Here is a 144,179-nt window from a genome sequence, read left to right as displayed (position 1 = left end):
CCTAATGTTTTCTTGTGTGCTAAAGAGGAAGGTTTAGTCGAGCGAATAGCCGTGTGGTTAAATCTCAGTAGAGCTGCTCTGATCTTTCTGGCTTTGTTATGGTGTGTATGATGGTAATGCAGCAGGTTCTATGATTGATGGTAAGTTTTGTTTTGTTTCTCCTATTTTTTCAAAAACTTAAGATTTGAAATGTGTGAAATACCTTTTTAGAAGCAGATCCTCGGCTGCATATCCATCATTTTGCCAGGATTTAGCTTGGGAACATGTGTTAATTTAGTTGCCTTCCTAAACAGATTTGTTGTTTGTTTATTATAAAATCAGAAAGTATTCTGGACCATGTGTGCATGTGTCCTAAAGTCACTATTAGATAAATCACAGGTCTAATTATTACCTCTATATTATAACTGCATCAGGTCAATACTAGGTCTATGGGGTATGTATATTATTTGTGTAACATTAATTCTATACAATCAAACTCTTGTTCCATGTTACACAGTGATTAGTCCATTTTTTTACTTTTCCAAACACATGTGCATGAATTCTTTGAAAAGAGAACGTGTGACTTCTTTTCTTCATCTTTTTCTTGGCTCATTGTACATTCTGCTGAAAGCAGATCTGTTTCGAGTCTTTCTGCTGATTACACCCAAACCACCAAAAGTGGTTGAACCAGTGATGATGTAATATAATTATTCATAGCATACAATAATTAACATGTTGACAGCGAGGACACTAATTACATATATTTATTTCCTGTATTTAACAGAAGCTGTTGTTAAGTTCAATTTCCCTTTAAATAAACACTGATTATTGTAGTAATAATAATAATAATAATAACAATAATAATAATAATAATAATAATAATAATAATAATTATACTAATTCTTCTTATTATTATTATTATTATTATTATTATTATTATTATTATTATCCCAGGTGTATATTATGTGTTGCATGGATTGACACAAATACAGATATTTGACCTGATGTGAACTGGGTACGATGTAATTTTAAGATGTAATGTAAGAAGTATTTGAATGAGTTTCTGTGTGCAGTGATTAAGGTTCTAGGTTGTGAGTACCTAAACCCTAAACCCCCAAACCTTGTGTTTGTGTATACATTGCTGTAAATGATACACTATAGCTTTTCATTATGTGCTGTATTCTGTAATACTGCTTTTGGCCACTAGAGGGGGTTTGATCTCAATTGATCATTCCTTACACCATGGATTCACAGTTCATGTTATTGATTTGATGTATTTTGTGGGCCGTTTTGAGCACTGTAGTAGGTATAATTTTGTTTTTGCTGTTCTTCAAGGTGTAAATACTTTAGTTTAAAGTCACCGGTAAAACTCAGGCCTGGAAAGTCCTGTCTTCTTACATAGTGCTGTCGCCCCCACGACAGAAGCAAGTATCCTTGTTCTCAGTATCGGATTAGCCGATCCTTTCAATGGGCTCTAAATAAATCACGGTTATGGGACAAAAATGTGTTTTTGAGAATGAGAGTGAAAAAGCAATGAGCCCTGGAGGATTTATGATGGGAGATGTGAAGCCTTGATGTTTCACTGATGCGGGCTGTGGCCATGGCTCAGGCCCGAGGGCTCTGCCACACTGAGGTAAGATAAGCCTTCTGTGGCTCTGTTTGGAGTCGGCCAGGCCGTTCCCCTCTGAAGCACGCCCGCTTTCCAGCTTTTGAAGTCCATTCGAGTTCCGTCTTTCTCAGCCTGACATACACGCTCAACAGCCATCCCGCTCGTTCATCTTTCCAGGGCTCAGGCTCAGGCTGTGGTGATGAAATATAGTGCTGAGACCTGTTACATGTTAGTTTAAGAGATAGAGCAGGTGTAAATTACGCAGGAGATGCAAGCTGGTCTTATTTATGAGAGCCCTGTCAGGTGTTTAGGTGTTGGAGTGAAGTGGTGTAAATCAGAGCATGCTGGATGTGTGTGTATACACATGGAATTGGCTGTGTTTGGCTGAATGTTATGCTCTGAAGAAGGTTTACGATTGGCTGTGTAAAAAAAAAAAAAAAAAAAAATCTAAGCACACAAGGCCACCAGCATCGATGAGCCCATGCAGTTGACCTGCTCACATTGTCACCGGCACGTTGGTTATTTTAATGTAGTCATTTGCCTGAAATATATCCCTCGCAAAGTGTTCTTACTACTGTATTAAATACACACATTATTGTCACATTAAAATGTTATTGCTGCTTTATAGTGTGCTGGGCTAAATCATAGCACGCTGTAATTCAGCCTTGCGGTCCTGCAAGCTGATCCAGTGCAGCCTGCAGTATTATGAAGAATGTTCCATGAATACTTGATGATAAAATAAAATAAAAAAAAAGTATTACTGATGCTGAAGAATGTGGAGAACGTTCCCCTGTCCTCGACCGAGCAAAACCTGCCGAGCAGCCTTTGAATAGAGCGGCTGGAGTGATGAATGGAGGCGAGACGGCGAATAGGATGTCCGAACACATTGTAAATGGGTCACTGAAACAGTAAACCCCGCTGGAGCACTTTGCTTGGTCCAGAGGGGACCGCACTGTGAACAGTGTTGATTTTATACCTGTGGGCGTTTACGAGCCTCCTTCTATTCTTTCCCAGAGTGCTCAGGAAGTTGAGCTGGGAAGGAGAAAGCCTTTTGGCGTGCGTGCGGATATGTTACGATACGATACGAGTCAATCTCTTTCTACACTATGATTGATTCATGGAGTTTGTTGGACTGCAGTCTAAAGCGACCAGTCCCAGATCGCAGCACCTCATATTCCTGGTTGGCTCATAAACTCTGATGTATGTAAAATAATTCATTGTTTTATATGTTTATTTAAAATTCTTTAAAATGTCCTAGAAACATCTTTATATGCTCACTTTATTGCTCATGTACATTCTGAAAATGATTTAATCAGCCAGTGCATGCAGTCCTACAGATACAGGTCACGTGGTTCACATCAATCGTCAGAAAGGCGAAAAAACCGTAAAAGACTTTAACCGTGATTGGAGCTCCTAGACAGATCGGTCTGAGTATTACAGAAACTGATGACCTCCTGGTGTTTTCACTCTTAACAGTCTCTAGAACAACAAAAACCTCACTAAGAAGCAGTACTGCAGGAGGAACCACCATGCTGATCAGATAATAGTCAAGCACTCTTTATAACCGTGATGAGATGAAAAGCATCTCATGATACACACTACATCGAATCTCCAGATGGATGAGCTACAGAGGCAGAAGAACACATCAGGTTCCTCTTCCGTCAGCTAAGAAGAGCACATGTTTACCAAAACAACTGGAGATTGGACCTGGTCTCATGTGATGCTCTGCTGTGATATCAGAAATTAGCGGTGACATCATATAAATATGGCATTCATAATGAAGTGGCCAGTGCGTGTGTGTACATTTACTCTAAAGTTAATATCTGTTAATAGGAAAGAAAATCTGTTAAATAAAAGTCGCATCTTGCAACTTTTACACATGGGGTTCCTTAAGCATGTAGCATGTTAGGTTTCACATGCAGTGCATGTGATTTTCTTTTGATCCATTCACTTTTTTTATTTTACAAATGTAATTTTTGTTCATGCATAAGTAATTTTTTTGTCCTCTTTTGCTAGGCTTACGTCAGGCTACTACACAGTATAAATGCCCATTCCCATGTTTTTCCCATTAGTGAAATAGTTGATGACTGGCTAATATAATCATTTAAATATCCAGCTGCTATCTATCTGTTAGCATTTAGCGCCGACTATGATTCTAACATCCGAGTCTCGATTTATTTTTCATTTATTGATCAGTATGAAACCTGTGAAAGAAAAAGGAACATAAAAATGAAACCTGTTTAGATTTTATACAGCAGTTAGTTCCTGTAGTGTTTATTTTTGAGCATAACTGCTCTTGGGCGCTACACTGCATGTATAGCAGTTTTGAGGATATTCAGTACTCTTGCTTGTGATATTGCTCAAATTACTAGCATTAGCTAAGTTTGCGAGCTAGCTTAGCACGCTAAGTAGCCACTAATAATTCGCAGGTTGAATGTGACAGGATCGTCGAACTTGTTTTGTGCTATAGTTTATGCTCAGTGGAGCAGACTTTATTTTTTTAATGAACAAAATGGAAAATTTAAGCTTATGCCCACACATTTCATGGACATCATATAATCATAATCAGCTAGAAGATTAAAATTATGATTTTGAGTTCAGGGCTTATTTAATAATGTTTAATTAAATAAAATGTTCCATCTGCCCTGTTGTTTTTGTACTGAAGGTCTGCGTCCATGCACACAAGCTAATTTATGGCTGTGTGTGTTTGTGTGTGTGTGTGTGTGTGTGTGTTTGTGTGTGTGCGCACATGCCGTAGTAAGCCGACCCTCTTTTTTCCGTGTCTTTCGGTTTTCTTTCTTTTTTTTCTTCTCCATTTTTCCGATTTTGGTGTTCTCTGCCTACTCTTGTCTCTCAGACTTTCTTCTTCAACAAGCGCTCTCTTTGTCACACCGCTTTCTGCTCTGGGCTATAAACCATTCTAGAGGGGGGCAAAGATGTAAATAACAGCCCTGTCTCCCTTTTTTTGGCTGGGTTCCTGGGGCCCTGCACACCAGACTCAACAAAGCCTGAGCCAGATAGAGAAAGGAGAAAAGGGCTGCGTGTGAAAGAGGACAGTATGAGGCAGAGAGCTGCAAAAACACAGGGAAAATCTAGACTTTTGCATGTTAGATCCTTCCAGAGACTGAAGTGCAGAGGCCTGAGCGACTGGTTGCACCGAGCACAAACACACTTGCCTCTGTGTGTTTGTTGCATTTGTTTATCCCTGTCTGTGTGTACCATCGTTAGCTTTGCTGTTTGGGTCCAAGAGTGCATTGACCCCCGCCCTCTGTTCGCTCTTAAGTAGCTGTCCAGACGTGTTTTGCCAACCTTTCCCCCCCTCCACCTACACTCTTCCTCTCCTCTCCTTTTCCTGCTGTCTGTTTTATTGCACTTGATTCTAAGAGCATTCATTCCTGAGATGGCTTGTAGAGCAGCTGCGGCTGAATTGCCCCCCATAAAACATGTGCGGTCCAGTCAAGGGTCTGGCACTGATGGTGGTGATGGTGGCGTTGGTGGTGGTGGGGGGAGGTCTTCTCCCATGATCACCTCTACAGCAAAACCAACCCACTTAGGCATTCAGTAACACACTAAAACTTTCACAAGATACACCTTTATCCGCCATGAGGTCCAAATTTGTTTATTTAAGAATTAAATAAAGAATTAAATAAAAATTGTAATGTTATTTTGCATTTTTACAAATTGAGTTTTCACCATTATTATTATTATTATTATTATTATTATTATTATTATTATTATTATTACTATTATTATGTTCTTATATATTGATGTATTTTTACTGCTCACTTAAATTAAAGGGGTTTAATCCAAACTAAATAATAAGTATATTTTATCTAAGTCATTTTAGGACCTATAATTATTATCCATTTTCCAGTGCTTCCAGTGTCTACTTCTCCCAATACCCCCTCCTTTTCTTTCTGGAGCTGTAAAATGTTCCATTTGTTGTAGCTCATTGCCCACCACCACCTTTAAAGAGTGCCAACATTTTGTTACATGGTTTTGCCAGCTGTCAAGCTCTTCATAGCTACTAATGTTTACACGATTGGCTTTACTTCTTAAAAATCTTTATTTAATACAAAATATGAAAGTCATTGTTTTGACACTACATATGTGTGAAAAGGGATGGGTTAGTGAAGCAGATCAAAATAGCTAGGTGTGGTCAGTTATTATTATTATTATTATTATTATTATTATGGCAGGCTGCATACAACATGGGTGGTCATTGGCATGTGAGGCAGCAGTACAGCTGAGCAGCTGCAGGGGGCAGTGTTTGTCAGAGGAGAGCTTTGACAGCCCCTGTGACGTGTCGCACAAAACCCAGGGATGAATGTGGAAGTGGTGTGAAGCGATGATGCAAGACTAGGTGTGGAGTGTGAGGTCTGTGTGTCATCAGAAGGCGGAGAGAGCGCACTGCCTTGCAGGGACAGCCGACTTCGTGACAGATGAACCCGGTGACAGTGGGATGCAACACCCTGCAATTGCGCCAGCTCGTGTGATCCGTCAACGTCCTCAGCTGCTGCTGCCTGCACACGCAAACCACACTGACCTGTGCCGGCATGCATGCGAAACGAGAACTTTTATGCACTGGCGTACAACAATATTCCACACACATGCACACAAAACTTCACATGCACGCAGGAATTAGCTGTAGGACAAACCTAACTGAAGCTTGCTCACCTCGCACACAGAAGGTATACTAGGAATGTGTGGTACCAACAGCTTTTAAAATATTTGTTTGAGTTCCTCAGTTTGTTTTGGAGTTTCAATGCCATTTTTAAGCTTGGTGACGTGAATCCTCTTTACTGTCACACATGTTGTTCTAGGACTGGTCACTAGGTGGCGCCTTGCACTCAACATCCAACCCTGAAGTTCAGTTCCAGGCCAGTGTGAGCAGTCCTGATGTATCATGGCCCAATGAAAAGGAGGAAATGAGAAAGAACCATAAATGTGTTTGGTGCATGCAGGGCCTAATGGAGTCTGCCTTTGCCAGTACATTAGCAGGAGAATGGAGGCCTGCGGACGCGCACCTCCACCACGCATCACAAGAGAAAGGAAATGGAGATGGGAGGGAAATACTCACGATGGTGCACTTTAATTGCAGGGTGATGAATTTATTCTCACTTAAACTGGATATTTTTTTTCCCCCAACGATGTATTTATTGGCCTTTCATAACATGATACATAGTGCATACAATAATGTACTTTGGGGAGGAAAAAATGTTTAAAAAAAGAATAAATAAGTCTTCTAGTAATAAACGGAACAGTAGAACGGAATAACTATAATGTAGGACAGTGAGAGAAACAAACAAACATACAAGTGAAAAATAATGTAACAATGATAAAACTGTTTCTCGTGACAATGCCGTGTTTATTGAGCTTTTATGGAGAATAATGGAGGAGATCTACGATCAAGGCAAGTGAGTCCGACACAGTTTGGTGAACTTTTTCCATGTTAAATTTTATGACCAGGATTTAGTGTGAAAATCGACAATTTGCCTTTGCCTTAATACAGCCAGGGACTCCTTTAACTGTAAAATAAATCCCACTGACCCTTTTGTTATAGAATGTTTTCATGAATATTATTTATCTGTGAAATACTTATTAATATAATTTTTAAGCCTGAAAACCAAAACGCCAAGTTCAGGTTCCCGTTTAATTCAAACGAGCTATCGAGAAGGCTATAAGAATTTATACCTAAGGTGCATTTTGACAAAAATCGTATTTCATAATGCTTAAATAACTCGTGAACAGAAAATAATTCTGTAGGAATAAAAATCAGACTCGCCATGATATCTCAGAAAAGTGTACTGTGTTATAATTTAAGTTCCCACCATATCACCCAGCCCTAATGACCTCACTGCTTGAGTAACACCACGGATGTCCTTCGTAGTTCAGAAAACCTCAGGACGATTCTTCGAATAGGATAGTCTGAATACGGCCCGAAAATATCCCCGTTAAACCTTTAGCAACAAAATCGCTTTATTCCTTGTCATACGACTTTCAATTATCCGCAGAAGAAATATGTCACTGAAGAACTAACATTAATCATCCCTTCTTTGAAGTCTTACTATTCTGTTTCCTGTTTTTTTTTTTTAAATAATAATCCCATATTAGGGGCTATCTGGGAGCTATCTGATATGTAATAATATCTAATAATCTAATACTAGTAGCTCGATGTCTTGATGCTAGCGTGATGGTGGCTCCATCTCTCTAAAGAGCAGCAGTAGCATTCATACCGGTTCATAATCTCCTGAAACTGTCTCATGTGACAGCCCTGCTGCGGTCACTCCTCTGACACTGTGTCACAGCAAGAATCAAATTCAAGCCGCCTGTCCTGGCATTTCAAGCCTCAGAGGGCTCCGAACCAGATTATCTACATTATCTCAGGCCTTCGAAGTCGCAGCTCCTCAGCGGTGCAATGACTTTCTTAACACAATAACTAGTACAATATTTTTTCTTTTCTGTTTCTCTTCGTTTTACACAGCGTGGAGTTCTTTGTATTGCTCCCACAGAGTGAGTAAATATTCATGCAACCATATATCTTGTTTTGTTAAAGCAGTGTGTTTCTGTACATGTCTTTCTTTTGCATATTGCTAATTGGCCCAGCTTTTGACTTGGCAGGGGTTTTGTTTGCCAGTTAAATATTTATCTAATATTTAAATATTAGTTGTCCTCAAACATATTGTTGTGATTTCGAAGCTTTTATTTTTGCCAGACGCTCTGGCTGTGCTCTCGGCCATGTGCATTTTTCCGCCTTCTTCTTCCTTTTATAGGCCAAAAGAATGCGACTGATTTATGATCTATGCTTGTGCTGAACCCACATATTCTGTGTATATGCGCGTGCGCACACACACACACACACACACACACACACACTGCTAATACTGACGATTCCACAGGGTCAAGGCCATGTAATGTAATCGTGCCTTCATTTAGAGCCTTACAGTCTAGCGTTCCTGTAATATTAATTTATACATGCTTGTGTTCGGAAATGGTAACCCCTAGGAATGCTGTCGGTATATGCTAGCACATACACAGACACACACTCACACACTCATGCATGCATTCATGCACAGCCAAGAGCAGCAGCTTGTTGTTTCCATGTTGCCTCTGTGCTTTGGCTTGTGGGGCTGTCGGCGACGCTGATCGATGCGCCTTTATTGCTTCCCCTGGATTATCAGTCGAGTTCAACGGGAGGGGAAGGTGATTCATCAGCACAGGAGAGAGTGCGAGATAAAGAGAGAGAGAGAGAGATAGAGAGAGAGAGAGAGAGAGAGATAGAGCAGGCAAACCAGGCAGAAGGAAAGCGAGCGAGAGAGAGAGTGAAGCAGAGGAAGAGAATTAGAAATGGAGATTTGAGATAAAAGAGAGAGAAAAAGAAAGAAAGGGAGAGAGGCAGAGAGAGGGAGCGAGAGAGATGGACCAGCTACAAACGAATTAATGTGGGTGGGATATGAAGAAGATGGTATGCAGATGTAGCACAAAAAGTGCCAAATGTATGCAGAAAGGAAACAAAAAACCCAAAATATGTGTGTGTGTGTGTGTGTGTGTATGAATATATTCAACACATTCTAATTGTAGACAAATTACAGCTACTGATCCCCAAGACGCCACTTCCTAATTAAAACAGATAGCGATACTAATAGAGAAATGCAGGGGAGGAGGCGGTGGAAGACAAAGAGTGGCAGCACAACCCAGGTATGACCCAGACTCTTTGTGACATGACTAGAATATCAGAGCACACCAGAGCTTGTTTCCTATTATGACCCGTCTTCTTAACCATACTGTACATGCAGCTAAGGCTTAATAACACAAACGGCCGTGTTACAGAGAGCGGATGAGAGAAAGTGAGGAGCAGAAACACCACAACGGACACTGGGATGGAGGACGAGAGACAGACGGCGAGAGAGCCACAGAGACAGTAGCACACCTGTTTCATCTCCACTTCATCCATCAGATGGTCCATCGCTGCTGCACGCTCTCCCCGGACTCCTCTCGGCGTATGTGTTCCCAATTTACCACAGGTGCTTTTCACGCCAGCCGTGACCCGCTTGACACACCGTGCCAGCCTGCAAGGCTAGGCCTGTAATATGTCAGTGTGTTCTGGCACAACATGAAGGCAGGTTTGTTTGCTCTGGCTCGGCCTCATGACTTTGCTGCTTCCACGTTGTCATCATTGGCTCAGCGATTCTCCTTGTATTTGCTGAATGCCTCCATTGTCTATTGTAGTGTCTAATTAAGTATAAGAGGAAGGCGTGTGCAGTTCCCAAAGCCCAGAAATATGAACTGCAATATACATACACTGCATACGTACATACATATACAGCAATAAATGCAGAGGAAAAATGTGACACAACAGCTGGTCAGGTAGAGCAGTTACGAACTTCGGTTCAACGTAGAGCTTCTTGTTCGAAGCGACGCATTACTAAATACCATTAGCTTCATTAAGTCAAAGGATTATACCGAAAGTAGACACGCGTATCAGCCAGTAGCTCATAAATCCTGTCATGTCAAGTTGTCAGGTGAAAAAAAATACTTACACATACAAAGTGCGTTCAGATTCTTATTGTCTATGAAATAAAATACTTAAGTGGTGTGATGCAGCACAGAGATTTGCCAAGACTAGTGGTTTAACACTTATAATAAATCTCACTTAGCATTTTTGATCCAGTTCTAGTTACATTTAATGCTGTGGAATATCCAGTCAACAAGGTAGGTTTTTTTTTTAATCGTAGCTACACTATAGTATCCTCTTTTTATCTCTTGTACTAAATAAGACAGAAAACTGGTTGTTTTGTTATTATCAAAGACTTTTTAAACATTTATAGTTACGTATAATGTTACGAAATTTCTGATCTGACAAGCAATAAACAGAAGTATTAGCCTTAGATTACACAAATCTTCCGATATCCAGGTCTCCGTGAATGAGCTGTTACTATAGAACAAACTCATTAAATATTGACAGGTCGCAATCAAGAATACAACATCAACACACCAAGCATGCTTTTAAGTGATGACACATATATGTGGCTTAAATAAATACATGCGTACTAATAAATAAAAGGTTATACAAACAAAGAAGTTGATTGTAATTAGTAATAATGGGGACCGTGTTGCCAGTCATGGCACGCTACAGTAGAAAGCGTGGGATGCTTAAAAATCGTGCGCTTTGCTGATACGCTGCAAGCTACCTGCAATGCAAAGTAAGCTATTATACCTCATATAATGTGCAAATATGCTGTTATGGGAAGCTAATTCATCTTCTTGGTCTTTTAATTCAGCTCCCTGCAGATGATTTGGGGTTTATAATTGTGTTACTTCTTCCTAACAGCAAAATTACCAGGAAAAAAAAAAAGACATGCTAATGGTTTTAGTTGATTATGTTATAATGTAAACTTTTGCTGTTTAGCATTTCTGTTACGTGACTTCATAAGAACAGCGCTTAGTTTAGTCGGTTATGAATACAACTAATCCAGTTTTGTGCCAAGCTGCTGTGAAGGACTCTGCACACGTGTCTTCCCAAAGTACCTGAATGTCTGACTGCTTAAATATCTGGCGTAGCCGTTTACCTTCGCCGCTGCCTACATTACTTTGTCTTCATCTCCCATGTAATCTTTTGCTGCCTCTCTCTGGAGATTTGTGCCTGTGTCTGTCCCTGAGATTGTCTTTGCCTTCACCTTTCTTTATGCCACTTTGCTTTTCTCTTTCCGTGCCCCCTGTCTTCCCTCCGTGCACCCCTCCGCTCCACCCCCACCTCTCGGATGATGGATGGACAGCTTGCGTATTTCCAATCTGCCATCTCTCCTGATGCGGTTAGGGGCTTGGATGCTGCTGCAGGCGGGAGAGCGAGAAGAGGGATGAAGGGAGGGGTAGGGAGAGGAGAGGAGAGGAGAGAAGAGGGACGAGGCGAGGACGGGGTGATGCAGAGGACACGGTATCTGGAAAACAAGCAAATAAAAAAGAATGCGACATCGGTGGTGGTGTTGCGAGGGCGCCGGAGCACGTGCTGCGGAATCCAACATGTATGTGTACACGTGCTGCTGCTGCAGCTGCTGGGGAACAGACCATCTTGGCTGTAGCATTAAAGTCATATCATCAGGTGTTTTTCTGGGTTTTAGGGTTTAGTACGATTCGGTATGATTTTGATTTACAAGGCAATGATTTGATATTTAACAGAACAACGATACGATACGACACAAAACGATTCTGATTCACAAGGCAACGATTCAATATTTGATGGTACCAATGAATCGGATCTTATACCATATAATACAATCTGGTTTTGATTCATACGATAATGATTCGATATGGTACGATACGATACGATACGATACCGTACGATACAATTCGATTTTGACTCATAACACAACAATTCAATATTTGACAATACAACTGAAACTGCTAAGATATGATATAATAGAATGTGATAAAATATTGATTCATAATGCAAAAATTCGATATTCTATCCTGTTATATACAATATGGGACCATTTTGATTCATAAGGCAATGATTCAATATTTACTGATACCAGTGTGAGAATGAAGTGTGAGTCTTCATAGATGCAATACAATATAAACAATATGTGACCAGTTTCGATCAGAATTTGGGGTAGGGCTACCATTTATCTGAATGATGATGAATGCCTTGATGGTAAATAGGATCAGTTTAAAAAGATGGATAGTTTTTTTAACACTCCAGTTGTTTTCTTTTTTATTTATTTATTTATTTTTAAAAAGATCAATTTCTAATCAATTACAATCTATAATAATTAATTTATGGTTGTTGCATCGATTCATTTCAGTTGCATTTATCCAAAAGGTTGTATGTTTACACCCCTAGTGATCTAGTGCTTTTGAATACTTGATTTTGATTGGTCAGAAGATTATGATTAATTATCTATAACAGCAGCCAAATCAGGGGTTTATATTAATGCCTTGTTACTTGCCCTATGTTACAGTTTCTTACACAAGATGCTCAACTTAAACAGATAGAAATGGTGTATAAATACTGATATAGTGAACTTTTCTGTAAGGAGATGTTTATTTTGCAGTTATGGAAGGAGTACATTATATATATACATTATACACACACACACACACACACACATATATAAATATCCATCCATCCATCCATCCATCCTCTACCGCTTATCCGAACTACATCGGGTCACGGGGAGCCTGTGCCTATCTCAGGCGTCATCGGGCATCAAGGCAGGATACACCCTGGATGGAGTGCCAACCCATCACGGGGCACACACACACACACACACTCTCATTCACTCACGCACTCACACACTACGGACAGTTTTCCAGAGATGCCAATCAACCTACCATGCATGTCTTTGGACCGGGGGAGGAAACCCCCGAGGCACGGGGAGAACATGCAAACTCCACACACACAAGGTGGAGGTGGGAATCGAACCCCCAACCCTGGAGGTGTGAGGCGAACGTGCTAACCACTAAGCCACTGTGTCCACACACACACACACACACACACACACACACACACACACACACACACACACACACACACACACACACACACACACACACACACACACACACACACACACACACACACACACACACACACACACACACACACACACACACACACACACACACACACACACACACACACACACACACACACACACACACACACACACACACACACACACACACACACACACACACACACAGACAAACAAACCTGAAACTTAGACAAACAACAAATAAATAAATGAATACATCAGTTGTGGTATTTTTACATAATCTTTGCAAGCTCAAAGTATTCTGATATTACTGCAAACTATTATAACATCATTCAGTTATGCTGTTAAAGTATTTATTTATTTATTTATCTATTTATTTATTTGTAAATCTGCTCGTAATCACTGCCAGTTTCTGATCACAGCACTGCTTTTTGCTGGATATTTTTGTTCAGAGAACTGATTTTGACCCTATAACAAATATAATTAATACCAGTAGGTGGAGCCAGTTGGACCTGAGTCTGTGTATTAACCTGAGCAAGTGTATGTCCATTAAACCCAATGATACTCCATCACCTGGGAGGACGATATTTAGTATTTTGGGTGAATGATTCTGCGGTTTGTGTCTTGCATATGTTTTATTTTTAAATATTCCAATATATAGGAACTGCAGAGCCTACAATAACACTCTGCACCATCGCTTTGATTCCTCAGGTGAGAAGATGATGTGTGATGCTACATGTACTGCACTCACCTCATCTGTTTGGACCCCTGGAAGGGCCACTGAAAGGTCAGGCTGCTTGACCTCTATGTTCATATATATGTCGACAAAAACTTTTGAAGTGAGTCAGACAAAAACTTTCACACACTCATCACGTGTGTGTGTGTGTGTGTGTGTGAGAGAGAGAGAGAGAGACAGAGAGAGAGAGAGAGAGAGAGAGAGAGAGAGAGAGAGAGAGAGAGAGAGAGAGAGAGAGAGACATGATCAATATCAAGTACAGACATCAATTGACGCATGGGAGTAATCTTTCCTTCGTAGCTTCAGGCAAGACAGCTTTTTTAATTTGGCCAGTAGGATACAACTCAGAGTTATATTCATTTTGCTTTAATTCCACACAGGCTGTAGTCCATTGTTTTGGTCTTTTTCCTCACTTTCTGTGTTGAAGAGCCTTTCATTGATTGTGATTAAATTTGCTCTTGTCTCTTGTTTTTTTTCCTGCTCTCTCTTCTTCCCATCTGTGTGGTGCGACTGGCTCTTTCTCATTCTGTGCCGGTGTCATCCCTCACTGTCACTCTTTTGCTCTGAGGCATCGACCTCTGCCTCGAGCCCCGGTTCAGCGGCAGGTCACTCGAGGGAGGGGGGTCGCCTGTTATTGGGGGGTGCCAGCTTCCTTCCCCTGCCACAGATATACTGCTGCTATGGCAACTGTGCAAGACTGTCGGGTTGCCCTGACTTTTTGCAAGGAGCATCTGAACCCAGCACTGATCCATATTTTCTTTTGGATTATGCGGCAGATAGGATGAACTCTTCTCTAAAATCGGACTGATGTTTCATTATCTCTATAAAGTCCGTGTTTTAGATTACAGCCACAATCACAGCTCACATCCAGCACTTGTAGATTGTACAGAGATCAGACTCAACAAATAAGATCTTTAATATCAATTCTGAAATGAATCTATTTCTTTAGCTCATGCGTCATGCCCAGTCTCAGGTTAGAACTAGATTAATTTCAGAGGACATGGCAGATGCAGTCTTTTCTCATTTCCCAGATGAAATTTTTCTTGCAGATCAGACCAACCATCAGTGTTTATTTCGATCACATCATGATGCACCTCTATACTGGAAGCCCTTATACCAGTTGGCTACGTACAGCAGTGATTTATATCAGTGTTGTCAAAAAACCTGGAGCTGAAATTAAACGTTGAAAACCAACATCTTTATTAAACACCGACAAAACCAGTTTTCAAAACCAGGAATTGAATAGGAGCCCAAATATTGACACTGGGTGGTGTAATAATTCAGGGGAAATCCTGAAAGGAAATCCAACAGCAATTTGCCAGGCCTGTAGTTGGCTTTGTTCTTTATTATGTTGTATTTATACAAGGGACGTTTTCATATATCAAAACGTGATGAATGATTTTTAACGGTGACAGTGGAAAACTGGGGAAAAAAAGGTCGAATGAAGGAGACAGAGAAAGCGCTGCGAGCTGTTCTGCCATTTTCTCCACGTGTTTTGGTACTGAACAGACTTGCCGTGCGCCTCAGGCCACCACGTTCAAACCAGGTGGAGTTTCTAAAAAAATGCAACTCACTATTAATTATGTCTTACAGAACCCACTTTGTTTCTTTGTTTTTTCTTTCTTTCTCTCTCTTTATCTTCTTCTATCTTGTCAAACAGATATGATGGATTGGGTTATCAGTGTCCCACAGAAGCATGAGCGCCTGTCAGGTGCCTTTTGATGTTCGACAGCTCGAATCTCCTTCGCCATGCTTTGATGATCCACTCTAAATCCAGATGAATCAACATGGCACGGTGCTTCACACTACGTTCAACACAAGAGGCCATTAAATACACTCCACTTAAGATTAAATGTACCCTTTCTTCCTTTGATAGAAAGTTAAGATTCACGTTCACCATTTTTATACCACCCCCAACACACACACACACACACACACACGTAGTTCCATGTTGATACATCTGGATTTAGAGTGGATCATCAACACACACACACAGACAATGCATATGTATTCAAATTATTGTTCTCTTTTTTTCCTCAAATCCATAAAGTGACATAGTGCTTCCATATCCTTATAAAAAAAAAAAAAAAAAACACAAGATCCTCATATCAGGATATCCCATTTTCTCCCAACTACTTTGCGTATTTATCCTCGTAAGACGCTCATATGAAGGCAGCTGGGTATTGCTTCTCCCCCCCCCCAAAAAAAAATCTTCCTGTTTAGAGACATTGATCAATTCTCATAGATGTCGGTTGCTAATAAACAGAAACAGTGCAGCAATTACAGGACACACAATTATAGTTTGGGTCTCTCGAGGTTATACAAGCACCCAGTCTGTTCTACCATTCCAAATAATGAGCTGTCAGGAATTTTACATGCTGTGTCACCAAGACCCAGTAGGTGGAGCTGTGTACACAAAACACAAAAGATCTACATCCCAATCTAAACATTGTTTTAAAGTAATACCTAAACAGATCAGACCCAGTGTTTAGTGTGGTAGAAGGCGGTTTAAGACTTAGCCGTAGAGGAAGGTGGCAGAATGACAGAAAGCTGGGAAAGGATGATTGGTGGCACAGCAGGTGCCAAGAAAAAACAAATAGGCTTGTCTTATTTTCCTGTGCCAGGTAGCACAGTTTTTTTTTTTAATGTTTAATATTGAATGTAGTTTCTAGATAACTACTATTGTTAGAGAAACAGGTGTCCCATTTATAGTTGTGAATAATGAGGCCTGTGGCTTGTGGAATAATTTCTGTTGCCGTTTTAGAGTAAATAGTCCAATAATTCTCATGTTGCTCTCTTCAGACGGTTCTTTTCAGTTGTGATAAAGAAACATTTTTAGAAGCGAGTCATTTGTTTATCTGAAATTTAGGTCTTGGACTTTTATCATCAAGCTTAGTGTTTTTAGGTTAATAGACGTGAATAATAATATAATGCAAAACAGAATAGAATAATAGAATATAATAATAATATCAACCTGCCTGTATAAGACTTCTGACTTATCCTCGATCAGTTTAGATGACATTGAACTGCATTATCTTTAGTCTAAATTGTTCATGGATGAAGCTGTACAGGTTAAAATGACTTATCTTTCCAAATGCTTTTTAAATATTTAAAGAATAAATAATGATCTGATAATTACTGATAATTAAGCAAATACATATTCAGGGTAGCACAGTGGTGCAGCGGGTACACGGCTGTTTCCTGCTCTGTTAATGATTATCTGTGATTAAACTCCTCCTGTACTGTGAGATGGTCTTAAACAAACAATTTCCTTCGTTTTTAATCAGGGAAGTGGGAGTGCTGCACACCGAAATTAAAGAGTGTGTTTAAGATAATGAGGAGCACTTAACGCCCCGCTACTGTTCTCCACGTCCTTCAAAGCGAGGTGACTTTAAGTGCCTCGGAGCTGTTCCTGATTAGCTTGTCCACTGCGAGACCTAGTAACTGTTAACACCATTGAGAGTGAGGGTGAACATGGCTGACAAAATAAATCCAGGTTCTTTCACTCATCTGCTCAAGGCTGGAGGAGACCTCGACACCAGGAAGCAGAAACTCACCCAAAAGGAGCGTGTGACAAGAGACAGGAAGTCATTAGCACAATACAAATGTTACTTTGGTTAGGGTCGTGGATCAAAGGCCTGGAACACTCCACGGCACACTGAACTGGGGAAGCTTAAAGCACTTCCAGAGTCTTTCAGAGTTCAGGGTTGTCTCAGAAGATAATGCTGTTTTAGGATCAAGGGCCGCATTAGATTCTTGTCTCTTTTGAGTTCTCCAGTGCAATAAACTTTCAGTTTACAGAATCTAAAAAAATTTAGTCCATTGGAGCGAAGCTGCAACTCTGAGGCGGTTAGTAAATGCATTTCCAATGAGGCTTTGCAGCTTGCCAGGCTGTCTGTTGCCAGGAGCTTCTAGCAAATGAAGCTTTTTGCTAACTGTAGCTTGCTCCTTCTTGCACTGGGTCTGTCTGTCTGTCTCTCGTTTCTTATTCTCATGCATTTTATTGTCCCAGTCTTTCCGTATTTGTCTTTTGTTTTGTCTCTCTGCCTCTCTATCTCTTTTTTAAAGCATACATTACAGCTGCGTTCCAAACAAAGTCAGATGTGGGAAGTTCCTCCTTGATATTCCCGTCCTCAGATCACAAAGCATTCCAGTTCTCCGAGCTCAAAAGGATGATGTATAAACAATGAAAATGGCTTGCCTCAGCCAAAAACCAGATTTATCTCCCCATCTGTGTAGACTGCAAACTGGAGCGAATAACAATTACACCATATTCAGTCTAAATTGATATGCACAGTTGAAAGGTCTGTACATTATTAGAGAATCACAAAGCAATATTGTTGTATGTTGAACAGCTAACTAAGCATATGCTCGGTTGTGTCTGCAAGCGAAGCAGGTTATAATATCAGTTGCATTGAATCAAATATGCATTTTAATACCTTAAAATTGTCTTAAAAAGAACAGTGTTTTGCCATTAACTGTGGAACTCTGCCTGTATTCTAATATATGTATGTTAGTGTGACACCATATCCTTGTCTGTCGGATTGTGCTGTGGAATTTGTAAAGATCGGTCGGTGAAGTACAACATCATCCTATTCCTGCCATCGTACACAACGTCACGTCTTCTGGATCTACTCCCACTGGCGGAGTTCAATTACATGCATGATGGTGTTAGATTTTTACCCTGACTCGTGTCTCTGCCTAATCAGCTGTTTAATAGTGAAGTTATAACACAATAAACACATACAGAGCCTCCTCTGTCATATTTTACAGTGTAATGTTGAATAAAGTTGTTGAGCAGCAGGTTAGCGTTGTTAGCAGCATGGGAGTTAACTAGCATTATACTGATTTCTCATGCTCATCCAAAGCGGTACATTATCTCAGCCTCTAAAAATGTATTTGTTTATTCAAGAACATTTCTTGTTATGTATTTTGGAGGCATGGAATGTTTTTTTTTCTCTCACTATATAAGTATCTGGCTGTCTGGCTTGGTCTTGGGGACCATTTTTGTTTTTGTTGTTAACAGACTGAGATAGAGGCGGAGTAAAGGGGCGTTGGAGAATGTCTACAAAAAAGATTGACAGGAAATCAACAAGTGAAAGGAAACAAACAAGTGTAAACAGGTTTGTGTATGGTATGTTTTCTCAGCCACATAAAACTTACAGTAGTAAGTAGTTCTCACTTTTGGACTTGAAATGAAAAGCATGCAGCACAACAAATCACCATCGTCAAGGCTAAAGTGAATAGCGTGTCAAAACAGTGTGCTGCAGTTTCCTTCGTATAGTGAATGGTGAACTAGTGTGCTAGTGTGCTGGTATGTGGTATGGGACATTGAGTCATATATATCAGCATTTTATTTTGAGTGAAATAAAAGAGCTTTCTGATGAATCCCCTGTACTACATAAAGAAAATGTTCTCACACACTAAGTCAAGATTGCTATTCTGTATATATGTATATATATATATATAACGTGATAACGTTTTCTTTATGTAGTACAGGGAATTTATCAGAAAGCTCTTTTATTTCACTCAAAATAAAATGCTGAGTACAGAGATAAATCTGACACCGAAGCTCCTCATTTGTTACTCCTGTTGCAAGTTAGTGTTTACTGTTAACACTTGCGGTGTTTGGAGAATGACATCCTCTAAAGAATCCCTTGTCCTTTATGAGCAATGTTCTGTAAGCGACCTGGGTACAAACAGTTCCGGATTTAAATGATTAACTGTATTAACAATTATATGCTGCAGTGTCACAAAAAACAAACAAATAAATAAATAAATCTCACCCTCTCAGTAGTACGTCAACCTTACAAACCTGTGCATTCCACACCCTTATGTCATGACATGTCATGTCACGGGGACATGGCCTAATGTGAAATAAAGCAAGTGCACACTAACATCACTCCCTTTCACTTCAGATAGGGGTTCAGAGGTGGTTAGATCAGCAAAACAAATAAGTCGATGGCGAGGATCAGGAGTCCTCCCCAGAGAGGCATCCATCTGAGCCTTGACTGGCATCTCTGTCAATGAGCGAGAGGTAGTAATGCACTGGCATTTAGACAGTAAGAGGAAGTGTGTGTGTGTGTTTGTGTATGAGTCTTAAAGCTGCTAATGGAAATTGCGCTAGACCTGCTAATGATTTCCTCATCACTATTAATGAAAGTTAAGGGGAAAGGCTGTCTCATTCCCATACTAACTGCACAGGGAGAACACCATTTGTACAGTTTCAAAGAACCACACAGAACGATTCCATGTGTGGCAGAAATGCTTAAGCCATTACAACCATCTTCTTGTATTGGATCAGGTCCCGGTTTCTCCACAACCCAGTGCTGAGGACATCAATTAGGGAGAGTAATATTATTCCAAGTGCTACTCATGCTGCTTTTTTTTTTTTTTTTTTTTTTTTTTTTTAATGAAAGCTCATCCCTGACTGTCTTTATGACAGGATGAGGATGTTATAAGTATAGGGTTATTACCTCAGGGTCATACTGAGGAAATATAACGATTACTCAGTTTGCCGTGATGAAGAACTGTGTGAGTTTTATTTGTACTTGTGTATGTGAGTGTGTGTGTGTGTGTGTGTGTGAGTGAGTGTGAACTCAGATCCACATCTGTAACCAAGTATCAGAATTGATTCCAGATCCAGTGTATTTGTGTATCTGTACGTATCTACGTCCATTTACACAGGAGTTATTGTCTTTCTCAACGCTTTGTCCACACTTCACTCTGTAGCCTTGCTGGTGTTGTGCTGGTCCCCAGGGTGGTGACGCCGATTGGTGAATAATCTGCCCACTAGCTTGCCTGTGTTCCCATCGATTCTGTCTCAGTTCCCAGTTATTCCAATTAGTTTCACTGCTGCCTGTTAGTAGCCCGGCTGTCAGGGGAGAGAGAGCAGATCTGGTCTGTCCTCTCACAGTGCTTTGTTTACACTACTAATTGCTGCTCTTGTTTCCTTTCATTAGCAAGAGCTGCCTATTACACTAAGTGCTTGCTCGCTCTGTACGTCCGTCTCACTCGCTTTCTCTTTCACTCTCACTCTCTCTCTCTCTCTGGCTATCAGTCTCTGTGTCTGTCTATCTGCCTCTCAGACTGCCCATTTTTCTCTGTCTGTCTTCTATCATGTCTGGCTTGTTTTTCTGTCTATATTCCTGCATAAATAATGTGATAGGACCAACTCGAGCTAGAATGAGTCAAGCATTTTTAATCTTGCTGTTGTAGTCTAAGAGGGCCAGGGTTTGATGATTTACCTGCTTAAAAGAAAAAAATCCACACCTAACGACTCGCATATTAATCAAGGGTGCATATGACATCCTGGATTTATTTTGTAAATAAAATTCTCACTTGACTCTTTTCTAATTCTCCCCTGGGTTCATGGTATCCCACATTACCCACAATGCTGTTTGTCAGTCTGCTGATAGTGGTGCTGTGGGATTTAGCCTCCTTTTCATCTCTACCCAATGAGTGATGCAGCAGAGCTTTAGTTGTTTAGTCCGTCCTGCTTCATTGCTAACTCTGACTCCATTGATAACTCTGACTCCATTGCTTTCAGGAATTATGAAATATTACTTTAGCCAACTCTGAATATTTAGATTTTTCTTTCTTTTCCTTTTCTTTCCTTTCTCTCTTCCTGCTCACTAAATACTAAACAAGCGTACATTATAGATACATGGGCTTTGGTTGCTGTGATCGGCAAACTATGGAGCTGATTTTACATTTTCCAAACTACCAATCTAGCATAAGCTTTAATTTTATAGCTATGTCAGCCTATAATACGTGTGTGGCATATCTCTCAACAAAATGTCTTAGGAGTAGTGTCTTAGCTGACACGGTTAATGCCAACTTTTTCAAAGTGCAACCACAATCCCTCATATGTGATGCATCAAAGATTTGACTTGCTAGTTACAATGAAGGCGCAGCTAATGATTTGCAGGTCTCAATACCCAGAGATATTTAACCTGATGTAACCCCAAGACACATATTAAGCACTTTTATATGTGACTCTGGATAAAAGTGTCTGCCAAATGCCATAAATGTAAATGTAAATGTAAGTAACCTTAAAGAAACCATGACATTCGGATAAAAAAAAAAAAAACATAGCATGGAGAAATGTCAGCAAAGAAACAAGAACAGCAGATGTGTGATATATCAGAGCCGTAGGAGTATTGCATCGACTTCCCAGTAATAATATAAAATCATTTATACTTTTCTGATCGTAAATAGAAGTCTGTAAACTACTGAAGCTACTCAGGTGTCCTCATAGCCAGTTACGGCCATGACTGGTAGCCAGTCAAGCTATAGAAAGCTTTTTATTAATGCCCTGATTGAATCAGTGTGTTCAAACCAAGGCCAATGGTATAATAACACACCTTTTAATACCCCTGCAAGGACCTTGTACTCCAAATTGAGACACTAACAGTCTGCAATATGGGAACAAGGACAGCCATTAAAAAAAATTAAAATGCACTCTTGTCCTTTAACGCATGTATACATCTTGGTTGGATCGCTAAGCACGTGTGCCTCATGTTTTTTTGTTGCGAGTTGTGTTTTTTTTTTTCCTCCTCACTTGTAGTGAATTATGCCTTAGAGGCTTGTGTGCTGAAGCAAAACTCTGCATCTGCAGTCTTTTCCCCACCTTCCCCCAGAAGCCCCGGTCTAGGCTGTAGGAGGAAAAGAGAGAAGAGGAGGGAGTGGAGTAGAGTGCAGCCGCGCCTTTTTAATGACTCCCATCCCTCTCCGTGCCACGTTATTAATTAGCTCAATGATCCTTGCCGATGGGACTTGGGCGGCGGATTAAAGACCTCGGCGGGTGTAGGAGTGTCTGCCTCAGTCGGAGAGGTGAGGAGGGACAGCACCGTGCTCTCTGGAGGTCCTCAGGAACAGCAGCTAGTATCTCTCTAAGCCCTGGGGGAGTGTATGTGGGTTATATATATATATATATATATATATATATATATATATATATATATATATATATATATATATATGAGAGAGAGAAAGAGAGAGTGAGAGCGAGAGAGAGAGAGAGAAAGAGAGAGAGCGAGAGAAAGCACATTATGCTATGATTACTGCTTAAAAAAATCTAATAATCTAGTACCTGAAAGAGTGTCTATTAGATTTCTGTGATAGCAGAATTTGCGACGCAAGATGCAATTCTGTATGACTGTATCATACACAGCTGCTTGTTTTTGGTGGGTGGTAAAGGTGTAAAGGCAAAGCTGTACATCCCTGGCTTTTAATTGAAAAGAGCAACATCACTGATACCACTAGTCTACCATTAGCAGTCAGAGGAAGAGGACATAAGAGTCCCGAGGCAGGACACAGAAATAGCCACGAGAGGTCAGTGGGTTGAGAACAAAGTACTTCTAGTAAAGTCTGTCCACTTGGTGGCCATCTTGGCAATGCTCCCGGGCAGTTATTTTCAGTCATACAAGACTAGGGTTCTATGTGCTTGAATGAAGAGAGACCCATATACCAGAAATAGATTGACAAATATGACTGCAGCAATTAAAATAACATGAATCAAACAATTTTTTTTCCACGGTGCTGCAGCTAATAATGCACAAGAACAGAGCAAAGTGCCCTAAATCTTTCTTTCTTATTAATTAATTAATTAATTAATTAATTAAAAAAATGCACATTCTGAAGACTTTCCTGTCTTAGGTACTTCCGAGTAAAGCATATTGTTTTTATATATTTAAGACTGAGATTGATATCATATTCATTCTCACTCACTCATTTTATACTGCTTATCCGAACTACCTCGGGTCACGGGGAGCCTGTGCCTATCTCAGGCATCATCGGGCATCAAGGCAGGATACACCCTGGACAGAGTGCCAACCCATCGCAGGGCACACACACACTCAGGACAATTTTCCAGAGATGCCAATCAACCTACCATGCATGTCTTTGGACCGGGGGAGGAAACCAGAGTACCCGGAGGAAACCCCCGAGGCACGGGGAGAACATGCAAACTCCACACACACAAGGCGGAGGCGGGAATCGAACCCCCAACCCTGGAAGTGTGAGGCGAACGTGCTAACCACTAAGCCACCGTGCCCCCCTGACATCATATTGCGATAAGCAATTAATCTTGTTTCTTTCTTCCAAGCAGGAGTTTGCACACCTTGTCTTGTAAGCATTAAGTGTATCTTAAACATTATATGGTCAAATGTATCAGGACACCTGACCATGGAGCCTGCTTTACCTTCCCAGATATTGGAAAATGGCTGTGGGGATTTTTCTTGAGTTCTTTCACACCCGCATTGGCACACTATGTCTTCATGGCTCTTTGTGAACAGGTTTGGGCACTGTATTTCCAGTGATGGGAAATTGTTATGTTACAGTATATAAGGAAATTTGTGCCATCGGTTTGGTGTAAGAACCACATATGGGTGTGATAGTCAAGTGTCCACAAAGATGACACACTTTTTTCTGTTAATGGCCTTCATGCTGTCACTGTGGCATCTGTAATAAAATCACTCGTTCCTGATACAGCTTTCACATCCAGAAGCTATAAATTCACACAGCACCAGCAGATTTCTATCTGCACAATTGTGTCCTACATTGCACTGTATTGTGAACTTATTTACAGAAAACTACTGTATCTTTATAAAATTGTAGCATTTCCAGAAAGGCTGTATATTGTCTGTAGCTGTAAATTTCTTTCTTTTTTGCTTCCAGTGGATGACAATATGGTTTTCAGTATATTACCTACATAGTGTGTGGGTGTTTAAGTTTATAAGACTTGCAGAGCATTTGTCATTCTGTGATTGCTGTCACTTTTTCATGAGACAGACTTAATTCAGATACGTTTCTAATTGATCCTGTAAGGTTTTCTGATTTTTGCCCTAAGGTTAGTCTGTCCCAAGAACTTCTCAAAAGCCATACGTACAGCTTCACTTCAATTGGAGAAGTTAGATTTGCCATTCAGAGTACAGAAAATCTTTCTTGCGTAAATGTGACATGCTAAAATATTAGATTTGAACATTCTGAACATTATATTGAGGTAGATTTGGTCAGCATTGTAAAAATCTCACTCACAGCCACTCATCTGACAAAGCCTCTTTGGGCTGGGCTTTTAATCCACATGGGACCACAAAGGCGAGTGTCACTTTATCCTCCCGTCCGTTCTGTTTGTTTGTCTAAAGCTCAGTCCCCTTGGCATGTCCATTTGCATCAGTGTGATTGTCACACTAGAGAAAAAATAGAACAAGAAGGGGGATACAGCCTCTCCGGATGTCTAACGATGGCATGGAGCAAATGAACATAAATGTCACTGTCAGGACGGGAATGAGGAAAAAGCATGACACATGAGCAGCCTGCATGTCTGGCTGAAGACAACAGAACTCATCAAGCCTGTGAAAAGACAATCAAACGACATTACATTGCAATGATTGGGTCTCAGGTAATGGAGGTGTGGTCAAGCATATAGCTGATGTTATTCACATAGATGTAATTGCATATTCTCTTCTATCAAGTTTTTTTTTACACTCTAGGATCAAGTTCTGCCATGTAGACTTGTGTCTACAGAGACACAAAGGCAAAAAAGTGGAAAATGTGGAGAGTTTAGAAAACAAGTAAGTTCCTGTTGTCTCGTATGTTATAGCAGCTATAAACAGCCATTTACATAGCAGCCTTTATTTCTCCTTTTTTCAACATAAAAAATAATAAACCTTGTTATGGTTCTAGAAGAACCAGAAAGCATAAACTCCTCTATGTTATATAAACATTTAGCTCAACCACATCGACGACTAACCATTATTCTTTGTTAGAAAAATAAGTTTTTAAAAATCTGTTTATTATAAACCTTAAATTATGTAGCATGCCCGACAGTGAACGAGTGGTTGCTATAGAAACGCAAACCTGCGATTCGTCCTTTTGTCAGAGCTGCTGCTATAGAAACTTAATCAACAACCCAGTGACCGATCAGGATCGATTATTCAACAGCAATGTGGTAGAACTGATATTAGTAGACAGTCTCAGGTTTGGAAATAATTAAGAGCAAAAGCATCAAATCAAACGTGTGTATAAGACAGGAGTAGGATCATAGGCAATACAGGTGCTGCCACGTACGCCCTCACATATATAAGCCGATCTCTCTTAGGTTTTGATATCGGCATTTAGGCTCACGCGTGAACCTTCGGTTTTGTCATGATGCTGACATCTTTTTTGTTAGTGCTTGCTCAGACATTTCATGTCCTCACACATCGTACATCTCTATACAGGTCTGAGCAACTTTAAAGTGTGTGACCCATGTGATTATTGACTATGTGACCTCTGGATGACCCCACTGGTGCGCGAGTAAAGGGCAGGGTGTTAGCGCATGCCGCACTGTCTGTCACGCATGTCAATAAGGTGATGAATGGGGCTGGTGGTTATTAAAGCAGAATTAGAGCAGGGAGAAGGGAGGGGGGGCAACGATAAATGATGGCGCAAATGGCTCTGCAGTTGAGGGCTTGGGAGCCGGATGGCACAGCATCGGTGTCATCAGTCTTTATTATCCTCCAGGGATAGGACTGAGGAGTGAGGGAGAGAGTGAAGAGAAAGTGAAAGAGAGAGTACGGTGGTGAAATGGTCAGGGCTCATTACAGAGCGTCTCTGTGAGTGCCTTAATTTCACTTGATGGACAGTCACTACCTGCCTTTTTTAACCTGTCTCACTTATCAAGCCTGTCTATCTGTCTATCTTTCGGTCTCTTTTGGTCTTTGTGTATCTCTCTTTCTTTAATTTCCCTCTTGTTCTCTTTTTGCATGTGTAGCTGGCTTCTCTCTCTCTCTGAGGCATCGTTTTTTACATTTCTGCCTCATTCTCCTTCTTTTCTCCATTTTCTCCAGCACAGAGGGAGGGGAAGACCCCCAACTGCTATTAATCATGGTGAAGTCTGAAAGCCTGGCAGCATACACACACACATATATATATATACACACACACACACTCAGGCGACGAGGCACAGCACTGGGTTCATTGCACAGTCACAGAGCAGAGGCAGGGCAGCTGATTGGTGGAGCCTCGGTTAGCCCGACCCCTCAGCCGCGTGTCGTCATGACTGCAGATGGGAGTGCATGATGCTGCCATTGGTATTCTGTCCCCGCGCAGCACCAAACCACTGATCCTTTTTTTTAATTAGTACTTTATTTATTGATACCCACGTTAATGTCTCTCCTAATTTTGGGATGCTTCTGTCTAAATTACGCACAGCCTCATTCACTGCTGTGACTCGAGAGAATAGACAGAGCAGACGTCGAGTTCACCTTGCTCCCTTTTTCCTGGCAGATAACAGATCTCAGAAATCAACTTACCGCTTTCTCTCTTCATACATGCCTAATATTTCTAACATCAATGAGGGTCCTCAATTATAACTATAAATATATAAATATACCTTGGATTAGGGCAACATACTTAATCATATACTAATTGAACCATGGTTTTGGCCTCTGCAATGACAGTGATGTATTCATTCATCATTGCCAAGGTTTACCCAGTAAACACAATTATAGATGCAGGACCTTGATCCTAGAGTTACAACATTATTAAACCAAGGGGTTACATGATTTTTTTTTTTTTTTTTTGGGAGAGTGCCCTGTCTACATTTCATTCCTCACTCATAAATCACAGACATTCTGGCAGGGATTCATAATGATTGAATATTAAATGCTATAAAAATGCTCTAATTGCAATTAGTAATCTCATTAATAATCTCAGACAAAAAAAAGATCTCGGTTGTATTTTGTTTTGGACTCTTTTAACCTCATTTTAACAGACTATTTTTTTGTTTGGTGAGCCTGAGATTAGCATAAAAAGATGAACCACCCAGACTCAGGTCCATGTCTATTTATATTCACTGCTTGTATATAAAAAAAAATGTTCCACAACTCAGCTGCTTTTGCTCAGTTATTCCTTCCTCATAACCTTAAATTTTGCTTGCTCAACCTTTCTTGAAAAATCACCGCTGTATCTGAAGGGAGTGACAGAAAACATTACAGTATTGACTTTATTTCATTACCTCTGGATGTTGTAAACCACTATTTACATCTTCTACAGCACCACACTGCTTTTTTTTCACACCTTTAATCAGGAAGCTTTCCCTCTCCTTCCATAACACAACAATTCACAGTGCTCTTATGTGCCATATCCCTTTCAGCACATGCTGGATGATGCACTGATCATTCCCCTTGTATAATGATCCAAGTTCTTTATTTTTAGCTTTATTTATATTTGGCAACTACATGAATCTGTAAATGATGCCCAAATTAAAATAGCTAGTTTGATCTAAAGAAGATGATAAACCAAATGGGTCAAATGAGCCCTGGTGTGAGAGTGGACGACGAAAGCAATGGGTTAAATAATTACTACATTAGTAGCTGCTCAGTGCAGGTGATCTGTCAGTGCTAAGATATTTCAGTCCTATCACCCAAAAACGCTATCACTTACAAACACCTGCAGCTGTGCAGCCTGTCGACTCTCTTCTCCTCTCTTTCTCATTGTCTCTCCTCTTCATTCTCCTCTCCTCTCCTCTCTTCTTCTCTCCTCTTCATTTTTTCCAGGGCCTAACAGAACAGGCTTCGCCCACCGCATCAATCTGAGCTCCATGTTTATATTTATGTATGGTGGAAAGGCGAGAGAAGCGACGGCACTCTGCGCTTTATTGACTAAGCATTAAGGGGACATTATCAGGCGATAGCAGAGTTATTTATGAGGATGGGGGAGAGGTGCGCCGCCTGAGTTATGTGAGAACCAGCGCACGGATGAAAGCTGCTCATATACAGTCAGAGCTGATAGCAGACCCCGCAGTGCACCGATCCAAAAAAGAGCCACAGATTTATGTTGAGCGAGTTTATGCTGCTGTGTAGGTCAGCCACAACCTGCTTATCTGGTCCTCACTGGCACGACCGCGGTTGCAGAGCCTTGACAGTATGCAGAGCAGTTGCAAATGTTGCTGAACAAACATGGCATGTGTTAGAGCTGAGAAATGATCTATAATGTAGGTTCAGGCACAGACGGTGAGGCAGATTTATTTGGACCCTTGACCTTTACACTAAGCTAGCGGATATTAGTAGAGGAGCACTTGAAAGGGTTGAACATGAAAAGCCTGGCGATGAATTATGCACGTATAAATGTATATTGAGTAAATTTGGAATTTTATGCATTTGAAGTGAGACCAAAAAATGATTTCCTTCCTGAACCTGTGCTCTAATCAATCGTTATGGATTTAAAGATCAGAGCATTTCTGAGACCTCGCCAAACGACACGGGCGTAGTACAAAACTCTTAATACATCCGTGCAGCCTTATTATGCTTCGATGCACCGCCTGTAAGAATGTAAACAAAGCATGAAGATTCGGCTTATCGTCTACTGATTCATGTGCAACCAAATGCACTATTTGTTTAGAGCAGTGTAAATAGCCAAAGTGCTTCCTGACGAAAAATAAAAGCCTGTTCTAAGATAAATGTCTGATCGAAGTGGAGAGGAGCCTTATTTGTTGAAATCTGTTTATTTCACATTACTTATTACAATCACATCTGCTCATTCAAAAACTTTATTCTAGATTTATTCACATCCCCAGGTTTACAACTCGGTTGCCAGTGAATCACATAAAAATGAGGAATGATCAAAAGCACTTTGCAAACGAAAATAAAATTCCTCAGCACACACGCCACGAAACGTCTCTAGGGCTTTAAAGGTTCAAGAATGCTCAGTTTTCACTCTGCAGGTTTGTATGAGTGGTCAGATAGACCAACAGATGCACAAGCATGCCCTCGCTCACCTTAACCCTATGGCACTTTCACTCGAAAACACACATATTCATGCACTTCACCTAGCCAAAGCTATTCCTTTTCCACAGCAAACCAGGTCAACAAACAAAAAGCAATTATGTTGGGCAGCTGCCGCCTGGGAGTGGGTAATTACAGTGTGGTGTGGACAGCTTCATTCTAAACAGGTACTAAAAGCATCATCAATCATCTGCATGGCGACGTCTCGTGACTCACGTGACTGCTCGCCGCAGGGAGACGCTCGTATCTGATTGGCCGACAGAAGAAGTGATCGCAGAGGTCAGTCAGTCAGCTGAGCTGACCTGCCAATGACCTTGTATCACTTGACCTCTGCAGTCCTAAAGGTCAGGACTTGATATCAGTTGGAGAGTGGGTCACAGAGAGAGGGAGGGGAAAGAAAAATGATACAGAGTACAATTGCAGAGGAATGAATAAGAGGAAAAAGAGAGAGAGAGAGAGGGGAAATAATGAAAGGGAACGAAGATGAAAAATAAAACCCTGGCATGGTGGAACACCTGGGTCCTCCCTGCCTGTCCAGCGGAAATGAAGAATATTATTAGCCGAGCTGTCCTGCATACACACTTAGAAAAAAAGACTAATAAACTGTTCCATCTCTGTTGCCCTCATAGCAAGTGTTTTAATGTATTTCTTGCTTTAAATTGTTTTTAAAGGTACTCTATATCCAGGTAAAAGACATACATTAAAAGAACCAAAGATTCTTTGATGTGGTGGGATGTGGTATCTCAGTGGTTCAGGTGTTCGACTACTGATCGGAAGGTCATTGGTTCGAATCCCAGGTCCACCAAGTTTCCACTGCAGGGCCCCTGAGCAAGGCCCTTAACCCTCAATTGCTCAGGTGTATAATCTGAGATAAGACAATGTAAGTCACTCTGGATAAGAGTGTCTGCTAAATGCTATAAATGTAAATGTAAATGTAAACCAAAGGCTGTATATAGGTGTATGTAGGGCCAGAAATGTTTCACGTACAGTACTGATGTTTTCATTCCTCCTGTAGATGTGTCAGTCAGGGCACGGCTTTAGTACAATGTGAGAGTTTACTAAACTGTTTACATTTACAGCATTTGGCAGACGCCCTTATCCAGATCGACTTACATTATCACTTTTTTTATACAGTTATTATAAGGGTTAAGGGCCTTGCTCAGGGCCCAACAGTGGCAGCTTGGTGGACCTGGGATCGAAATCACAACCTTCCGATTGGTAGCCCAGCACCTTAACCACTAGGCTAACACATGCCTGTGCTATTGTATAGAGTTAGTACTTCCAAAGCGTATACCGTTTATTGTTATCTTAATGGTACAACACATGCAGCACCACAGAAACAAGGAAAGGTGCGTTTTTTGTAGGTTGTATAAATAAAGTTAGGCCTAGTGTTTTTTTTTTTATAGTAGGTAATTCAGAATTAGAAAACTCTAAACTCTAATGTGTAAATTAAATTTCAATACTAGAAACACAGATATCTTGCACCTTTAAAGATGGAGAATTGGTGGCTAAATGGTTACGCTCTGGGTTCCTGATTAGAAGATCAGGGCTTCAAGTCTCAATGTTACTAAAGTGCTGCTGTTTGGCCCTTAACCTCCATTTTACTCCATCTGTACCATCTCTGACCCTGGATTCCTAACAAGCTGGGATTCTGTAATGTCTATGTGACAAATAAAGATTTCTTCTCCTTCTCATGAAATAAGAATCCATAGAATTTTCCCGCCTGTACAACCTTTAAGTGGATTGAAATGATACATGATTCCAGTGAGTTTAGAAACAATCCCAGAAAAAATAAAAACAGTTTATAGTTATTTCGTATAGGCTTTCAGACCTTCTGTTGCCCATAAGAATCGCCCGTTTTAAACCATAACGTGAGCATTTCTAAGCCTGTTTGTAAGCCGAGGCTGGAAATGATGATGGTGTGGGTGCAGCCGTCTTCTCCGCAGTGGGAAAGATGGAAGATGTGTTCACACTAATGGCTGTGCAGAGACATGTTTCGATTAGAGAAAGTTCATGAACTGGGCTTCCATTGAGAACAGAGGCAAGATAGACGAACAGAGCACAATGGCTTATCTGAAAAGACAGAGGAGAATCTTGACACACCACCTGCCTGTTCCTCTCCTCTCCCCTCCCTTCTTCTCCTTCTCTGTCGTTCGCTCTCTTCTCTTCTCTGCTCCTCTCCTCTCCGCTCCACCCTTCTCTCGTCTCTCCTCTCCATATGTCTGTGAACACATTGCTATGGCAACGACACCCAGGGCAGCTTGGGTGGAGATCGGGGGGATCGCAGCGATGACTTCAGACAAATAAGCTCGGCTGCTCACACTTTCAGTGGAAATCCGAATGCCAGCGTGTTGTTGTTTGTGCTTGTTTACACTCCTTTATTTCCAATGCTCATGCTTGCCATGTCTAAGGAAAAAAAAAGAAAGAAAAGAAAAGAAAAAATCACCAATGCCACAAAAATGTGTTGAATCAGCCTGAAAAGCAACCAAATAGGCACAATTTTCATGCTATGCCACGAAACATCATTTTGTGTGGGCTCTGTCATTTCTGACTAAATTAGCATTGTATAGTTCAGTTAATGCTTTATGCTTCAGAGAGACACTGAAAAAGAAAAGGCAAAATGTGCTTGTGTGTGCTTATTCGCCGTCTTTTATTTACAGTATTTAGACATATCGTATCAAAGCTAAATAAATAAATAACAACACGTAGTAAAAACACACCCCTGGAAAGACAGCTGAGAGCTGCAAAAAGATTCTCTAATCCTTCCGTTCACTGGTTGATTTTATAGCTCATGCAATGTTTTTGTGTTTCTGAGGACTGCATGTGAACTGTTTGTGCTATTTATTTCTTGTTTTTAATAGTAGCATTGCTTTTGATCTTGTGTGTAGTTCTAAAGATTCTGTGCATTCAGTTGGAAAAATTCTACTTCTAATTCAACCTTTCTCATATTTTACCATTAACTGTTTTTTTTTCTACATTTGCCACATCGTGCTTGGGTGCAACTTTCCAGAGAACGTTTTAAACCTAAGAGTCGGTAGAAGTGTGCCATGGAGGTCAACGACGCTTACTGAATCTAACAGAAGGCCATCTTGAGTTTTGGCTGCTATGGAGAACAATAAACAAGCTCACCACAGACAGTGTGGTACACACTAACCCAATATCTTTAGTCCCTCACCGTTTGGTGGCAGAATGGCAGAACCTCATATATTGTAACCTTGACACAGTTTCTACCTCTCTGACACAGATTCCCCTCCCTAATAATCTCCTTCCTTTCTTGCCCCTTTACCTCCTCCCAAACGTCCACATTCCCAGAGCCCAGAAGTGCTGAGTGCTGTTGTTTGCTCTGCACACAGATTTTTTTTTTGCTGAGCGTGTAAGCTGTCCCCAAACATCTGTTCCCGAGAGTCATGTAAAGCAAAGGAGAAACCAGGCTCTGAGACACACATGTACACGCTCGTCCCGTCATCCAGGTTGCATCTACTTCTTTGTGCAGCCATTGACACCAAACAAGTGAGTCTTTATTTTAGAATACAGAGAAAGAAAAAACATAGTGATAAAGAGATAGCGAGAGTGCTGGGGAACACTGTGGCGCTTAGCAATAAGCCTTTATTTGGGAAAGCATCCATTACATTTAGGTACTGCACGGAAATACCGACAGGCTGTTACAGAATCGGTGTCGTATTACCAGCTCACGTTGATATTACTATTAATTTACATGAAACCATCTTATCTCATGCTACCAGATTCAATTTTGTCCAAGAAGAAAATAGACAGAAATGTTTGATTTTTAAAAACATTCCTCCTCACAATTGTGCTGAAAGTTTCAACACTAAAAATGTGTGGATAAGAAACAAAGAAAAAAAATATAGAAATATATATATAAAAATTTTTTAAATACTTTTCTTAGAGATTATACCTTGTGTAATAAAAAAAAACAACAAAAAAAAACCCTCAAACCAAAGCACTAATAAACATGAAACGCTTGTATGCAGTGCTGTGCAATCATATTGTCTTACCAGGTTCTTGTAAGTTTCATTTATTTGTTTTCATATAGTAATATTAGTATTTATAGTAGTTATAGGAGCATAGACTATAGGAGTAGCAGCTCTGCCCTTTGTTTATTGCAGGAGTTTGACAGTATATATTTTTTATGCAGGCAAATTTAACCACATTAATCCACTGTGTGCTGTTTTATGTGTAGACAGGCTCAAAGTTCTGGACAGTGACCTTAAGACTCTTTTAGTTGGATAGTGAAAGTTAAACTTAAATTAAACTTAAAGAATTAAAGTTCAGCTAAATAATGAACTTTCCTTTCCTTCTTGGTGAATAATTATATATGCATTCCTTAAATATATAAAGATATGAACAAGGCATATTAAATCATATGAAAAATGACTGAGAATTAATGCAGCTATAATCTTCTATATGCATAAAAAAAATATTGAATGTAGTAGGTGATGGTGAAAATGACTTCAATGGCTTTAATATCAGACTTCTATTTTTTAATAGAAGTTTTGTATTGCAAACTTAAAAAAAAACCCAGAAATGATTAAACATTATTGTGATTACAATGATTTACTATTATTGCTACTTTTATTTACACAAACACACACACAGACACACACACTATATATATGCATCTATATAGTACATTATATGAAATATAATGATGACATATATTTTTCTAGAATAATATATAGACCAAATATTATTGTTTTTTTATTAGATAAGTATTATTAATTTACATACAAAAGTCATTTATTTATTAGTTGATAAAGAAACTAAATAATAAGTATAAATTAATAATTTATACTGAATAAGGTTCACAACTTATAAGCATTATAAGTGTGTGTGTGTGTGTGTGTGTGTGTGTGTGTGTGTGTGTGTGTTTCCAGTGCGGTGAGGTTGCACTAGGCACGACGCTGTCACGTGATACATTCAAAAAATGCGCCTTTGCGAAGTTAATATGTGCTGATAAAATGTCCCACGTGCTTAAATAATCACATACACATATGTACAGATCAGAAGCTGCCTCTACTGACCTTACTATAGTACAATTAGATTTTTTTTCCTGATATGCAGTAAATACTATATTTTGAAATTATGCTCCTAGTCCTTAATTTTACTATATAAAATACATCCTAAAAAAATTTTTCGGCGACTGGAGGAGTGAAATCCTACAAGAAAAAACTTTTTTCAACTAACAGACAAAATTACAAACTTATCATGCTAATGCTACTATTTTGACTATCATGGCATCACTTCTATATATAATGTTAATGTTAATAATAATAATAATAATAATAATAATAATAATAATAATAATAATAATAATAATAATAATAATAATTTTATTATTATGTAATTCATTTTAGCTGTAAATAGAAAAGCAATTTTAATGATTACATTTCCAAATCCTTTTAATAATAATAATAATAATAATAATAATAATAATAATAATAATAATAATAATCGTCATATTATTATTATTATTATTATTATTATTATTATTATTATCATCAAGTATAAGAGTTTTATCAGGCAGTTTGTCTTGTAGAGTGGAAACTTCTCCAAGGACACGGGCATTTGCAGACCTGAATAACACACGGGCTTCATTGAGTTAGGCACTGACCGGGTCACTGCTGTCCTGAAGCCAAACAGAGGTCAAGAGGTGAAAGGTTGACTAGAGAGTAAGTGCATATATTAGCAGTCACGGCGGTCGAGTTGTGCATTAATTTTTAACTATTATGGCAAAAAAGCGCCCAAAATATAAACATCGAAATACTAAAGAAAAAAAAATACGCATTTGAAATTTGTTTCATAAAGGTTTAAAATCATGACAGAAAAAATATGAAGCGAAATTTTAAGCCTTGTAATTATTCACGTTTGCTAAAGTCTGGATTATTTGCTCTCAAATCTTTTTAAACCTGATTTAGTCAAAAGTTTCTAAACGTTCGGTTCTTTTTATTTATTTATTTATCTATTTATTTGTTTGTTTGTTTGTTTAGAAATACTTTATACAATTTAATAAGCAGTTTTCTATCAAATTTTTTTTAACTAAAAAAAAATATGTTTATTTAAAAAATAAAGACTATCTCCTAAATAATGTGTCAACAGGTTATAAGAATCTGTATTATTTTTAAAAATAACAAAAAAAAAAAAAGCTTTTAATATCAATGTCACAAAACATAAACGGTCGTTTCCTTTCTTAAAATATTTATGATCAATCTTATATCAATCTTTGTTTTATTAAAAAGGCAAACATCATGTCCGATCAATGTCAAATCAATTAAAAGCCAATATAAGCAGTGGTCAATAAATCTACCAGCAATAATAATCTCTAAGCCACATGTAGCTACACTTAAAAGCTAATCCAAGCAGTTATGTTAATCTTAAAATCTCGTTGAGAAATAAACAAAGAGAAAATATAGAGGAAAGCTCAAAGTGTACTATTTTACATTATAGACACTGTGTATAAGGTGTGGTGGCTTTTGAAGGACTTTTCTGAAAGTACACAGACATGCCCCATGTCATCAAGATGAAATGTTAGTATGGGGAGGTTCAGTTCATCTTATGGCCCTCGATTTTAACCCATTCTCTGAATAAATGGCTGGAAATACGTGACTTTAAGTGGAGGCACTTGGTACGTTGACAGCGTTTAGCCATTATTTAGAAAGACGAGGAGCAACTGACTTTCAGCGCTCTTTATTTTGCAGATAAAAGCACTGGCAGTGTGAACATGACACGTACAACGTGTAGGCCTACAGGCGAAGACAGTACAGAAAATAACCTGTGTGTGTGTGTGTGTGTGTGTGTGTGTGTGTGTGTGTGTGTGTGTGTGTGTGTGTGTGTGTGTGTGATTATAGCGTTAAAAGTCTCTCTCGACAGTTATAAAGTTATAAATAGTTAGATAGTTATAAATGTAAAATATATGAGTTACCTTCTAGGACATTTTTATTTGCATATAAGCGTATTATTATTATTATTATTATTATTATTATTATTATTATTATTATTATTATTATTATTATTATTATTGTCTTTAAATTTATTATTGCCTAATCTAAGAACGATATAGTATAAAAAAGGTAACTTTAACATGTAGCATGGACATATGGACATATTGTACCCAAGGTAAACAACTGGACTTGACACTACAATTAAGATTTATAACTCTAAGCATACAAAGTAAAACAAAACAAACAAACAAAAAAAAAATCAACAATGTTAACACTTCTTAGCGACAAGAATTGGTACACTCCATTTAATTTCTCAAAGAGGAATTATCATTTTAAAACTGGTAAATGGTAAACGCTATGTTATTGTTATTATTATTATTATTATTATTATTATTATTATTATTATTATTATTATTATTATTATTAGTAGTAGTAGTAGTAGTAGTAGTAGTAGTAGTATTAATAGTGGTATTAGTATTAGTAGTATTTCAAATAATAAAGTGCAGTTGTGAGGGAAGACTTCAACAGGTGAGGGGGTAACCAGACATGCTCGCTGGGTTGGAAAATACTTACAGTGGATTTTCATTTTCATAATCATAATCTTATCTCAAATGTTACTTTTCCCCCGACTTAGCGATCCTTTATCCATCATTTGCCCTTTTATAATGTCGGCGCTTAATGCGCACAGGAGGGGGGGCAAGTCTTCTAGCTCCCGAATATTGCTAACAGCAGTGAATTGAATACTAACTGTTCTCTGAAAGCGCACACGTGTCCGTTGTGCTGGAGTGTAATTCCAGACAGCCTCCTGGTCCTGGATGTGTGTGTGTATGTGTGTGTGCAGTAGCCGCTGCGCTTTCTTCTGCTTCATTCGCCTGTTTTGGAACCACGCTTTGACCTGAGCCTCACGGAGCTAAAGCGCGTTCGCGATCTCCATCCGCCGCGCGCGCGTGAGGTACCTGCTGTAGTGGAACTTCTTCTCCAACTCGGTGAAGCTGCTCCAGAACATGGTGTGGACTGTCCTCGCTTTCATTCTATCCACAGTCCGTTTTCTTAGATTGGAGGAAATTCTGTGCGCCGGTTAGATGGGCTTTCCCTGCAGTACAAAATAAGAGAAATATTTTTTGTTGTTGATGTTGTCATGAATTTTCGATGTCCATAATCATGCGGCTAATTATAACACTGAAAATATTCTGATGTTAGAGTTACTCTGAACTTTAATTCTGTGTCCTCTGTATGGACTTGGCGTACATCGTGTACGGTGTCTGTGTGGACGTGATGGCGTTCCTTTTAAGAAAGTGGTCACAAAATAATCATCTTAATTTATAGTACACATGAATAATTTACTTGGGATTTGGCTTATTTGCAAATTGTTCAGGGTACGACTTGGCTAGCTTGAACAGATGGCACGAGAATTAAAGCAGGTCTCTAATTGAAGATCAGGTCATCCTTCTGCCTTATGGTGGGGATCAACCACACACTTTCACCACATCATGTAGATATCTACAGTTTTCCCTTTTTTTCTTTGAACTACTCAGATGTGCCAAAATCAATAAGTAAAAAAACAAACAAACAAAAAGATTTTGACAACAAATGCAACAGATAATGATAATGAATTATATTACTGGAACATTCACCTCTGAATGTATGAGACACATCAAATGTCCTGCTTTTGTACCAAAACAAACTAAGAACTAAAAGAGTGAACCCTCTATGACTTGTTTGCACATTTATTTTACATATAGACTTCACAGTGTTTATTATTTTTCTTTATCAACCTTTATAAAATCATCCAAATTAATGATATAAATTGATGATCCATTTATTGATTAGATTCTTTCCACAGCTCCTGAAATAAAATGTGATCTTTTAAAATAAAATATAGCTTATTTTACCCTGCTGAAAAAAGGCAACTGCAAAATACACAATTTGCATCACAATTTTCTTACTTTCTATGGATTTGTTCTTTACTTTGATGCAGTTTTTAAAGACAGAAGTTCTACATTTGAGATAAAATGTAAATAAAAATACTGCACTTTTGACTGTTACTGTCGGTACGAGATTTTGTTTATTTGACCAATCTACAGTATTCATAAATTATTCACATTTGTTATTTTAACAGCCTAGTCATTTTTATGTTCACGTAGTCTGTAGGCTCTGTCTGAGCTGAAGAGTAGATGGCAGCACTGTTCTTAAACCTTTGCTGTAGACAAGGGTGGCTAGGGGTACAGTAAGTCCACCACCGTGTGTCTGAAGATTCATCATCATTTTTTCCATGAGTATTTCAATTAGTGTGAAAAAGACACTGGTGGACATGTATACAGAGACAAAATAATGCTACTAATTTCAACCACTTCAGGGAGACAGGTCAGAGCCATCAACTGCAACTACCTCAAAGAAACTTATCTTGAGCAGGGATTCAAAGCTTTATTTTCAGAGGATACAGTACAGGCAAATTTAGTTGGCGCTAAAGGCCCTTTATAGTTTTTTATTTTGTCCGGTTTTAACCTATTAACAATGTGTGACTCTTTACAAAATAAGCAACATAATAAAAAAAGTTCTTTGATTTTTCCCCTGTTATTTTGGTGGCTGAGAAAATAAATGCTGATTCTGTACCCGAGAGTGATTTCATCAGTTCTTATAACCAAATGAGATCATTTGCTAACACTATTGTGATAACCCAGGGGCTGAAATCAACATACAAAACAAGTATCATCAAGTCTAGTGAATTTAAGAGTTTTTTTTGTCTAACTACTCAATAAAAAGATTAAAAAAACAACTAAAAAGAACCTCTCTATAACTGGATTAGCATGATCAATTTCTTAAGTTTACTCTGTGCCTATAAGCGCTATGAAATGTTATTGATTTTATCTTATTCTTTTAATAAATGTTATTATTTTGCTAACAAATATTCACCAGATAGCACAAAAGACCTCAGGTATATAGGTAGATATTATGTCTAGCAGTTAATTAGTTTTTTTTCTTTTAGTTATCAGCTAGTCAGTTATATTTACTTAATGTGAAACACACATATTGTGTTATAAACCATAAATTCTACCTAAGCTAGGCTTTATTTTTCTTGGACCGATGAAGCGGCAGTTCAGCCTGGGGTATGATCTGTGTCTACAGCTGGATTTACCTCAGAAGACTGAATGTCTCCTCCCTGTCCAGCTATGTAGCAGTTAAAATAAGCTAACAAGTGGTCAACTAACAACTGTAGATAACAGATAGCCTCTTACCCATAATTATACATTTAAAATATATATTTTTTAAACTTGTTCCCCAACGGACAGACTATATCACTTATGACAGTCGTAGCCATTAAGGTTTGACAACTAGTTAATGCAGTACAAGACATGAATGTTGAGCTTTTGTTGGCTAGCATCAAATTTGCTGCATTTGCTTGATCATGTTGTATAAGATTTAAAAAAAAATCTAGGACACTTTAAATATACTAATTAGAGACATATTCATAAATATTTCACATTCTAGCCAACGTCTAGTCAACTGAATTGGTTGAAGACACCTAAATGGCCACAAAATATGTAGGTGTGTACAAACAAGTCTATAAAACAAACCCATTTTGTGGAAGCATATAGACTAGGTGCAAATCCAGTCTACTAATATGCTGATGAACACTCAATCCAGTCTGACGTGTCTAATTTTCAGTTCACCAACAGTCATTTAAAGTGTACACCACCTTTTAAGACTCATCTCCCACTGCACCAAAATGTAGACATTAAAAGCGTGCATTAATGAGATTAAAACCCTGCTTGTGGACTTGTGCAATTTTGTGCCAAAGCTTATTTATAGAAAATAGAGCTTGACAACGGTTTTGGTTCCATGCAAACAATTGAGCAAAGTAAGACAAGAAACTACAGGCTGCGTTTAGGTCATTTGATTTTGTTTGTTCAATCATTAGAAAAATGTTCACGATATCACTTAACTGGCAGCTGATGGTAGAATAAAATAAGGTTTTTCCACAAACACCTTCAGGCAACCTTTACAGCTGGAAAGAAACACCCCCCTCACACACACACACGCACATACACACACACACAAATATACACACACTTGGCCCTTTCTAAAATAGCACTGTAGTGAAATATGGATTCTAAGTGACAGCTCTTGGCACTGTTGAAGGGTCTTTGTCATTTCAGCTAAAACAACTAAAATCAAATTGTGTAAATAAATAACGTATGAGCAAAACTGGTACTAAGGTCACCTCTAACTTTCAGGAACGCTGAATTGCTAAAAAGGGTTCTTCTAAATGATCCCTTAAGAGGGAGCCCTTAAAGGTTCAATTTCTATCTGCTGGAAAAATAAACCATATAGTCATATAATGAACATATAACATATATAATCATAGAACGAACATTTAAATATCAAGAATTTCCTTCTGAAAGGAGAAGCTTAAGGGAATCAAACTAGGATTGATTTGGAGAGGCTCATTTGGAGATGTGCGATAGTGATGTCGACTAACCCCGGGTGACCGGAGAAGAGAAAGCATCAGAGATCGATCTAGATTGCCTTAGTCATCTGGACATCCAACCCACTGTAATTCAGGTGCTGTCAGACTGTAATTGAAGGATGGTGTTGTGGGAATATGTGCAAAATGCTGAAGGATTCAGTTACTCAGTGTTGAGGCAGGCTTTTTGCTGATCCACAGAAATAATCTCTATACACACACACACTTCCTGGTCACTTTAATAGGAACACCTTATGGAACACCCCTGCTCATTCAATTATCCGATCATAAGGAAAATCCATAAAATCATGCAAATGTTGTTCATTAAGCATCAGAATGAGACAAAATGTTCTCTGTGACTTTCACTGTCGCATGCTTAGTGGTGCAGATAGGCTGTTTGAGCATTTCAGAAACTGCTGATCTGGGATTTTCATGCACAATTTTCAAGAATTTACAGAGAATTAAAAAAACCAAAAACATCCAGTGGGTGGAAATACCTAGCTGATAAGAGAGACAGACTCATTAGATTTGATAAGAATGTTACAACAACCAAACATTCTTTATAACCGTGGCAAGCAGAAAAGCATCTCAGAACACACAACATGCCGAACCTTGAGGCAGATGAGCTTACAACAGAACAACAAGACCACATCTGTCAGCCTAGAACCTCATCAAAAACTGGACAGTCAAAGTTTGAGTAGAAACCCATTGCTACATCAATATATAAAAGCGTACAAACATTTCTACAATTTTTTGGTTTAGAATATGGTGCCACAACACGGTAGTCTTTGCTCCCTACCATGTAATATGCTCAAGAGGCACTGTGTGTCTTAAAAAACAAACTTTCTTTGGCCTAGCATGCAGACACTTTGTAATATACAATCTAGTACAAGATATATAGTAACATTCGAATGGCTTGGTTCAACAAAAAATGTGCTATATTTTTAAATAGGGCAAAAAAATAATCAGCTGTAAATGAAAGGCCTATTCAGGAAATGGCAATAGGACATTTATTATATGAATTTCTATAAGCTCTAATGCATTAGATACTTAAATATTTCACCCCAGTAAGTAGGTGTTGACAGAGTTGCAATCATACAACTAGATATAAACCACATTCTCTCTCTCTCTCTCTCTCTCTCTCTCTCTCTCTCTCTCTTTGTGTGTGTCTATCTTGCCTTCTGAGGAATGCAGTTACAGACAAAACATACCTGGAATTCTTTTGTGGTTTAGTAAAGGTAGATCAAAATGACAAGAACCAGATGCTCCAGCACATCAAGCTAATTACAGGCTTTTGGCCTTGCCTCCCATCCCAGTTTCCCTGCCCATTTCTCCTGACCACAATCTCAGTGCATACACAGCTGCACAAGACCTTTAGACTGATAGATATGTCTGTAAGCTAGTTAACATCATCTGGGTGGCCTAGGAGAGCATACATTAATCTTGGAATATGGACACCGCATGCATTGTTTAATTACCAATAAATGTAAAATACATTTGACAGATCATGTGTCACTGCATGAGACTTTTCACAGACGGAAAAAACCCAGAGTTAACTCAAACCACAATGCAGGTGGATGTATTTAATATTTCTCTTCACTAAAGGCTAGGGTTGCATTTTGGAAAGAGATCTTTGAGAATGATGTCTTTTTGGAGTTTTTAGTACAGAAAATTGATTGTTAACAGTGGTTTTGCATTAAGCACTGAGATTAGGAAAGTTCCTCTGGACTTTGTTTGGCCCTTAACAGACATGGAGCTAGGGGGAGCTGGACTCCCTTAAATAGACTCTTAGCAATTTACAGGGATATACTATGAAATGTAGTTGAAGGGAAGCAGACCCACTAAAGGGTATGAGTGCATTATAGATCATAATGTCTTTTTTCCTTAAACCTTTTCCCAAGGTTTTCATCACCTGGTTTTGTTGATGCGAAGACTAATCTGGAAAGTAATGACTCAAACATTGCCAAGTGTGTAGATCTTGAGTTTGGCCTTAGGTAGTCTACCACTCACCACTTCCTCTTGTTGGATCAGTAGACTTGTAGTTCACTCTAATCTTTGTTTATGTAGTAAAGTTGTTCCATGTGGGGAAAAAACAGTTTATATCTACATTATTGATAGGTTTATGTGGAAATAATACTGATTCATGTCCACATACAAGTGCTTACTTATTCAGGTTTTCAAATTCAATTAATATAAAACTTTTTTTTTTAAATCAAATAACTTGCTAAAGGTTTTTAAGAGTTTTGAGCTAGAATACAAGATAAAAGTGTGGTACACACACTGAATCACAGGCCCAATGTTTTTTTTTTTATTTTATTAGTTTTTTTTTAGTGTAGTAAAGAAATCTGCACCTAATTTCTGCAATGTTACAGGTTATGGTGTGCTTCCAGCAATTTTAAGCTCTCTTAACACTTCACAAAAACTTACCAGTGCCTGCATCGTTGCGCTTCACCTTCATCCATTCGAAGGGTTTTCCCATCTGCGTGGCCTCGTAAAAGTTGGCAGAACCAGCATACTTGGTGTTACTGGTATCCATAAAAGTGAGATGAGTTCTTAGGTCATCACAGGAGTTTATGGTAAATACGCGCGCGCGTTGATTGGGTCGAGCTCGCAACACTCCCTTGTGAACGTGTGTACGGAGGGAGAGATCTGTGCTCCGGTCCATAGGGGTGGATTAGAGCTGAAGTAGTTTTGATCTAGAGGTCTTATGTCCGGATCCTTGGAGATTTCTGACCGGACAGGAAATGTTCTTCTAGTCTGATTTGAGCTTGCTTGGGTCCGAGTCCTGATGCGTTGCCTTTAGTGAACTCTGTGTCTCTATCACGTGTAAACTCCCGGTAAGAAGTCATGACCGCATTGCCCGTGCACATGCGTCCTTCGACCACCGAGCCTAAATCTGATAGTAACCCTATCTACTTTGGAAACACGCGCCGCGTGCACCGAGCACACACACACACACACACACACACACACACACACACACACACACACACACACACACACATTCGATCTGTGATTGATGGGTATGACGTGCCCTCTAACTCCTGGCCAATAGACGGACATCTCTTTCGTCTAAATATGTACTTGCCAAAGCAAGCAAGTTTCGTCCACCGGCGAAGGTCATTTCTGAATCAGAATTCAGGACCTGATCGAGTTAAAATAGTTTTATTTTATTTTTTTTTTTATTTTTAAAGCATGCTTAAACTTTTCAAGGGTCATGCATTAGGATCAGACGAAAAGTTTTGTAATGTGTACTAGACTGCACACACATCCAGTAAAATTTACAGGCCCAAAAGCATCAACTGTTAACAGCCTCAATCTTCATGTATCAGCGCATGATATTTACTGTAAAAAATATTACTATATCTGGAGAAGTCCAGAGAATTTTGAATAATTGGAGAGAATACAAACTTCAACAGAATTGTAAGTTGGTATCATTGTTAACATGCTGCATTAGACATTAGGGAAGTTAAAGAACATGTTCTTAATAGAGTTTCTGTTAAAATATTTTAAACACACACACACACACTCTCATAAAAATTAATACAGAACGTTTTTAGAAAAAAACGATGTGCTTATATATTAATAATTATGCCATTGTTAAGCCTCACAAGGATAGAATGTGTGTGTGTGTGTGTGTGTGTGTGTGTGTGATATGTAAAGTGACATGTATATGTATACTCTGTTTTGTCCTTCAATTCACAGTAAGCCTAGTAATCCAAATAAAAACAGATGTTTGCATTGAGGTGTCAAATAAATTCAAGTTAAGGATTAAAGTCTTTAGCTGAGGTCAAACTCATGAAAGAAATATCACTAATCACAGTTTTGCTGCTTATTTATGTTGATAATTCTTGTTTTTTATAGCCCATATGGGTTAGATTTCCGCTCTTGATAATAATTTATAATTGAGTAGTTGAAGCCAGGTTACCTACAGTATGCAGCTCTAACATGATCATCAAACTCTATATTACATCTTCTCAGAGGTATATATTACAGATGCAATAAGAAAGTGTAATCACAAATGACCTTCACTCAAACTTGCTGATTTCAACGATCTTTTAAATAAGCTAAACATGTTGCCCGCTTGGTTATGGTGTGTGATGCTGTGAGCTATAAGCAGCTGCTGCTTGGAGGTCATGTACCGGTCAAATGATAATTAGCAGCTGCCTCCTGTATCAGAAGGAAGAGCTGCTTTTCTTATTAAATAATAAAAAGAAGAGTTGACAGATGACAAAGAAGACATTTTGTGCCATGTTTAAATTCATACAAATATCTCGAATTGAACACTTTACTCGAAGAAAGTTACATTAAATGAAACTCCCGTTGAGAAAGAAGTGCAGAAAGCCTTGCTGTAGGGCTCTTATAAAAATAATTTATTTTTTTTCTTCAGAATATAAATCACTATACCTATTGCCTAATCTTACAAATAAAGAAAGAGCCATCAGTGATTTTTTTTTAAAGCAGAGAAAATTTGATTTCCATAATACAATATTTTCATATAGTGATTTTAATCTATGATGTACATGATGTATTATGATGTTTCTTAATGTTAAAATATAACTAATATAAGACAATGACAAATAAATATAATTCAGTGCTAGAAAACAAACTTAAAAAACAGATTAAAATGCATATTGTGGCAATGCAAGTTCAAGTGCAAGGTTGTTTTTTTTTATTGTTAGTACTATAATTCATGAACGTAACTCCATTAGTTATCTGTAATCAGCTTACAATTACATTATCCCATAATTTATGCATATTCTTGTAATTTGCAAATGTGTAGATTATGAAATTATTCTTTTTGCAACTCTCATTAGTCATTATCCCATTATAGCAAATATCGCAAATGATGCAATGTTATAAAACTTTCAACAATCTTAACATCCCCTTGTATTGATGGCAAAAACTTTAGCGGTACAGACACGAATCACAGAACTGCACAGATGATTTTCTCTCCGGCATAAATCTTTGTCCATATATTAACACTGAAATGGGAAGCTGTAATCCTATTTTAATAAACTCTGCTTTGACTCACTCTAGAATAGCCTACTAGTCTAGAAGAGCTGGCTATCAGCTTAATAATGTATGCAGCCCTTCAGCAAATTAAAGAAGGGGGAGTGAAAATCACACACACATACATGGACACTCGCAGTAATATCTATTTGCAAATACACACACCTTCAGCAATATGCAAACAAGAAAACCTGTTTAGGGTTCCCTTTTATTTTTATTTCTTTTGTATATCTGGTTGTATCTGCTGCATTTGATCATTTATTTTATTGTCAATAACAGCAATATTACATTAACATTGAAATAAATAAATGAATTAAAAACAAAATATATTTCGATAATGAAATTTATTTTCATTTCTAGATTAGCATCATTTATAATCTATACAGTAAACCATCTGTATGAACTGCTTTATTGAGCACAAAAGGAAACATCCACTTATATATTTAAGAAAAAAAAAATCCTTACTATTGCCAGGCAGTGATTAAAAAACTATTGAAAATAATCATCAGTGTATAGTGGTGCTCGTACAAGCCCAGAGATATGGTCGCAGCTGGAGGAGTTAATGGAATTCTACAGGCAGCTGAATGACTGAGTGCAATATATCCCTTCCCTCCGTACATTTGCATGGTATACTTATCCATCTTTATGTCAGCTCTGGGGTTACCCAAGGTTCACGCGCTAGCTTGTTTCTCTCCTCTCCGCTCAATAAATAAATCTCTGCAGCTCTCTGTTTACGAGCTGAATATAAATTTGTTTGCAGTCGATTGCAGACCTGTGTGAAGGCATTAGAAATTGTATTTCTGTAATGGCTTTCAGCAGACTGTGTGTGTGCGTGGGATGCGTGTGTGTGTGTGTGTGTGTGCTGAGCTGAGCTTTGCTGGAGGATGGGGAAAAAACAGGTGTGCATATGCTAGTCTGTGTTTCTTTTCTGTCTAAAAAGTGAGAAATTCCCTTGTTTCTCGTTTATAGTGTCCTATTAGTACAGTGGAAAGAAATAGAATTAGAACGTGCCCTATCATGAAGGAGAGTCGTGAAATGCTCACTGTGTGATTTGATGGTGAATTGTCGATATTTCACTGATAACGTCCCATCACAGTGATCTGAAGCGCAATATCCATATCATTTCACTTCCTAGTTTTGGCACCTGATCTCCAAGGACAGAGTCAACCAACATAACCCTGTACTGACCTCGTCACTCTAATTATTTCTCCTTTTGGGGAAGCAGAGAAGGCCAATAGAGAGGCGCTGCTGACAGATGACTGTCATCGCAGGCGAAAAGGTCACCGCCGTTAATGTAGTGTGGGCTTGTCGCAGATGATTGGTTAATACTGGGCAATTTTAGGCGCCTGCACCCTCCTCTCATTTCATGTCATCTGAGGCATGGCATCAACAGAAGCACACAGTGGCTTAAGGAATATCACTGTACTGTACAGGCAGGGAAAAGGGAAAAGACTGACGGAAGCCTCCAATGCATTCGGAAAGCATCAATAACACTAAGTAATGGGAGTCATCATAAAACCGTATCTTTGTTTCTGTGTGATTTAGCCTGATGCCAATTAAGACTGATGTCCCGGACAACACAAAGTAAATGCTTTCGGGATTAGTGGTCACATCAAGAAACTCAATCAGGATGTGTTGTGAATAATTATCTTTAGCACCGGATTATAAATTTTATTCTAGCTCTGTCTTTTCCCACACACAAAAAAATACATCATTCTGAATGTATTGTTTCTTCCATTGTGTAAGTTTAAAAAAATAAAAAATAAAAAAACAAAAACCTTTTCTTGTCTTGTCTGTTATCTGTTGTGCCCATGTCTTATTCGGAAATGTGACTATAGTGTAAAAGTTCACTCTATGTACCTTAAAGAGACACACCGATGGTATAGGAACCACTTCAGTGACAAGGAATCGTATTGCTTAGCACTGTTTTTGTTTCTCAGAGTGTATACCTCACATATTATGACTCTTCTAAGGATATGAATGCTTGGATTCCTTACTTCCTGCTTGAGCTCAGCAGGTCGTAACCCAAACACAGTGACAATAGGCCATCCGTCATATCGGCACACTCTGCTCTATGCATCCGGAGCTTCTAACCGTAGGATATTAACAGGGTTAAACATGTGCTGGGAAGCAAAGATCTTGTCCTCACATTGCCATATGCTTCTTTGACATATTTGAAAGCAAACTGTGAGGCATTTTTTTCCTTTCGTGTGTGCAGTGACTTTATTTAACTGTGCTGATTTGGATGTGTAGTGCTTACAGTGCACAATGTAGTTCATATAAAATATTTTTTGTATTATGTTCATTAGGAAAAGAATGATCTGCACAATTAGAGTAATAAAATAAATGTTATTGTAGACCTCACTGTAGAAATCATGGGCTATATTACGGACAATTGAGCAACAGTCATCAGTACGGCTCGTAGTTCATGAGCGGCAATCACCTTTTACTGAAGCACTTTTAAAAACTCATTGATCTTTATAATGCGGCGCTTTAATATGACAGTAACAGTTGTACGTGATGCAGGAAGTCAAATTGTGGAGACTGATGAGTGCTAGCAGTTGAGTTATAACCCATCTACCTGAGTGATGCTTGTGTCGCGTTCCACACCAGCAAGCAGACAAATAAATAAAAGCCATAAAGGTGACACTGGGAATTGATACTTAACAGTCCCTCTGAGCAACAAGCACTGAAAGCTGTTTGGCTAGTGGTAGAGTAAGAGCGAGAGAGACGAGGACAACCCTAAAAAAAATAAAAGCGAAACAGGGTTAATGGAAATGAATTAAATGGATTGGCCTACACACACTTTGTTTATTATCATTCGAAGGGTCATGTGCAATGCTTGTTATGTCAGATTGCTTTTGATTACACAATGTCGACACATCGTACGTCTTTTCCTGTGCAGTTGCAGGTATTAAGAGACCTACTAGATGACCCTTAATAGCAATTTAAACAGGAATAGCTCAGCCACATGGGTTGATCTCCACTTCTTCTAATTGGTACTTCAAAAGGTATTTCATTATAATTCATTCCATTTTATACTCCAATTTTCAAAAGTGTAGTCAGCCAGGAGATATCTGAGGACAAAATGTGAATTTTAATGCCTGGTGGACCATCTGTTATGCTAATTGACTGTAGAATGAATTGATTAGATCTAATTTCCAGATCCTTAACTAGATTGTGGGATTACTAACTAAATCTGGAATGTGATGTATTGGTGGTGTCTTATTGGTCCTATGGTGCAGGCCACGATGAAGTTGTTGCTCCAATTGCTCAAAAAAAAAAAAAAAGAAGTAAATAAATAAATAAAAATTCCTCAGAGAGCTTATAAAGAGAGTGCTCTGTAATTTCATTCTTGGTCCGGTAAGTCCCAGACGTTCCTGGCTTTATGCGGACTGGAATCGTTTTTTGTGGTCTCTTCAGGGCCGAGATGCTCAAAATGTAGTATTCCAATCTCTGTAGCTCTGGGTATTAGCTCAGTATGTGACATTTATTTCTTCTAAAATAAGCTAGTAATAAAATAGTCTAGGAGTTCACATCATTAGCTGCAAAAAAGTGAAAAGATAAATATTAATAAATGACGTTTACGTGAAAGGAAGCTGCACAAGATATTGCTGGAAAGAAACTATTATCCAATTAGTTATCTAAAATGAATAGGTGTATGTAAGTAATTGCTTTACGTCAATAAATATTGTATATTGCAAATAGAAACGGATTATCCCTTTCACAAAATTGCTACTGATATTCTACTGTAGCTGTTTATTGGAGCTGGGGATTATTATGCATCTCTCTCTCTGTCTCTCTCTCTCTCTCTTTGTGTGTTTGTGCATGTGAAACAAATACACGCACACACCAAACACACACACATTTCCATGTGGCTGTGTGCCTCTCTGCGGAATGCCTTTTTCTAATATGCAGATATTGTGTTAGTACATTACCGTGCATGCTAAGTGAAAAATCTCTTTGCGGCTGCTTTTAGAATAACATGAGTTATTATGTGCAATGAATTCATAGATCATAGTAATCAAAAAACAATATTTTAAGAGAACATTGTACATTGATTGCTCTCAGGGCCATTAATATATTTTAAAGAATCGTGCAGGATGTGGGATGCTATAATTCGGTTTTCCCACATGTATTGCAGTGTAAAGAAATAAGCTGCATACTGTAGCATAATGCAGGCCTGCTGGAGCTGTGTGCACAGCAGAGATCTAGTGGAGTTTATGCTTCGTAGATATGAATGTTCAAAAGTAGGACTGTTTTATTGGTTAAGCAGCCATCGTGATATCCTCTTTGATCTTTGTCCAGAGATCATGTAATGCCCTTTCAATGCATCTATAAATAATCAGTGATCAGTCATCATGCACAAGAATGTAAAGGATTCAATGTGGCTTCCATCTGTTTTAGCCCTTTTGTTCAAAGCTCTAGTTAAGTACTGTCCCTGGATACTTTTAGCCTCTCTCTCTCTCTCTCTCTCTCTCTCTCTCTCTCTCTCTCTCTCACACACACACACACACACACACTCTCTCTCTCTCTCACTGCAGCTGATTCTCTTAGAATTTATTTTCCTGGATTGAACAATTGATTTAGGCATGCAGTGGCCCTATTATGCTGCTCTCCTATCTGAAACACCTAATTGATGCTGTGACATATCCGAATTAGGCCTCCTAGCAGACAATCTTCCCAAATACTGTGATTAAACAGAATGTCAGATAAAACCTCCCAGCTTGTTGTTGGTCAGCTGCTGGCTGTGAAGTTAGAGACTACACTGGGATTCTGCCTAGATGTATATAAAATACATAAACACACACTTCCTCTATCTTTTTTTGGGACTTGATAATTGCAATTTAAATTAACTTTGCACATCTAAATTCAGTGCAAAACAAGCGTACATGTAGATGTACCTATGTTTCCGATGCATCCAAACCTTCCATAAAGTGTTCACTCCTTTTAGTCACGCAAAGAGGCCACCAGGAGGCCAGCTCCTGCTTTGCATAAGGAACACTGCTGTGTAGTGATGGATGGTAGGGATACGATACAGCCGGGACGCGCACATTCTACCCTCTATTCTCTAGCAGGCATCAAACCAGAGATGTAATTAATGCTCGTCTTTTAACGCAAGCATTACATAAGCCTAAACTGTGAAGTACAAGATTTAATCAAGTGCTATTATTATTTACCAAAGCTTTGACGTAAATTAACTGCAAATTACCCATAAAAGTGAGAATCCTCATCATCTAAGTGAAAATTGGAATATCATATTTTGACCAGGCCGATTCAAATAACTGAGATCAATTAAGCTCGAATCAGAAAATGATTTATGGCAGAGTGTAAAAGAGAACTAAAGGTAATATTTCGAATGAGTAGATGTTTTTGCTATTCCTTGATTAGTTTTATAAAAATGACTCACGATGACACCTTAATTAAACACAATTAATCAAAATGAGCTATAGCCCACGCAAACCCCAGTGCAGCGCCCACTAGCGTGTCCCTCTGAACACATGTATGTGAGAGAGTATACTGAAAAAAAAAAAAAACGAATATAAATTTCTTCTTCTTCTTTTTTTTTTTTAATCTGGTAGTGTGTCACTTCACTTTTTGAAGAAGAGCTGGATTGGAATTGGGATTGGGAGGGGAAGAAAGGGGAGGGTGGGGAGGGGAGGGGGTACGCTGGCAGCGATGATGCCCAGCGGGTTCGCCACTTGGGCGGCTGCAGCAGCGGAGAGGGAATGAGAAGCCTTGTCTGGATGATTAATGTTAGTAGAGAGAGAGGTGGGGGGCGGGGGAGGGCACGCTTATGTAGATTGTTTTACAGAATACAAAAAGCTGTGCTGCTGGATTCTAAAAAACTTAAAAGTTCACTTCGTGCAAACACACGACCCTGTGTGCACCGAGTGATGTCACTCCATCATCAGGATCATTTTGAGGGTTGCTCCATATTTGCAATGTGCAGCACAACCACGACGTCTATGGATTTTTTTTTTATACATGCATTATTTCAGTTTATTCAAATGCAATAGTCACAAAAGAAACATTGAACACAGAATAAAAAACATTATTAAAATCTATAAGGGCAAAAACAAAACTAAACTAAACAAAAAAAAAAACAACTGAAAGAGCATTTTTTTTCCCAGTCTGACCTGAATTGCATGCTTGAGGGAATTCCTTTTCAGATTCTTCATCATGATTTTTCATAAAATATGTTTAATGGCCACTAATATCTATGCATTAACTGTGTAATTACTAAGTTATTTCAGCACATAGAATAGAAAATACAGGAATAAAATGCAGAATGTTACATTATACTGAGATGTGTGCTTTCTTCAGCAAACGTTTATTCAGCATGGATGGACCTGCTGATATATCACATTAAAATTTAAATCAACAAATGTTCTTGCTAATGTTTTGAGGATCCTTGTGCTTTTCCCCCAACACATCTGAGCTTAGTAGATACCTTCTCAGAAGTGAGCTCATGTCCATGTCTAATAAATCTCTTTACTTTTCACAGAACCTGCTACAACTTATCCACAGAGGAAACCCTCCCAGCTTTACTGCATACTGGCTGATAACGTAATGTAATTCTCCCCTGGCTTTTTGCCCATGAGAGTAAACTTGGCTCTCCAGCTCTTTTAAGTCAATGATCTGCCTGTAAGTCAGCTTCTGAGGGCAACAAATCCTGCCTCTTCTCAAAGTGATAGCAGCTGTGAAGCTGTGTGCCAGAGTTTGGAATGACAATCCAATCTCATGTGAAATCTGTACATATTCTTGCAACCATCAGTGATTTGATTGGATTCTGTATAAATAAAGTTAAAATAAATGTACCTGCTAAACCCACTTTACATTTTCATGATTTGCATGGTACATTTTCTTGTAATTATAAGACCAAAGGGTGCATTAATGTGGGAAAAGAACTAAGCAGATCTCAGAGTGAAGCAATGGCTGATTGTAGATAGAAACTGTCATATGTACGAGAGTCCTCGAGGTCCCAGGATACAGCCTTCATCTTGCTGTTGCAAACTGAAATGCCCTGAGGCCAAATTTGAAGTGTCATGTCTGAGAACAGGTTGAGGTGCATTTCTCAGGTCTAAAACATTGTCTTTAGTAGGTGTCACTGACTTTGTAAGCAGGAACCAGTCTCTGCAAATAGTGTCTCCATAACTACATTGAGTCCAGTTCATGATCGGCTGGTTGAAGCACTGGAGATTGTGTGAGGATGTAGCTGTAATGTCCATTGCACTACTACTACCATCTCCTAAAGATTGGACACTTAAAAAGGATGGCCAAACAATTGCTTTTCCCTTGTGGTCTTTCTTGTACTTCATGCGACGGTTTTGGAACCAGATTTTAATCTGTCGGTCAGTCAGCTTGAGCAGCGACGCCATCTCAAGGCGCCGTGGGCGGCACAAGTACGCACTGAAGTGGAACTCTTTCTCAAGCTCCAGCAGCTGGGAAGAGGTAAAAGCTGTGCGTATACGCTTCCTACTGGAGCTGCTGTCATTCCTTCTTTCTGTCTCTGGAGAGTCCAGTTCACCACTGTTATACGGTGATGCCCCTGAGAAAACACAGAGTAGCAAAGGTTGAAATTACATTCTATCCATGAATTACTGTTTAAACCCCCTTAAAAAAATTTTGATTCTCATTTAGTCTCTGAATTTAGTTCCTTAATATTCATGTGTAGTTAAAAACAAAAATGCAAAACATTTATCCATAATCAGTAAATGCTGTGTCATGGTCAGTTTCACAGTGAACCTATATCCCAGGACCAATGGGCAGCATGTGGATAAACACAGCCTAGTTTAATTGCCAGTCCATTATATGGCACCATTCACACACACATTCTTAACCGGTGTACTTTTGTGTAAGTACACTCTAGCATAACCCACATACCAGCGTGATTTTGGGTGTGAGAGTGAACTACAGAAGATAGAGGAATGTGAGACAGACAGGAGGAGAACAAGCAAAACTCCACACAGAGAGTAACCTGAGCTCAGGATTGAACTGGGGGCTCTGGAGATCCGCTACCTGCTGTGCCACTATTCCACCCTGTGCAATGCACAGTTTATGAATTTCTTAACCATGAGAATTAATTACATGCTGAAAATCATTTAGTGGAAAAGCCATGTTTTGATATATATTTAAATGTCTGTAGCTTGGTTTCCCATTAGTCTAAATTACCTTCATGCACTAACTCCACAATATTATAATGTCTAATCTAATCCTGTAACATGCAGGACTATTAATATTATAAATGTAATAACCTAGCTGATTCCAGGACCTGGGAAAACAATGAGCCAGGAAAGTCTTGTGTTTTTTTCCCCCTTTACCACTCTTTATTATTCGTCTTCAGGGGTAGAGCTTATTAAGTTAAGTTTTCTACTTTGGACTGGAGGAGAAGCGTTTTGTTCTGCTGCAACATCAAACAGCAAGCCGTGTCACATCTTTTCCCATATTAATCATACTGGAGACTTCTGGCACAGTCTTGCTCTAAACGCTGCACACTAATGACATCACCAGGCTCTTAGTCAACTTGTGTATATCCGAGAAGACCTGACCTGTGCATTTACTGTGTAGTGAAGAATTTGTGGTGATAATTCATGTTGAAACAGGCTGAACAGCCTGCAAACTTACTAGGCCTGTGTGCAATTCCCACTATGCAAGTTAGAGGTAGTAATTTCCATAAAATATTAATTCCCGTGAAAGTTCTTGCATTGTTTTTCCTGCTTAAAGTTAAGCAAATCCAATATAATCATTACTATAACATGCACATGGAAAAACTAATCTTAAAACAAGGAACAATACCACAAATCAAAATCTTCATGCATTTCAGAGAGGTTTAATAATTGTGTTTTTAATTATCCTAGGGAGTAAGAACACTTAAATATTCCATCGTTTCTTAAATACCTCCCTCATATACTCTACTTTATACATATATTCATTATTTTTCCTAGAAATAAATCTCAGCGTTTCTGAGTTTCAAGAAAAATAACTTAAAGTAGTTAGTGGAACTTATTCCCCTTGTTGGTTCCTTATGAATATAAACCCGTTGACTATAAAATGTAAATTACCACAGCTTTTGTTTTTTTATGCAATGATTTTATAGACCAAGTATTTTTTTTCTATGTTGACTACTTTACTTAAACTTTGCACAAGCCAAAATTCTAACTTAGTGTAATTTATTATTGATTGATGACTAAGTGTGATTAACAATTTAGTATGTAATTAGCTTAATTGCAGGATGTCAGTTAAGTAATGCCAGTGCTTAATTGGAATATCATACTGTCAAACCAAACCTGTTCTATTTTTATTAAAATGCTTCATACATTATTTACTTTTTACTCCTGAAAAACATCTATTCCTCAGCAAAAAAAAAAAAAAAGTTTTCAAACCTGATTGGCAGGCGCTGGTTCTATCAAGACTTGCATTGGCAGACTGTGTCTCTCTCATCCAAGGGTAGACGTTCTTGAAGACGAAGCCTTTAGTGCTTGCTCCATTAATTTTCACTGACACGTCATTGTCGTTATTTTGGTCCACCTGAATCATACAGTGAGGTCGAATCCCGCTAGTGATTCTGCTGCCACTAGCACACGTCGCGTGGGGTGTCTGAAAAAAACTACAGTCTTGCAAATCCCACGTGTGGCCTTCAGCTTGACCTGCTCCGAGCGCGTGAAGGTCGAGTGCAGAACTGTCCTCCTGCATAACACATGGATAACACTGTTGGTCCACAGAGCCGTGATACTGATGCTTAAAGGGTGTTTGGGCCACGTAACTATTATGATCAGAGTGGTATACTATCGCTTCCATTTTGGAACGCCTCTTGTCTAATTCTAATCATTAATCTCGAAACGACATATAAAAAGTAGTCTACACTCACTCGGCATTTAATTGCCTAGGCGATGCGGGTGAAGCCTGGAGTCACGTGATGGCCCAATAGCCAATAGCGCGGCGTCTTGAATGAACCCCGAGTTGCAAAGTGTCTGCGAGCAACTTCTTGCCGGAGGAAGACACCGTCTCCGTCTCCATAATGCTCTCTTGTTAGTATTATCAGCACTGATTAACCTGAAAATAATGACAAACAACGGGAAAATGTAAGACAATCCGGTGCTTAGAAAAGGTAGGGAGACAGAAGCAAAGGGAGAAAAGCAAAGTGCAAGAAGTGGATGGAGAATAATGGAGTGCGTAAATCCCTGGGAGCTTTTTTTTATTATTCATCCGTGGATTCGCATAATACTCCACAAACTCGTCGTGAAATTAATCTTGGTACACAATTAATTTGACAATTTTTGATACTGTTGGTAGGTATATTGAATATATGTATATATATATTACTAATACTTTTATATATCATTGCTAGTATATGTTTTAGAAAATCATATACATTTTTGTTCTATTTTTTTTTAAATAGACCTTCGATAATAAGATATTATAACAAATGCGTAAAAATGAACAATGCTGTGTTTTATTAAAGTCTGTTTTTATCAACCACTCCAACTTTTTTTTGGATCTTTATTGTCGTCGCTGTCATAAGGGATGCAGGCTAGCAAGCACAGTGTAACCAAATGAATGGTGTTCGGACAATAAATAATGCGTAATGTTAATTGTTAAAGAACGTTTTTTTTTAAGTTTATTGATTGCATTTGGTGTTTGAAGTCCACCGAGTGACCTGTTATAACACCTCTTAGCATTATTATTATTATTACCTGAAGTAAAACATGAATGGCGAAATTTGGGTGTGGTCGAACAAAGGCAATTTGACTATCACCATCACAACACAAAAGACTAAGCCATCAATTAATATTCTGTACTTTATCAGAATTTATAGTAACATGTTGAAAACTTTGTCTTCAGCTGCCACAACAATAAAGTTTTGCGACGACATTCAGATTCTTTAGTTTTCCTGGTTAGATGATTTTTTCCCAGGACGATTTCGTAAACAAAGTGTCTGTTTTTTTAGGAAATAACCATGCCCAGAACAAAGCGCGTGTGATGGTCCTGCCAAAGGACAAACCAGTATAGATATTTACAAGAACAATCAGATATTAACGGGACCTGTTGTACTCCGGATGGCGACTTTTCACACTAAAGTGTTTTAGATGATGGTAAAATAGCGTTTTAAAGAAAGTAAAAGCATATTAATTGACGAAGAATTATGCCCTCTGACGTCACCTAGCTCTCCGTTAACGGAGCATACCGGCCTCACTTAGACTAATTTTGGCTCTGTCGGTGTGCACATCTTCTATACGCATTCGCACGTGCGTTAAAGTTTACATTCATGAGAGTTAGCATTAATATTTATTAACATTTAAATATCAATTGTGATAACGGTCGGTTTATTAAAAGTGTAAAGTAACATAGTCTTCCTTCAGCCAAACTGAACGCTCCAGGCTCATCTCATCGTCTAATATCGTTGCCCATTCTGTTTCTCCATGCGCGCTTTAAAAGCTTTGCTGAAAGCTGCACATAGTTGCTTCTCTAACTTGTGATTAATGGAAGCTCTAATTCCCCCCTCCTCTGTGCCTTGTTTGTGGTGTTAACGCTGGCTCACGTGTGCTAGGACTCATTTATTCATTCATTCTAAAGCCTAGTACACTTAAATTATTACAAAAAAACATTTGTTCCTCTTATTGGGCATGCTTAGGGACACGAGTGTATTAAAAAAAACAATGTTAAACACTATAATCCTCAATGCATAAACTAGAGTAGCCAATTAAAAAAATGAGATCTATTTTAATAGAGATTAGTTATGCCTCATTTCATGACACTTCTTTCATGCAGTCTTGTGTTGGCTGTTGTGGTGGCTGTCGTAATTGCATTTATAAGATAAGTATCGTACAAAATATCTATATAGCCTACCTGACTCCTAATTTTACTACAAAGGTATTCTTACTCCATCTAAATAATACAAGCTTCACAATCAGCGCATTAAAGATCATTCATAAAGCCTTTATTAAGAAAAACATCAAAAAGGAAGTTGTCTATCCCTTTTTCAGTTGTAACTGTAAAATCGATCTTGTTTTAGGAGCGATTTGTTATTTAGAGTTCAGTGAATTGCTGTCACAAGGCTTGTCAAATAGAAGCATTCACTATGCATATTACAAGTCCGACTGCTGCCGAACTGCAGCGCCATTAACATGAAATATTACTGCGCTCAAGTGTGCAGTGAATGCGAGCGTAGGCCAGCTCGATCCATGACCGCAAATGAATTAATGGCTCAATGATATTCATTTCTACTTACAGACAGGCTTTGTGTTATTATTATTATTATTATTATTATTATTATTATTATTATTATTATTATTAAGTTACATTGTACACCTGCGGTACAAAACACACACACACACACACACACACACGCACACACACACACACACACACACACAGACACACATACATACATACATACATACATACATACATACATACATACATACATATATACATACATACATACATACTCACAGTCAGACAGACAGACAGACAGACAGAGAATAAAAAAGTTCACCACTAGGTATCAAATGCACATCTTTGTCTTGTTTTGTTCCAAATCAGGTTGTGGTGGGAATTTCCTAATTAAGGTAACTTTGTTCCCGTGCATCACGCCGCTTCAGTGATTCTGAAAAAGGATCTTTGATGTACTGGCTCAGTAAGACCATAACTCAGCGCCTGCGTCAGTGTACTACAATTCTCCGTGAACTCTGTATGAACTGCGGTGCCTGCAATAAATCATTTTTTTCTTTCTCTCGCAAAAGCGCGCCGGTCGCTCCGGGTGTCAACCCCTTTTATAAGTCCTCCTTAGCTTCTGCGCTCTTGTGGTTGCTGACACAACCAGCTGCATAAAACATCGATAAAACCTTGACGCTTTAGTCATTTCTTGCAAAGATAAAGCTCTGTGTAAAAGGCCTAAAATGAGAATATGGCAAAGGTTGGCAACGGTAACAAAATCAGAACGGAGGAGTAGAGTGTGAGCGAGTGGGTGGGATGGGGTTTTCTGCTGCCATGTCCTATTCTGGATATTGTATCCACAGCCGAGAGCCATTTTTACCGTAAAAATCAAAATATCGTTTAATTCTCTTTAATCTCTCAGAAACACTATATCTCTTGTTGCTGGCTGAGTAACTTGTGGATTCTTCAATAATATAAAATGGTTCTAAGAAAGAGAGAGACAGAGGGAGAGGGAGAGAGGGAGGGAGAGAGAGTGAGAGAGAGAGAGAGAGAGAGAGAGAGAGAGAGAGAGAGAGAGAGAGAGAGAGAGAAGTATGTAAATGAGCTGAGGATTCGGTCTATTATAACGGGATAAAATGACATGTGGCAGGATTTATGGCATCACTAACCTCTACTACTGTAAAACCCAGATTAATGTAGTTTGTATATGAAATTTATATTTTACAAAATAAAGATATTCAACAAATGGAACGTCCCACGAACATCTGACGATAAAGTTCTAAACTTACAGTCCATAGATCAACCCCCTTGACGCAGGTGTGTGTATATGTGTGGATTAGTGCGTGGGCTGGGTATATCTGTGTGCATGCTTTTATATCTTGGGACGGGACAAATGTCCCCACAAGCATAAGGAATAACTGAGCATTGTAACCTTGTGGGAATATTTGTCTGTTTATTTAATTATCTATTAATTGATTTGTTAATTGATTTCACGGTTAAATACTTAAAAGTGTGTGTGTGTGTTTGTGTGTGTGTGTGTTTCCCGAATTAACTTTAAATACTCCCAAACCCTAGGTTGTAATTTAAAGATCTATATTTTAATATAGCAAACAGTTATTTCTATTAAATATAAGAGCACATAGGAAACAAATGTGAATTATATTATATTATATTATATTATATTATATTATATTATATTATATTATATTATATTATATTATATTATATTATATTATATTATATTATATTAGATGTTATTTTGTGTCTTATGCTGAATCTTACATCGTCCTTAACGTGGTAATGGGCACAAAACTTCATATTATCTGATATTTTCCCGAGAGCCACTAGGCGAGTTACAAGGCTAATAGAAAGGTTTACGAAGTGAAATGAAAATGCAGCGACAACAGCTGTGTCAAATATACATAATTTATACATAATATACTTTATTAAGTAGCACATTAAGCGCTGTAATATATTGCCAGGGAGTGTAGGAATACTTAATTGAACGTTTTATGAATTGTAAGTTGTACCGAAGCGCCTGGACTGAATGAATTTCGTAAACAATTTCTTTAAATCTTTAGTTATTTTGTGGGTTTGCCAGTTACTCCGTATGTTGCAAATATGTTCATAGAGTCCACGTGTACTTGGGTTGCGCTTAACATGTTGGTCTAAGAATGCCACTCACATGTTGGGCTGCTGAAAGGATGACATTAATCACCTCGCACAGCGGCACGTCTCGTGACCTCCTCGTGACCGAGTGTGTTTAGACACATCATAGACACCCCTGCGGACTGGACAAAGGCCTCAATACCCACTCATTATTGTCTCCTTAATGTTAAACGCATAAAGTCTAAATAAAACTAGAGAAACTGAATGTAATTTTATTAAATTTGTGTTGAAACCGACTCCTTTATTTCATTTGACGTTGGTGTGTCCTATAGATTCAGTGGATTGTCTGTTTGTCAGAACAAAATATAGATTTTGTTTATGATTATAATAATTCTGAATACCTGTACACTACTTAGTGATTTAAGGCAAGGAGACGTAGATCTCCACTTACAGACATACTACATGATATCGATGAGTTCTGTAGTTGGAGCTTGTTTATAATGTATTTAATGACATTAACTATATCATTAACTATTACATATTAAACATGATTAATAATATTTAACATCATATAATTAAAAAATCGACTTCAAAGCAATAGCAAAAGCTGTATTTTCGTAGGAATTCAATTACAGAAAGAACTTAATTAATTTGTCTTTATATAATTTTTTATTGTACGCAACCATTGTTTTGTTGTATCTTATCACCCAAAATCAACGCGTTACCTACATTTTCCTAGGTATAAAAAGAATGTCTATATTCTGGAATTTTGCAGTATGTACTTTGTTCTTTATATACCAGGCTTTTGAAAAAACGTGAAATTTATTATATGTACTACATGTAAATAAAAAGAAAATACATATCTCCCCTATGAATTGACAATTTCCTCTATTAAACCAAGTACTGTACATATCAAGTTACCTATAGTGACTTAATTAAATGAGTCATACTTAAAGTTGCACATAAATTGCAAGCATACTTTAGGTGAAATAATTGTTTAAGCGGCAGTGACACTGTTGTCAATTCGATAGCGTTTTAAAAAAAGAAAAAGAAAGAAAGAAAAAGAAACAGTTATAACCAACACGCTATATGCCTGAAATTCAACAGTAACTTAATGTCCACATCTATTCCCTATTAGAAAACTCTAGGTTGGTACCTTGTCCATACGTTTATCCATACTCAAATATTTAAGATAAAAATAATAACTTTGAACAATTGAAGAACTAGACCTTTTGGCAAAACACACTATCTTTTGAGGTGTGAAATAGTTGACCTTTAATTATGATATTATAGCTGATATTTAAATATCAACAGATATACTTAAAAATTAATAAATGATGCCACTGCACATGCCATAGTTTTTTACTGCTTTTGGTTTTGTTATTCTCACATAGAAAGGATAAGGAACTACACACGGCACAACATTTTAAATTAAAAGCAAATAACCCTTTTGGAAATGACTTCCATCACAATGCTCTTTCATTAAAGGATATAGGTGGACTGTCAGAACGTAATATCGTCCTACTTCATTATTCTAAATATTATCTTCTTAGAGAGTACATAAGCTATCTGTGTGTCCAGGTTTTTTTTTCCAGACAAACAAAGAAAATTTAAACCTAACAGTAAATTAATCTAAGAAAAAGATTAATTTGACTTTAAAGTAACAGATCGCGTTGATCTTTTGAAGTAGTTTCAATGTAATCGTACTCTTAATGTAATGTAATCGATTTTGTGTTGTAAACTAAGTTGAACTAACAATACTGAAGTGTAGAGGAATACAATGTCACCGTCAAATCTGAACCCTGATCTCCTGGTTACAAAGGAATTTGAGGAATTTTATTTCAAACCTGGAATTTGATTTATTCGCTTTGTATTGTTTACACACTTGTTTTATACTTTGTAAGTTCAAAACTGACTGATTCATGACAACGGTGTGCAGGTTAATCTTCAATGTAAAACTGTGTGTAGAAAAAAGAATTGCAGGAGTCTCAACAGTTATGAAAGGAATAAAATTTTCATTATTCAATTAATAGTTCTGTCTGATTGATCCTCGATAGACAAGTGTCAAGACAAGTCAAGCTTTATGTTAGCAACTCTAAACTTGTCTGTAAAAGTAAAAAAGTATGAGTTCAGTTTTTTGTTCAAGTGGTTTATACACATATATATATTTCATTCTTGACAACGACAACAACATTAATTAATTACTATTACTATTACTATTACTATTAATATTTTGTGTTATCCTCGGAGCAACCTACATTTGCTGTAACTGCTTTGCTCTGCATTTCCTCTGGTCGTCTTTACAGAATGGTTGTTAGTCTCAGCAGTCGAGGTCATGGCAAGTGTAAGGGTTAAGGGGCAAGACCTCCGAACAAAGATTATGGAGATTGTGTTAGCCAGTGCCCATGGTTGATGTGCAAACACTGCTCCCGTTCTCCTTAAACTACTCAAACATACATATAAAAACAACACCAAAAAATCAACCTTAAAGAGAATTTCAGACCAAGACAAGGTATCTCTATATTTGGGGAAAATGGACTGAGAATTTATGGTTTATTTTAGATGCGCTGTTCGACGTGAGAAAGGCTCCGGCTCTGGAAAATAGCACGCTGACCTCCGCTTCAACTTTATGCTTTCTTTGTGTAGCTGCCATGGCTTCGCTTACATAGACCACCTCGTAACAATACGAAGCACTGGGATCTTTCAACACTAAATTGGGCTTAAGAAGACATATACATCGTGAACGGATGCAGGATGAAGAATTTTCGTTTTAATACATTTTAATAAATATGCACCTAGAAAGAAAGTGTGGATTACTATAGCATGGTTTAAAGTATCTTGTCAAATTATTAAATAGTAATAAAGTTAGGCGTTGTTCCGTTTTTCTTTCTTTCTTTCGTTCTTTTTATGTTTTATTAAGATTTTTTATTATTTTTTTTTTTTATTTGATTGTAACCTGTCCGGGCGCATATTAGTGTATATGTGCTATATTACTACGTGATTACACACATTTGTTACACGTTGTCTCACTAACTATCTAATTTATATATTCCCGTAAAGCTGCTTAAGGCCAATAAAAGCGCGACACAAATTAATTTAGTTGAAATTGAGACAGTGTGTCTCTTTATTCAGTAACTTGTCTGGTTTGAGTAATCTGCAAGTAATATATTTCCTAAAGAACGAATGAATGTATACACACACACACACAAAACACACACACACACACACACACACACACACACACACACATATACGTAGGGTTAAGGGGCAATTGTGCCTACAGCTGGGATTGCGTGATTTTTTTTCTAGATTGCATTTAAATATGTAAGCTGTTTTTATAAGATTTACATTTCTCATTTAGATTTCCACAATTTCACATACTTTTATGTGGTCCTTCATCCAAAACTCTAAGGCAGGTTTTTTTTTTTCAGTTTCTTAAAGTGGAAAAAAGTTTTGCCAAAATGTCTTAACAGTTTACCATCTAGGATGTAATCTGAGCGCGGCATACATCAACCTGGTTGTGAAGACAGCCTGTTTCTAATTGTAAATATGATTTGTACTTTTATGTGAAATGTATTTCATTCATTCATCCATCCATCATCAGTAACTGATTTATCCTCGTCAGGGTCACAGTGAATCCGGAGCCCAAGTACACTGGGCCTGAAACAGGAATATACCCTGGATGGCAATACACAATCCAGTTGGAAGAACCCAGAGAACCAAGAAAAAAATGTTCACACAGACACTAATATGAACCGAGCTAAGGAGGGAACAGAGAACCCTGGAGCTGTCAGGTACACAGTAGGTCACACATGCATGCATTTATAGACAAAATTTAGGCACCAATTAATGTTAATAGTCAATAACCTATTAGCTTATAAGAGATGGTTATAAGAGTTGGCAAAGAAATTGTCATAAATTAATTTGTTAATTTTAATCAAAATAAACGAAATTACCTAAGATTTTTAAAACAAATTATTATTATTTTATTATTATTTCTATCTATCTATCAATCTATCAATCTATCTATCTATCTGTATTGTATACAATGAAAATTAACTTTCCGTTAGGTTAGTTTAAAATTTACTCACAAGTCAACGCAGAAATTACGACTTTTATACGTCCCCTATACCAATCCTATGCGGACGAGCTTGAGTTTATTGCTTCTTTGGTAAGCAAGACCAACTCATTCAAATGTGCCTTCCCTGCTGGTACTTCAATATAGCTAACTTGCTAATCCTGAGGAAGCATATGAGGGCGCACACAGAGGGTAGAAAGAGAGAGAGTTAGGTCATAGGGTGGGAAAGGTTGGCCAGCTTGGTTGAAACGAAACTAATTGGACAGAAAATGTGTCCCTAACGTGAACTCGACTCCTAAGAGTTGTCCCAAACTTCAATAAAGTAGCCTTTCACCCTCCCGCCATGGAGGCGACAGCCTCTCGAAAGAGCTTGTCGGGATACTGCGAGCAGGGCACATTCATTTCTCTCCGCTGTCCACGCACATAATGGCCACTGAATACGTTACAGGGCCTACGCTTTTTAGTGCTTTTACAAAGTCGCGGCCATGTCAGTACAGGTTAACCAAAATCAGGACTTTTCCTGCTAATTTTGCATTCAAGCTCATGCACAGAATCATATTTTAATTTTAACGGCATTTCTGGTAGGCCTACCTATGTGCAGCCACACTGCATCACAAATGACTATTGGTGTAGCAGATGATCGATGGTCTAGAATACCTCTCTCCTTTGTGCTTCACAGCCCCCCACCTAGCAAGCCGTTGTATAATCTTCATTCAAGTGAGAGCGATTTACTATTAATCAACCCCGTTTCTTATTTCTGTGGATCTTTTCTGTCAGATTTGTCACTGAAGGGGCCAGCGTATGGTGTTTTTAACGTTTTACTCCCCAACGGCTCAGGTGCAACTGTGCATTATTATTATTATGTTTTTAAAGCAGAGGCAAAAACCCTCATCGCCCTTTGAATGTTTCTACATTTTTTGTAAAACACATGGGAACTCCATAGGCCTTTCACTCTGTGTGTGTGTGTGTGTGTGTGTGTGTGTGTTTGTTTGTGTTTCCCCTCCGACCAGCCCTTAGGCTCTGAGCAGGTGATGACGTTGCCTCGGACGGTACCAAGTGCCACTTAAATAAACGATTAAGGGCTAGAGAAGTAATAATAATACTTCCGAGCAACCTAAGAGAATACTGAATTCTTCAAGCGTGCATAATTGTTTGTTGACATTGTAGTGTAAACAGAAACAGAACAACAGTAACAAAGCATTGTTCTAAGGCGCCTTAGCGCGATTTTTCTCATACCTGTAAAATAAAGAGTATTGTTGCAGGAGACTCCGTGTTTTGAGCACACTTATGCCTAAACTTACACAAGTTGTAATTGTGGTTGCAGTGTGCCACAGTTCATAACATCACATTGTTTTCATAAAATTATTTAAAAATAACTCTCGACGCATCCTTAACCGACACCACAGATTCTAATTAAAATCTAAAGATTAAATTATTTTGTGGGTAACGAGATCAAGTAGATTTAATATCCCATTTGCTCAAGTTTAGTTTCTAGTCATATAATTTCCAGCCTTAATTATCATTGATATTATTGTTTAAAAAAAAAATTCACGTTCATTTATTACCTTATTTATCTTTGAGCAAAGGGAACACGCAAATAGTAATAGAGTAATCCATTCCTTTGTCTGCTTCAATAGTAAAGTGAAGTAATATCAGTGCCTCACTGAAAGACTGGGGCTGCAGTTCATTTCCTGACTAGAGCCACTGATTATCAGAGGCATGTGCAGCTAAGCTCCAACCAGTAATAAGCAGGAAAGTGAAGAGCTCCATTTAAAAATCCCCAATTATATGCCAAGCTAATCGAATGCATGTAAGCGTGATTCATTTTGGCCGCTCACACAACCCATTGTACAATGGGGAACGGGGGACCATTTACAATGTAAGAAATTGTTTATTTTTCATGCATTGCATGCTATGCTAGCAGGCAGTTAACGTCCTCGTCTATTGGAAAATCAAGATATTTTTATAATGTATTCATACATAAATGTTACATAATTGTATAGGCTTACCTAATAATATAATTAATTTCTTAAACCTCAGTTGATCGCATTAAAATATTAATGTTAATTATATATTTTAATTAAACCATTTGATCCAATGCCCCTTTAAATATAGGCGCGAAAACCAAGCCTACAATAGGCTACACATTAATAAAATTCACCCACCAAATCTATGTAAAACTAACAGACACTTACTTTTATTGACCAATATTATCACAAATACACTAAAGTCGATTTATTGCATCTCACAATAATCTGGTTTAATAGCCTAAACACAACGCCATCACAACAAAAGTAAAAGATAATTTAAGATTTTAACCTTTTCATACGACACTTAAGTCACAGCATGTTGTTCTCAGATCAACAAAGATGTTCAAGGTCAGTTTTATATCGGAATTGTCGATATTATTTTTTCATGTACAGTATAAAAGCAACTTCCTTCAGTCTCATGTGTGAAATAAATAGAACATTTGTGCACTTCACCTTGGCAGCTGGGCATAGAGAGGCCCTCAATAACATGAATATAGTGTCCATAAACTGCCTTATCCCAAAACCCTTTTATCTGGAGATAAAAACATCCTGTGTCAGTAGATAAATTAAACCCTGTTTCGCGTAAAAGTAATAGGTATTTGCAATAATCCATGCTATATAACATGCACTTTATATAACTGTGGACTTAAAGCAAACCCTTCGGGCGCACAAAATACCTACCAAAAATAAAATAAAATAAAATATAATAAAGTGAAAAAAAGAAAAGCAAAAAATATATATCCTGTTATATAAATAAATCAGTCATTTGAGCTGTTCCCTTCCTTCTCTCCGAGAAATTGTTCTCTCATAACCTCGTAATATCCTCTCGCTCGGATCCGGAGAGCTCCTCGTTGGCTGCCATGGCGTTACTGGTCGAGGCGGCCGTTACAACGCCTGCCGACGAGCCTGTGTTGGAGCCGGAGGACATGCCGGAGGAAGAGGATCTGACTTTGGTGTTTGGTAGCCTGTGATCTTTTTTCCACTTCATCCGCCGGTTCTGAAACCAAATTTTGATCTGCCTCTCGGAGAGAACCAGGGAATGAGCGATCTCGATACGTCTTCGTCGCGTTAAGTAGCGATTATAGTGGAATTCCTTCTCCAGTTCTAACACTTGCTGACGGGTGTAAGCAGTTCTAGACCGCTTGGGCTCCCCTCCATTGTAATTAGAGTTCACTGGAAAGAGGAAAAGCAGAGGGGAATGGAAGAAAGAAAGAAAAGAAAAGGCAGCGAGGGAAGGAGTAGGTAAACAAGCGTGTTTGGAAAGAAATTGTGACGGTAGAGCAGGATTGGTGGGGGAGATATATATCTAAAAACTTAAGCAGCTGTTAGTAATGAGGCTAACATTCGCACTAAATTCTGTCTGAATTATTAATGCAACACAATAAACCTTAGTTTTTCCCCTCTCTCTACAGTCCCAACTCTCCCTCCCTCTCGCACGCATACACAGCGCGAGGAGCCACATGGCGATACGACTGCCTAGAGTATACCTCGGCTATAAAATTTATGGCGGGTGTAATTACCAATGCCGAGTCGTAAATCCGCCTCAATTGTGCCATTTCAAAGGCTTCTATCCTATCATGGCAGGGGCCGGTCAGGCGAATGAGAGTAAAAAAGAGGAGTGAGGCAGACGAAGAGAGAGAGAGTGTGTGTAAGAGTTAGGAAGAAGGGGAAAGCTTTGGGCGCTACACAAGTTACATACCGGTGCTGACGTGAATTTTCTTCATCCATGGGTAAACAACTGGCTGCTTGGCTGAGGCTGTGCTGTTAGGATGTTCCGGAGTGGCTTGATTGCAGGCTGAGGAGGCTGCTGGTGGAGTGGCCGGGGACATGGGCAACTGGGGGAGATCACATGAGACAGGCTGCCCTTTCCCGAGCAGGTGGCCCGAATGAGGTAGTCCATGTCCTCTCTGGGCATCGGGCTCAGGGATGCTGGCGCAGTTGTACTGGCGCTCCTGGTAGTTTGCCCGCGGAGGGTACAACTCTTGGTGGTGATGCTGGTAGCTGGCGTCCCTGGCGCGGCCGTAATATTCGGGACTGTGCTCTGGGATGTAGTTATTTTGCGAATATTCCTCGCAAGGAGGAAATTTCGGATCGATGTAGTTAGAGTCCATCAAATACGAGCTCATGATCATTAATTTCTGGAGTGGGAAATAATTTTTCTAGCTTTGGCGTTTTTCTGCTCCATAAAGCCCTCCTACTAGCGAGCAACCCTGTAAAGTTACTTTGACCACGTGACGTGTCGGCCCAATGGTAGCGGGAGAAGCAGTCCCCGGATAAGGAACCAAAGCTTTTCGCAGACATACCTTTAATTTTCCGCCATTGTGTAGGATATCTCTCTCTCTCTCTCTCTCTCTCTCTCTCTCTCTCTCTCTCTCTCTCTCTCTCTCTCTCTCTCTCTCGCTTCCTCTCGTGCATTTGCGTGCGCGCGAGGGCCGTTCATTTTGCCACACGTGTACCATCAGTTGTCATTTGGTTGCCAACGGTTCCAAAACAAATAGTTTTTGTTGTGTTATTAAAATAGTTACATATGACTTGCTTTGAGTGAACTGAAACTTACATTTGGAGGAGTGTTTTTGAAATCATACACCTGCTGCATCTTTTATTTTTAAAGGGTAGGATAACTTACTGGCAGCAGTTACACCAATAAATGAAGGGATTATTATTATTATTATTATTATTATTATTATTATTATTATTATTATTATTATTATTATTATTATTTTGTTGTTGTTGTTAGGCCTTAAATAAATGTCATTTGTTTGTAGTACATCATCATTATAGGTATAGAAGTGACATTGTAGTGGTGGGGTTCATAGATTGACCACAAAAAATATGAATGTTTTTGGTATGGGAAACTAGACTTTAAAAACTCAAATCGTTTTTTAGAACACTGAAAATACAGCCCACATGTTCAGGCTGCACGTTTAGTTTTTTTTAAGTGATATGATTCAACACTATCTTCATTCATCCTATTCTCTTCTTTGCTTTGCAAGAGTGAATGTAAACACACCACTGTAGTAAGCGTTCATTAATTATGAATGGTGTCTGCACCGTTTTGAAAGAGAACACTAACACTCGTGGCTTTCAAGTCGCCCATGTATTCCTGTAGAGACGTATTTGTGGATTTTATTTTTAGACACAAATTCGGTTCTACAGGGTACATATAGACAACTACTGAGATACGTCTTCCGTTATGGCTGCAAAAGGTCACATAAAGAAAATACCGAAATACAGGCTTGATCAGGCTAACATTCAGCATCCCCACTCCTTTGCCCTTTTCATACAGTGTCATCTTTCTCAAAAGAAAAAAAAGGCTGTTACTAAGGATTTTATGAAAAAGGTGTATTGAAAAACAAACTAGCGTTTCTTTGCAACAAACGCACAAATTTGCCTTTGTTAACACGACTAAATCTGTTTAGCCTAATTCACTCTCATTGGCCTGTTTTTCATCACATGGACGTGAAATCACACAAGTATTCTGAAAACTGGACTTTCGAAATCAAAATCATGACCTATTATGACTCAGCCTTGTGTGAATGTAGCTGAAAATTCCTGTTTTCAAATAATGATGCTATTCGAAACACTTTTACGTTAACTTACGAATTACTGTCTAAGCACACGATTATAAGTAAAGGTTTTTGAATGATATCTCTATTGTAACGTTTTTTTAGGGGCGTAATCCAAGTGGATGGTCTGAGGGGGCGGGGCTGAAGGAAAAGTTTTACGGCCTGAGGACTGTAAAAATTCTGCACAAAAATAGTGAATTGTTATAAAATACCATATTACTGAATGAATTGTTGATATTATTGCATGAATATAGAATTATTGTGTTTAGGTTTTGTTTACAATTGAATTTACAGATTTAATTTACTGTGTAATAAAATTATGATTTCTGTGTTGCATAAGTGAACACTAAAATAACCCCAGTTAAACCGTGAAAACAAATTAGCTGAATAGGAAAGCGTCCGTGAATGTCAACATTGGTTAAAATGTTTTATACTCGCTTTATGCACACAAGTACAGGCACACATAGGTGCATGAAACAAAAAGCCAAAGAAAGAGGGGGGGGGATCTCTATCCAGAGTCATTTTCTATCAAACTGCAAATTCCTAGGTGCACCCCACATGAATATTCAGGCAGAAACACGCCGTGCACAAAGCACGCGCATGACAGCACTGGTGAAAAATAAGTTTCTGTTGTTCCCCGGGGTTTTATTGTGCGCGTTATTACCATATGACCGCTCGGTAACCTGCACGTCCATGCCTTGCATTTTCCCCTCCAGTTTATAAACAGGTTTAGAGGCAGATAACATATCACCTTCTATGTGTACACCTTCTTCTATAGGTCATGGCCTAGTTGAAGCTGCATCAAATAATTCACGCCTAATCATGTCAAATAACAAAGTTCAGCTTTGTTAAGGGCAAACAGATTTCAAAACGCTATAGGCACATAAAATTGCACTACTAAGACACAAATTCTAGCATCATCTGCTTTATCTTTGTTTAGATAGGCTAACCACTCGAATCTACGGTAGGTGTTTTTTTCACAGTCCATCCCCTCCAGGCTGAAAACGCCCTCATCCACCCACTTGAGCCAGCTCCTGTGCTGCGGACGCATTTTAATATTAGTTAGACAGCCTGACCCGCGATTCACCTCACGCGTTTGACTCGTTCCAATAGTTCACTGCCAAGCTGTTATTGATGAGAGAACAGCGATGAATTCCTTCTGCACACAAATGGCCTTAGATACCGCACAAGCTCAATAACTAGTTATTGAGAGACTTGGGGTAAAAAACGAGTCCCGCGGGCTTACTTGATGTTTCATTTGTATGTCTGTAATTGTTCCTTTTTGCTTTTTTGTGTTAGATAGATAGATAGATAGATAGATAGATAGATAGATAGATAGATAGATAGATAGATAGATAGATAGATAGAAATCTTTATATTCATGCCACCTTTAGTACTAACAAACACATAGACTATCTAGATATTCGATTTATTGAATATAATTGTATTAATTGAATTATATGAGTGCCTGGGTAGTAGAGGTAAAAGCTGTCTAACATTTTATGTAAATGTATTCTAGCATAAATGATTTTAAATGAATAGGTTTGGCCTTGCAAATGTATTTTTATGGTCGTCGTATTTCTAATAAAAAACTCTAAATCAGGTTATTTAAAAATGGAATATCGTTCTTTCATTCTAAAAGTATTACTCGAAAATATTAGCAAAATACAGATTCTGAAAATACAGACTTTGAATCCAATTCTAAAACGTGGGCTCGAATTTTTAAAGCTATTTCCGGTTTTAAATAGCTTGTACAGCAATCTGTTCTGTAGCAAACAAGCAAGAAGATGCAAGTATCTAACAAAGGGGTCAGAATAGAAAAAAAGCTTTTTTATTTTCCTTGTCTGCTAAAAGAAATTGAGAAAACACGAAAAGAGCAAACACACTGAAATAATGGAAAAAAATCTTGAATCACTGTTGGCTGTTATAGTACAAAATAGCATATCAGGGACGATAGGTGAAATAAGTGAACTCTCCTAAGGCATTATTTTCTTAACTAGGACAATGATATGCATTTAGCTCGGGTTATCAGAATTATTTCCTTGATGGATTAGTTTATTTCTGTCACTAGTTCAATTACGACTGCAAAACCATTCTATCGGGACAGTATACAAATTTATATAGACATACATGATTTCTTGTAACAGTGTCACATTTCGTTTTGTACTATGTCTTATTTATACATTACAAAAATACGAATATAATATCAGCTAAATAGATAACCAGTTTCAGACACTGAAATCGTCTCTACAAAGGTAAATAACTCAACTGGCTTAAATTAAATAGTACCCATTTTTATGGGGTAATTAGTATTATATTGCTTCTTAACCAGACTAGGAGAGAATTCACTTGATATAGATAGTTGAAATAGATGTATCGCAAGACATACACTGTTTCAGTGAGCCAAATTGCATTTTTCAACTCATTATTTACAAATCGATCACATAATGCATTCAATAAACTAAGTGTTTCTTATCAGTAGATTTACCAAATATTAGTGTGCTATGTGATTTACAGATGACTCGTTGAAGCATGTATATTCCTGTCAAAACAGGAGCTTATTCATGAACAGAATGTGAGCTGCTCTGAAAGGCAAATCTAACATATGAACTTGTTTCTTGTCATTCCTTTGCATGCCCTATCAAAATACCCTGGGAGGTTTTCCATTCTCCTTGACGGGTGTGCCTTTATTATAGTACAGCATTGGTTATTACTTCTTAAAACCAAAAAATGAGGACTGCAAACTGACCCTGAATGCAGGACAAAAACAACAGAAGGATATATAACAGCACCCCCTAATGGCCGTTTATGTTTTATATACTATTCAAAGAGTTACAATGCACATGTAAAAATATTGGAGAGAATGTAAGAAAGGACAGTACACTTAACTGCTCAATTGCATATTTTCTATTAAAATTAAAAAAAAAACGGAACTGATTTCCTTTTTTGATTACTTTCATTTTGTTTTTCCTTACTTTTCTTTACTGCATTATGTCCTGTTAGTAGAATAACCCAATCATGACCATTGCATTTCATATATCATGTAAATGCTGTATGACCTAAAAATATTGTGTAAAAGTATTAAGTATATAGTTAATTACTATTGAATTAAAATACCAACTAAACATTAAATGTTAGATTTTAAATCAAGGATAATTCATAAATTCAATCAGTCAGTTATTTTTTCCCTGGTGGCAGCTGGTCAACAGAATCTGCTCAGACTGTTCTTAGCCATAAAGTTCCTTTCTCCTGGTTCTCCATATTTTGTAAACCAACTGTAAAATATTTCTCCAGTAGGTTCTGGATACATAGCCACTGGGGTTTTTATATTTTGTTGCCTTATAACATGTTGGAATGGAATTTCAAGTGTTGGAACAACATCAGCTACTGTAAAAATAATAATAATATAATGCAGGCAAAAGTGACCTTCAGGTAGTTCACACTACTCTGACCTTCACAGGGACTCTAAGGCTGTGAAAAACAGCTGGTGGTAAAACATGTTAATATAGTAATTCATTTATGACATATGTTAATACACTTATACAATAAGCTGCTTAAATACTGACAATCTTATATTAATTGTAAGCTTTATTAACAAAGCTGTAAGAAATGTCTCTTTTGTCTAAATGCTCTGTCTTGCCCAAAAAAAGAAAAATCTCTGGCAAGCTATGAAATTTCATCTGCTAAAAGTGTATACAGTTAAGTTTAACAAAATACACTTGTATTACAGAATGAAATTAACAGACAAGCTACTGACCACCCAAACATACAAACAATAAGCTTTACACCTCTGAAATATTGCAGTAATGTTTGAGGTAAGTAAACTTCTTTTGTAATGTATTCTGTTGCTAGTCAAAATGGCAGCTTGTTGTCCAACAAATATTTTACAATTATTTTAAAGTTATTAATAAATTCAAATCAAATTTTTGAATAAACACACAAAATTTCTCTGCCTGACCCCCCAATATCTGAAGTCATACATTTTAGACAGCACTCAAACCCTTGTCTTGTTGAGAAAATACATGTCCATTTTACTGCCCTGAGAAATGCCTTCTGACTGGCTATGGTATTTACAACTCAGTGGTATTTACAGCTATAAGCATAGCCAGAATGAGTGTCTCTCTCAGCTAACACTTGAAAAAAAAAGTCTTGTTCTGTCTCTTGTTCTTCTTTTACAAACCCACACCCATACATACACACACAAGCACACACACAAGCACACACACACACACACACACACACACGCACGCACGCACGCACACACACACACACACACACACACACATATATATGAGAGAGAGAGAGAGAGAGAGAGAGAGAGAGAGAGAGAGAGAGAGAGAGAGAGAGAGAGAGATGGAAAAAAACAGGAGAGAAACATTATTATTATTATTATTATTATTATTATTATTATTATTATTAGTAGTAGTAGTAGTAGTAGTAGTAGTAGTAGTAGTAGAAGTAGTAGTAGTACTCCATTTATGAACTGTAGCATAGAGTTTGCCAGAAATTGGAGTACAATATTAATAATAGTCTTTGGAACGGTTTATACCATTACATTCCTTTTTTCTTTTATACCATTATATTCCTTTTTTCCTGATTTCTTTTTAACACCTAATTATTTATCATCCAGGATCACTCTTACCACTGTCACCATCATATAATGTTTAATTATTTATTTGTTTGTTTGTATATGTTTAAGATCTATTTTCTCATAATGTGGGCTACAAGCAACAAACAACAATCAAGCAAATAAAACTGGGCACTGACGCTATTGATTAAAATCACCATGGCGTCAAATAATTCTTTATTCTTATAATCCAACAACCGTTTATCGGCTATTGCTTTCCGCGTTTTAATCTTTTACAACATAAAATATTATCTCATCGAATAATCAGACAGCTCTTTTATGCTCAAGCATAAGCTTGAATTTCACCAGAAGATAAAATACTGATTTTGTTATTAAAAAAAAAACCATGAAATTATTAAATGAAAAACTTCTCTTCACTGGATGTAAGATATTTCATTAAACATCAGAGCAATGTAAAAGCATTAGCATGTAGCCTGCAAAGATAATCTCAAAAAATTTATATTATATTACAATGATTGCAATAATCCATCAGGGCCTCCTCTCTTAAAAGAACAAAGCGAAAATCAAACGTTAAACCTTGTATGAGCGTATGTATTTGTTAGGTAATAACCAGTATATTAAATGTTACTAATATATCTGAACGCTAAATATATAAAAGGAAAACGCTAATTCATTCACTGTGATTAAACAAATGGGGACATTTGAAGAGCAGAAAGCGAGTTTTGACTTTTGTTGCACTGCATTGTTGTTCACACTGCCCTGTACATGACCCCACTGCACAACACTGCAGCTCTGCCCTGTACATGACCCGCCATAATGTCTCATCTAAAGATCTATGTGCTGCGCTCTGGGCTCTCATCTGCAACCCAATACAAGATGAGTTAAAATACTTTCAAGCTCCCAAAGCCACTTCCTCTACGACAAACGGAGATTATGACTAAATCTACTCATTTCACACATGTATACACCGTATTAATTCTGAGCCATACAGTACTGAAAACCTTGAGACAACTTTGAAGTATGTGTAACATATGTTTAATAAAATATACAGTATATGTAAGGCTTGCAATTTTTTTAAATTGACGTAATTAAAAATGATTGCACTGCAAGAAGCTCTAATTTCTAAACTTTTAAGAATCAATGGAGAAAGAATTTACAAAGAAATGACGGAGCACATTAAGCATTCCAGAATCAATTTCTCAAAAAGTATTATTGGATTACATGCACTGAATAATTCCCGGGAGTGTTCCAAAGGAGAGTATGTATTTAATTTGAAACGGGAAAAGCGAGATTATCAACTTACTGCGATCGCCAGGGATCCATTTACGTGAGACGCGTTTTGCCGAACCGTGTAGTCTGACAGGAGTAAAGGCTTACTGACTGCCCTAAAGCCGCTCTCTCTTTCGAAGATACGACCAGCCAACAGCTGCGATTGAGGACAGTTAAGATTATATATGATGTAAATATATTGAGGGTTTGTCAGGTCTTCCAGGCCATAAAACCCACTCTAATGACCCCACGTGCTCTCCATGAACCACTCGCAGGTCCTGCTTAAGGCAATTGGCATAAATAACCCTCAAAACTTCAAAATACGTGGACAGAAAGCTAAAAAGGCGGCCTTCTTTAAAAAAGCAACATAGTAGCCACTGTTGCACCGAAAGTGTTTGCAATAGTCAAGAGAGCGAGTGTTGAAACTCACAGCGATATGGAAATCCCGTGAAACTCCAGTTTAGGTGAGTAAGCGCAAAAAGAAAACTGTACATTTGATGAAATAAATACATATTTAGAGATTGTGTCATTTTGTGAAGGTCCTTAAACTTGAGGATCAAATATAGTCGGATAAGGAGAATGGTGAAAAATATGTAAATATATTTATGTGGTCAATCAAATAATTAATGTTTTCTTAAGCCTAGGTGACTTACAATGCGAAATCAATTCATATTAAACGAGAGATAAAAAATTGTAGGCCTAATCTATAGTCGTAACTGTCCACAGTCATTTAAGGGACTCAGATAAAAACGCTAAATATATTTTACTTATTGTATTTTATTTTAGAATGAATGAGGAAACCTATTTACACCCATCTTTCGGCTAAATATAGATTTGTGTGCTAAGTCTGTGATGCAGTCACAAATGTTCGCAAAACTTCCGATCGTCTGTTGAAAAAGGAAACAGTTGTCACTGTTTGAGGGGTGTGAGGAAACGCAATAAAACTTTATTGGGGTCATAAAGTTTTATGCCTCAGTCTGAGGGCTACTGTAAATAATTGGCCCAAGGGATATGACCGGAGAGATCCCATTGTGCCTCATTATTTCGTCTGTTCAAGATTTTACAGGTACATTTAGATACAAGGACAGAATAGCTGCTTTTTAACTATATTGAAATAGCACTTCGCCAATCTAAATATCAATAAGTGGAGTTTATTTCGTCTAGTCTCATAACCAGACTATAAGCCACTGAACAATAGTTAGACTATTTGTATATGACAGCCGTTTTTGTCTTTTCGTTCCATTGGTGTAATGGTTTCCTGATTAAAACGAACAGAACAATTGAAAGAGTCTATCTGGTAATAACTTTATTTAAGTTATTAGGCCGCACCAACCACATTTGATTTTTTTATGCATTGCACATATACCATAGGTAAGATTTTGAAGGTTGATTTTGAAAAAGATGAAGATTAAGATGTAGATTAGAACTCTGAGTATTTAGCATTGCACTGGGCAAATTTCTGTTACTGAATTGCTTCATATTTATGCTAATACAACTTTGAAACAGTATAGTCTACTTTAGTATTAAAAAACATTCCAAGTCTTTTCTTTCAGCAGTAAATTTAAATTACTCACACCAGGTACAGAAAGCATGTCTATCTAAGGTGTTTTTCAAACATACAATAAGTAATATGACATTTTGTTGCGTGCAGATCAGAACTACAGACACATCCTATAAACAGACATATCCTATCAGACATATAAACATAAATTACATAAGTCAAAGTAAATAATATTTAACTACGTAAAACCATGAGAGATCTCTTTAAATAATTATAATTGCACGTTCACGTGTTAACCGTCTGTAAGTTCTGGATGGGTGTGACCCAAATAAGCTCCTCCTCGTTGTCAGTGTGTCGTCAGCCGAACAAGTTGTGAGGACATACGTTACATACTTACATTAAATTAAAACTGTGATCTCTACGTTATAATTTATAATTGTCAGCTTTGAACAGCATGGACTCTGAAACATTTATGTCAATGAACTTTTGTTTCATCTTGTTTGCAGGTATATTTGCTATATCATCTTTTCATTATAGTGCACCTTTAACTTTCAGCTTTGAGTCCTTCTTCCACTTCATGCGACGGTTCTGGAACCAAATTTTAATTTGTCGCTCGTTCAGGCAGAGGTTATTGGCGATCTCGATTCGCCTGCGACGTGTGAGGTATCGGTTGAAATGGAACTCTTTCTCCAACTCCAGAGTCTGGTAGCGGGTGTAACTGGTTCGTGACCTTTTACCGTCAGATTCTGAGTAGAAAGATATTAGTTATGTCCACGGAAAGATCAAGCATCATAGTGATGTTCTTTCACAGTTATATTTTGGCCTACAGTAATGGCATGCTGAAGTCAATTTCTACGTAATCCTAAAGTAAGATGGATGAAATGAAAATATACAAACATCCGCATCCATGTAGCTGATGATTTTAATGAGGTTATAAATGTTTAATGAACTTAATAACATTCGGGAGTGAATGGAATTGGAAGCAGGACTCGACTGACATCTAGTCACCAAACAATTTGCTATGGTTCAAATTTATATTTAAAAAATAGATATATGTTTGATAGGACCAATAGTTAAGTGTCTTCATTATTTACATGGAATGCAACTTCCAGTTTTCACAACAGCGCGCAGTACTACCGCTGCTGCTTAGTAGTCTACTTATAAATTCATTATATCTATTAAAATACCAAGATATAGGCAATAGATTGTTGCCTGTAAAGTTCCTGCCTTAATTTCAGTACATAAAGCACTTTCTCATTTTCACAAAAAAATGCGGAAAATATTTTTGTTTAAACAAGGTTATCATAATAAACCAAAAATGTCGTTTTTCTATTTTTGATTCTCTTATCCAATTATATAGCAGTAAATTTGGCTGCAGATCACAATAACAGGACAGTTTTACGAGCAATAGGTGCCTTTGTTATAAAATTTACGACCGTGAGTTTTATTATTTCCTGTTTTTGGCCTATAAAACTCAAGAAAGAAAGTATAGAGGGATCAGACCGGTATGGGATGGAATGATGAAAATATGAGATGCGCAGCTTTGCTATTGTCGTTAAAAAAATACATTAGATTCAACTTTACCGTGGCTAATGTGTAGCTTGGTCATCCACGGGTATATCTGCGGTTGCGACTGGGTCTGGAGATCACTCGAGTTAGTTTGTTGTTTAATCGTTGGCGCGATCTCCACATCACCGGGCTGGCTTTTGCCGCTGGGTTTTTCCGTAACTTCCATAATCATCTCTGATTTTTGGCTCAACAGTCCTTGACTGAGCAGGTTGTACCCGCGTGTACTGACACGACTTGGGGAACCCATTGCTGCGCAAGCCTGGCGATGTGGTGGCGCGTTGATCCTGGCACTGTTGTGTTTATTCATCGCCTCCCGTTTCGGGGACTCGGACACGACTTGAGAAGCTAACGCTCCACTGAGATCGAGCCCCCCGTAAGAATAAGTGGACTGCTGAAACTCAGAGACAGCCCCATAGTTAGCAAAAGTGCGCATGCTAAAGGAGGGTGCATCGTGGGTTTGGTTACAAAAAGAGTTTTCCACGTACGAGCTCATTCTACTTCGATACAAAAGTAGTCTACAAAAAAGGAATCGACTAGAAGCGCGCAGTCACAACAGAACCAAAATGAACGTATAACATACATCGATTGTTTGTTGTTACTAATCTTGTTTATTGTTTTTGATTTGTCTCCCCTTGGAAGTTAAAGGGGCTTTGCCCTAAAAAAGGCAGGATTTATAGGTGGCGGAATATCGCTTGTTTTTTTCACGATGCAACGTGTAATGCCCAAATATGGGATGCTTAAATAGAATCACGTGCAAGTGTTGGCCAGTCATAAATTGGCTTGATCCCCCGAGATTATTGATGAATAAGGGAAACGTGTCCGATAACTTTGTGTTGCGGAGACTATCTAAGCGTTTGGGCAAAAAGGCGCGAGACCGTTAGACAAGAGCGTCATCTGGTGTCTGATATTTGGCAAAGCTAAGACACGCACACCAGTACTATTGTCGTTATTTTACGATATATTAAAATGCTATTATATGTGCTTTTTTCTCAATTCACATATAACATATTTGAAAACTTACAAAAGACAAGTATAGATGTTCTGAAGTACTAAGATCTTGGAAAACTGGTTAACGTAACTAGAAATGTGTTAATTCTTAACCACAATGGTTCTTGGTTAGCATTACGCATAGATTTACACTCATAGACTTTGAAAATAAAATTCACTTGCATATGATGATTTTACAGCAGACCTGCTTCATTTATTGCTTGGAGTGGGCTTATCAACGCTACGCAAACAAATAGTGATAGTTTTATTGTGTATTGCTGTCTTTGTGATGGTAATTATACATACTGGAGTGAAAATCCATTCCAATAAAAGTAAGTTTAGCTCTTGAAAACAATTTTATGTTGTAATTTTTTTCCTCCCATGAGGCTTTGTTTTTGAAAAAAAATAAAATTCGATTTATCTTAACAACTACTTTATGATTACAATGTTTTCGCATAAACATATTTTCCTTAACACAATGATTCAGGCAAACAGTTTTGTCTTTGAAACGGTTTATTAAATAATACACATTTTTGACAAAATATTAGACATGTAATTGCAAAACAGAGAATGTCTTCATTTTCATCGCAGTTTTTATTTACTTTAAGACGACTTTATAAGCATGACTATACGTGTTTGTTGAATTGGTATGAAATCAGCTGAACAGTAAATATTTAGCCAGTACAGCGGCTTTTTTACATCCACGCACTGACGGGATGAAGTTATTAAAATCCATAAGAACGTAAGGTAGCATGGTTCATCCCACCAGTGTTGGTGCTAACTGAAGAAGAACAAAATAACACTTGTGCATAGACTACGACATTTCCTTCACATTTGGAATGGTAATGGTACTGTGTATGTAAATTCGAAGGGAAAGCTCATTGACCAAATTAGTTACAGTTTGAAATTTTTTTTTGTTTCATATAGTAACTATTTACAAGCCTACAGAACACTATACTATTAAGACTGTCTGTCCAATAACAGCGTCTGTGATATTGCATCTAAACTGCCTAAAATGAGGCAAAACATATTCTTAATACAAAGTGATTAGCATAATCCTGCATATCACTCCCTCTCTCTCTGCGCATATTTGTGTGATAATGGTTGGGAAATGAGTGTAAAGTCATAGCAGAATACACAGTCCATGCAGTTATAATTGCATTTTTGAGAGTTTATAGGTAGTTGCGTTGCAGTTTAACAGGCGTTACAAATCAAAACAAATCTACTAGTCTTTGTTTTTAACTTCTTCTGTCGCCTCCTGATTACTTTGTTTTTCTTCCCCCTGGGTAGCATCCGTCGAATCTGTTCCACTTACAGTCGAAGTCAGGTTGGTCTCTTTCTTCCATTTCATGCGGCGGTTCTGAAACCAAATTTTAATTTGGCGCTCTGTTAAACAAAGAGCATTGGCAATCTCTATCCGTCTGCGTCGGGTCAAGTAGCGATTGAAATGGAACTCCTTTTCTAGCTCCAGGGTTTGGTATCGGGAGTAAATCTGTCGACCTCTTCTTCTGTCAGATCCGTACCCAACTCCTGTTAATAAAATATAAAAAAGTGGATCAAAAAATGTGAATTTAACTACTGACACATTTGTGCTATTGCTATATATCAGAAACATTCAATTTATATATACATATACATATTATATTCTCACGTCTGCTACTTAGTAAGTTTACTTGGCACAATATTTTGCCACAACACTACTAGATACATTTCATCATATATATATATATATATATATATATATATATATATATATATATATATATATGTATATATGTATATATATACATATATACATATATATAATATAACTTTTTTAATTGAATATGCAAAGTTTTTCCCTTGCATTAAAGGAAAGATTGGCCGAACAGCTATTGCCTCTTTTAAAAGGGGTCTTTTATAATCTGACGATTTAGTTGTGCTTTATGGGGTCATAAAATGTAGGCGCGCTGTTACTGTGGCATATCGTAAAACTGAGTCACTCCACCAGAGTAAAATAGCTGGCCGGAGCGTAACACTCACCGCTGTGCGAGTTCATGCGCTGCATCCACGGATAAATCTGGATCTGGTTCCCTTTTTGCTCCTGCCCAACGCCTCGACCGTGTTCCAGGCTGTACTCCTGAGCTACGTGGCTCTGAGCATTGATTCCCATGCTAGTTTGCCTGCAGCTGGGAAGCACTTCCTTGTCTTGGAGGAACACATTAGATCCGTACTCGTACGGTCCCCGGCTTGACCCGAACACAACGTTGTCTTGTGGGGAATAGAAAGGGGACGCGTAAATCCGGTTCTGGGTCACAGTGGAACCGTAAGACGAGAAATGTCTGACAGGATCATACGTGGTCGTGTTTAGTGGCATGTTAGGCAAAACCTCTTGACCACCGGATAAATGACAGGAGAGTGACGGGTTCGCGAAATACGAATTCATGCCTTCCCCTATCGCCCTCTCATCAACTCTGCCTACCTTCTTAATACCCCTTGCTCAGTCTCTCACGCTTCTTCACTGTGCGTCTATGTGTCTATGTTTCTCTCCCATATACTCACGCTCGTGTCTCCTTCCTGCTTTGAAAACTCTTTTGTTTAGTTCAGTAGGATTTCAATAATTTTAATTTCTAGACTCCTGTTAAGACGCGCAACCCAAGTGTTATAGCTAAGGCTTGGCTCAAGGAAAGACAATATGACAACGTCACCTGACTAGTTTCCACCAATTGAGAGCGCTGTATACGAGGAATATGTAGCTTGTAGCTTCATATCCCAGTGGTTTCAGTTGATAATGTTTAAGGAAAACAGACTCTCTCTCTCTCTCTCTCTCTCTCTCTCTCTCTCTCTCTCTCTCTCTCTCTCTCTCTCTCTCTCTCCCTCTCTCGCTAGCTAGCTTGCTCGCTTTTTCACTTGCCCAATCTCGTCTCTCTTGGAAAATTGTGATATGACCTACATATGCGATAATCAATGCATCCATGAATAGTGTAAGACAAACAATTGTGCAGTGAATGTGGTTATGGAAAATTTATATTTTTTGTAGTTTGAAATTGGACCAGAACGTGCCATATCGAATTACCCGCACTATTAACAGCGTTTACAACCCACAGAAAGAATAGCTTCATTGGCATGACACTTAAAGGCTGATAGGCTTAATAATTTTGGTTAAACCAAAATGCAAAATTATAGTGTATAAGTTGTCTGGGTTTGTCATTTTTAGACAAGTTATTTAATTTTTGTGTAACGTTTAAAATGTCCTATGTCAATGATACACATGTAAGTAAAAAAAAAAACCAAGTCAATTATGTATCATGTTTGGCATTGCTTTGCAGAACATGTGCAGCAGCAGATGTGTTTATTTCGACTGTCGTGGTTCAATTTTGGTTAAATATTATAGGGAATTACATTTTAAGGCGTTCAAAATAAAGAATATATTATTGTATGTATTTCTTTATTGTTGTCAGTCAACAAGCTTAAATAAAAAAGACTAAATGTTTTATTGTGGTGTGTATGTATCTTAAATATTTGTTTTCTTTTGGTGTCCTCTAGCATTTTTGGTTATGAAAGGGAAACGTCTGTGCATTTCCTTTCGCCATTTGTATTGCATTGAATTTTTTGCCACTGAAGGGACAAGAGGAAGGCGGGGGAGGGGGCATGTTACAAAAGAATGCGTCAAACGCGCCTTGGTGCCATAAAAGTCAAAAACCAACTGAGAACTTCCAGCTCTAAAGCAATTACTGTCTCAACACTCAAAGAAGAACACCACTTGAACAGCGCATTTATTTACAAATGATGCGGGATAGATTTTTTGCTTATAATATACTTTATAAAGCAGATTATACAAGACAACAACGGTCCTCCAGTCAACATAACCTGACATTTGCTTAACATGTAAAGTTAACCCCAACTGCGTGTAACAGTACGACAAAAAGGGCTTAAATAAAACTAGTTTACCTGCTTTTTGCAAATACGGTTTTAAATTTTGAATAACCAGCCAAAACCTATTCGGTCAAAACTAGAAAAGGCACGTTTTGAAATAAGTGAGTGGTGGAGAGCAAATGATCTTAATGCAATCCGCATGACTGAAAGTGTAAAGCCAAAAACAGTGGCTCTGAAAGGTGCGCACGACATTAGACTGACAGAAAAGTAGAGTTTAGTCTTTAATTGAAACGAGTGAGCTATGGAAATCGCTGATTAACTGAAGTGATTTCAGTCATGAACATCACAAAAATAATAATTTAAAGAATAGTTCTTAGCATAGGACAAGAACAAAAAAAAATGCTGCAATGCTTTCAAAATCCGCATTCAGTCCATTTTCACCATATTTAATCTGTAGCTAAAAAATGTAACCAATATCAGAATTTAAAAAAATAGTATTTCCCTTATATATTCGTTCAATATACGTTTTACATTCCCTACATTGTATTGCAATAATAGTGTAACATAATAATCTGCTTTGTAAATACCTACTAATATAATCTATAAAATTTTAATTAATAATTGGAATAATACTATACCAGTATACCAGTATTATTTATATTTATATTTGTAATGTTATCTTTAATTAAACATTAAAAATAGTAATCTTAAATACTAATTATTTTTTTATTAAAAAAAAAATATATGGTTCGTATATAATTCATAATTACTTTAGATTTAGAGTTTGAATTTGCATATTTTCATAACCTAAATTTAACCAATATGAATTTTAAGTGTATGTAAAATAAAGTGTATCTTAAAAAATTACATAATGTGCAAAATATGCGTTATGACAGAATCAGAAATAGGATAAATGGGCATATATTTTACCGTTGTAGTTGTATAACGCGTCATTTACCGAAACACACAGAAAATACTAATTTTACAATAAATCAGAATTTTAAGAACATCGCGTATACATGATCGCGTATACATCTGCGTTACTTATTATATTATTGGTGTTTTTTTTTGTTGTTGTTTTTTTTAAACAGAAGCCAGCTTGTTATACCCACATCTGGTCAAAAAAGATCAAAGTAGTTTCACGAGTCTATGCAAGTTGTACGTCTTTGATGTTCACCCGCATGGCTCCTAATCGCTTTGAATAAAGACCCTAAGATTACCAATGTATTTAATATAGTCTATTTTCAAAAATAACGAGCAAAACACGACGGACTCAGTAAGCTGTTGGTATGCGACTCCGGGGAACGAAACAGCTTAAGTGTTTTATTGCGGACCATAAGACAAATCACATGGTTGTGTTTCGCCGTTGCAGGCGGCAATAAACGCAGGGTCCGTTTGGCCTGTATTATATTGACATGACAAAACCTGGCCATTGAAAAGTGCTGGAATGCTTCACCAAAACTTTATCTTGATGCGTGCAAGAACAACTGTAACATAAACAAAAGGCTTTCAGCTACAAAAACGAAAAGACAGAAACGCATCCAGACAACCTGTACAACACATACTACAAGGGTGCTTATGATTTTTCTGTGGCCTTTTAACTCTTAACATTTAATAGATTTTCATACAAAAATCTCAAACACTCAAATCCGCACGTCGTTGTTCCAGGCTCAAGGTTTTATTTTAGTTATTAATATTTTTTCTTTAGGTGAACTAACTGCTTTATTGCCACGCTTAATTATATTGTGAAATTACGCTAAATTTGCTTGACATTCACCGAAACTAAGACAAATATGTTCAAAATTTACGTCATACTGCTTCTGTTTAATTTTATTTTGATTCTCTTCAATTTTACAGCGTCACGACGTTCTCTTATTAATTAGAAAATAGAAAATTACTAGAAAAAAAAAACGGGGTACATTTGAAATCAACATATATTATTATTCGTATATGTAGGTCACACATTTATTTTTATATGTATGGTACTTATTCCCTTTTGCTGTAGCCGAATGTCTAACCCTATTTTTGAACCTAAAACTATGTATTTATGTCATTAAAGGTACATTTGGAGCTTCAAAACAAGGACCTCAAACACACACACACACACACACACACACACACACACACACACACACACACACACACACACAGTGATCAATCACGCTATATATTGCAAACATTAGTTCCAACAGTTAAAAAATGTACATAGCCTGTGACAACAAATAATAATTGTATATATAAGAATATAACAATGTTTGAACGTATCATTAATTTCTTTTATATCAAAAATCTGATGTACTCTACTAACCAGGTGTCTGCATAACTGTTATTTATTTATTTATTGTTGTATTTTTTTTAGATGGGGATCAAAGGCAATTGAAGAGACGACACAATGAGAGCCTGCTTTAAGTGTGCTGCAAAACTTACAACATAAAAAACCCATAATAATATAAATGCATCTTATGTACTTATGTAAATACATTCTCTGACCCGTTAACATGCAATATATGATTTTCTACATTAAACTGTAAATATAACTAAATTGCCTCGCAGATGTATATTGTTCTCTTGTGTACTCTTCTGTCTAAAAGACGCGACGTTGACTTCTATTATTAAATAATAAATAAACAATCTGAAAAAAACAAGACATGGTTAAATAGCGTTTTTTTTGTACATATCTACATAAGATTTCCATACAACAAAATTCTACAAATACGGTGATTTCTACGGTGATTTCTGAGGTCTGAGGTTCTCAGGAAGAGAACAGACAGTTATATTTATAACTTATATGTAGGTGTTGTGTAAAGAAAATCTGTTGCTCCCCTAATGGCTTTGTATGTAGACTGGGCACAAGGTGGCAGTATTGGTTGATCTAATTCTCATGGAATGGCGCTATTTTCTCTCTCTCGCTCTCTCTCTCTCTCTCTCTCTCTCTCTCTCTCTCTCTCTCTCTCTCTCTCTCTCCCCCCCCCCGTGTGTGTGTGTGTGTGTGTGTGTGTATTGCTCAGCAATAACAGCAGTAAAACCAAAATGACACAGCCACAAAGGAAGGTAATTAAAAAATTTGTCACCAAAAATCCTATGTTTAAACACATTATCTTATGCAGAAGCCAAGATAGGTAAGTAGTTCCGTCCATATACACACAGTCATGTCACATATCACGTCACTTCATATCATCCACACACTTGCACTAATTATAGTGCATATTAACAGTGAAATGTATATGGGGTATAGCATTTGGAAATCGGATATAGTCTTTGGTTACGTGATATGAATTTTTGTTTTTTTGTGCTTGAGGGTATGTGGTGGAACAAAACACACAAACACACACACGCGCGCGCGCGCAAACACACACACAAGCACACTCACACACACACACACACACACACACACGGGCACGCGCACGCGCACGAGCTCGCGCGCGCGAACGCTCACATACACAAACACTTTTCTAAAACTGTCTCATAGTGTAATTGAAAAACATTACCCTTCAATTCATTTTTTTTTACAGATTTCTGTAATCAACCCCCATTATATGATTTTGTATTCATCAAACAAAATTAAATTAAACAAACTAAATAATCAGACCGCTCCTCTTCATAGTAATGAGACTCAATAAAGACCAATGGAGCCTTTTAAATGTCATCTCCATTTCTTAAACCACACCCGTAAGCCTTAGATATTCATAAATGTAGCGGATCTAGGCACTGTGTCAGCCAAAACCACGCGACCTCTATAGCAAAGGTATACGAGAATCTGCTAAACAATACACCAGACTCGATCTCTTAGATAATCCTAATCATATCCAAGCCTCATTATCATCTAAAGAAAATCGCGTGCATACTATTCGACCACTGTGTTACTGACATAGACCCTTTCTAGAAACCCATAGGCAGAGTTGAAGGATTTACTTACCCGCACTTCCTTCTGCTCTCGTGACGCTCGGCGGCTCAGCAGGACACGGATGTGATCTTTTCTCTGCCAGACTCGATATAACCGATCGAGACAAGAGGTAAAAGATCTTGTAACAGACAGACTGTAGTATTTACACTGCCATTCCCAAAGCACAGACTCTAACGCACACACTTTAGTCACCCGTGCTGTCCCTTCCCCTCTTGGTGATAACATAGACAAGCAGAAAGAAGGCTAAAGGAGGCGGCGACTTTTGTAGGCTACAGTCATTACTGCCGCCGAGGTAGTCGAGACGGAAGATTCTGTGCTTTAAAATCCATCTACCACGCATCGAAAAGTCCAAAAATGAAAGAAAAAGTCGGATGCTAAGATCATTTCAACAGCAACGCAGGCTCTTCATTCGATAGATGGGGAGATCCGAAGAGGAGACAAGAACGTAAAGTTCATGTTCATAGAGTGAGGACCACGTGCTCCCTCACAGCCAATGGTCGGGTGGATTCAGTCGTAAACTTTTATTACTTAGCTGTAAATCCCCATCTAAACAACTAGGAATGTGTTGTTTTTTTCTCCATGTATTTCTCTCTCCCATTGTTTTATTATAACATTGCTGGTAAAAGTGCCCACTGAAACTGCTTGCAAGATCTGAATAAAACTTTCTGGGTTTTCTTATTGGGTATAGTTAAGATGGGGATTAATGTAGACAGCAGGATCGGGAAATAAAGGAATAAAGAGCGAAGAGCTTAGGACCACATATTAATAATATAATTCTTCAGTCAACAACCAGACAACCCCAACATCAACAACTACAAGAACAACAACTAACAGTTACTTTTTTATTACTCAACACAATAATTCTTATCATTGTTATTAGTGTTCATCATCATCATCATCGTTATAATAATAATAATAATAATAATAATAATAATAATAATCATTATAATAATAATTATGATGATAATATTTATATTATCTAATACTCTAGCTATTAAATATATTATAATCCAAGTAATGTAACATCTTATATCATTAAGAACTATGAATAAAATGGTTTTGATCAATTCAGAATAAAGTCACACTATTTCTCAAGCTCACGAATAAGTAAGTCAGAAAAGTAAATGTTAACAACATTTACTGTCTCTTACAACACATTACATTACACATTTGGTGTGTTCAGAGTAATTATGGCAGAATTTTCTCATAGATTCAGGCAATCAATATAGACTTAATAATAACTGAAAGGGAATAAAACATAAATCCCCTTCAACTCCCAAAACATTTTCACTCCTACTACCAAAGGCTTTAATTGTTATTTGGTTAAAATTCATACAAAATAGAGAGCATACAGTCTTGTCTTTATATATGTTGTAATGCATACAAAAACTGGATACAAAAGAAAAAAGGCCATTTCCAAAACAAATGTCTGTGCTGTGCCGTGCTGTAAAAAATTGGTGCTGTGCTGTAAAATGCCAAATGAATATAAAAAGCACTCACCCACAAAGTCCCACACACGCTTTACTTCAAAAATGCTTATATGTCTTCCTTTCTCTTTTTTTTGTATAAGTACGATCACTGATTGCTCTATTATATTATTGTTTATCATTTTAAAAATAAAACACCTATAGTTGTGCAGCTTGATAAAAAAAATATAACTGGGAAGCAGCAATAGGTTACAGAACATATTTCATATTTCTCAATAGGCCACAATTACAAATATAGACTGTGAAATAATAACTTTTCTTGGTGGATTATTTAATTTAATTTTTAGTTCACTGGGGAACTCCACAAGGAATTAGTTGAGCATTCTATTTTTCTAGCTTTTTTAAGTACCAAGCGAGTATAAGTGCATAAACATTTTATACATACATTTTACACAAAGCAAGCAGTTCCACGTCCATGTTAAATTCCTTGTCTCTTGTTCTAGCACGTCTTGCTCTATAGAAATCAAAAGGGAAAAACGTCTGCCCGGATGCGAACTGTCGGGTTTACACCACCAATAAAGTTTACTGCAGGTGTAGTAAAGTCCTAATTTGGATTGTACTACAATGGCCAGACGGATGGACAATCGTCACTGGGGACTGGGAGCTTGCTAGTGGATTTTCACAGAAGAAGATTTAAAAGACAATAACCGATAAAGAAAAGTTTCCTACAAAGCGGAGGTGCGATATTATAGGTAATTTTATCTTATAGGAGGGTTTATTCTCTAACATATCTTAGATTGTCTAAGGATGCATTTTCTTCACATGGGTAAAATTGGTTTCAAACTAAAATAAACTATGTTTATTCGATTTTAATTTCTATATGTTGTAATTGTTTTTTTTAGCCTAAACACAGCCAATGCTTTGAAGAAAAAAATGACCACATTATCCAATCTATTACATTCATTTCGATTCAATAATCGTCAAAATTAATAAGGTATTTCAAATAAGCGAGAACTTCCTCTAAACGTTTTTCCTCTGTGTCGGTTTTCCAAATAAATGTTGTACGTTTAGTGCAATTAGGGCTAAATTTATTAGCAACGAACTATTTTTATTACCTGTCGTTACTAGGCGTAAAAGATCTTACGAGCTTACGGGCCACTTACCACACTTACGAGCTAATAAACCACACATAGAAGCTCAAAGTATCCCCGGTATAGTGTTCAAAACAGTATACTACTTAAAAGTTTATGTTAAAAGATTATACGAAGATAAAGTGTGAAGTAAAATTTTGTACGAACTTATGATCAGTCGTTCGCATTTGGAGCATTTTGAAATTGAATTACTGTTTAAATATATATTAAATTTTGGCCCTGTTGTTACATGTAAACCATAAAAATACATAAAAAACAAATCTAAATTGTGTAGAAAAAAATATAATTTTCTAGACTATATAAGAAAAATACAAACTAACATAACACGTAATTTTTTATTCGTGTTGTCAGTTGTATCATAATAACCTCCAGGGCTCAACACCTGCTGTATTTTTTTTTTACTCATTATGAAATGTAATTGATATTGGAGGATTAAGGATGTGAACTGGTTTATTGGGATAACATTTGACATAAATAAAACAGGTAGTGCAAGAGACATTTAACTTTCAAACTACGCAGAATATTAACTCGTGGTCAATATTCACATGATTGACTCAAGAGTTAAATATCTATCTTCATATGTATGTGCAAATGTATGTACGCAGCAACTGGTGCTGTACACAGAAACTATTTATAATAGCATAGTGGGGAAAAAACAATATACACAAAACAACTAAAACATATCAATTATCAGGTATATTAATAGGTTCTTTTAAAATAATGCTTGTAATACCTGCATTCTTTAAAACAGGATTAGTGCAAAATCTTCAATTATTATACGTAAGTCATTATTGTAAGATCGTTTTGGAAAATTAGTTAAGTGTACATGAGAATAACAGCACTGATGTTTGCAAATAGCATTTCACAGAAATGCGCAATGTACAAAACCCCCCATTCTAATGCTACTAGAAAATATAGAACTACCCCTTTAAAACGCATAGCACATTTTGAGGCGTTCTGTTCTACTTATGCCATTATTTATTGTTAGAATGGCGGTCTCCAACATTTTAAACTCCGGATAAATTGGCCAGAATACTGAAAGCGCATCTTTGACGTTGACCTTTTTATTTCATGGAAACTTTAAAGGCTAATTTTATAACTAAGTTGTTATTAAATGTTATTATTGTTATGGAAAACCGTCTGACCCATATCAAAGAGTAGCAATATTTTTCTTTCATAAAATATACATAGACACTAGCATAGCTTATTTTGTTATTGTGCTTAATGTGGTTATGTATGTATGATTAGGACATAAAATCCTAACATATCTCAAAAATATTTTTTTTATGTAGAAAGACTATTAGTACCTAAACGTAAAATCAAGATAAGAGAAGTGAATGTGAAACCTTAATAAATAACAATAATAAAGCAGGAGAATGTGCCATCATGTTTATTCTACTGATGGTGTCAATAACAGTGGCATTTACACACATATTTCTGTCTATATTCACATGAGGAACAGTTAAAACGAGCATATTGTAACAGTAAGATATTACAAGACGTACATGGAGGTTACACTCAGTGCAATTTCAAATCTACGCTATAACACCAGCACGATAAAATAACAACATTGTCTTTAACAAAGTAGTGTAGTAACTGTAGCAAGTATGGTCATTTACGCACAAATATGCGTTCTCTATAGGCAGTTTAAGTTGTTGGGGGAAAACTGTTATTACTATTTTATTAAACAAAGCTGCTCTCTGATATTGAGAAACAAACCACTTTTTGTAGGCAAAGCTTTGTCTAATTAGGTAGTGGCGAAGTACAATTTCTTGAAATTGTTAGCTTGGCTCTGAGCTCTTTAAGTCTTCTGAAGACATAAATGCTCGAACAACAAGTGTTCAATTTGTAAATAATATAACTTAGGCTTCAACATACTACAAAGCAACATTTTACTTAGTCTTTAGGTAGAAATCTATTGCAAATTCCCCTTGATTAGGTAGCTTTTATCGAGATTGCAATCTCTAGTGATCCCCATAAAATAACTAAAACATTACAAAATGCAGTCTTACCCATTCGTCTTCACAAAGCTTGATAATAAACTACAAGTAATAATTCATGTAAAATTCAGAATACACAGTACGACACGTCAATGTCATTTTCATTACAACGGTGCTACTGCAATATTGTCATATTCCGAGTATTCTTAAAAACAGTATTTTTTTGTTTGTTTGTTTGTTTGTTTTTAATTGCCATATTGGAGTTGGAATTAATTTGGATATTTCAGTCAAATTCATAAAATGATCCCAGAATATTGTGACATTCTATTTACAACACCAACAGAAGAGCTTACCATCCCTGTAAACACCCAAATGCCAGTATTTTGCAAAGCCTTAATATTAATCATATTGTTGCATGTGAATATCATTGTATTTTTCGAAACTTTTTTCAAATACGAAATATAAGCGATTCCGTTATCCGGGTATAATGCTTTGAAGGTCACAAAATTTAAATATGGGTTGATGTATATTGGTAACCTTCTTATGTATCCTATTTCACAGCGTTGCACATAGGCAATACATATTTGTTTCATTTTCTCTGATTAAAAATTTAAAGAGCTATTTTAGTGCTTTTATGTAGAGACGGACGTCTGTGGATATTTTTTTTCACACTTTTGACCAAATTGTTTGGCGCATCTTGCATTAGCTATCCCCGAAATGTCTTCTCTTTCCGTCCGCCATATAACCATAAAAAGACCATAAAATCAGTCCTTGCTTTCTTCTTTCTCATCCGTTTCCTTGTCTTCGGTTTCTTCCGCCTCTCCGTTCTCATTGCCCTCTTCATCGGCTTCGGCGTCGGCCTCCCCTCTCTGACCCGGAAACTTGTCTTTGTTGTTCTCTTTTTTCCACTTCATTCGTCGGTTTTGGAACCAGATCTTCACCTGTCGTTCAGTCAAGCTCAACGCGTGGGACACTTCAATCCGCCGCTTGCGTGTCAGGTACGGATTGAAGAGAAACTCCTTCTCCAGCTCCAGAGTCTGGTAGCGACTATATGTCTGCCTCCCATTGCGTCTCCCAGGAGCTTTGGGGTGAAATGGGAAAATTTGGGTATCATTTGATTGCATTAATGTAACGTAAAGTTACCTATTCACTGTTCACATTGTGCTGCTATGAACAGTGGGCATCACGATTAATATAATATTCGTATCTCTCTCAGACTCTCTTACACACACACACACACACACACACACACACACACACACACACACACACACACACACACACACACGATTCACCTGTGCGAAGGCCTACGGAACTGCATGAAATGTTTTGGACGAAAACCAGTTTACAGTGTACTAGGCAACGACAGAGATGTTTCCCAACACAGATGGAGTTCACACTTGTGGGCTCTGTTCAGTGCCGTTTCTTACGAGAAAATCAATTGTGATTGTGTTAGACTGAGCTTTAAAATCTTACGAATTTAAGAAAAACGCTTGTTATTAAATCCTAACGACTGGATGCAAACTAAAACTTGACCTTTGACAGAAGGTTTGGCTAGGTATCACACACACACACACACACACACACACACAGAGAGAGAGAGAGAGAGAGAGAGAGAGAGAGAGAGAGAGAGAGAGAGAGAGAGAGAGAGAGAGAGAGAGAGAGAGAGAGAGAGAGAGAGAGAGAGAGAGAGAGAGAGAGACTGAGATATTGGTAACTTAAAGCTTTTACATCCCTTTAAAGATGATACGGTGTATAGAGAGAAAACATTTTAATCGATGAGATATCGTCGCGCTTTTTTACGCGACTGCTACAAATGTCACCCGCTATTTCGTCCTCAACAAATAATAACTCCCAATGAACTCGGACCAATCATGAAATAGTTTCGTTCTGCACGTAATTAAAGCATACCTGCAATAATCTAACGACAAAATTTGAACCGACGTGAATATAGACTTCTTTAACATGTCTATGTCCGGACTGGACTGTGAGTGTCCATGTTGTAAATCGCCCTCTTCGTTTTATTGACAGTGCCTTAGAAAATTAAAAAAGATTTTGTATTTAACGCCAATATCGCCTACCGTGTCCTGTTCACAAATTGTGTTGAGAACAGGAAATGTGGGTGTACTTGCTCTTGACGCTGCTAACACACATAGCATACATAACGGAGTAGAGCTCAAGCAGAGAAACAAACCATGCCACAAACCATTGCATAGAGACAAGCAACTATGGGTAATAATAATAATAATAATAATAATAATAATAATAATAATAATAATAATAATAATAATAATAATAAATTTGTTCTAACCGTGAGGTCGCATCCATGGGAACATGAGACTGGGAGAGGTATTTTGATTTAAGTGGCCTTGTCCTTCTCCAGGGTTAGAGCTATTGGACGATTTACAGTCTGGGTATTGCGCTAGACTCGCCTCTTGCTGGGCACCATAAAGCGATTGCCTCGGAAGAGCTTCGTATCCATAAAATTTCGTCGCGTCTCCATGACACGCCAGAGCGCATGGGTTCTGCTGATACCCGGGATTAGAGATACCTGTGGTGCCGTGATGAAAAAAGTCCTGTACGTGATGTGACGGGTGCTGAAAGCTCGGTGCAGCTGCTCCGTGTCCGTACACAAGCGTGTGGCTTCGTGCAACGCTCTGTGGGAACCGACAGTCGTAATAAGTCGGCTCTAACGTCTCACCGCCTTTGTACTTGGAGAAAAGAGGATTAACAAAATAGGAACTCATGTTTTTCTCGCATTAAATAAGATCAGTCAGTCTGGTGGAAGTATATTCCTCCGGTTTAAATGTTGGTAACCTATTGTTGCTGTTCCAAAACAGCATGCAGTGTAGTAGACAGAGCAACCGGAACTAGATGGAGAAATGCTGCCCCTTCGGACAATTTGAGGCAGCCTCCACTTCCAGTTCCCCTCTATTCGACTCTTTCTCTCTCTCTCTCACTCTCTCTCTCTCTTCCTATCGCCAACCTTTTCCCTTTTGCAGACTCAAATCCTGGCGTGTAGGGTGGATGTGTGTTAAGGTTAAAGCTGGCTAGCTCCGCCGGGTCAGTCACAAGCGCTTACTTTTTTTTTTAGCTTCCTACTCAGCCACCCCCACTACAATGAGCCCCCCTCTTACCCTTTCCCGCACCACCCCACAGCTTCGTGTTTCCAAAGGGTCTACAGACCTCAAAGGGAGGAGAAATTTTTTGTCCTATTTAAAAAATGAAAACTCTATTTAAATGTTTGAAATTTTTTAAATATTGCTTTTCCTGAATGTAGAGCAAAATTACGTGCTGAAAAAATTGATATACAGTTTATGTTCGAAAAGGCACATTATCGTTGCATTTCACGTGCATTCTCCCAATACGCATGGTTCCATATATATAATTCAGTAGGCATATTTTTACATGCATGGCGTAAAATAAAAAACAAGATGCAAAGTTTTAAGAGGAGTGAAGCCATAACGGAGTGGTAGGGCCTATGTCAAAAGTCTCACAGTGCAAGGGCTATACAGTAGTACGTATTAAGCTCTCAGTAGGCCTACATAGTACATAGAAAACAAAATAAGCTATACGTCTTATAGGAACCAACTTACACTTAATGACAAAAACAAATAATAGCATTGCATTTCCATCCGTCACTACAATTTTAGGTATCACAAGCAATATATGCAAGACTAATAATAATAATATTTAAAAAAATTTTTTTTTTTTTTTTTTTAAATCTTATTTGAATTATTATTCGTGTTAGATTATTGGTAGCGATGCAATTATAATTGTAGTGACGGATGGAAAGGAATTGCTGGAGCTGTAATAATGGTAAGATTATGTTATTGGCCTGCTGTTGCTATTACTATTTTTACCATTAGCGCTGACACTCACAAAATTAACTCTGACACAGTAGGCTCTTCGTATACTCGTAACCCTTACTAAATGTATCAGTAAAATATTCAGTAATTACTATTAGGTATTTTAGGAGAAGCGTTAATCCGTTGTTTCGTTCTGCTGGTTGTGGGCCTCCACAAAATATGAGCATGTGGTTGTAGCGTTTCTGACGATTTTTACACTTAGTCGTTAAATATAAGAGGCCCACACTCTAAATTTATAGACTTCTTTCAGTTTATAAAGATGCAGATATTGGCTACTGTGTGTCTTTGTGTCGGTGGCATGGTTTAACTGCTGCAGGCCCAGTGGTGCAATATTTCTTATTTGTATTTGTATTATATTTGTATTTCAAAAATGCAAATACTTAAACATTAATACGATTGAAACTAAATATTATATTATATTATATTATATTATATTATATTATATTATATTATATTATATTATATTATATTGATATTTCTTACACGTACAGAAATGTTCACACTAGATTTAAAAAAAAAAAAGACAATTATGAAAAGCACATAAGTACATGAAAAGGCATAAAATGACATCAAGAATTCGAAAAAAAATGAAAATTAGAAAAAATTATTTAAGCACAGTGAAATGAATGACTGTTTAATACATCAGATTGTTGACAATTTATTACTGGATGAGACGAACGCTTGATTAATAGCAAAATCTTTCCTTCTTTCTAGCAGTTTTACCAGCGCAGGTCGAGCTTAAATCCCCCAAACTGTAAGGCAACATCGCCATCTAGCGTTAGATTGACTTTTTTTAAATAATCGGTCAATTCAAAGTGAGGCAAGTTCCAGACAAACACTATCATAAAATATGGCAGATTGAATCTATTTTCTTTTACTCACTGAGTGCTACATACAAAAAAGCTTTGCTTAAATTTCAAACGTAAATAAGAAAAAAAGCAGCAAATCTGTCGCGTTAAATAACGAGTTATATTATGTTTGCACTGGCAAATTCACGAGTCACACACGTGAACTGTTCACACGTACCTTAAAGTGAAAATATATGCGTTGTTTCAGTTTTCTGCAGTTCGCGATATTCAGTTGTCTTAGTCCAACATACTGAGTGAATCCGTTTATGTGAACAGCACCTCCACTAGCCTACTAAGCCATAAAGTAATTTAGCCCAGACGTCTAGCCAGTTAGCCAGGTTTTCTTTGTTCATCTGCATCTGCGACAAACAACGTAAACTCCAAAAGGGTTGTAAAACTAGCATTTTTGTCCTGTGCGGAAATGCGGCTGACTGTGCTTTGAAATCTCGGCATCCTGTTCGCATTGTTAAGAGTCACAAAAAGACAGTTTCAGCTGAGCACAGGAAACCAAAGCCAGACATATCAAATAATTGTACCCAAATCCACGTGTAGACGTATAAATGTCTATGCCTACAGAGAGATAAAACAAGGTACTGCAATCTCAGTGTCTAAGTTTAATTAAAATAAACAATAATAATTATATAACTAAATAAATAAAAGAAACACTCAAAACATTTTTTCGTAAATAGGCCTGAATCTCTGTCTATTCTAGATCTAAAGAATCTTCATAAAAGTTAAGTATATTTAAGAAATGGCAAGTTTCCCAAAATTGTAGTAATCAAACACAGATCGTTAATTGTAGATAATCTAACTGGTAGTGAGTGTTTACTGCGATGCTTGTATGATAAGGAATGATAAATGTGCCGCAGAATATATGTATATATTCTACCATTATTTATTTAGGTGGTTTAATTCGATTACTCGTTTAGATTTGTCTATGAAAATTAAAAAATATTATGAACCAGAGAATAATCTTTTTGAATTTTATATTTTATGTGATTCTTGTTCTTGGTTTGTTTTTGTTGTTTAAATTGTTGATTCTTTTCAACGACTGTGAAGCCACACACACATACACACACTACAAATATTCCAAACACACCGGCATATGTGTATTATATATTATAATACACATATGCTCATATACACATAATAACATATTATATTGTATTATATATAACATATCGGCACACATGCCGGTAGCAAATTTTTAATTAAGTTTAAATTGATGATTCTTTTCAACGACTGTGAAGCCACACACACACATATATTCCAAACACACCTATATATATATATATATATATATATATATATATATATATATATATATATATATATATATATATATAAACATAAACTATTCATAAACATATATATGCCGGTGTGTTTGGAAAATTTGTAGGCCCAGGTTTAAGGGCAACATTTGACATGAACGTTGACTAGCGTCGTATGTACCCGTGTCATCGTGCATGACTTTCCCAGTGAGCCCAACCTCGATTCTTTCCAGATGAGGACATTGCTACGTGTAGGCCAAGCAACCCTGCAACCAGCTTCAAATGTCTCCAAATGTGTTCGTTTTTATAACACCCATAGTCAGAAAATGTGACAAAAATCAGTTACGCTAATAATAAGATGGCAGTAGAGTATATTTAAGAATCTACAATACATACTGTTGTTTTTTTGTTTTTTTTTTTACAATTTTATGAAAAATAATGAATGAAAATGCACAAACATTTACATTAAAAACAGCAGAACACTGACAAATGTTTTAAACTATGTTACTCGTTACAAAATATTGAAGTTCTACATCTTTTACAAAATAAAACAAAACAAAAACAAAAACAAAACACACATCGGAGAAACATTCAGGTAAACATTATAAATTAGGAAGTTTATAAGTTGAGGTGTTCAAGTATTGTCTTGCTTCTATGCCTGGGGCAGCTCTGAAAGAATGTAAAATGAAGAAACGTAATCTAAATCCTAATAAACTGAGCTGTGCAATTATTTATAGTGTTAATACAACAAAGGTTGGTAAAATTGCAATCACACGAAATCATAATTACTACGTATCAAGAACACTATCATTGTGTCTTGGTGTTTTCTGTTCCTGTGACAAGGAAGCTCATAATTGTTAAGACTTAAGACAAATTTCTAAACTTTCCTTCAGTCTGTATTGAGTAAAAGTGTTGACAATTTATTCTTTGTTGTCGCTCTTTTCCTTGTTCATTTTCTTCATCTTCATTCGTCGGTTCTGGAACCAGATTTTGACCTGTCGTTCCGTCAGGTTAAGCACTCTGGCCACCTCGTATCGCCGGTCTCTTGTTAGATACATATTGAATAAAAATTCCTTTTCGAGTTCAAGTGTTTGATATTTTGTATAAGGGCATCGCTTCTTTCTTGTGGAGCGCGCGTGGATCCAGTTGGCCACGGGATTATCTGAAAAAAATGGAAAATTTTAGACAACGTTATAAGTAAACATTTCTAACCTTATGTCGCTTAAAATGTTTATAAATCCTTTATACCGTGTTAGAAAATATAATCACTATAAACAACAGTAATTTGGAATTTAAAAAGTAAAGCATTATATCAATTAATATTTACATTCCAAAGCATCAAAAGTCTGTTTTTAGCTTTGAATCTGCTTACTAGCTGTGAGAATTGGCGTCGTAAAGTTTTGAATAGATCTTTTCGCTTTATAGGACCATAAAATGCCTAATACCCCTTGTGGCTCAAGTCTGTAGTGAAAACGTTCTACTTTGCACTTAATGGACTCTTTTACATTCCATTTGTTGTCTCGTGAAGTTCTTATGGGTTTATTTCTGTTAAAATTGTTCTATGCTTTCATAAGCGTAGAAAATCTGGTTTATATTCTACACAAGTTCATTTCCCAAAGGAAGTTATATTAACCTTGATTCTATTCGAATGTATCCCAGATTTAGAGGTAGCAGTAGCACAGACCGTTGTAATCCTAACTATTATTTCAAGGGCGGTTAAAACCAATTCTTTTCGTTGTTTACTATAATCCAATCTGGTGCTGTTAGCGCAACACATTGGCCACACATTTAGCACTTAAAAGAACGCATATAATATCTGCAGTTGCCTAATTATACCTTGTAATTATAACGAAGATTCAGTGTACGCTCAGAATTCATTGCCTCTCCAGACCTGTCCTTCGAGGAAGACCGTTTTATAACCCGCTACCCGTTTTACAGCCCTGTCTTACGGCGTTTGTCTTCTATAGACAGCCCCAAAAGCAGACTTGAGCCAGCCGAGTACGGCAGGGGCGAGATGAAAGGCTTTAGAACTTGGTTTTACAACGGACGACACAGCCAACCACCAAGCGAACGCAATAAACCCGAGGCGTCTCAAATGCAGCTGTAAACAAGAATGGCTTTTAACTTACTTGGGTCCAGTTCAGCCTTCTCCTCTTTGTGCTTTCCGGAAGAAACGATCTCAGACTCGGGGGAAGATGCATTCTGTTGCTTATCCCTGATGTCGACCGTAGAACAGTAGACATAATCCGAATAGGTGCGTCCGTTTGAAGCTAAACAGTCTGTAGTTCGGGGATCCTGAAAGGCATCAGGCTTTAGCGCGTAGTGCCTGCTGTTAGCTGCATAGCCTGGAAAGGACACAGTACCAGGAATAGGCTCTAGCCACGAGCGGACATACCTCGAGTCTGTTCCTAAGTGAGGTTGGTGTGTGTACGGGTGGTAAACCACCGACGACTGTGAATGACCAGGGGCCCAAGAGGTAGTGAAAACTGGTGGTTTCGGGGCAAAACTGCACGACGGATAATCCACGCACTCCGGCACGAGAGGAGTCGGGCGTGAGCCGGAGGATATCGGAGCAGTAGTCGGGAAACGAGACGCCAGAACATCCTCGCTCTCATGGTTGATCAAGGAATCCACATAATAATTACTTATGGGACCCGTAGTCGACATGGCGCTGTTTCCGTCTCTTTTACATGCATCCGATTATTATATGGAGTGCATGTGTACTTTTTTTATCTGCCCATAGAACAATCAAGCCAGGTAATTATTTCTGAAAGCTTCCCCGGCTGCGATTGGATGACTACGAAACACGTGACTACATTTACCCCCTGGAAAAAAAGCTCACAGCAGATCAATGCGCGGGTTGTCTTGCAATACCAAATCGCTTCAGGATTCCACTAGGCTGCTTAAATCAGATGTTTCATTAGGTAACCTTACATACTATAGAGATAGATATTATATTGCCCTAACATGTATTTTTCTGCTGAGAGAAGATATTTGGCTTAGAACGAAATATTTTTATGTTATTGGGGACTATTTGTCTCTGTAATTCATCTTTGTCGAGCATATAGCCGTCTCGATTTGCTTTATCTGGGTTTTGCGCATCCTTTCCCCATTGTTATTATAATTAACAGTCCATTATCTACGTAAGTCGCTGATGGTTTTATTACTTTATATTTTTTAACTAATTGCTGTAAGAGACGGACAATGTTAAACACAAATAAAACTAAAATTGTTTTGTGGTTCAGTAGGATTTAGCTTGAAGTTTCTCACTGAAACTTTGGTAACCACCAGTTTTAAATAAACCACGACTGGGGGCATCCCTCATAAAACGGAGTTTTAAAAACTTAAGGAGGTGGAAAACGGAGCTTGAACACATGGCCACAACAGCGATTATTTTCGGCAAGTGGTGGTGCATTCTTTGATGTCCCTCAATAAATTTTTATGAGGAAAAAAAAAGATTGTTCATAAACGCGTCGTTAATAAAACTGCATTAACGTATCCTGTAGTTACAGTATAAAAAAAGCAATCACCAAGCCAAAATGGAGGCTCGAAGTGTAATAGAGTTTTAGGTCTTCTACAATCAAACACTTGAGTGCTCACGCACTTCGTACTCATTTATTTACCTGTTATATTTAACTTTAAATTAATCTGGAAATGAAAATTATATTTATATTCAACGGATACTATTGAAAAACAATAAAGAAAACTGCATAAGTAATTTTCCTGTTAAGACAGAAGGGCATGGCCTTGTTATTTACAATAATTAATTGTATATAAAGTATATTTACTTTATATACTTTGTTGGACAGTTAGTGGAGCAGTATGCTTATTTTAAAAATAATTTGTATTTTAACAATTTTTTTTTGCAAATACCCGTATCAATCGGGCAGTACCAAAATAAAAAAAAATCTTAATAAAGTTAGCTTCCAATACGTAAAACATTCACGTATTTATATTTTTTTGGAATATTAGGCACCTTGTTTATTACAACACTCTAAAGTGGGTGTGCCCCAAACTTGCCCTGTCTAAAAGCTAAATAGCTCTTACCCTATTTTACCTAGAATTTCAAACATTTCGAAATAAAGATGGACGTGGTAATAACAAAGTGGGCATTTTTGTATGATATTATTTTAACAAACTTGAGACTTTAATAGCATTTATCAGTGACCGTTTAGAAGTATCATCTGTTTAAAAACAATATGGAAATGTTGATCTCCTGTTTCAAAGCTATTGCTAAATAATCCACACTGACCGAGAAACTTTACAGTAGAATCAGCATTTTCGCGAATGTTTATGCATCAGACTCTAGACGAGAAAATAATGCAAAGCTTTCACTTTTGTTACATTTTCTTACTCTAGATAATAAATGTTTTAGAAATTACATTACATAATAGTATGCTGACTGATCTCTGGCCTCACCAAAAGTTTCCTTTTTTTTCATTGCAGAGCAGATATAAGTGTACTGTAACACCGAAGTAGCAAAAAAAAACATATCCACTGAAACACGATCTTCCCTGAGAAGCACATTTGGAGCCAGTGGAGTCGCTATAAAACTATCAGCTTTGTAGTGTAAACTTGTACTGAAACACAGATACTTGATCAATATAAATATTGTGTGCATTTGCACTGGCCAGCATTGTGCACAGGTTACTAGCACATGATTTTCAATACTTTTTGAAACAGCATTCGAGAAAGCTAAATATATCTTTGAAAAAGTGTCTAGACTGGATAATAAATTACATGAATTTTACGAACTATCTTTACTTGTTTTTTTTCCTACAACATTTGTTTAATTCTTAGTGTTTTCAGTCATTAATATTAATGCAATTTAACTTTGAATAGTATCTTTATGTATGTTTCAGATGGTTCAAATTACAACGATTCTATGTTTGTACGATTGAAATAAAATAGAAAATGGAAGAAAGTATTTTAGACATGTTAATCTTTTTCTTAAATCTGGTGTTATTTATTTATTTATTTATTTATTTATTTATTTATTTATTTTAAGCAGTGGGAATGAGCTGGGAAAATGTCCTATAAACTAAAGACGCTATTTCTAGGTGTCTGCATTTGTTTATGTATAGTATTTAAAATTCGTAGCTTCTTCGTTTAATGCTAGTTGTAGCAGTTTAGGTTTATTTCATTTTATTAGTCGAATACTCACCTCGCTTGTTTGATTGCTCCTACAAAACACATTAGTAACATTCTGACCCTGCCAGAGTTTCAGTTAAAGACCCGGAAGCGAGGACAATATGGTTACACCTGGCCTTCCGGATTGGGCAAAATATTATATAGCATAACACTAATTCAAATTCAAGATTCAAAATTAGAATTGGCCGGACGTTTTAACGTATAACTTATTATGTGTACCATCTAAAAAGTTATTTAACTTATGTAACCTATTTAAGTTAATTTTAATTAGTTTTATCTATCTATCTATCTATCTATCTATCTATCTATCTATCTATCTATCTATCTATCTATCTATCTATCTATCAACTAGATTTTAATGTGTCGATGTTTATTGACTAGTTGGGTTAGTCATATCTCCTGTACTACGCTACATATTCATAACTTATTTATTTAGTCTGTCCACTAAACCAATGATATAGTATTTTAATGCTCTCTCTCTCTCTCTCTCTTGCTCACACACACACACACACACACACACACACACACACACACACACACACACACACATATATATATAAAATGATGATAATAGAATAGACGAAGATGGTAGTATTAAACAGATGATAGCGCACTCATTTAGTCAAATGAGATGAAAATGTAAAAAAATGTCCCCACCCCAAGTGCTACCTTTGTAACCATTCCATATATTATAGTTTAATTATATGAAAGGAAATATTTTCAATTAAGTACAATAGGCTGCTCATCCTTATCCTCGCCTTACAACCTTATATGGTAGGTACCATCTGTTCGCAATCTGAGAGCCCATTACACAAAACGCAACTGGCCATTTATGGTACTAAACATACTAGAGTTAACATTATCCACAGAAATAATAGTATTTCTTGATGCCTGGCAATTGTGATCGTTTATATAAGAAATAGGCATAATGAAAGCTATGATCTATTTTCTTCGGCCATATACGTAACTTGTGGTTACTGTACTGTAACTCATACACTATTATCAAATATGCCTGTATGTAATGAATTTTATTGTATTCAATTATTAAAACATGTTTTTTTCTGAATAACATTTTGTTGCAAATTATATGTATAAAACTACACTTTAATGAGTTCATTGACTGGTCGGGTTATTAATAACTGCTATTCTGTCCACTAGACCATTAATGTAGTATGTTAATGGAATTTAGTTCAGCAATTTAAGAGTATGTATAAGTTATGCCATGATTTCTTAAATTTACACTTATATGCTTAGCTGTAAGATATTGGAAGGAAATTTCCTTTAAGAAAATTATCCATGTACTATAGGCGGTAATGTCCTGTGGGGGTAATTTCGTATGCTGTAAACCCTTTGTTGGTGACGCATTCCAGAGGCGTTCCCCATTCACGCAACTGAATGAAAATGACTTTGGATTCCAGACTGTCTTCTCCCGTCACAAAACAACTGAAGGCATTGGAAGGGGGGGGGGGGTGTAAATCCATGTGGCTATGGCTAAATCCATATCGACCCTTTTATACTTAAAACAGGAGTGTTATATATCCTAATACACTGTAAAAATCTGCATCTGACTTTTGGATTCAATTTCATACTGTAATTCACTATACTGCGGTTTTTATTAAGCACTGAAATCCAATCTATAGACACAGAGAAAGGAGAAGGGGATAATTGTGTATATAATATATGTGATAATTGTGTATATGTGTATATTTTTATAGGGTAACTACTACAATAGAGATGTCTACAATAACGTAATAAAAATATTAAAAAGCCGTTCTCTCACTGATTTTATATTTAACATATTTTCGTTTGTTTTAATTTTTTTGACATGGTTTCATAGTTGTGTGCACATAGGCACGCGAAATACCACCTTAAAAACGTTTTATTTTTAGTAAGTCTTTTATCTGTTTGTTGCTTTGGTATAACATGAAATTATCAGCTACGATGTATTAAACAAATGAACATATAACAGAAAGCTGAATTGGATTTATACGTTAGAAAACACTTTTGTGGTAAGAATATTTTCAATTAATTATTTAACTGATGTAATAATCACCTAAAAACCTAATATCCAGCCTGTTTGTATTCCTGATTTTATTTTTATTTTGAAATTGTGCTATGACCTAAAAATTCAAAGGACATTTTTACGTCATACACTTAAAACATAAATATAAAATACATATAAAAAAGTAAAGAATTAAAGTGTATGTATTAAACCATTACTAGAATGAATACATATAAAATTGTGATTACTTTTATTAACGTAATTATATTACAGCATACAATGTTTTTATCCAAGTTCAGAATAGAGTAAATTATGGTTTCTCAAATAGTTCAAATTAGTACATTTGCATATTTGTAGAATATCAGATTCTCAGGTTCTCAGACAGTCTCTCTCTCTCTCTCTCTCTCTCTCTCTCTCTCTCTCTCTCTCTCTCTCTCTCTCTCTCGCTGTCACACGCACACACACACACACACACACACACACACACACACACACACACAAACACACTCCTTTGTCAATCAGTCTCTGTATGTAGTGTAAAACCACACCAATCCATAAAAATCAGTCTTGTTTTAGAACATACACTGCAGCAAATCCAATAAACCTTCATACTCAACTGTTCTATCAATCAATCTATCTATCTATCTATCTATCTATCTATCTATCTATCTATCTATCTATCTATCTATCTATCTATCTATCTATCTATCTATCTATCTCTAGCTAATCAGCTCTTTTTCCTTCCCCTTACATTACTCGCTGCTTAATTATTTCCTCTGGATACAAACTTGAACGCCGCTCTTAACACTTCGCAGCCAAGGCAATCCAAACGCACAACTTCAATCAGAGACATTTCGGTGCGGTCGAGGCTTACCCCATGTAATGTTTACAACCTTTTTCCCCCTCCGAGAGCCTAAAACCCTTTTACAGCCCAGCACTTAATACCCGAGCAAAGAGAAAATAAGCCCACCGTGGCTATAACCGTTTAGTTCATTTACAATGCCATTTGCGAAGACTGCACTGCACAGGGTGTAATTTAACGGCAATTGTCGCCCTTGATGAAGCCGAACTGACGTAATCAAGACAGTTTCTTGTTGTCGAGCCAGGAAGCTCAATCCCAACAACATGAAACTACCTAAACCACGCACCAGCTGCGCGTGACGCCGTTATTCGCCGGAGAAGACAAAATAACAATTCGCAAAACAAGTAAGAATTTTGTTCTACTTTAGATCGGATCGGGTAGCATGTAACCATTGAATGTGTATTTTTGATAATTAGACTCCGCCACGTAGTAGTACAAATCTTTCAAACCTTTAACAGGCAAACAGAATGTTTTTTGCATTAGCTAAAATATGCCATAAGACATGTAAAGAAGTTAACAAAAAACTAGCGTACTAGTGATAAAGCTATCCCATTTTAACCTCAAAGTTCAAAAGAAAGGGCAATCATTATAAAGTTTGCTCATGTAATTGTGACAGATGGTTCAAACATTTCAACATTGACATTTTAAAAGTTAGATCTACAATCACAGCCGTCTATTAGAATACCGATTATAGATTATAGGAGATGCAAAAAAATATATCCATAATGTCTTAGAAATTAATTTTACTAGTGTGATAAACAAACGCACATTTTCTAAACAGCTATTTTATAAGTTGCCTATGGATTTACAAAATAGTATTTAGGGATTCCACAAACATAATGGAAAAAACAGTCTTACCTTTTCAGCCATTCTTGCAATCTGCTTATCTGTGTATGATATGATCCACGGATTGATTGATTGATTGCCTGATGTTTTTGTTGTCGTTGATGATGTTGTTGATTATGATGATGATGCTTATCTTACATCCATGTCGACTGGCTGCTGTGTGAGCGTTGTGTTTTTCCATAGCCATAGCTTCCTGAGCGCGCCAGTGAGGCCAGCACATAGCAAGCCCGGGTATGTGGATTAGCCTTCCTCCACTCCGCTTTTTAATGCATCTTTACTGCACCAGCACATTATATTTGCAGATCATAAAATCCACCCCCAGCGCTTTGCAGGACCGTCATGACATTACAATTTTATGACCTTGACTTACTGGGTTCACCTGGATAATATTTAAATCAACGTTATGGGGACTCCCACTCTTATTGGAAGTGCTACAATCTTCTCTCTCTCTCTCTCTCTCTCTCTCTCTCTCTCTCTCTCTCTCTCTCTCTCTCTCTCTCTCTCTCTCTCTCTCTGTACCTTACCGTGATTTCAAAGCTAAAGAGGATATACAAGGGGAAGGAGATGCAAGGACATTATATTTCCCAACCCCCTTTTTATTTAATATTTTGTCGAATTAAAAATTAAATTGACAAATCAACAGTAGGCATGCAAAGTACACAGTACGCATTGTTTTAGACATACGCGCACTAAGGACAAACAAGCTAATCTAAAGACATACGGTAGATAGCTCATGTATAGCAAGACATGCCCTAAGGATTGAACGAGTCGAAGATCCAAAACATAATGGAAAATGTTTTATATTTTTCATTATGTTTGCGCTAATTTACACAATTACGGCAGTCTGAATTGAGTCTGAACGACAATGTTAACTTAGGCCTATGACAAAATGCAAACGATGTTTCTCTGTGTGCGAGTTGGTGTGTGTGTGTGTGTGTGTGTGTGTGCGTGTGTGTGTGTGTGTGTGTGTGTGTGTGTGTGTGTGTGTGTGTCTGTGTGTGTGAGTGTGTGAGTGACAGAAAGTCCGAAGTATTGATAAAAAGATGATTGAAAATAGTTGTGTTGCTTTTTGCTTGTTTGTCCTGTCTTCAGTTGAAGTTGTAGCCCGTTATCTCCCGGACCCGACTTTCCCTGTTAAGCTTCTTCAATTTCATCCTTCTGTTTTGAAACCAAATCTTGACTTGTCTGTCTGTGAGGTTGATACTCTTGCTGATCTCCAGACGGCGCTCTCGAGTCAAGTACATGTTGAACAAGAACTCCTTTTCAAGCTCAAGTGTCTGATGCTTTGTGTAAGGACATCTCTTCTTCCGTCCACTTTTAGCCTTTAGCCAGTTTCCCGTTGTGTTTTCCAATTTTGCTTCATCTGCAGTAAAGAAACGATAAGGCATTTGCTCATATTGAGTATTGAGACAACCAAACTTTATCAAATCACCTTATGCAATATAATCTTATACACGTTATACAATAGTCAAGTCATATAAAAAGCTATAAACCTTAAATAAATGTATGTACGTGTGCGTGTATATATACATACATTATATGTGTGTGTATTTATATATATATTATACACACACACAAGCATAGCATGTTTGTGTATATGTAAGACACTGCACATAACACACACACACACACACAGACATATATATATATATATATATATATATATATATATATATATATATATATATATATATATATATATATATATATATATATATATATGTCTGTGTGTGTGTCTGCGTGTGTGTGTATTCGTTTGATAGATAGATAGATAGATAGATAGATAGATAGATAGATAGATAGATAGATAGATAGATAGATAGATAGTTTTATATTCGTTTTTTGCTTTACAATCTGTATACTGTATACTAAAATATTTTTATTAAATAATTAATAAATATTCGCTCTAATGTGCTAAAATTCGCTCAAATGTGTTTGACTGCGTCTGTGCCGTGGGAAGTTAAACAAAATATATCCATATACATTTAACTACAGGAAGTAAGGCAGCACTAATAACTACAGTTAATGTTCTCATATTTTTTAGTATATTCCTCTGGTTGACGTCGATTTTAATTGTACTTGGAATAAACATTAATTTTAACAGAAGTACAAATATGATTTTAATTTGAACCACCACATACCGATAATTCTTACGAGCATAAAAACTCAAATATTAAATGCATGCGAAATTCTTTATTTGAATAAAAAACATAAAATTCTATATTTTGTACATATGTATTTATAGTTATATTTTGGCCTAAATATATTTTATTCAGCAGAAATATAATGCTTTGACAAAATTCGGTAGCAGTACTCCTGGACCTATATGTTTAACGTTTAACGCGATTAATTAGGATTAAGGTATACAAAATTAATGCACAGCTATAATAATGGTACAGGCACGTCGCTATTTAAAACATTTTTTTAATATTTCAGCACGATTAGAAGACGTTAGAAGACGTTTCTCCAGACATGTATTATGGTTTACTATATATGCCAGTCTAAAACGCTGTGAGCGTAAAATTGTGTCTGCAGGAGCTAATTACAGCTGTGCATAAAATTAATAATTTAATTGAAAGTTTTTTTAGTGTTTATTTTTTAGTGTATAGTGTTTTTTGTTTATTATGTCGTGTGCTTGTGTACCTATGTTGTCTATGTATGGTTGTGCATATCAGGTGTTTTTTGTATTTGTTTATTTAGATTCAAAGTGTCTTGTCCCGTTGTGTGTGTGTTTTTTTTATATTAAATGCGGTTTCAAATGCAAACACAAATTCAGACAAGTACTTTAGACATCTGTTCTTCGTCTGTAGTACTGATCAAAAGACAGGATGTCTTGCGTCAAGATAAAAGAGTAGCTTTTATTTTATTTTTTTCTCTTTATTTTACTTATACTTGTGAATCAAATATTGACTGTAGGACAACCTGTTGTTTTTATTTGTGTGTGTGTTTTGTGTGTGTGTGTGTGTGTGTGAGAGAGAGAGAGAGAGAGAGAGAGAGAGAGAGAGAGAGAGAGTAGGTGAGAGAGAGGAAGTGAGAGAGAGAGAGTGAGAGAGAGAGAGAGAGAGAGAGAGAGAGAGAGAGAGAATACAAAAAACGCGCACATAGGCGCACGCACACATTGCACAGAGACACACAGAAATAAAATGGACAGCAAGGTCGTTAATTTAATCACCTTTCAATTCGCTCTCAGAATCATCTGTACAGCTGTCGTTCTTCGACCCGCCGTCCTTTTTCCTAAGTTGCTGTCTCTTATCCGCACGATGCTCCTCCGCATTCGTTTGCTCACCCGTTGCGTCCTGCTGCGACTTGCTACTCTTGACAAACGAATCGATGGCTCGTGTCTCTGTTGGAGCTGTTATTCTTGAAATACGGCTAAAGTCCGAGTCGAACCCATCTTCTTCATTCACCCTTTCAGTTGTATACACATGGTTTCTTTGGAAAAAAACGGCGGAGGAGACACCGCTTTGATCAGTGTGGTTGCTATTGTCTCCCAAGCGGATATAGGTGGAGGAGTCCGTAGATTCCTTGGGACTATCGATATCAGACTGATACAGACAAGGTATAGCCTCTTCCTTGACGCTACTACTTGTAAAAGAGCATGGGTGCAAAGGCTGGGCAACAGGTTGGGCACCTCTGTAAGTTTTGGAGGCGGTCGTCCAGGCGTCCCGCTGCGACAGGTAATGCGCGTGCTCATAGCCGCTGATTAGCACGGTGCTCGGTGGCAGCTCATCCCGTTTGGAGTGAGGCATTCCAGCGACGCCCAAATTTCTCATCATCTGACAGCCATATTCTGCGGACGTTGATATGTACATCCCAGAGTTAGCAGAATATCCTTCACCTCTGTATGGAGACGTTTCTCCGACCAGCGAATCCATCAGAAACGAACCGGCTGCCACGTTGTTCGGACATGACATTTTGCTGACTTGGGCGTGTTGATCTTATGTTTTAAAGCAAGCTCGTTTATGTCGGAATGGATAAGGACAGTAGGACGCTGACATCTTTTGGGAGGTTGGGGGGGGCGAAAAATATCGGCAACATAATTATGGATTCAAGGCGCCCCGTCATGTGATTTCCAGACCAATAGGGTTTTGGAAGTGGCCTTGATGCTCCAGACTGCTCTGACGTCAAGAGGGTCAAGTTGGTGAGGGAGTGGAGCTTAGGGTAGAGCAATGGCGCCATCTAGTCGAATTTTTAGTGAAAGGACTCTTCCATTAAAGAGAACAAAGAGCAGCCAAACGTATGACACCCAGTGGCTTATGAGACGAAAAAATGTAACGTAGTATAGAAAAGATGCACTAAATAACGTGGTAGATGACAAAGGAAAATAAAAAAACATACACAAAATTTACAGTCTTACTATCCTCTAACCGAGTGTCCGCTCAAATAATTATGCCATGTATTTGCACAAAGGATACTCGTGCGGAGGTATGTTGTGTCACTATACTTATGTTGAAACTGGATTTGTTTGTGTGTTTCTATAGAAGGAAATATACTTCTTATATTAATCTTCCTGGTAATAGTATTTTTTATTAATGATTCTTCAGCAACTGCTCTCGTTCAGGGTTTGCGTAGGTGCAAGGCAGCAATACATCTAGAAGATTGTAACAAATGAAAACCCTTATCCAGATCGACTACCAAAACTGCAATATAGAAATAAAATATATCAAACAAAAATACATCATCATGTTAGTACAAAGATTTCTAAGTGTCTAAGAGTACTATCAAGTAAAACTTGGTTAGAGCGTAGTAAAACATATACTATTTTACCTTTTTTTCTTTCTTTTTTTTTTTTAGAGGGAAATAAGTGTTCTTTCACGTACTTTGACAAAAAGGTAGGTTTTCAATCTCGTTTGATGACATTCCACCTCATGTGTGGCAATACACACAAGGTATACATTTTCTTGCTGAAATTGTTATTTTAGACATTTTCAACACAGTACCTACTTAATAGCAATGGAAAACACGTTTCCCTGGATTGGTATACAACAAATACGTGTGTGTGTGTGTGTGTGTGTGTGTGTGTGTGTGTGTGTGTGTGTCTAAATTAAAGAATGAGTAAAACAAATAAATGAATGATCTTGTGGTGCAGTATATTTCATTATCGCATAATGAATCTAAAAACTGAAATTTCATAAAATACTTTTATATATTTTAAATAATTATTTGAATCAGTCTACCACAGCGTACATTCTTCAATTGAGGTTAATTATAGTAATTGTTAAATTTGTTGAAATTTTGCTTGTTATACAGTATTGTAGTATATTTGTTTAAAATAATGCAAGAAAAAATCTGTTTCGGTTAGAGCTTGCAAATAATTGTTCAATAATTTTAACTGTGTTTGCGTATGTATTTATTATACGAATGAAATATATTAATGATTTATTTACTATGTGCATTTGTAATACTAAGTTTAAATATCAGTAAATTATTGCATGTATTTTAAGATTTTGTGCCGATTTCTATTCATACAGCATAGTATATATTTTTAAATGGTAACATTTAACATGTGGCTACTTAAGGCAAACAATGTGTTATAAATAAAAGCTCAACATTTATGTCAAAGTTGCTTCTTATGTAATATTATCTTAAAAATTACTTTGTGCACTTGGTTTTGTCTTATTAAATTATATACATATTCTTTCAGGCTTTTTAAAGAATGAATTTCTTACAAATCGCATTTTTCCTTAAGGTGGTATTTTAAAAAAATTATAATAATTATGGTCTCTCATTTTCATCGTTTTTCAGTTGTTTTTCAATTTAATGTTTGCTGTACTTTTAGGCTATTGTCACTAAAGAAATGTTTACTTTTGTGTAGCGCGGCTCAATATATTTAAAACATAATTTATGGTATTGTTAATTTTCTTATTTCTTATTATTGAGAACGTTGCGAATTTTTTTATTGCATTTTTAGTGCAATGCATTCAATGTGCACCGAAGTCACACTATTATTAATGTACTTATGTACTTTTTCATAAACGTTGTGTGCGTGTTTTTGTGTGTATCTTCAGTTGTAAAACTTCGAAGTAAGACTTGCATACTGTGTGTGTGTGTGTGTGTGTGTGTGTGTGTGTGTGTGTGTGTGTGTGTGTGTGTGTGTGTGTGTGTGTGTTTAACAATTCTGTGAAAATTAATACAATTTTAATACCATTGTTTTGAAGAAGAAGAAGAAGAAGAAGAAGAAGAAGAAGATTGAATTGTAAACTATTCCTAATCTTTGATTTTATTTAATAAATATTGGAAAGCATTGTTTGTGTATTGTTTATTTTGTTTTATTTTATGACACTACTCATGAGATTCTTGTGAATAAAATTATTATGCAATTTACCATATTGGTAAGAAAGATATTAAATATGTATATACATACTATACTGCTCTTAAAATACTTGATAGAGCTATCTCAAATGAAAGCAACGAATAAAAAATTGGAAATAATTTTGTAGTTGTAAAAAATCAATCTATAAGAGAATGTTGCGGCATTGGTCGCTTTTGTGAACTTTATTATGAAACATTGTTGTTGTTTTTTTTGTTTGTATGTTTTTTGTTTTTTTTGTTTTTTTGAAGTGGCTAGATTTTAGCCGTGTTCTCTCGCCAAACTGACATCTATCCAGTGTGCCTAATGGAAATTTATGTTTGGTGCATGTAACATCTTAAAGACATTTATAAATCACAGCGGGGTAATCGGAAATTACATCAGCATTTTATTAAATTTTAATATCATGAAAGACCACACAAATAACTGCTCATCGCCAGTAGAGTGTATATTTACAACATTTCATGACGTCCACAGTATAGGTAGTAAGCTATATTGCTCTAAAACAATAGGTAATGGGGCTACAGTGAAAGACAAAATGTATATATAAGTTTTTCTTTGAGCTTGTGTTTTGTCTTTTTCTTCTCATCGGCATATTACACCGACATAAAATCGAAATCCAGTCTCCATTCAATTTTTATAGTGAGATGGCTCCAGACTAAGAGTATTGATGTCAATGAAGTCTAAGCCATTTCCTCCTTTTTCTCCAAGAGTGCATTCAGATGACATCCACTGCGCCCGAACACTCCTTATTCAAGCTACCCCCTCCCCATACCTTTACAGAAATAAAATTCAATACGCGGGCAAAAAGTATGCAGATTAAGGGTTTTCTTAAACAGTCTTAATTATCACTTTCACAATGTATCGAAAAAATGGCTAAATGCACTGTATACTGAACTGTTTAAAAAGCAACGCAGGCGACCCAGTGTCTGTCGTTTGTTATGCGGACTCTCGAGGACTCTCTTCTAAGGTTTGATGACGCAAGCCATAGGAATTCGACAAATTATCTACGTCATTAAACCAGGGCCAAGGTTGGTGGGCGTGACAAGCGTAGTCTTTTAGCCTTGATCCTTGGCTATGCCCCCTTTCCTCTCGTTTGCTATCTGTCTCCCCAACAATTCTGCAGGCAAAGCTCACTGCCATGGAAATAATGAACGCGATCAGCTAGAGACATCCATTCTCTTTCAGCCATGCAGACACGATTGTTTCCATTCCTGCACAAATTTATGCATACATTAGAAGAAATAATGGAACATCTAGTGTGCTGATATGATAAAACATAGGTATCTTAGTCACCGGGAGTAACTTCTTTAATAATTATACACTGTATATATTTTACAAAAGTGAATTAATTTAGTATAACGCTATTACATTGCTAATAAACTAAGAAAGCCAGGACAAACGCAAAAATAACTACCAAACACATCATCCTGGATATAGAGGAAGCTCATTTTATTGGGAAAATAAACTAGGCGTAGCAAGTTTCCTCGTGTACTTCAAGGTTAAAGTCTGACTTTTTACAGATTGTTGCAATCACACTTAATCTCATTGTTTTGCTATCCTGATTCATACATTTATTGGCTAAGGTGTTGTCCTCGATTTCACTTTACTGCAACAGGTTAAGAAGAAGGCATTCACATTGTTGTGGCACAAAGACAAAATGTAATTATTTTACCACCTTTTGCACGTATACAGGCCGCACAAGTCAATATCTTGAGATTTAACCCAGCTATTAACTCCGAGATTTAACTATTTCTACTTCGAAAATACATTTGTTTTAGAATGTTAGTTTAATTAATATGCAACCACAAGTTAGTGGTGTTGGACGTGGTTGATTGAACAAGGAGACTACTAGTGTCCATTCTCTAAGTTCTTTCAAGTTTCTTTGTTCGAAGATTCAGACTCTCTTGTTTACTGTTTACTGCGGAAGTGGACGCCATTCCCCGCGAACAGACGGTGCAATTAAGAGGAAAAAATAGCCATTTAGGGCCTCTGTCTTTATGACACTGTCTAGACCACAAGAGTGGCGATTCACTTTACTGGGTACTAAAGGGGGTTATCTTTTCTTGTCTTTCTCTCGGACTACGAACTACAATTTCAATGTCTTTGCAGCTATGTTTGTTAGTTCAAGGTTTTTTTTTTTGCCCTAAACGCGGATCTAATACTTAATTTATTTGTCATACTCACCCCGAGAGTAAAATAAATGTTTTGTCACAAACGTTTCCATGTGTAGAGTTTATTATGCGACTATAAATGGTTCTTTCAGGTGTCTTCAGCACTGTTAAACAGTTAAATTACTGAAACGTTCAATCGTACACGCTGAAGTTTCTGTCAAAGTGAGTCAGGATTCACTTATAAATGCCTTTACATTGTATATATTTATTTAATATGTGGTATACCATATATCATACACAATCCAAATGTAATTTTGCGCTCTCTGACTAAAAACAGAAGAACACTTTGCGTAACTTTAAGCAAATAAGTTAAAGAAAGGAACATGGGTTCAAGCCTAAAGCGCGCGAGAACCACTCGGGCAATATGAAGAAAATAGCAGCAATGTTAGGAAAGTGAACTTAATATTTGCTATATTTACAATCACAAATGCACAAGGCATAGTCTCTGTACAAGGAATACATTATTACAGATTGTACAAGTCACAGTTTAAAATGACGAAAATGTAAAAAAAGGTGGGGGGTAAAGGAAAATACAAGATCTTGAACAACGACTCCTACTTTAGTTCGACTTTGTTACATATTTACAGCAACTAGTCATTGAATGTGCATTGTGAATAAGATACCTACAAAGATTTCAGTATAGCCTTTGATGTTCCTTAAAATCTTGCGAAACGTGAATCTGAACTTGAATTTTTAACTACAAAGGCTCGAATTCAAAGCTCCATATCGTCCATATTTTCTCTGTTATTACAACAACTAAAAACATCCATGCGAATTTAGTTAGTAATGCCGGCTTGTTTAAGATAGTCAATGATGTCTAGATCATATTATGATGGAACATCCAAGTTTTCGGAAAAATCAAGTAAAATCAACCTTGGCCTACTGAAATATGTCCATAGTTTACAACAATGGGTTCCCAGAGAAATACTGCAAGCGGTCTCTGCTTAATTTCTTTTCTTTCATTCTGCGATTTTGAAACCATATTTTCACTTGTCTGTCAGTAAGGTTTAGCATTCTGGATAGCTGCAGCCTTTTCTCCTTGTTGATGTAAACATTAAAGAAAAACTCTCGTTCCAGTTCGCGAATTTGAAACTTGGAGTATGGACATCTCTTCTTCCTCGTGCGAGGGGCACCTTGGAAATATCAAAAAGAAAGAAAAATGTCATTATTTTGCAACACATTAATGCAAATTAGTATGCTGCTAAAACAAAATACGTATGTGTCTCGTTCATTCACCAAACAGCTTCATAAAGTTAATCAAAAATGAACTTGAAATAGAACGTAGGTAGAAAGAAAGAAAGAAAGAAAGAAAGAAAGAAAGAAAGAAAGAAAGAAAGAAAGAAAGAAAGAATCCTTAAGAAGATTAAGTTATTAAGTTAATGGATCATAAATAAAATGAAAGGTGCACGCTTGAATCTGCACATAATTAGTGTAGTATGTTAGAGAGAACTATCCAACGGAAAAAAAAACAGTAAATATGAACTTGTTTCTTACTTTGATTTTCTGAAGCTGACCGGGAGCTGCCCTTAAATTAATACAAAATAATTTAACAACAAAAAATATTCCTGCTGTTGCAAAAAATTCTTTCTTTTTTTTTTTAAAAAAAAGATTAATTTTCGTATTGAATTGAAAGTAAATTATTAGATGTTACAAGATATGAGTGATGTTGCCGTTATGGAAGAAAACCACAATATTAAAAATGATATTTATAAAACTCATATCTTGTGTATTCAAAAGTCGTTTTTAAAAGAAAGCACATTTTTGTTTATTATTATCATCGGGCCTGCAACTCATGCACCACGGATTTCAATCTAAGCTGTCGCTTCTTTGTTCCCATCAATAACGCACTGAATGCAAAGATAGATAGATAGATAGATAGATAGATAGATAGATAGATAGATAGATAGATAGATAGATAGATAGATAGATAGATAGATAGATAGATAGGCGCGTTCTTAGTACATAACGTGTCACTTTTTGTCAAATGCATGATATAACAACAAGACATGGCTGATATAAACTGCTAAAAGAAAAAAAATCACAGGACTCCAAAAGTTGTGTTCTGCCCAATTGATTTTTACTCAAGAGAGCCCAACAAGAAAACCTCCTAAAATGCCCAACGCAAGTTCATGATCAAAGTTAGCATTTGTCACAATAGCGCGCTCTTAAAATTTCACAGACTCAAGGATAGCAGCGTCTGTGTATAACATCCCCCTTTTTCAAAGCCTGTTCCCATCGTAAAAATTCTTTTCGTTGAAGGAAAGAGCTTTGTAGGTTATAATAAAATCCTTTGAATGCTTATAAAACTCCACATAAAATCTGACCGACAAAACACCGAGCTAATCCCTTAACCTTTCCCTATTTACAGCTCTGGGTACCTACTAGAATGGTTGATTTTGCTTGCGTTTCCTTCCTTTGTGCCTGTGGAGCTGCACGAGCCAGAATTTGTTCGTTCTTCTTCTTCCTCGGCGTCCTTTTCTGGTTCATCCACCCCCGAAACTGCACTGGACTGCTGGGACGTGCCCTCGAGTTTAGTCGTTTCGCTCTTTTGTAAACAAAGGTCTGACTGATTGTCAGTGGCACAATACGCCGTTTCAAAAAAACGATCAAAACCTTGAGGGAGCACGTTGTTTTTCCCGACGCTGGAGTAGAAACCAGTAGATGGGTGGTTAGAGTTAGGATGGTGGTGATGGTGGTGGCTGTACACGCTCTCGTTTTTCATGAGCATTTCTGTCATGGTGGATGGCGGAAGACAGTCCCTGTGCACCAGATCCTCTCCGGAGTAGCACGTCGCGTAGTTAGTTCTGTGGTGCCACTTGCTGGAAGGATCCAGGCCGTAGGAAACATCTCGTACCGGTTGCACTTGAGACAAATTTGCAGTGTAGGGGTATGTAATTTGCCTCGAAGGCCCCTGCGGAAGAAACGAAGAAACGGCGGAAAATTCTGGGACGTAGTAGGTGCAGCTGGGGAGGTAGATATTGGAGGCACAGCCTGTCCTGTCCCCGAACTCAGATGTCCGGTCTTTACGTGTTTGGGAGCAGAAGTTGCTCAGATTTACCGAGTTAAACATCTTTCGCCCTGTACTCCTTTGCCTACTATAGATAGATGTTTTGGATTCGAGCTGCAAAAGGAGAAAATTTGGGAAGGCGAGATGACGCGCAATCCGTCTAAGTCGCCCTGTAACACGTGATCGAAAGTAGATATTGTCATATATCAATTTGGAGCACTTGGATGCGTAGGAGTGGTTCACTTAGGTGAGCTCTTAAAGATTCAAACAATTAAAATTTAAAACAGCACAGGAACACAAGGAATATGAGTAACAAATTCCTGGTTTGTTGTCTTTAAACAGTTTATGAGAATGAAAGGAAGCGTTTATTTTCTATTTATAGGCAAGTAGGAGAGCCTGTATGCTAAGTAGCAGTGGGTTTAGAATTTAATGAGGTAAGACGTTTTAATTTTCTATTTTATTTTTATTATTTTGGAGTAGTCTAAAACCTAAACTTTTAAACCTTAGTGAAGTCCATACAGTTCGTCTTACACGCTAGCAGTAATCTTCTATGTCTAGTTTGTGTCGAACAGTTAGCACAGTGAGCTAGTTTTGATAAATAGTGCATGGATGGATGTTAAATATTAGCTCCACCCTGTCTTTGCTTTTTTTTTTGTCGGAAATACTTAATAATCTGCATTAAATTGGTAACGGAACAATTATAGTTTTGTGTCATCACCTAGCTTATAGTACAATTCTGAATGTGAAAAGATTGATCAACTTAAAATTGACACATGATTTTAATGTTAAAAAAGTTTTGAAGAGTGTGGAATGACGCTTTCTTTCGAGTAATTATTAAATCACACTCTGATGCATCAAGAAAATGTTATAATTTTATTATTGTTTACATACAGAGACTATTTGTGGCCGTTGAATAATAATGTTCATGTTTTAACATTTTGTGTTAGTTTGGTTTATATGTATGAGATGCATTTTTAAATCAAAGCGAAACAGATAATAAAACGAAAATGAAACATAAATGTGTTTTGATCTCTTTCTCCTGCACTCCACATTTCACTTAAAGTTATAGTTTCAAACCAGAGCTTGCTCAAGTTCTATTAATGTGACATTTGAGTGAATGTTAAAACCTGATATTTATGACAGCACTATTTTGAGTATCTACAATTTTTTCTTTATGTCTTATTTAAACAATGTCAGTGTTTTTATTGGAAGATGAGTGTAATATCGGAGTTCTTTTACAGATATATCATATACACAGATATATCAGATATACAGAATGGAACCTCTATATAAAAATATTTCTATGTGAACAACAGAACAGTAGTAATAATAATAATAATAATAATAATAATAATAATAATAATAATAATAATAATAATAATAATAATAATCTAGGTATCAATTGTCGCATTGTCCTTCTTAAAGGAAATATAAATATAGCAAGGTAAGCTAATAGGCTAAAAGTTTTAATACAAAAAAGGCAGTCATAATAAAATCATAATATTCTTGCTGGGATTCTGTATTTATTACATATTTTGCTTTGATATCTTGGTCCCCATTAATGTATGTACAATTTGATTAACGTTATGCTTTTTTATACTCATTTATAATATTTTGATGTCACGTCGCACATATATTCAGTTACAAGCGAATAAATTATTTATGACTTTTCAAATGTGAGTTGTCCAAAATCAGGGAAACAAGCAAGTACAGTTTAATCTTGTGTAACTGTGGAAGTTCGAAATTTCCACAATCTCCCTGGAATATTATTTTAAAATCTAACGTGAATGTTATTTGTCTTTTTTGTGACAAATAGCTGATGTGTATATACCAACAAAAGTAACGAACAACATTATATGAGTCTCATATATAATGCCTATATTTTATTGTTACTTTATTTTTAAAACATCAGTGTTTGCTGTTTCTTGTAAACAAACGGTATACAAAATCTGTTTATCTCTGTTGGTCATATGAACCAGAATTATAAGAGAAGACAAAGCAAAGGTTTAATAAAAACTTTCAAGTAAAAATCTAATAGAATTAAAACATTTAAACTGTTTTGACTTTATGCTATTGAAAAAGGTGGTCATGAATATACGGTTAGTGCCTCTTTTACAAAGACAAAGGGTGGTCTGGCAAGATCCGCATCCAAGTACAAAGAAGCCAGACAGCTTCCTAGACGTAGCACTTGAATTTGACCACTACAATTCTTGATGCTACCATCATGAAAGAGCAATTGGTGAAAAATAATAAACAGGAATTGTGTTTCAATGCAAAATACAATAAACTGCCTTTGTAAAAATTCTTTTTAATTGCGCTGAAACAGTTTTTGTATATTTTTCATATTATGAAAATTTGAATGAAAGGCTTCTGTGCAAAGCATTTGAAGTTTACTTTTGAAGTTTCTTCCTCTTCTTTTCCCTAAGTAGTCGTGGCACAAAAAATGCGGATAACAGAAAAACGAAAAAAAAAAAAAAAACACCGTCTAATAACTGGAAGAAAGCACGGAATTGGTTTTCAGATTACCCAAAAACAAGGATATTATCCGTAGGGCCGTTTAGGTTTAAATAAGATTCACCTTCTTCTTTCCTTCTTTAGAACCAGAACCAGAAATGAAAGAACAAAATCTTCACATAATATGACTAGTAAAAGCTTGTGATGGGAAAAAAGCATAGCAACAAGTAATAACACTAATTAATGAAAAAGAGCACCGATGGTACCTGGTTGCTATATTTGATTAACTTATCCTTCAGTTTAAACCATAAACATTCATGGCATATATATCTTTATTTATTTAATTTTTTATTTATTTTTTTTTTTTTACAACAAAAGCATTTAAATATTAAATATTTAAGAAAATATTTTCCCGAGCATCACTAGTTTGCATAATTCGCAACACATTTCTTGCATAACAAGAACCAGTTATGTATTTGTTTTAAATATACGAATGCTTTATATTATTTCATATTGTTTCCCTCACCCAGTAGGGCCCAGAAACAAAGACTCAGCTGTTTCCCCTCTAAACAGTCACCATTTCCTCGCAAATGGTCAGCCCCTGCTGGAGATTTGGCAATTGTGGACACTGTGTACTATTTGAATTGAACAAACTGCATGTCTATGAAAAGGTCCTTTAAAGTCTTCAGAGCTACAGAGGTGTTGTAAAGGTTTGTCATCCTCTGGTTAAAACCATTGCTATTAAGCACCACAGGTTTTACTGCTGTCTGTGGATTCTAAACAGTGTCACTCTACTTATATAATTACAACGTTAAAATCTAAAAATATAAAAGTTTTCTTAAAATCTTAAAATACTACTACTTCTACTACTACTACTAATGATAATATTAATAATAATAATAATAATAATAATAATAATAATAATAGTAGTAGTAGTAGTAGTAGTAGTAGTAATCGTAGAAGTAATAGAAGAAGATGAAGAGCATTAATTTGTGCGCCATAGTGCAAGAAATGTATACAGACACATATATACCAGCTTCAAATATTTTAAACACCGTCCAATGTCAATTCCAAGAAATCTAGCATTGCCTGCGAGAGTTTAAGTTCTAAAACAGAAAAAAAAATCGGAAGCAATGTCACATATTACTGTCCCCTCCTGGCCTAGATAAATTTAATTGGATGTAAGTCGGGCTGTTAAATCCCACTGCATGAGCTGTGAACACTTTCAAGTAACTAGGAAATGGTCCCTTTTTATTTTTTTATTCTTTGATTTTTTAACTGATGCATCGAGTGCACGGAGCCATAGAAAACACACACACACACACACACACACACACACACACACACACACACACACACACACACACACACACACACACACCCTAGTACCCTAGTAACTAGTATACAGTTATTATTCCCTGCAAATATACGCAGGATCTGTGCGTGCGTTATAATGGTTATTATCATGCTGTGATTGGGTTGGCACGGGACAAAGAATTTTGGTTTGATTTGCTGGAGACTGTAGCAGAAAGTGTTTTCTTTTATCAGGAATATTTTCGGTTTACGTTTTAGCCGTGACGTCAAGTAGCTTACTACTTTTGGGTGATTTTAGGATTCACAACAGGATTCAACATTAGCCAAAACAAACACTCGGTTTTCATTAACAGTAATAACCATTTTTATATTTGACAGCTAAAAAAGAAAGAGTGTCAATTTTTCGTGAATGGTATAATTAATACTGAATGGTTTTCTAAAAGTTTTCATGGCCTTAAAAGTAAAAGGCTGTTTTTAAATTGTATTTTATATTGATAACAATATGACATGGGTGCGCGCGCTAATATCAGCGCACACAGAGCCTATGAATCGTCACGAGGTTCTATTATTGCATGTTTTCACTTCAATTCTAAACTCTTAGAAAAACAAGAACATTATGGCCTTAAATGACTGCAACTTTTGAACCTTAATTTTCTAGCAGGGGCTGGGGTGAGTGAGGGCTTTGTCTATTTAAGCCTTGAACTCTTCAGCAGAAGATATGCTTTCTAAAACATTTTTTTTTGGACGTAATGTTTTGATATATAATAAACAATTTATTTTTGTATGATTATTATTATTATTATTATTATTATTATTATTATTATTATTATTGTTATTATTGTTGTTGTTGTTGTTGTTGTTGTTGTTGTTGTTGTTAGCAGTAGTAATAAAAGAAAAAACGTAGCTAATACAGTGGCTTTATATGTGTTTTTATATTATATGTTTATATACAAATGAATCACGTATACATGTGTTTCTCGTGTCATCATCTGCGTGTTTGTTTTGGCTAATGTTGAATCCTGTTGTGAATCCTAAAGACACCCGAAAGTAGTAAGCTGTTTGACGTCACGGCTAAAACGTAAAGCTAAGCTAAGCTTTTAAATTAAAGGTGTTAACTAAAATAATGCCCAACACATGCTAGTTAGTCTTATTCAATTGTATGAGAATGCATGACGAATACAATTACGAGACAGTCAGACTTAAAAATTACCAAGAGTTGATGAAACGTGTGTATGTATACAAATGTTACAGTTACATTTTGCGTACATACAAAGGTCACTTTTGTGTATGCCTGTCATGGCACTTCAAGTGTGTACCCTACTGGATACTTGCAGTCCATGTAAGGTGCACACTAACTTGACCTTCAATTTGTGCATTGCTCCCGCCCTCCACAACAGGCCTAAAGCAGAGAGGGTGGGATCAAGACTCATCCTCTTCCTGAATTCTAACGCTGGCCGTTTAGCTTTGCACTGACAATAAAAGAATGCTGGCTACAGGTTACAGGATAGCACGTTTTTAAATACCAGAAACAGTCCTCTACCGAAGAAGCGAATAATCTTTTCAATGCTATTATTTTTATTCTATCCTCGAATAATACACTCATTCTACAACCCACTCGAAAGTGGTTTTGCAATGCCGGGTTGACTGAAAAGATAAGCTATGGAAGCGGATATATAAACACCGTTGTCAGAAGCTCCTGAAGCAGCAGATCAGGCACGCAGCAAGTGACTTATTAAACAATCCATATTTTGCTTAAATTAAACCAAATAGTGGTTATTAGGTGTACAAGAGCCTTCAGAAATTAAGATAGTTGACATCTGAAACTTTTCCTAATGGAAAATGTTATGTTTGTTCCAATGTGTTATACAGGAATGTAGCATGACATGTCCCAAACTTTAAGCAAAAGTGGCTTTGCATTTGCTGACATTGTTTAAGGCTTAAATTTCATTAACGACTTATGATGTTCGGTAATATATAAAAAAAAGTGTTAAGTGAGAACGTTAAGAAAATTATAATTATTCCAACGATTGGACTAGAAGAGAACAAAAATAAACAAACAAACAAACAAATAAATACATAGAAAAAATATTATTATTAATAATAATAATAATAATAATAATAATAATAATAATAATAATAATAATTTCGGTTCGATGTTATACTATTCTATACTAACATAAAATATAATTACCTCAAATTTAAATTTCTTGAACTAAACTTTTTTAACATTAATTAAGAATAGTTTTAAGTGTGACAGCCTTTCTCTAAATGGCTGTTTTTTCGCAATGGCTTAAAACATTAAAAAATAAATATGGCAATTACGGTAATTCAGAAACTAATTAAGACTTTTGCTTCTGCCTTGTCTTTTTGTCGAAACTATACAGAAATTTAGAGTTTGATGCAGTGAGGTGAGAGGGCGACCCATGGCTTTCTTGCACCACATGACAACACAAGTTCTGTGTGAAGGGCACGGTCTCACCCGCTGAAGAAAACCCCCAATAAACAAACTGAATCAGGCTCAAAGTCAAAAACGCCGCAGCTAGTGGAGAGTCATTGTGTGGGATGAAGCATTTGCTCTTTAAAGGAAGTAACCATGTGTCTACTTGACATCGACGTAAATAGTATTACATCTAACTTAGTAAAAGATCACCTTCATATTACAGAATTTTAACAAATAGCTAATCTTTTGAATCGAATGTTGACCAGAGTAGGCCATTTGCCTGAATGAATTTTTTTAATTGGTTTTGATGAAAATTATGTGTAACTTACCACATTTTAATGTTAAATCCTCAAATAATGTATTGAGTTTCCAGGCTTAGAAGTACGCTTTAAAATAATAGAGAAGTGTATATATTTTATTTCTTGTGTGGCTTCTGAGTAGCGGTTTTCGACGCAATAATGAAGAAATTCAGTTTCAGAAATATAAACAGAGTATGAAAGCAAGAAAAGTGGCGGTGTCCTTAATTGAGACTAAAGTTCAAAAGCGAGTATCTCCTAGGTGGATAGATGGACTGCTTTTTGTAAGTAATAACATAAAATATACAATTTCAATGCCTAAGTATGTATGTTTATTGAATAAACTGTACAGCGAGATTAAAAATACTTGGGTACGGTGAACATAAGTCAAATGTCTTTTTTTAAGCGTTGATAAGATCGTCCCAAAGACAACAAATCAGGTGCATTGCTACTTGATGCATGTATATGAACTGATTATGTTTTGATTTGAGCCATTTTATATATCAGTAAGATGTTGAACAGGACCTGCAGTTACAGAGAAGTTTATAGACTTTATTTACCAGAAACTTTGAATTACACATACATACAATACATTCAAGAATTCGCAACGTTATATACAGGACAGTTTTAGATCTCAAGAGGAATGCGACATACAAATAAAAAAATGGGAGAATGTAAAGTAGCGTTTAATATGTGATGACACGATTTCCACAGATTCACAAAAGAAAACTTTGATGCAGAAATAATCTAGGAGAACTTGAAAAAAATTGGAAAAAAGGAAAAGGTAGCACCGATGAAGAAGTGGCTTATTTATTATTATTATTATTATTATTATTATTATTATTATTATTATTATTATTATTATTATTATTATCGTTGTTGTTTTTGTTGTCGTCCTCGTCATGAATAATACTATTACTACTGCTACTACTACTACTACTACTACTACTAATAATAATAATAATAATAATAATAATAATAATAATAATAATAATAATAATAATAATACATAACTTTAAAGCATGTAAGATTCGAAACCACTTCTTTTTTCCACAGGATTAAGACATTTCTTTGCTCTTTTTATAAAGTGTCTTTAAAAATAATGCATGCTCAACACTGAAACGTAAGAGGCGCTAACTAAGCATAAATAACATGCAATACATACATTGTGTAATATCAAGAAAACTTGACATTAAATATTGTCTTCTGATAAAAGGATGTCTTCGCTTATAGGGAGTTGCGGATATGTTTTAGTATCGTGTCACATGTTCTTAAGACATCAGGTACTTTACCTTTACCTTTCACCAAGGTAGACTATAGTAACCGACAGTAATTCATGCATTTCCCTCCCAAAAGCATTTTAGAGACTTAATTAAGTTGGCCGACTTATTTCTAAACTTTAATCAAGGGACATGCAATTATGGAATAAATTATTCTCCGTGCTAAGGTTGTGGCACGGCCTTTACTTGTTACAAGGATTCTAAAAACAGTATCAGAAGGAGTAATTTAGCAGTAACAACACGGTGTTACGAAATACACAGGCATACCAACCCACTAATACCAGTCTTATACCAACACAGTCTTATACCAGCCTTGCCAAAGTCTGATGGCAGGTCGTATCTAAAAGCAGTGAGGCTGAGAGAGAGACAACATGGCATCGATCACCTGACAGAATTTATTCCAGCTGCGGTATGGTTTTGAAGTCTTTCAGGTCTGCTGAACAGCTAGATGACTGACTTTGTGCCCATGACCGTGAACGTGCCTGAGAACACGTGGCGATAGATATGGTTTTCATGATTTTATTCTCCACGCTGTTTTTAGACTTCTTTTTCTTGATTGCGAAGATCAGCATTAAAGATTACGCCGACTGAAGTAGTACGATTCGTGGATATATAAAATACCTTTATGCAGTGCGATGTCTATTAAGAGCAACAATCTTTGGCGTTGTTCATTTAAACCTCGCTAATTATGTGTTTCCATGAAGCAAATAGATCCTGCTGACTTCTTTGTAAATTTACGAAGTAATAAATAGCTGATACTATTGACAGTACATCTCACAAAGCATGTTTAATTGCCAGTTAAATACAGGCATATACTGTCGCTTTGATTGAACATATCACAGCTTAACTTTGAGTATATATATCTTAATAACTTGCATTATATTGCAGTTCGAAGTGGAGAGGGAAAGTGGCCAAGGACACGTCTCTTTCAAATGACGCGTATAGTATAGATTTTCTCTAGACACCACCAGAAACACTGCATTCACTTTAATACATATATTACAATACAAAGTGTGAAATCAACATAACTTTTGCCTGCTAAGGTTTGGTCGCTTCCCTGAAATAATTTCTGCTTTCTTGTGCATTTTCCTATTACGAAAAATGCATAAATATTAAACCTTTTTTAAGAAAAATATTGAGAATTATGCTGAACTGTTTCAATATTTCCCACAGTGAATGATTGGTGTGGTGCTAATTATAAGCGACTTAAAAGAAGGTTAAGGCCTGTTCTCTCAGCAACAGTCTCTTTTTCTTCATTCTCCGATTCTGAAACCAGATCTTAACCTGTTGGTCACTGAGGTTGAGCCGGTCTGACAACTCCCTCCGCCGTTGCCGCGTGATGAATTCGTTTAGCATGAACTCGCCCTCCAACTCGGCCAGCTGTAGTTTAGAATAGGGCTTTCGTTTCTTGCGAGTTCGGGTGTGCATCGGATACCACGGGGCACCTAGAGGGGGAAGAACACAGAATGCCAGAATGTAATACATCCCCCCAAAATGCATCATATAGGAGATACCAGCACCATGCAAAGTAGCAATCCCCCAAGATAATATGACTACGCTCTTATCATTTAAAAACGGTGTACCTGTCAGCTGAAGACTCCAGTAACAATGGGTAAACAATATGGGTTTCTATATAGAGGTTAACTATCGATTTAGTTATCACACAATATTCATTTTCACACTACAACGACAGCTGGGTTTCCCTGCGAATAACACATATTTAGTATTTTAGCATTAAGACGATAAATCATTACCTGCTGTCATTAAAACAGAATGATCTCACCCCTTAAATAATATATTTCTAAAACGACGAGATTCGATTAAAAAGTCAGATCATTCTTAGATATAATATAATAATAATAATAATAATAATAATAATAATAATAATAATAATAATAATAATAATAATAATAAAGAGAATTCAGTCTAAAATATTAGCAATTGCATGGAGATTTTAGAATGTGGCATTTGATGTATATGTAAATAACTGAAAACTATAATGCTGGTGAACTTGAAGCATTTTAGGGCAGCCCCTAGCGGTGCTTATACACCACGCAAGTATGCTGCAAAAAATCAGTGCATTTGACAGCTTATCATCAAGTACACTCCAGTACAAAAGTTTGTTATGGCGCAATATTTGTTGGTGTACAAACTCTACAGATGATTACTTTTTGTATTTTTTTTTAAAACTGAAGCTGCGTGTGACCACCCACCTCCTCCTGTTGAGATATTGCTCGTGTGATTTGCAGGCGATATCAGGGTTTGTGTATCGCTTGCCGAGCTTTTTCCTCCATCGTTGAGCACCGAGGAGCTGGAATCGGATTCGAGAGACTGACAGGACGGCGGGTTTGGGGTCAGATGTTCGGTGCCATAGTCATACTTGGTGAAGGTAGTACTGTTGCCCATCCCATTGTGCACCCCGTGATCTGATGATACTGATGTCTCCCTTGTTCTCTCTTCTCGTTTTAGGCTGACTGTGCCGTCCGAACAAGCCTCTCTGTTGCCGCCGCTGCCGCCATAATAACATTTCTCCTCTGGTCGGGGTGTTTCAGCACAAGATCGGTTGAAAGATGGATTAATGGATAGAGGGCTACCAAAGTAGGACTGAGGATATCCATTGCACGACTCCGATGGATTCCACGGGAGGGAGCACACGTTGTCCCTTCTTGGGTATGAGAGAGACGGTAGCCCCGCCAGTTGTCCTCCTGAGGATCTAAAATTCGGGAAGTAAAACGTATCTCCAGTGTGGATGTTTACCAAAGGTCCCACAAACCCAGGATTAAGGAGATTATGCTCGCCCATTTCCGCGGGCCTGACCAACAGCTTCTAGTTTATTGCAATCTGACATTTAACGTAGTTAAACCTGGAGATGCACCTGATTGGTCATCTCCATGTCACGTGGCGGAGCTTACTCGAACTCCAGAAGGTACCACCCACTTGGTCTATTTTAGACAAAACAAAACATAAACTTCTGTGTTACGGGTCTTTATATGCTTTTTAAAAATACTATAAAATATCGTATTAAAATGTAGTCTCTTGTTTTTCACTTTTTTGCTATGTATGCAGGTTCCAACTGGTTCTCTTTTTGTTCTCTCGAGGAAAAAATATAATACCATTCCTAGCCTCGTTTAATACCTTTATAAGCCAACAAATTTATTTTAAAACTTTTTTATTCGAAAATGTTGGTTTTTGGGGACGGTGTGGTTGCTGATGACATTTTGTTTTCATGGAAAAATTACGATTGAATTCAGTGTCATATAAAGCTTTGATGATCCACTTTTACAGGCTTGTTTTAGAGAAAGACTGATGCTCAGCGCTTCACTAACACTCGTATTTACTGTAACAGGGTCAGCAGGTTGAAACCGTTGGCTCAGTAAAGTAGGATGATATTCTATAAGGTTTCTTCAAGAACGTAACCTATATTTCAAATAATATGCCCTCGCACACCTCATATGAACATGAACAACTTTAACACATTCTCTCTATAAATACACGCTGCCAAACTGTGGGAAGATTATTACACATCTCGCAATTCTTTTATATGAACTTTACAAGCTTGTAGAGGGTATTTAAACGACTCAGCAGATCCAAATACACCAAACATTCCTTAATTGTTCAATAATTTCAAATACTAAATAGGGCCGCATACAATACTGACTAAGCTACAACTTAAGATTTAATATACATAAACAATAACACTTGTTTTATATATATATATATACATATATATATATATATATATATATATATATATATACATATATATATATATATATACATATATATATATATATATATATATACATATATATATATATATATGTATATATATATATATATGTATATATATATATATATATATATATATATATATATATATATATATATATATATATATATATATACACACACACACACACATATGAAATCACCTATAATATTTAGAGTTTACAATTTTGAAAATTTTTACCTGATAAATATTGGCTAAGAACAGCTTTTTAAATTTACCTTAAAATGCTAAAAATCTGTGCTGGCTGCATGTTAACTATGTTTTGTATTATAAGGCCGGGTGAATAACCTTTTTTTCTGCCACCCATGTGATCGTGTGCGCGTGTAAGAGAGCAGCTTTTTGTTGTTAAAATTTGCTAAAGTTATACATTTTAAAAATGCGAACCACATTTCTTTAGCGGTTTTATGAAACTGTACGCAATGCAATTACATATAACAGGGAACTTCACTGTCCCTTACTACAATTTATAAGTAGCGATAGACTACGTGACAAGGGAAATAATTTTACTAAAACATTAGATTGTAATTTTGTGCCAGAAATAAAATAAAAGCAACTGCATCACAGACATAAAATATAGGTACTTTGTAACAATCACAATAGAATGAAAGCGCGCTAATTTGCAGCTTTTGTTTGTCTCGACATTATTCTGTACATTTAATATTTTATGTCCGATAGCAACATCTATCCAAATGCAGCAAAACACCCAAGAGCTTAGAACTGATTAGCTTTAAGAGATACTTGCAGTAGTATATTTATTGGAGCCTAGCACTTAGACCGGCATCATAACGTTTGAAAAAAAATATCAGTGTATTCATTATACGCTATATTCCTTTTTATTATCTGTGGATGTGAATTAAACTGAAGCTAACTACCACACTGAGATTTTTCAGGTTAGAACAGACGTCACGTTTTCTTTGTAGTCACACTATGTAGACTTTTTTAAATGCTTAGATAGATAGATAGATAGATAGATAGATAGAGAGAGAGAGAGAGAGAGAGAGAGAGAGAGAGAGAGAGAGAGAGAGAGAGAGAGAGAGAGAGAGAGAGAGAGAGAGAGAGAGAGAGCGCACTGTTCTTTTTAGTGAAATGTCGAACAATATTTATTAACAGAAGATCTCCACAAAGTGAATTCCCAAAAATCAATAACACAAATCTCTGTCATTCACAAGTTATTAATTATCTTACCTCCTGCAGTGGAAAACGTAGTGTCCGAATTCTTACGAATGTCGCTGAAAGTGTTTTTCAGTTCAAGGTCAGTGTCTAGTGCACTGCCTGCGTCGTACCGAAAAACAGCTTTCGAATGTGCTTACCGTCCAGACAGAGCAATAGCACAAACAAAGGCGTTTTTCTCACTATTAGTATTAGTATTACTATTATATGTATATATTGCTAATTAATTATAATTTAAAAATAGCATGCTGCATTATATACATTAATGCCAAATAATAGTACAAATGATGATGATGATAATTATTATTATTAGTAGTAGTAGTAGTAGTTCATCTGCGCATTTATTTACCCTTAACTTGTTTATGTAGGAGTTTTTTTTGTTTTTATATTGTATAAAAATGTAATTGTACGTTCCTAATTTTTCATCCTTTATTATTTATATAATCATTTTATATGTTTAACTATTATCTTTCACTATGTTCCGAATATGTTTTAAAATTAAAAACAAAATTTATTTAACTGACACACCGAACAGTTCTGCTACGTTCTTACACTGTCATCAAATCAAATTAAAGAAGCAAATATACAAATATCAACTTCACGTGTCATCGTATACAGATATGATGATGTTTCGTATTTTACTTAAATGCTGGTATTTATAATCTTGTAGTTAGTATGCAGTAGTTAGAATGATTTTGTATGCATCTGATAGCTGAGTATATTTGCTTAACACAACTAGAAAATAATATTTCTTTTCGAAGTTAATTTGTCTATAAATATATAGTACAAATAAATATTCTTTTAGTGTATGTACTGATATTTCATCACTTAAAAATGTTGAAAAAATCATTTAAAAAAGAATAAGCCATAATATGGAGATAATTAATTTAATTCTAATAGTTCTGTATTTAAGCAACGACATTGTATGTTATATCCGAATTGCCATTAGTGGTGTGTTGTTGCGTATTGTTTTACCAAACAGCAAAAGCATACTTTAATAATGTTATTCATTTCCTAGTTTTGTAGCGCCCCAGAAATCATATTTAAAGTCTGTGTATTCTAGTCTTTATTTCCAAAATGTCTACGAATTGTTAACAGGTATTAGCAGACCTGAGTGCTTTAGCTTACTGAACACAAGGAGGCTGTATGTTACTTTCTGCATTTCCTGACATTTGCACCATGCCACCACCAGAGGATATCAGCCCCTTTCTCTTCGGCCTTCTGCTCCCTACCTGCACACACAAATCTATCTATCTATCTATCTATCTATCTATCTATCTATCTATCTATCTATCTATCTATCTATCTATCTATCTATCTATCTATTTGTGTGTGGGTATATATAAGATTCGTCTTTTTTGTGTTTATTATTATTATTATTATTATTATTATTATTATTATTATTATTATTATTATTACATTTATTTTATTGTTTTATAAATTATAATACAATTAATAAAAATGTTTGTATATGTCCACATATATTAAAATCTGGCCCTCAAACCGAAAACAAGTTTTAAAAAACCGAGTGTTCGCTTATTCAAATGAATTCATTGCAATTCTGCTATCAGCTGGGATATTATTATTCTTTACATTACGTGTTATAGTCTACTGTGTAAAGTAAAAATAATAGCCATACCTTTTATCACGACCTTGCGGAAAATATGTTTCTTGATTTTGTTAAGACGTGCCTTCATTTCCCTCCGAGGACATCAGACCTAAAACGAAGGCCCGAAATCTCTTACAAAGCCTTTGTGACAGCAAAGCTCTGCCTGTCGTAGTGAATCTAACGCAAAATTCAAGATGAGAGAAAATACTGCCACTGCTTGAAGTATCATACTAAAGAAGCACTGAAATCGCTGTGAGGAAAGAACGGCAAATTTCAAACGTCTGCAATGCTTTGCATAGTCAGAAATGGCAAAGACATGGGATTTTTCCTTTTTATGTATTTATGGCATGCCATTAACTTGTGTCGTCTAGACAGAGAAATAACACCTTGTTTGCCTGCAAACGAACCGGGGCATTCGTGTCCAGCCCCTATTTATTATTCACAAGTCTCTGCGATGTCAAGGTCAAATTTACTGCATAGTCAAGGTCAAGGGTAAAGACCACGTGACAAGAATCGGCCGAGAACTTCCATACATTGCTTACGCCTAATAATACAAAAAAAATTACTAGCAAAATAGTTATGAGAAAAATCTGCTTTGCTATGACGCATACAAAGATAAATATAAATTTCCTTTGTGTATGAAATAACAGAATTGTAATATAGCTTGATTTGTTGCCATGCTATCCGTGAAGTAAATATCGACTGTTGTTACATATAGAGTGTACTCCGACGTCGACATTTATGTGTGTACACAAATGCAAGTAAAAACGTAATTTTTATCATTTAATTCAACATTAATTTTACAAGTCATATGTAATCTGGGAAGTCTCTCTATTGCTTAAGGCAGCATGCATATTTTCAAGACATACCTGATTCCGAGCTAGTCCATCTTGCTTGGGGTACAAAGATATATTTTGTTTGTGCAATGTTTCTTACCCGGCCTACCTCTATGGTACAAAAAATGTGCACAAAAATTTTCACAAAAACTTTACTCTTAAAGTAAACTTCTATATTTTAATGGGAATACACGTAAACTATTTAGCAGTTACATCCGGGTTCTTTAACCAACAGACCAGCTATTCGGTAATGCACAATTTTAACACTATTTTACTAATTTGAACTCTAAAATAGTATAGTTAAACTATTTTAGCAATATCCATGATATATGAAGAATTCAGTGTACATAGCAACAGCCAGCAAACTGTTGCTTTAGTAAGGAATGTATTCAACAGGCTCATCGCCACTTAAAGATAAATACCATTGGCTGTTAGAAATACAAAATAACCTCGTGTGAGTATTTTCTGTCTAAATACTGCAAAACTCCAAATAGTACTCATCGGAAAGGACATAAAAAGAATATTGGTATGACCCTGGGCCCAATGTACTCATCGATGCCATTGTACAGTTTACACAAAGAACCTAAATTCGTTTTTTATAGACTCACAGATTTATGAATAAATACAATGTAATTAATAAATAAACAGAATTTGACGTTCAGTAACTCTTCAATAGATTACTGTCATGTGTTAAACCATCTGGTTTCCCCATTTTCAATGTTTCTAGGACATTAACGATGCATTGCTACCAGTCAGTTAAAAACTGGAATAATTAGCGTTAAAAATGTTAAAGCGATGACAAAAAAAAAAGTGGAAAATATCAAAAACTTAACTGATTAAATCATTTTAGCCACATGTTTATAAATTCGTAGCCTTAGCGTCACATTGCCCACCCCCACACTCCAAATGCAGTTTTATTTTATTCATCATTTTAATGTGAATTAACATTTATTTAACAATGAGAACGTTTTGCCTAAACCGGTTTAGTCATATTGGAAAACTATATATATATATATATATATATATATATATATATATATATATATATATATATATATATATATATATATAGAAAAGTACATTGCTAATTGCTTTCTCAATAACTCTCCAAAACAAACTGTGTGTATTATATAATTCGTGAAATCGTGAAAATTCGATATAAATCCACACTCAAGTATGTAACACATTCTTCTACGTCACTTCAAATTGATAGTTGCCTTCTTGAAGTCTAAGTCGGAATTATGTATTTGTTGCGTGATAGTACACGATTTATAACACAAATGGCATCCACTTATACCAAGGTAGTGGATTTAATCCAATGATTTGCATTGCCATTATTTATTTAAGAAACATGTCTCCATTCATTACTTTAGGAATTAAAACACCAGAATACAGTTCACGTACTTCACAGAAAGAGGTACAGACTGACAGCGTGTGTGTGAACATCTCCAAATGATTTACGATATTTGTTTCTATACATATAACAAGAAAGATTGTGCATTAACGTGTAATACTAAATGTTGCAATCGGTTACAATCATTCCAGTTGCAGGGCAGACATATACTTCACTGCTTAAAAAAGGACACTAAGATGATCTTGACACATTCTATTTTACAGCCCTGTCATTTGCCAGAAAATGAATTAAATAATAAAGACATTGCACTGTACAGTTAGCATTAGCAGCCTTGTTTACCATCGGCATTAAAAAGTAATGTATCCCACTGTGAAACATTTAGCTTTTGAAATCTCGAAGGCTTTTTTTTGGAATAAACCTGTTTACTCCTGCCACCCCAAAACGATGGTGCATGGCTCTGTTTGAGACATCACACATTCAGTGTTCAGTTTTTTTTTGACTCTCCAGTTAGTTCTCATTCAACCGTAGTTTTCAAATAAGCATTTACTAAGAATACTTCATGCAATTGAAAAATCCTTGTGTATTTTTGCTGATTTTTTACGCTGGCTTTTACACCTCAACAAATGTCCGTGTCCCTTTTATCGGTGAAACAAGCACATGAACAAACTGTCTCTTGGAAACCCAAATATTTTAAATATTATATATTTATATATGTACATTCGTAGAAAACAGCAAAGTCGAAATGATTTTGAATATGTTCACAGTTTTTAGGGCATGGCCTATGACCCTTAAAGCTTACGGATGAACGATTATTAAATCGTGTGCATTTTTTTTATTAAATAAAGTAAAGCCAGACTTAAGTGATGTGACACGGTCTCTGATTTTCTTCTTTCATGGTTTTTGAGAAGTAAATATCAGACTTTCAGAATGAGATCAGCCAAGAAACAATTCACTGGACATCCATTAAGTGTGCATGTGACTGTTCGCCTTAGATTTGCTGATGAATTTCTTCTCTTTCACTCTGCGGTTTTGAAACCAAATAGTAACTTGACGTTCAGACAGATTGGTGGTGGCAGATATGCGTCTTCTTTTGTCTTTAGTGATGAATTTGCTGGCTGCGTACTCTTTTTCCAGTTCCTTCAATTGGAGCTTGGTGTAGGGAACACGTTTTTTGCGTCCTCGTCTGTAACTGCTAACCTCAGGTTGCAAAGGGACGACATCTGAAAAAAATATGCATGAACAAAATTCATTCATAAAGCTTCATCAAACACATTTCTGCTAAAAAAAATCAGTATGTTAAAATCCAAACTCTAAAGAATTTGCCTATTTTCACAAATAGACGTGAATAACATAAAACACGTGCTTATTCTGAGCATCTGATACCAATAGATATTTGCTGAGACAGGTTCTCGTGAGAAACGTTTTTGAAAAAATGTCAGATATTTTATTTTCTCTAGCATCGAGTCAAAATATTATTCTTTAAGTATAAGTTTCTAAGGTTGTTCTCCTCAGGTCCATTGGCCAAATATGTAACAAAATAGCTCCTTTCTTTTTTTTAAATTCATGAAAATATTTTGCAAGACATGGTTTAATGTATATTATATAATATACTGCCTACGTTTTTGTAATATAACGTGATGATAAATAAGACTACATAGGCCTACTTGGCAGAGTAGATGGACCTTATTTAAAGATTTGAAACAAATTTTAACTCAAACATATTACATATATAACAAGCTATGATAGCTCATTTGAATAATGTTGCTTTCAATAGTGTGAGACTCAGCTTTTACAGCCATCCTAGTGTTCAAGTGTATTAATGTAAATAGCAGCGAGTTCATCTCTTTGTATTACTTCTTGCCATAAAAAAAATATTTCTTTTTAACTACGAACAGCCATCTTAAGATGGTTGATCATGGAGTTTCGGCATTTGTTATTAACCCCTACATATTACAACTGTAAAAACTGACTGAAAGTCAGAAAATATGTAAGAATAATACTTATATAATTCTTATTTGTATATTATTTATGTATTGTTTGTTTTGGAAACAGTCCGTGTATGGCTCAAAAGCGATTTAAAAATAAGTACTAAGTACGCGCGTGTGCGCGCATTAGGCGTGTGCGCGCATGTATGCCAGTTTGTCTGACTTTCTGTTCCCCCTTTTTCTCTCTCTTTCGCTGCCCCGGTTTTAACTCGCAGGAGAAGTTATACCGTGTGACAAGTCTTTTGTTTTGCGCTGCTGTACCTTAAATTGAACAACAACCATTAAGGGCTCTCCAAACTACCCAGCTGTCCGTGTGTTTCTTGGACAATCCAATGAACACTTTGTTTACATATCGCTGGCTCGCCAATGAATAACACTGGACCTTATTGGAAACTTTGTTAGATTGTTTCATGTCTAAAAGAGGTAATCTTATGCAAAAGTAAAACAAATACCACGTACTAGAATGACACTTTCATATGCAAATCTGCAAATTAACCACAAAATACCGCGGGCTACTACAGGGATTTACAGACTTAGTACAAACAAGACTCATCATATTATTATATAGGAGGAGCAAAGGTAGCTTATATTGTCATACCCTGCTCTAACCTGCATGGATGTCCTGCTTGATTGACCTTTCTAGACTTTTGGGCTGTTTAATATATACCGTTAATATTTTAATTAAAACCTAGAACCACATATATATATATATATATATATATATATATATATATATATATATATATATATATATATGTATATATATGTGTATATATATATACATATATATATATACATATATATATATGTATATATATATATGTATATATATATATATACATATATATATATATATATATACATATATATATATATATATGTATATATATATATATATATATATATATATATTTATTGATTGATTTAAATATCCCAAAAATAACAACAACAATAATAATAATAAGATAAGAATTATCATATTATTATTATTATTATTATTATTATTATTATTATTATTATTATTATTATTATTATTATTATCTGGTGAGAATAAATAAATAAGTTAATAGTTAATATTACATACCTGGAAAAGGAGATTTCCAAAGATGAGACGACTGTGTTTGTTCCTTTGAACAGTACACCTGCCCATCCCAGCCGTTTGACAGAGCCCAATGCTGATAGCCCTCCATTGGAATCAGCGCGTCGTGTCGTGGCTCGGGATGTGCGCTAATGCTCGGGACCACCGACACATCAAGATATCCAGGAACTGCCTGATATGAACCAGCGAAACTGGGGTAGAAAGCAAACTCCTTTGCCCTACTGGAGAGGTCCTCCGTAGGCAGTGCCGTACTGGGCTCGCTGTATTTGTCTGCGGGATGATACGAGCACGGCTTCTGTTGCAAGTTCACGTTGTGCGAATGAGACAGCCTGCAGCCGTAGTACGGGTTTCCAAATGGGTAACTATAACCCAGAGAGGCGCTGGACGACGTCTGAGGCGCGGGACACTGTCTTCCTGCGTCAGGTGAAGATATATCCGAGTACACTGTGCCCTGGTGAGTTGTGATGGTGCCCGAATGTCGCCCCAAAGCTGGATGCGAGATAAGATCCCTACAGTGGGTCGCAGGGCAATTCCCGCTCAGTCCCTCCATAGTTTGATTTTTATTCTGACCACTTTCATTCGGGCTTTTTTCATAAACGTACATCAAGGTGTCCGCCCAACGTGGATGCAAGACCAGCGAAGTCGTCATATCATGGGCTGCAGATGCTTTTTAAAAGTCGACTACTCCACTGCGATACCTCATTTCCAACTACATTTTACACACGCGCATGCGCACGTCGAGCTCTGCGTGTCCGGTTCGTTAATGTGCAGGCACGTGACTTTGATAACGACTCCGAAGAGACTGGCTGCGGTGGGCGGGTATAATAATCCCTTTAAACATGCGCTGGCTCACGTTTCACTGGCTGGTCCTGGGGTTTTCAGTGGCCACACATTGGCTGAGCGAGCCCATGAAAATGATTCTTAAAGGGGAAGGTATCACGATTTAAGGAAGACCAAAACAGATTTAGCCGACAAGCATATTCAGAAGTAAGCCCTGATTTTCAAATTGGATTCCCTGCGCCGCAGCACAGAATCTAGGTTACAATATATAGTGCAGAGGCTATACTTTACTATACTATGCCACTGATTTTACGCAATATGGAAATCATTAAAAAATATCATATATTTTGTTTAGAAGATGCATTAAATTCTATTTTTTCTGACCTTTATGGTGTAGCACTTGATATGCATTTTCAGACTTCAATACATTTTGAAGATCATGTGAAAGTAAAATATATCTAAGTGAATAAATGTAAAGGAAGCCCGATAAACCTCCAGAAAAATTCCAGAAATGTTTTTTAACAACACCTTATGCAAAAAGTCGATTAAAGTCGAATTGCATTACTATATTTTCTTTCTGAACTATTAACTGTATGCAGCCTATTGCAATTTATTTTAGAATTTATAATATAAAATACGCGCTTATGGAATTGATGATATAAAGAGATTAGATTAGTAAAAATCCATATTAAATAAATTCTAATGATATACTCTCTCCCTCCCTCCCTCTTTCTCTCTCTCTCTCTCTCTCTCTCTCTCTCTCTCTCTCTCTCTCTCTCTCTATATATATATATATATATATATATATATATATATATATATATATATAAACTCAGCTGATATGGATTTTGGAATTTTTTTTACCCAGAGGTAGATGGAACAAATCTCCATCTTTCTCTCTCTTCCTTTGCCGGATTGATGAACATGAACGGCCCTTCCAAATGGCAGCTACACGGAAGTCCAAGGTCAAGGTAAAAACCGCAGACAAACAAGGGTCAGTGTCTAGACAGACAAGAATGAGCTACACATTCGCCTTCATGAAAACTTCTTGCAGTACTTGAAAAACTTTCAAACTCAATGCAATGCCACTGGAATGGAAAGATTTACTGCCGAATAACGGATTTCCGCTCTGTACATGAATGTACTTGAAACGATGGCTGTATTGGAACAAATACAAAGCCCAACAACATAAAAATCTAAAATTGCCACGCTGTATAGGCAATGTTACACTGGTTTATGTTAAAGATCAATTTTATGTTAAATGGGATTAAATAATAAACGTTAGTGTTACTTTTTTTTCTCATAAAAGGGATCTTTCTGTTTTATAATGTATTGCAAGTTTTTTACATACATTTTCATAGGTGTTGTATGAGTGTTGAATACGCTTGAAAAGAAGAATAGCTAATTCTCATAATAATCACAAACACTAATAGCACAATTGTTTGATGCAAACAATACCAAGCGTTATTTGCGTTAATATTTCTGATTATGAGGTTAGTTCGAAAAAAAGGTTGTCTAAAATAATACGTTTTCCTACAGTTTTCCAATCTAATTATGGAAATTACGGATTTCCCTTAAATGTATTTTAACTACGACGTAGTTTTTTAACTAGCCATGTATTATAACTAGCCATTTCTATTCCTGATAGTGTTCACAAGAAAACTATTCTCAGGTTCTATCATATTATGAATTAAACTGTCTATAACATGATATAGATTCGCATTTCTCTCTCTCTCTCTCTCTCTCTCTCTCTCTCTCTCTCTCTCTCTCTCTCTCTCTCTCTCTCTCTCTCTCTTTGAGTGTTTGTCCACTTTATTGTATTTTGTCCTAAATTACTAAAAAGAGTTCCTGCTAAACGATAAAGCAAAAGAAGCAGTTTATCCCAAATATAAAATGTCTTTTGATTCATATAATAATCGTTGAAGTTTCATTATGTAGATGTATATAATCTTAAACTGTTCTTATCTGTTGAGTAGATGGATATTGATGGCACATTCATTACATTATTTGAAATGCTTTGATGGACCAATGAAATCCAGTTAGTCACTTAGGATTTGTGTATACAGTATTTTAAACACAAACATATGATTTACAAAAGTTGAAAAGTTGACACAAAATGAAAAAGAAAACTGAACAAATAATTATTTCTGTTATACTGCTGTTTGTTTTTCTCTCTGTATGTATGCTTGTGTTATTATGTATGTTTTTTGTTTGTTTGTTTGTCTGTCTGTCTATTTGTATGTCTATCATTTTGTGTCTGTGTATTTGCTTGTTTGCTCTTTTTTGGGGACTGTTACTGTTTTCTGCAAAATGAAAAAAGGTGCAAAAAAATTTGAAGAAAAAAAAATTGTTTGATAGATTACCATGCCTACCATAATAATCAATGTTGGATAACCTATTACGAAGTATAAAAATAATGGGTTCGTACAAAAATAATGGGTAACACTTTATTCCTTCATTCTAGAACCACGTAAAACGTCGCAGAAAAAAACGTTAAATGTTTGCAAAAGCATTTGCTTTGTGTAACCATACTTTCAGTATAGCTTTGTATTTTTGTCTTATTTTTGATGATTTTTCGTCTAGGAGGTAAAATAGTAAGCTAAAATAAAAAATACACAAAACAGTTTATTATTATTGAACATTCATTAGGGAGTCACGTCATCATTGTCAACTATTTGCACGCAAGCTGTACAGGATATGGGATATGCTATTCTCCGTTGACATATCTGGTACAAGCTATTTCCTAAAGTGTTTTGGCTTTTTTATAGGTTTTTTATTTTAAAGGTTCTTACCCTCTTAAAATGGTTCCTGTTTGGAACCTATTGTCATAGAGAAACAGTATATTAAGGTTCTACATTGCAGCTTCTACAGGGTTCCTTCAGAAGGCCGAAGGATTTTTAAGGATGTCAGCTTTGACTTTTTAAGCCTGTGCAATCAAAGAACAGAAAAACACCCAACATGCAACAAGATATGAACTCATATGTTTTTAAGATGTTTCTTCGTTCCACTCCGACGTGGCCAGCCACAAGACGCCCAGACACTTGTGAGCTTCACATTGCCGATTGTTTGGTTTCATGGAAACCTAAATAAAGAAAATCGATTGCTGCATCGGTTACAGCTACTCCGAAGCAGACGTTTTAAAGCCTGGACAACGTTTCTTCCGTACAGACTGTGTGTTGGCAGACTGTGTGTGTGTGTGTGTGTGTGTGTGTGTGTGTGTGTGTGTGTGTGCGCTCGCGCGCGCGTGTGTGTGTGAGTGTGTGCATATGTGTATGTCTGAAAGAGAAAGAGAGAGAGCTCGTTTAGCTAATAGCTAGTAGTAGACGCTACAGTACTTTTCTCATAGAAAAGTACTGATGACTTATACACTATACATTGCACACATCTACTATTTAATGTGATTGCACATATTCCCGTGTCTCTGAATAGGATCTGCTCTTATTATGCATATATATGCCTATTATATTCTGCATTTTTTATATATATTTATTGTATTTTTCTTCCATACCTTCTTCTCCTCCCTCCTCATCTTGTTATGTATGTTTTTGTATTGTGCGGCTCTAGAATACTTTGTCCCCACACCAAACATTTCGATCTACAAATAAACTTGAATACTTGAACTAGAGTAGATATATTACAAGAGTTCATCTAAAGTTTATCTACCTCCCTATCCGCCTATGTTTCCCGCTATTTTATTATATGTTTAGGCCCAAGGTAGCAATTACATAATGCTCTAGTATATACTACCCACACATTATGTATATAAAGTTACTTTTCATTAAGAGGATATCGGTTATCATTACAAAATATGGATGTTATTTTTGAAAAGAGAATAGTTCAATAATCATATGAGTGAAAGCAGACATATTTTCCATCGCTGGAATCAATATTATACACTCAGCATCTCGATATGATATTCATTTGGCAGATAGATGGTTGTAGTATTCCCACTAAACCCTGGCTAGTTACATTTTAGCAGTCTTTAGCAGATCGACCTTAGATAGTTTTGCTCAATGTTTAGGATATCTGGAAGTGTAATGTACCCTTAATCACAATGCACAATTGTGTATACTGTAATGTATTAACGTATGTATTAATGTATATTATATAATTTTTCTTTTTTTTTATATACATATCCGTTCAGAGCACATGATTATATATCAGTGTACGAATATCTTTATTTGTTTTCTGTGTTGTACATGTACAAAAGAGATTTAATGCCCAGTTCTCCATCAAACTATGTTACCTACATTAAATGAAGAACAATAATATATAGTATATAACAGCAATACATCACACTAATAATAAATATCACAGTCAGTGATAAAGTATTATTAAAAGCAGAAATATGTTTTTTCATAGCTGCAAAGGCTGGCATCTCTCATTTGCAATATACATGCCTACAGTCTGTAGACATGCTATACCTACTAGCACTACCTTTGACGATTAAACAGACCTGTGTAATGCGCTCTGGGCGAACAGCGACCACACCTTTGGCTCTGCACGCACAGTCCTGCAGAGGGAGGGGGAAGTGTGTGGTGCAGAGGAATGGTCTCTTATATGTAACTCTGATTAATTCAAACCACCCTCCCCCACCTAGTCTGCCAATAATTTAAAAAAATATAAGATTATATAGATATAATCTCGTACTTCCATACCATGGACCTGTTAATGAAGCTTGGAAATTAAGTGAATGATGTTTGGTGAATATATGTTCAAAGTAAAAAAATATATATTTTTTTTAAAGTTCCTCTTAGAACTTCTTTTTTTTTGATATTTTAAAAATGGAAAAGAGCTCATTTTCTGTGTCTATGGTAAATACTGTAGCAGACTAAATCCTAACATGAAGCACAGTTTGCAGCTCGTAGGAAAAAACACAAGAGCACAACCCCCATCCCCTTCAAAAAACAGCACGAAGCCCACCGTCTATCGATTCTTTCTTTTGTACATTATTTTCTTTGCACAATAACGTTCTTTAAATTTTAGCTACTTTAGCTATGGAGCAATTTAGTATGATAGGCCTTGTTCGTTATAATAATACAAATTTTCTAAATACTTTTATAATACAAAAATATGGCGTTCGTATATTTTCATGATTTTCCACCTAATACGTTTTTATAAATATTCCTCTTTTTGAAAAGCATCTTGTTCTATTACTGAATTATAATCATTGCAGTGACTACGCGTGCACGAATGTATCAGGGAGCAGACGAATTGTGTGTCCTACATGCCGACGCGTCTAGTCGGAAGTCCAAGTTCAAGTTAAAAGAGGC

At 36.7% G+C, this 144,179-nt stretch overlaps 11 protein-coding genes across 12 annotated transcripts; all 11 read right to left on the bottom strand.

The window, feature by feature from the left end:
- Nucleotides 1–37,210: 37,210 nt before the first annotated feature.
- hoxc1a (homeobox C1a) lies at nt 37,211–43,898 on the bottom strand. Its single transcript, XM_060894356.1, is given in 6 exon segments — nt 37,211–37,384; nt 37,387–37,555; nt 37,557–37,641; nt 43,441–43,603; nt 43,606–43,748; nt 43,751–43,898. Coding segments are annotated over 6 exon segments (786 nt in total). The 5' UTR covers nt 43,884–43,898; the 3' UTR covers nt 37,211–37,291.
- Nucleotides 43,899–51,780: 7,882 nt separating this feature from the next.
- Nucleotides 51,781–88,248, bottom strand: LOC132862365 (homeobox protein Hox-C3a-like). The gene is made up of 3 exons (XM_060894352.1): nt 87,654–88,248; nt 55,413–55,716; nt 51,781–53,578 (listed from the first exon to the last, which is right to left on the bottom strand). Exons 1-3 carry the CDS (start codon nt 87,864–87,866, stop codon nt 52,986–52,988), a joined length of 1,110 nt encoding a protein of 369 aa, XP_060750335.1. The 5' UTR covers nt 87,867–88,248; the 3' UTR covers nt 51,781–52,985.
- On the bottom strand, nt 66,548–69,447 carry hoxc4a (homeobox C4a). Its single transcript, XM_060894355.1, has 2 exons — nt 68,102–69,447; nt 66,548–67,575 (listed from the first exon to the last, which is right to left on the bottom strand). Exons 1-2 carry the CDS (start codon nt 68,532–68,534, stop codon nt 67,208–67,210), a joined length of 801 nt encoding a protein of 266 aa, XP_060750338.1. The 5' UTR covers nt 68,535–69,447; the 3' UTR covers nt 66,548–67,207.
- On the bottom strand, nt 77,117–79,520 carry hoxc5a (homeobox C5a). The gene is made up of 2 exons (XM_060894361.1): nt 78,911–79,520; nt 77,117–78,072 (listed from the first exon to the last, which is right to left on the bottom strand). Exons 1-2 carry the CDS (start codon nt 79,386–79,388, stop codon nt 77,858–77,860), a joined length of 693 nt encoding a protein of 230 aa, XP_060750344.1. The 5' UTR covers nt 79,389–79,520; the 3' UTR covers nt 77,117–77,857.
- hoxc6a (homeobox C6a) lies at nt 80,447–84,110 on the bottom strand. The gene is made up of 2 exons (XM_060894360.1): nt 81,905–84,110; nt 80,447–81,412 (listed from the first exon to the last, which is right to left on the bottom strand). Exons 1-2 carry the CDS (start codon nt 82,305–82,307, stop codon nt 81,108–81,110), a joined length of 708 nt encoding a protein of 235 aa, XP_060750343.1. The 5' UTR covers nt 82,308–84,110; the 3' UTR covers nt 80,447–81,107.
- A 3,345-nt stretch (nt 88,249–91,593) lies between the features above and the next one.
- Nucleotides 91,594–107,450, bottom strand: hoxc8a (homeobox C8a). 2 transcript variants are annotated; one of them, XM_060894359.1, is made up of 3 exons: nt 107,021–107,450; nt 94,471–94,870; nt 91,594–93,240 (listed from the first exon to the last, which is right to left on the bottom strand). In XM_060894359.1, exons 1-3 carry the CDS (start codon nt 107,030–107,032, stop codon nt 92,924–92,926), a joined length of 729 nt encoding a protein of 242 aa, XP_060750342.1. In that variant the 5' UTR covers nt 107,033–107,450; the 3' UTR covers nt 91,594–92,923. The 2 variants fall into 2 exon arrangements, with proteins under 2 accessions (XP_060750342.1, XP_060750341.1); XM_060894358.1 differs by lacking the exon at nt 107,021–107,450 and having other exon boundaries at nt 94,471–95,386.
- hoxc9a (homeobox C9a) lies at nt 98,340–102,570 on the bottom strand. Its single transcript, XM_060894357.1, has 2 exons — nt 100,277–102,570; nt 98,340–99,309 (listed from the first exon to the last, which is right to left on the bottom strand). Exons 1-2 carry the CDS (start codon nt 100,812–100,814, stop codon nt 99,068–99,070), a joined length of 780 nt encoding a protein of 259 aa, XP_060750340.1. The 5' UTR covers nt 100,815–102,570; the 3' UTR covers nt 98,340–99,067.
- A 15-nt stretch (nt 107,451–107,465) lies between the features above and the next one.
- Nucleotides 107,466–111,010, bottom strand: hoxc10a (homeobox C10a). The gene is made up of 2 exons (XM_060894353.1): nt 110,181–111,010; nt 107,466–108,371 (listed from the first exon to the last, which is right to left on the bottom strand). The coding sequence occupies exons 1-2, from the start codon at nt 110,920–110,922 to the stop codon at nt 108,097–108,099; spliced, it is 1,017 nt and encodes a 338-aa protein (XP_060750336.1). The 5' UTR covers nt 110,923–111,010; the 3' UTR covers nt 107,466–108,096.
- Nucleotides 111,011–114,914: 3,904 nt separating this feature from the next.
- On the bottom strand, nt 114,915–118,702 carry hoxc11a (homeobox C11a). The gene is given in 3 exon segments (XM_060894925.1): nt 114,915–116,625; nt 117,875–118,675; nt 118,678–118,702. Coding segments are annotated over 3 exon segments (1,059 nt in total). The 3' UTR covers nt 114,915–116,392.
- A 6,843-nt stretch (nt 118,703–125,545) lies between these two features.
- Nucleotides 125,546–129,744, bottom strand: hoxc12a (homeobox C12a). Its single transcript, XM_060894457.1, has 2 exons — nt 128,497–129,744; nt 125,546–127,728 (listed from the first exon to the last, which is right to left on the bottom strand). The coding sequence occupies exons 1-2, from the start codon at nt 129,083–129,085 to the stop codon at nt 127,490–127,492; spliced, it is 828 nt and encodes a 275-aa protein (XP_060750440.1). The 5' UTR covers nt 129,086–129,744; the 3' UTR covers nt 125,546–127,489.
- Nucleotides 129,745–134,909: 5,165 nt separating this feature from the next.
- On the bottom strand, nt 134,910–138,860 carry hoxc13a (homeobox C13a). Its single transcript, XM_060894456.1, has 2 exons — nt 138,112–138,860; nt 134,910–136,262 (listed from the first exon to the last, which is right to left on the bottom strand). Exons 1-2 carry the CDS (start codon nt 138,773–138,775, stop codon nt 136,006–136,008), a joined length of 921 nt encoding a protein of 306 aa, XP_060750439.1. The 5' UTR covers nt 138,776–138,860; the 3' UTR covers nt 134,910–136,005.
- Between the last annotated feature and the right edge of the window lie 5,319 nt (nt 138,861–144,179).

Source organism: Tachysurus vachellii, chromosome 19 (assembly GCF_030014155.1).
Source record: "Tachysurus vachellii isolate PV-2020 chromosome 19, HZAU_Pvac_v1, whole genome shotgun sequence".
In the NCBI taxonomy this organism is placed as follows: Eukaryota; Metazoa; Chordata; class Actinopteri; order Siluriformes; family Bagridae; genus Tachysurus; species Tachysurus vachellii.
This window is presented reverse-complemented; position numbering and strand designations above follow the sequence as displayed.

What these genes read in the sequence shown, in the direction of transcription:
- hoxc4a (XM_060894355.1), bottom strand. Translation starts at nt 68,534, where the DNA reads ATGATCATGAGCTCGTATTTGATGGACTCTAACTACATCGATCCGAAA. An exon ending in GAAAATTCACGTCAGCACCG is followed by an intron (nt 67,576 to 68,101) that starts GTATGTAACTTG and finishes TCCTCTTTCCAG; the next exon opens with TGAACTCTAATTACAATGGA.
- hoxc5a (XM_060894361.1), bottom strand. Translation starts at nt 79,388, where the DNA reads ATGAGCTCGTACGTGGAAAACTCTTTTTGTAACCAAACCCACGATGCA. An exon ending in CAAGCTACACATTAGCCACG is followed by an intron (nt 78,073 to 78,910) that starts GTAAAGTTGAAT and finishes CTTTCTACTCAG; the next exon opens with AATCTGACGGTAAAAGGTCA.
- hoxc6a (XM_060894360.1), bottom strand. Translation starts at nt 82,307, where the DNA reads ATGAATTCGTATTTCGCGAACCCGTCACTCTCCTGTCATTTATCCGGT. An exon ending in GCGCATGAACTCGCACAGCG is followed by an intron (nt 81,413 to 81,904) that starts GTGAGTGTTACG and finishes TTTTATTAACAG; the next exon opens with GAGTTGGGTACGGATCTGAC.
- LOC132862365 (XM_060894352.1), bottom strand. Translation starts at nt 87,866, where the DNA reads ATGTTATCACCAAGAGGGGAAGGGACAGCACGGGTGACTAAAGTGTGT. An exon ending in GAGAGCAGAAGGAAGTGCGG is followed by an intron (nt 55,717 to 87,653) that starts GTAAGTAAATCC and finishes TGTGTTATGCAG; the next exon opens with GAGGACAGTTCTGCACTCGA. An exon ending in AACCAGCGCCTGCCAATCAG is followed by an intron (nt 53,579 to 55,412) that starts GTTTGAAAACTT and finishes GTGTTTTCTCAG; the next exon opens with GGGCATCACCGTATAACAGT.
- hoxc8a (XM_060894358.1), bottom strand. Translation starts at nt 94,906, where the DNA reads ATGAGTTCCTATTTTGTTAATCCTCTTTTCTCCAAGTACAAAGGCGGT. An exon ending in CCCATGGATGCGACCTCACG is followed by an intron (nt 93,241 to 94,470) that starts GTTAGAACAAAT and finishes TTCACCCCAAAG; the next exon opens with CTCCTGGGAGACGCAATGGG.
- hoxc9a (XM_060894357.1), bottom strand. Translation starts at nt 100,814, where the DNA reads ATGTCGACTACGGGTCCCATAAGTAATTATTATGTGGATTCCTTGATC. An exon ending in GAAGGCTGAACTGGACCCAA is followed by an intron (nt 99,310 to 100,276) that starts GTAAGTTAAAAG and finishes CATTTTTTTCAG; the next exon opens with ATAATCCCGTGGCCAACTGG.
- hoxc10a (XM_060894353.1), bottom strand. Translation starts at nt 110,922, where the DNA reads ATGTCATGTCCGAACAACGTGGCAGCCGGTTCGTTTCTGATGGATTCG. An exon ending in TTCTGAGAGCGAATTGAAAG is followed by an intron (nt 108,372 to 110,180) that starts GTGATTAAATTA and finishes TCTTTACTGCAG; the next exon opens with ATGAAGCAAAATTGGAAAAC.
- hoxc12a (XM_060894457.1), bottom strand. Translation starts at nt 129,085, where the DNA reads ATGGGCGAGCATAATCTCCTTAATCCTGGGTTTGTGGGACCTTTGGTA. An exon ending in CAATATCTCAACAGGAGGAG is followed by an intron (nt 127,729 to 128,496) that starts GTGGGTGGTCAC and finishes TTCCCCCTCTAG; the next exon opens with GTGCCCCGTGGTATCCGATG.
- hoxc13a (XM_060894456.1), bottom strand. Translation starts at nt 138,775, where the DNA reads ATGACGACTTCGCTGGTCTTGCATCCACGTTGGGCGGACACCTTGATG. An exon ending in TTGGAAATCTCCTTTTCCAG is followed by an intron (nt 136,263 to 138,111) that starts GTATGTAATATT and finishes TATTTTTTTCAG; the next exon opens with ATGTCGTCCCTTTGCAACCT.